The 121,309-nt window shown below is 39.6% G+C and overlaps 6 protein-coding genes across 8 annotated transcripts; all 6 read right to left on the bottom strand.

Annotated features, from left to right (window-relative positions):
- Nucleotides 1–5,772: 5,772 nt before the first annotated feature.
- Nucleotides 5,773–31,979, bottom strand: trappc8 (trafficking protein particle complex subunit 8). Of its 3 annotated transcripts, XM_042514311.1 has the most exons (30): nt 31,700–31,979; nt 28,357–28,566; nt 25,957–26,040; nt 23,313–23,402; nt 21,890–22,064; nt 21,569–21,722; nt 21,339–21,435; nt 20,956–21,218; nt 19,761–19,876; nt 19,489–19,639; nt 19,049–19,149; nt 17,896–18,001; nt 17,266–17,397; nt 16,698–16,922; nt 16,307–16,412; nt 15,793–15,987; nt 15,414–15,586; nt 15,251–15,325; nt 14,172–14,277; nt 13,794–13,951; nt 12,851–13,284; nt 12,333–12,489; nt 12,124–12,220; nt 10,995–11,063; nt 10,859–10,917; nt 10,159–10,365; nt 9,513–9,614; nt 8,957–9,096; nt 7,730–7,819; nt 5,773–7,269 (listed from the first exon to the last, which is right to left on the bottom strand). In XM_042514311.1, exons 1-30 carry the CDS (start codon nt 31,854–31,856, stop codon nt 7,035–7,037), a joined length of 4,464 nt encoding a protein of 1,487 aa, XP_042370245.1. In that variant the 5' UTR covers nt 31,857–31,979; the 3' UTR covers nt 5,773–7,034. The 3 variants fall into 3 exon arrangements, with proteins under 3 accessions (XP_042370245.1, XP_042370253.1, XP_042370260.1); XM_042514319.1 differs by lacking the exon at nt 25,957–26,040 and having other exon boundaries at nt 5,775–7,269; XM_042514326.1 differs by lacking the exons at nt 5,773–7,269; nt 7,730–7,819 and adding an exon at nt 7,895–8,195.
- An 845-nt stretch (nt 31,980–32,824) lies between these two features.
- On the bottom strand, nt 32,825–37,004 carry commd2 (COMM domain containing 2). The gene is made up of 6 exons (XM_042482235.1): nt 36,847–37,004; nt 35,629–35,706; nt 34,878–34,960; nt 34,292–34,366; nt 34,010–34,108; nt 32,825–33,634 (listed from the first exon to the last, which is right to left on the bottom strand). The coding sequence occupies exons 1-6, from the start codon at nt 36,911–36,913 to the stop codon at nt 33,425–33,427; spliced, it is 612 nt and encodes a 203-aa protein (XP_042338169.1). The 5' UTR covers nt 36,914–37,004; the 3' UTR covers nt 32,825–33,424.
- Nucleotides 37,005–39,085: 2,081 nt separating this feature from the next.
- On the bottom strand, nt 39,086–51,603 carry lmnb2 (lamin B2). Its single transcript, XM_042515064.1, has 13 exons — nt 51,178–51,603; nt 46,820–46,956; nt 46,534–46,690; nt 45,476–45,601; nt 45,157–45,255; nt 44,900–44,971; nt 44,655–44,780; nt 44,340–44,560; nt 43,592–43,826; nt 43,293–43,400; nt 42,072–42,191; nt 41,834–41,914; nt 39,086–41,575 (listed from the first exon to the last, which is right to left on the bottom strand). The coding sequence occupies exons 1-13, from the start codon at nt 51,394–51,396 to the stop codon at nt 41,540–41,542; spliced, it is 1,737 nt and encodes a 578-aa protein (XP_042370998.1). The 5' UTR covers nt 51,397–51,603; the 3' UTR covers nt 39,086–41,539.
- A 6,454-nt stretch (nt 51,604–58,057) lies between these two features.
- On the bottom strand, nt 58,058–77,591 carry b4galt6 (UDP-Gal:betaGlcNAc beta 1,4- galactosyltransferase, polypeptide 6). The gene is made up of 10 exons (XM_042515960.1): nt 77,284–77,591; nt 76,837–76,999; nt 71,759–71,875; nt 68,600–68,713; nt 66,967–67,091; nt 66,208–66,324; nt 65,863–66,050; nt 65,510–65,632; nt 63,325–63,426; nt 58,058–62,111 (listed from the first exon to the last, which is right to left on the bottom strand). The coding sequence occupies exons 2-10, from the start codon at nt 76,949–76,951 to the stop codon at nt 61,964–61,966; spliced, it is 1,149 nt and encodes a 382-aa protein (XP_042371894.1). The 5' UTR covers nt 76,952–76,999; nt 77,284–77,591; the 3' UTR covers nt 58,058–61,963.
- A 2,456-nt stretch (nt 77,592–80,047) lies between these two features.
- Nucleotides 80,048–84,807, bottom strand: ttr (transthyretin (prealbumin, amyloidosis type I)). The gene is made up of 4 exons (XM_042483981.1): nt 84,681–84,807; nt 82,412–82,551; nt 82,176–82,311; nt 80,048–80,641 (listed from the first exon to the last, which is right to left on the bottom strand). Exons 1-4 carry the CDS (start codon nt 84,750–84,752, stop codon nt 80,534–80,536), a joined length of 456 nt encoding a protein of 151 aa, XP_042339915.1. The 5' UTR covers nt 84,753–84,807; the 3' UTR covers nt 80,048–80,533.
- Nucleotides 84,808–86,355: 1,548 nt separating this feature from the next.
- Nucleotides 86,356–119,335, bottom strand: LOC121941115. The gene is made up of 15 exons (XM_042483836.1): nt 119,291–119,335; nt 116,831–116,935; nt 105,928–106,053; nt 104,680–104,835; nt 103,257–103,395; nt 101,257–101,426; nt 100,694–100,828; nt 99,282–99,467; nt 98,845–99,146; nt 97,194–97,336; nt 96,334–96,555; nt 95,045–95,284; nt 94,373–94,506; nt 93,571–93,885; nt 86,356–93,461 (listed from the first exon to the last, which is right to left on the bottom strand). Exons 2-15 carry the CDS (start codon nt 116,885–116,887, stop codon nt 89,433–89,435), a joined length of 6,354 nt encoding a protein of 2,117 aa, XP_042339770.1. The 5' UTR covers nt 116,888–116,935; nt 119,291–119,335; the 3' UTR covers nt 86,356–89,432.
- Nucleotides 119,336–121,309: the final 1,974 nt, after the last annotated feature.

The raw sequence follows: 121,309 nt of genomic DNA, 5'->3' as shown, positions 1-121,309 counted from the left end.
TTGGCGGTTTTTGGAAAATTCTATTCAATGGCATGTCTTTGCACACTATTTTATGCTGTTTTGAGGTGTTTTCAGCTGTTTTTGGGACATGTCATATTTTGACATTTTTGCCATACTATAGCCTTGCCTTTTTGGTCATTTTTTCAACATGCATTTTTATGGTGTTTTTTGGATTTTTTTGCAAATTCTATGCCATGGCATGTCTTGGCACGCTATTTTATGCTGTTTTGAGTTGTTTTCAGCTGTTTTTGGGACATGTCACATTTTGACATTTTTGCCATACTATAGCCTTGCCTTTTTGGTCATTTTTTCAACATGCATTTTTATGGTGTTTTTGGATGTTTTTGCAAAATTCTATGCCATGGCATTTCTTTGCACACTATTTCATGCTGTTTTGAGTGTTTTCAGCTGTTTTTGGGACATGTCATATTTTGACATTTTTGCCATGCCTTTTTGGTCATTTTTTCAACATGCATTTTTATGGTTTTTTGGCTGTTTTTGCAAAATTCTATGCCATGGCATGACTTTGCACGCTATTTTATGCTGTTCTGAGGTGTTTTCAGCTGTTTTTGGGACATGTCATGTTTTGCCATTTTTGCCATACTATAGCCTTGCCTTTTTGGTCATTTTTTCAACATGCATTTTTATGGTGTTTTTGGCCGTTTTTGCAAAATTCTATGCCATGGCATGTCTTGACACACTATTTTATGCTGTTTTGAGTGTTTTCAGTTGTTTTTGGGACATGTCATATTTTGACATTTTTGCCATACTATAGCCTTGCCTTTCAGGTCATTTTTTCAACACTGGTTCCACAACCCAAGCTATGTGTCGAGGTGAAGCTGATTATATCTAGCTGAACTTCTGAAACTCGCGCACCAGCTCAGGCTCCTTCCCCACCAGAGAGGTGACATTCCACGTCTGTAGAGCTAGCTTCTGCAGCCGAGGATCGTACCGTCAAGGTCCCAGCCTTCGGCTGCCACCCAACTCACATCGCACCCGAACCCCTTTGGTCCCTCCTATGGATGATGACCCCACAGGAAGGAGGTCTTACGTTGCCTCTTTGGGCTGTGCCCGGCCGGACCCCATGGGAAAAGGCCTGGCCACCAGGCGCTCGTCATCGAGCCCCACCCCCAGGCTTGGCTCCGGGGGGGCCCGGTGACCAGCATTTGGACCATTTGTGTCCTTCATCATAAGGGGTCTGGTGAGCTACACTTTGTCTGGTCCCCCTAGGACCTGTTTGCCATGGGAGCCTCTACCAGGGGCATAAAGCCCCCAACAACTGAGCTCCTAGGATCATTAGGACACGCAAACCCCTCCACCACGATAAGGTGGAAGCTGCTTTTTTGAGGTGTTTTCAGCTGTTTGTGGAACATGTCATGTTTTGACATTTTTGACATACTATAACATGGCATTTTTGGTGGATTTTTTATCATGATATTTTTGGCCGTTGTTGCAACACCCTGTGCTATGGTGTGTCTCTGCATGCTATTTTATGTTGTTTAATGTGGTTTTTAGCAGTCTTTTGGACACGTCATATTTTGACAATTTTGCCATACTTAGTATGCCATTTTTGGTGGATTTTTCGACAAGCTATTTTGGGGTGTTTTGGCCATTTTTTGCAGTATTTTATGCTATGGCATGTCTCGACATGCTATGTCATGCCTTTTTCAGCTGTTTTTTGGCCATGTAATATTTTGATATTTTTGGCCATGGCGAAAAAACAACTGAAAACACATAAAGGAGCATGCTGAGACACGTCATAGCATAGAATGTTGCAAATACAGCCAGAAACACCATAATATAGCAAGTTTGAAAAAAACAATTGAAAATGCAATAGTATAACATGGTGAAAAACGTAAACATTTGACTTGTCCAAAAAACAGCTGAAAACAACATAAAACAGCATGCAGAGACATGCCATAGCAGAGAATGTTGCAAAAACGGCAAAAAACACCATAATTTAGCATGTCAAAAAAACAACGGACCATGCATTCTATAGAATGTTAAAAAATGTTAAAATGTTGAAAAAGTGGCTGAAAACCACATAGATAGCATGTCTAGGCACGTCATTGTAATACATATCAACAAAATAGCAAAATTGTCAGTATATAGCAGTTTTAAAGAAAATTACTGAAAATGACATGGTACAGTATGTTGAATAATGTCAAAATATGAAGTGAAAAAACAGCTGAAATCCTAAAGTGTAGCTTGTTGAGACATGTCATAGTTTAGCATGTTGAAAAAACAGCTGAAAACATCAAGTCAAGTCAATTTTAGTTATGTAGCCCATTATCACAAATCACAGTCATCTCAGAGGGCTTTATGGCATGCGACATCCCTCTGTCCTTCGACCCTTACATCGACTAAGGAAAAACTCCCCCCAAAAAAACCTATAACAGGTTGGAAAAAAAATGGTAGAAACCTCAGGAAGAGTGACTGAGGAGGGATCCCTCTTCCAGGATGGGCAGATGCGCAATAGATGTAAATAACAATTAAACTATGTAATGACATAGAGGAAAGAGAAAGAAAGAGAGGAAGAGAGAGGGGGAGAGGAGGAGAGATGCACAGCATAAATGGTAACAACAACATATCATATAACAATTGTGATAGACATAAAATTAATAAGTGCAATTTATGATAGCATGTGTTGTTACATGTAATTATCGAAAGTGTTGATAACAGTCCCATGTGTATATTCATAATGGAGGCATGACTAATAATGGCAGTAGAATGTGGCATTGAGTGGGATCACGGCATCGGCGCGAGCAATGCCCACGACAACAAGAACAAGAACAAAAACAACAGCATTCTGGACCAGTTCGAGAGGTAGCATGTCAAAAAAAACCCGACAACATAGTATTGTATGTCAAAAATTGCTAGGTCCAAAATGATGCTGAAAACCACAGTGTAGCACATTAACATGTTATTGTAATAAATGTTGAAAAACGGCCAAAAAGCCATAATATAGCATCTTGAAAATTCAACAGAAAACAAAATAGTATGGTATGTTGACAAATGTTAAAATATGACGTCATCCAAAATGGTGTCAAAACGCCATACTATATAGCAAGTCGTCAAAAATAGCACCAAAAAGACATCCTATAGCATTTCAGCCAAAATAGCACAAAAAAGTCATACTATCACATGTCGTCCAAAATAGCATTAAAAATTCACGCTATAGCATTTAATCAAAAATGACATAAAAAAGTAATGCTGTAGCCTATCGTCCAAAATAGTGTCAAAAAGGCATTACTATAGCATATCGCTCAAAACAGCATAAAAAAGCCATGCTATAGCATGTTGTCAAAAAAATAATACATCCAAAATAATACAAATTAATTAATAAAATACATTAATAATTTGTAGCACGTCATAGTAAAATGTGATGCAAAGTCATAGTAAAGTATTTCATATTTTCATATATGAATATATATATATATATATATATATATATATATATATATATATATATATATCATGTCATAAAACCCATGATCTAGTCTTGTATGCCATATTAAAAGTTTAAAAAAAAGTCATTATATAGTGTGATGTTTTAATGACACTTTTCATTGCATCCTATACTATGGAATTTTGATGATACCATGCTATACTACGATGTTTTTTTTTGTCCGAGTGTAGCATGCCATGACAAGTCACAGGAAAGTCATAGTATAGAATGTCATGAATGAAGTCATACTGAACATCATACTAAAGTAGGTTATGGAAAAAACCCATTGCATTTTATATACTCTGTTTTTATGCTTATTTTATTAATAATGTCAGTAGGTTTTATTTTATGTATTTTAATTTCTATTTTATGTTATGCATTCATGCAATAAATTTTTATCCTGATTTTATCTTTTACTAGTATTATCAAGTGGATTTTATCAATTTCGAGATGCATTCTATGTATTCTATTCTGATTTTATTTTATTTTTACATACAGGTTTTATTAAGTCTTTTTGTCTTTTATGTGTTTTGATGTGAAGCACTTGGTGCATTTAATTTCATTCCTTTAAAGCATGTTGTGCTGCATTCTTTGTATGAAAGGTGGTATACAAATAAAGTGTATTATTATTATTATTATAAAAACGTCATAGTACAGTATTTCATGAATAAAGTCATTAAAACATCATAGTATAGTAAGTCGTGAAAAATTAGATGAAAACATCAATGTGTCGTATGTCATCCAAAATGTGATGTAAACATCATTGTATAGTACGTCATTAAAAAATTACCTAAAATGCCATAGTATTTTATGCCATAAAAAAGTCAGAGGCAGAGGCATAAAAACAAATTTTAACCACCTTTCCGACAGACTACCCGTTCTGATGGGGAAGCCGTTAACAGTTTCAGTTCCCAATCTACGCTCTCGTCAAAACCTCTCCATACAGCTAAAACAAATATTTTTGACTCCACTGACAAAAATATTTGTTTTAGCTCAATTAACATGGAAGCTGCAAGTCTACCACTGCCTTGATTAGTTTATTTATGTTACTGTGTGACATTGCTCAACAACGGAGCCCCCCAGGGCTGTGTGCTCAGCCCCCTCCTGTTCACACTGTAAACCCATGACTATAAACAACGATGAGAGTTCATACCGGAAGGAAATTAACAATCTTGCAGCGTGACCAGAGAACAACCCACTGCTAAACGATAGTAAAACCAAGGAGCTGATTGCTGATTTTAGAAAGAAGGAGGCAAAGACACACAGCCCTGTCTACATCAGTGGAGCGGAGGTGGAGCAGGTGAACAGCTATAGGTTCTGTGGAATTACCATCACTGAGGGCTAAATTTCAGAGCAAGATCATGGTTAACCTTTACAGAGGAGCAATAGAAAGCACACTGACTGGAAACATCAGGAACTCGCACGGTTCGTGCACGGCCCAGGACAGGAAGGCTCTACAGCGAGTGATTAAAAGTGCCCAGAACATCACTGGTTCCCATTTACAGAGCATCAGTGACCTCAGTGAAGTCAAGTGTCTGCACAGAGCCCAAAAGATACTGAAAGACAGCAGCCACAGTCTGTTCACCCTGCTGTTATCTGGAAAAAGATACAGAAGTATTTGCAGAAGTATTTGCTGCTGAACCACCAGACTACAGAGCAGCTTTAGGACAGATTTTAATTTACTTTTTTGAACTACCTTTATAAAATGACTAAAAAATCTGCCTTTTACCTTGGCTTTGGTGACTCCAAACTAACCCGTTCAAACATCAAAATCACATAATAACACAAACTAAACAACTGATTGAGGCATCAGCAGTGCTCAGCGACATAAAATCCCAGTTTTTCTCAATGGAAGAGCGCAGTATAATGGCTTCATTTTTCTGTTTGAAATCACTGTCTGACAATGAGTTGAAGCAGTGAAAATACTCTCAATAAAGCATACACTTATATAAGTGGTATTGACTGTTTTTTTTTTAGGTGGCTAAAATATGTCTTGTTGCTGCCCCCTCCACAGTAGTAGATTGTTTAGCTTCCATGGCTGATTCTATCCTGCTGATTGTAACTGGAAGCATGCCGGCTGACATCTACTGTATGTGATATACTCTTGGTTTATGGATAAGTGGCTCATACAACCCCAATTCAAAACCTGGTGATAAATTAAATTCTGTTTCCCTGTTTTAAAGGCTTCTCCAGACTGCCTGGCAAAAATTCTGATTGCAAAAACACTGAATCTCTTATTTATTTTGTAGGCCAAAAAGAATTCACGGTAGATTTTAATATGCAGAATCTGAAAAAAATTGCAATCAGCCAGTAAAACCTATAATGTTTGAGTATTTAATTCTCTAATGTAGGACACAGAAAGAGAGGACCTTAGTAGAGCTGTGGCCCTGGTTTTGACTCATCAATTTTCAGTCGGGATGACGTGTCATGTCGCGACTTCGGAAAATAATTGTAACTTTTCCACAGCAGAATGTTTTCTATTTTGTATACTTTATAAGACCTGGAACAACAACACCACACTCTGTATCTATAAATGTCCATTGTTCCCTGCTTAGATATCAGACAGTCTCTCGCAGTACATACAGTATCATTAGTTACATTTTTATTTTCTATTTACAACCAATTTGTTATATAAATATAATACATACTTTTCAGAAAAGCTGTCAATGCATACAAGAGCTCAATCACAATACGGTGAGGTTAAATACACAGGTTAGGGGGGGTGTTCTGATTTGATTGGCGGACTCTAGAAAATCAACTGCGTGCACATGAGGACATGGTCGTCTGTTGTACGGACAGAGTTAAAATCACACAGAGAATGGGCAGTGAGACGGGGGGGGTCAGTCGTCAGCCTCTTGCCGGGGAGAAGCCGTCGACTCAGTGAAAACACGTCTGAGGCGTACAATATTCAGGATGTAAACAGCTCTTGTTAGAATGTCAAAGTAACTGACATTTTAAAACTACTGCTCGGTCCGTTTAGGAATTTTACACATCTGACTCCTCCAGAGTTCAGCGTATTTGCAGACTGACGTCGTCGCATCAGTTCAGAGTCTGGAGCTAAAGGCCAGTCGAGTGATGTGATCGCTCTGGCTCAATGTGGATGCGCACCCTGTTCAAAAGAAATGCAACAATTTGATCTAAAGCCTTGAAGCGAAGTCAGAGACAGAGTCAACTGTCTGGTCTGACACCAGCACGCGTCTGTCGGATGACCGAGTTTTTGTTAGCTTCCAAACACAAGTGTGTGTGTTTGAGATGCTGGTGGCAGGTTTCTGAAACAGGGGGGTGGAGGGCTGGAGGGTAAAAGTGTGCGTGGATGAAAGGGCCTCGTACAGAAAAAAATATCATGCAAGTGAAACTCTGATGCTTGGATGACGAAACTTAATAGTTCTGAGGCCCATAGACTCACCAGTCTCTATAAACTGTAGCTGTTTGTTTTGAATACACCCTTTTTCTATTTTAGTAATTGGTACAAACACCTACGTCACCTGCTGTCCAGTATCAGTCAAGAAGTATGGTCGTGTGTGGAGAGGAGTATCTGGAGGACCCAGAGTCCGGATCCTTCTGCCTGCAGACCATGATTCTCCACTCAAGCATTGTTGATGATAATAAGAGCAGGACTCGCTGTCTGCTGACTCGTCTCACACAAAGCGCCTTGCTCGGTCGGCTTGGCGAACACTCGTGGCGTGTTGAGGTTGTAGACTCCTGCCTGGAGGAAGCAGGCTCGCAGAGTCAGACACAGAACCTCCTGAGGCTTCAGCCGCAGCTTGTACTGGCTCTGACCCACCCAGGTGAACGAGCTGTGAACCTCCAGAGACTCCGCGCTGAAAGAGGCATGCATGGAAGCAGAGCTTAGAAAACAACTTCACTTAGACTATTAAAGGTTTAGTTATTCTTCACTGGCCATCAAATTCAAGTCCTGCAGTCAATATCTTTCCCCTGTACAGGGTTCCCAAAAATTTCATGAACAAAATTTCAAAACTTTTCCACAACTTCTAAAGGACCCAGAATGAAGATTTTTTTTTTTTTTTTACTTGCATTTTCAAACATATCAGATTTAAACTCTATTCAAACATAATTTCAGCTAGCTGGCACACATAAAGAGAGAGACGGAACACAAGGAGAAAATTACGAAACATATTTGATGGGAAACGAAACATTGCACATCTACATTAATAAATATAACAAAATGGGAGAAAGTGAAGAGGTATGAATACTTTTTGAATGTACCGTGTAAACACCAACATACTTTATATACAATACATTGTGTATTTTGAAACTTACCTGCTGCTTTTGTGCCTTAAGTCGATGACGACGTCCACTTGAGCCAAAGAGCAGTTTGAAAGAGTCAGAGTAACCGGCACCACACAGAGACTGGAGACATGGAGACAAGCAGCTTCACTAATCAGCTCCTAAACAGCTCACTGAGGTAATCTTTATCTCTACTACTAAAGCTGCGTTTCCACCAAAGGCTTTCAGTATAGTACCTTTGGAACCTAAAGTCACACCTATGAAGAGGTACCTGGACTCCAGATCTCTGAAGCGTTTCCACTGCAGACAGTACTCTTACATGTGGGCAGGGTTGTTGTTAATCAATGCTCTGTCCAGGAACACTCACTGTATTTCCTTGTTCACCGATGATACAGAATGAAGTCTGCACCCTGTTTATCGTCCACAGAACGACGCTGCGGGCTGGAGTGAAGTCTCTCTCAATGGGATATTTACAAATAGTGGGTTTGTGTATTGACTCCTTGTCAGGCAAGAGCAGGGGTTTAGTGTTGCACGCAGTAACGAAACTCCAACACATTTTATCTCCAAGAGAGGATTAGAATATATGCAGTTCACAAAATCCAGTCGCAATTAATATACATTTTATAAAAGGCTTGAACATCCTCTCATTACTAAAAGTGTATGTCATCCAAGAGAGACGATAAAAGCAGATGGAGTGGTCAAAGCTGTCGTATTGTAATTAAGGTGTGTTCATTGGATTCATGTCGTTAGCTCATGCACTGAGTAACATTACAAGTAATTGTTTCACCTTAAAAGTTGCCTGCAGTTGGCCTAGTGAATGAAATTTCTACAGCTGCTGCTTAAGGCTGAGAAACATCTTTCCATTTTATAGTTAAAAACTTCCACATCCACAACTCTGAGCACAGAGCGTTGATTCTTTACTGACCAATCAATGGACTGCAGCGTTTCCTTTTAGTACCAGATCTGTGTGCTAGGTACCCCAACAGAGGGGTGACCAAAAATGGGTACTGTTCCAAAGGTACTAAAGGTACCATGCAGAACTTTTTACGATGGAAACGAAAAAAATGCGTACCAAATTGAGCTGAACCAAACCGGCCAACTGGTGGAAACAGCCCACAGGATAGAACCGTTTCAAATTTTAGTCCAAAGCAAGTTAGAAGTATAAACTCTGCAGAGGCGTAAAACATTCTAGATAATGGCAAGTAAGAAAAAAGTTCTACTTCCCGCTTTACTCTGTGTGTGTGTGTGTGTGTGTCTCACCTATCCTGGACAAAGGGATGTGTGTAGGTCTCGGGGTAGTGTAGGTTGGTTTTGATGAGTTGGGACAGCTCTGCAGAGGGCAGGGCGACTGGAGTAGGTAGTTCTGATTTAAACTTGAGCAGAACCATCTCCTGAGATTCCTGAAACAAAAGTGTGCACACACACACACACAAACACACACACACACACACACACACACTCTCAAAGTTACAGAACAGAGGTCACAGCTCTTTTTTTATGGCCTCATCCAATCCGTTTTCAAAATAAAAAACTACTAGACATGAAGCATCGCATCAGATTTTGAGTTTCAAAGCGTAACATCTAAATCTACCATGGTCCACACATGTAGTATTATCTTGCCGACTGCAGCATAACCCCGTTGCGTTCATATCATTTTGTGGTTTGTTGCCTAGCTTTCAGATGAGATACTTAAATGTTTGTTTTTTGGGAGGAAAAACGTTACATAGAACCTAGGACCAAATCAATGTTATCTCCCCATTAAAACTCTTTTGTTAGTTAAAGAGAGTGTGAGGTTGTGTGTGTATGTTTAAGGTACCTCTTTAGGAGTCAGAGAGCTGGCCTCTTTGCCAATGGTCTGCAGCGCCACATGAAGCTGGCCCTCCAGGATCAGCTGTTTGTTATCCTCGACCACATAGGCCTGCAGACACACACATCACTTACTGGAAACTCAGCCAATGACTGTCTATTTAGAAATGAATAAAAGTTCTTACATTTCAAGCTGTGAATAAAACATTAAAACCCAGTTGTTGTGTGAAATAGTCACAAGGGCCCTGTTTCCGTGATGTGACACACTGTTTGGCAGGAGGTTCATAGTGTTTTTCTGGATTTGCAGAGAAGTGAATAAAAGATGGATTAAGTCGTTGCAGATTAAAAGCATTGGCTTCATCTGTGAATCACCACCTCTGCCTGCTTTACCTTCTGTGAACAGAATGATAAATGTGGCAGTGTGTTGGGGTGTTGGCTTGATTAGGTGTGAATATCAAGAGGGCCGAGGTGCCAGTTCATGATGTAAGAGTGTGAGTGAACTTAAAAAAGTGCTGATTCAGAAAATGAAGACAATCATTTAGCTGGTGAAAGCAGTTAAAACTTTCACTGCAGCCCATTAAGACGTTGTGAACAAAACAATCTGTTATCTGGCTTCACCAAGCCTGACAGTGTGGCATCTGGCTCTCTCTATGTACCTTCCAGATGACGATTATGTTGAGGTCCAGCTCATTACACTTCTTGACGATATTAGTGATGTCAGAGGATTTGTCATCAGCTGGGACACACCCTTGACTCTTGCTGCCGGATGGTGTCCTGGATGATGCCCCATCCACTCGCTGAGACTCCGAGGTCCGACAGCCATGGAAGAAGAACTCTCCGCAGGGTGTTGAAGAACTGATGATCTGCACGGAGACAGCAGCGAGAGATGAGGGGCGGGAAGAGGAGGGTTGACACAGCCAGCAGAAATATACAAATAAGAACGAGTAGACGTTGAGTTAATGCTACCACTATGAACTTCACACCAGCTTTGTCAATGTATTCATAATCTTTCCCAAGGTGGTGAACAAAGAGGAGCATTTAGCAGTCGTTTTCTTATTAGCTTAATAAAAGTCGCTAAAAAGTCGTTGAAGTTCTTTACACAGTAGATCACATGTACTACCTCTACAGAGAAATTGAAAAAACTTTCTACACTGATTTACCTGAAACATTAATTTTGTTTATCTGCATATCAAACAGCATTGGTATCCACAGAGACAAACTGAAATCTACTGTGTCTGATAACTAAGCTCCAAGGATCACATGACATATTGCAACTAACTATAATGAAGTATCAACATGAGAACATACATTCAGTCTAATTATTAAATGGAAAACCTAATTTTGCTGACAATTTACCCGTTCATTTCCTAGATTCAAGTCCGCAAAGGTGTATTTCTCTACGGCATCCGAGGTAGCTAGAAACACACAAAACACAGGCAAATTGGTGCTCAATAAAAACTGTTAATCTATTTAGAGCAGACTGATGATGTACCTTGTTGGGGCTTGCATCGTGTGGCCCTAAAACACAGCTTTGCCCTTTCTCTGCTGGTAAGTTTACAGTCTGGAAGGGAAGAGGGCAAAGAGAGAAGCTGTCATTGATATGCACATCAAACAGGCACTGTGTTTTTAAAAGTGGCTTCCTGTTTTGTTTGTAAATGTACTGTACACATGGACACACATACAGCCTGCAATACAGTCAAACAGTCATACTCTCTTATCACTGCCACTGAACAACTTCACTATAGCATTTTGGGGTGTCTCAGTCAAGTGCAGTTCACAAGTCTGTCTTTAGGGGCTGAGTGTTAGCCATTCACTTCTCAAGCCTGTCTGAGCTATCGGTAAGGGGTCGTCAGCAGTTGTCGATGGACCAAAGTTTTTCCAGGCATACACTGTGGGGGCTGACTTCCAAAAAATGACCTGATAAGTCTACTGTTTAACAATAAAATAAAACTGTTCTAATAACAAAATGTACATGTATATCTTTGAGTGAGAGAGAGAGAGAGAGAGAGAGAGAGAGAGAGTGAGAGAGAGAGCGAGAGAGTGACAGAGGGGAAAAAAGGTGGAAGGTGGACTATTGCACACAATGTTTCTGTAAGTTAGGCTATTAACTTAAGAAGAATGTTGCTATGTCACTTTTTGATGCATCACTCAAATAACTAAAACATAGCTGCTGGTGGAATGCAAAAAAAGGAGTAGGAAAATCAATCCAAATAAAATTATTTTCATCTCAATTGTTTTGGGGTGGCTTCAATAAATAAAAAAAAACTAGATATCCTAAATACCAGAACACAATTTTTCCTCCTCGTATTTTCTATTTTCTCAATTATTATTCTTATTATTTAATTATTATTATTATTCTGCAGGTTGGATGGGAAGCTTTGCTGGTCCATTTGTGGCCCTGAAAACTACCGAAAGAATATCGATGTTATGGGCCACTGTAACAGCCTTGAAAAGCTATGTGACAAGTATGCAAGACAGGCTTCTCTTTGCTAAATGAATTTTGTATTTCATATCTGCTGTGTACACCACTCATGCTGCTACACACGGTTGCACACAGTAAAGCATAAATGGACAAACTGAAACAGGCTACAAAGAAAATGAAGCACAGATGACTCACACACCTTTATCCTTGGCTGGATTGATACATTTGTGGAGGCGCCAGTGTTGACTGCTGCTGGACACCTGGACAATGTGGAACTCACGCACGCCAGCTTCACTCTGGGAGCCCAGAGGAGGCAGATTAAAGTTTGAACAGTGATAGGTTGTTAAACTTAACAGGAAAAGCTGCATAAGTGTGTGCTGGAGGCGTGTGACATGCTGTGCATCTCACCGTGTTGATGTTCTCTACATCGATGAAGACCAGCGTTCCACCGCTGCCTTTGTCATCCAAACTGTGATGTGGAGAAACACTGCTGCGGCAGGCTGACGCCTGCACGCTCAGAGAGCGACTGGCACAGATAAACACTGTGTGACGCAACACCCGGTGACTTCACATGAAGAGAGAGGAGAAAGAGAGGTGATGGAGATGGGCTGTCTATACACGAGGGTTATTGGACTTGAGGACTTGAATTCAGTAGATATATGTTAATTAACTCGGATGGGGCTGAAGTCTTAAAAAAAACCACATCTGAAAACAAAAGCAGGGGAACTTGAGATGGACAAAATAACATATACTCTGTGGCTCCATAAGTCTTGTAACGGCCTTGTTAACACGTTAATAATGCTCACACACCATAATAATCCAACACAGAGCGTTGCTGTTTGCATACTCTATCTTTATCAGCTGGATGTAAACTTGTTTCTAATGTTACTAAACATTTAAGGAAATGTCTGTCACCTCAGTTTTACCTGATTTTGAGTCCTTTCTCTGTGCTCTCATAGTAGAACAGGAAGTTGATTTCATGGACTCCCTCCTGGTCTGGTCCCCTGAGCCAGAGAGGAAGCTGGGTCGACTCCCCCGGTTGCAACGTGCTGCCTTCTATTGGGATCTCTATCACACCGGAAGGCTGGCTGAAATCCTCAGCTAAAACTAACATCTCAGACGCCACCGAGCCTGGCTGCCGGGGTGTGGCCAAGGTTTTATAGGCCGAGCAGTTTTCAGCCGACGTCGGGGTGAGCGGCGTGAGGGGAGTGGTGGTCTGGCTGCCAAAGGTGAAGAAATCTGGGTGTGTGGACACCACTCGAAGGCCGCACAGAGCAACACTGCTGACGTTACAGAACTCGACGTAGGCCTTCCTGATCTCACCGCACAGCAGAGCGGTGGGGAACTGCAGGAAGAAAACCTAATACACACACACACACACACACACACACACACACACACACACACACACACACACACACACACACGATAGACATTTTGGAAAACATAATAATTTATGCTCTTGCCAAAAGTTGGAGGAGATAGATTCCACAGTCATATCTGTATGATAAATACGAAGCTGGAGTCAGAAGATGATTAAATTTACATGAAATTATTTTGGCTGCTCTATATTTTGAGCATGATTTTATGGCTATTACTCTGCGTAAATTAAAATTAATTTATTCAATTAAAGGATATGCAGTCAGACAACTGTAACAGCATTCCTGAGCGTGAAACAGGCCAATTGTGTACTGTGCAGTTGTATTATGTAACAAAATCGGTACTAAATTGCTGTTAATGACTACATGAGCACACACTCAACACTGGATGACTCAAACTGATCAGATCATCCTAGTTATTAAATTTTCAAGACTATGTGGAGACACTAATCCCATCCTGCAATGCTACCAGTCAGTGAGTCAGTGGTACCTCCATCAGGGGCATGGGTGGTGTTATGATGGGATCCAGACGTCGATCCAGACCATGTCGAATCACCATCTTGTCCTCTTTGGTCTGGTTGAGCCGTGGGCCTCGGATCTTCAGGTCCTGTTTGCCACGAACCACCATCAAATCCAACGTCTGCTGGCCTGCAGACAGGAGCAAATCCAAACTTTTTAAATGCAAATGCAACACAATTCAGTCACATTTGGAATCAACAGTGTTTGATCTGGATCCATTTAGGAAGCTAAACTACAGGTAAATTACATATTAGACATATCAGACATATCTTCTGACACCAAAATGAGTATGAACTGATACAGAAGCAGCCAATAATAAGTAAAGCAAATATTATGTGATGTGTCTGACCTTCAGTGCCGGGAGCTGTCTCTCCAGAAGAGGCTGCAGCCAGGTTATACACCGCACCCACAATGTTCAGCTGGCCAGTTCTGTGTGGCAGCAGGCGGAGACGAGCCTGAGGTCAAAGGTCACAGAGACTGTTAGCAGCCTGAAGGATCTCATGAGCCAAAAAAATGAACAGTCCAAAATAACATTTGCTGGAGTTTTAAAATATTCTTCACTGTAATTTTTATGATCTTTATGCATTGCGCTGATGTGTTTGCCAGGTATACATGTAATCTGTTTTTTTGTGGCCTTTCTAAATGCAAAAAAGTGCAAGACAAAGATTTCAGAAAGGGAAAGTATTGCTGTGAAAGGAGAGATCATTACATTTAGCAAGATGTTCATATAGTCCAACAATTAAAGATCTTAAAGGTCCTAAAGCAGTTTGTGCCACTGAATGTTTTCACGTTGTAAAATTCAGACACATTTGCTTTGTACTGACAAAGTATGCTGATACAACAGCCTTTCCTCTTACTGCATCTTCAACTCTTAAAGTCCCAGCAAAATGGAATATTTGAGGGGTGTACAGCTAAAAGCGGGATTTAAATCACATCCTTTGAATTTGATTAAACTGCTAAAAAGTGGGCAGGCTTAGAGTTTGGCGCACATCTCCCTCACCTTTAGATCATGAGGCGGAAAAGGTTAGCTGCCTCCAAAGTACCACCGCCACATTGTTTTGGAAATGAAAACAAAGTTTTTGCTCACTGATATCCAAACACATAAAACTCCCAAGTACAAAATAAATCATGAAACATTTAAAACTGGTTTACGTGGTTTAACAGGAAGAAGAAACAGAGGGAGTTTGATGTAAAAATACTCTGATTCAGATTTTTTGGCATATATACAGTATGTATGGCATTTGACAAGATAAATGGACAGTCAACACGGGGATATAGAAGTTGAAAAATAAGTTCAGGGTAGAAAAAGTCTGATTACTGACCTCCTGCATGTAAAAAAACTCAGACATGGTTGTATGGTTTAATTGAATGGGGGGTGTCTTTTATTTTACATGAAAGTGCAACTGATTACATGATTCCAGCCTTTACCGTTTTGGTTTCCTCTGGACCCATGAGAAACTCTGGGATGATCTCAGTGGTGACGATGTCGTCCCTCTGTGTCTTCTGCAAGAGGAAACAGAAATTGAAGAAACTGTGCAAATCTTAGGTCTGTATTTAACAGCATCAGTCAAACTGTAGCCAGGTAGCTCACCCCTTGAGCTAGAGTCTCCTCGTTGGAGATGACCTCTCCTGCCATCTCGTCAGTCTTCTTCCCAGTTGATGGAGACACACCATCGGCAGTGAACTTCCAGAGGAGTGAGAGGCTGGACAGAGTCAGAGGGACCTTTAGAGGGTTCCTGAATGTCACCTCCACTATGATCGGCTCTGCAGAGACAGAAAGAGAGAAGTTAGCAGATAGTGATGGGAGGGCTCATGCTATGATTCTTCATACTATGGTTTAAGAAAATAGGGATTCCTGAGTTTGGAAACACCTGTATGTCAGAATACCTTGTATTTATTTGTAGACAAGTACTAATTAATAGCAGGTACCATTTTAAATACAGTTTCACTGTCTCCTGAGGTCCTCTTACCCTCTGCCACAGCCAGCGGGTGGCGCAGGTTGTCTGTCTGGCTGTTCAGGCAGCACTGGGTTGGTTGGAAGTTTGCTGGGACAATCCCTTTGTTAGCAGCAGCCACGAGCTGTTCCTCTAGGTTGCACCACATAGCTGCCAAATCCTGGTCATACTCCTGGTCCAGGGACACATGAGTGGCTGCCTGCTTTTCCCCTGCACACATCAGGTTCAAACTGATGATTAGCTGTTCAATACATTTATTATATAATATAACATAAGGACTCTTAAACTGATTTTATATTGAAGCCTACATTAACCCTTTAAAACCTGTATCGACATCAGTTTTCTGGTGTTGAGTTCAAACATATTTCACATGCATTTAAACCTCTGAAATCTGGGAAAATAGTTTAATTTATTTTGAAAACATGAGGAATAAATTCTAATGAGCAACTTGGCAAGAATAACTAGTAACCAGTCTGTTTAGAATTAGTCAAGCTGGGCAGAGATCACAGACGATTCATCTGTGTGTTACCTTCTGCAAGGCGCCGTTCATGTCCGAAGTAGACCCTTGTGGCTGAGCTGTGGATGCAGGGCAGAGGCAACTGGGGGAGGCCGTCTTCACTTCCCCCTATAACACTCTGAAAACAATCACACACACTACTTGGTTTTTGAGATTCAACTTGACTCGACACCTATTTGAGTTTCATTCATTCATTTTATATTATCTGCCTATGTAGAGTGCTTTTTTAGTGCTAATCTTAGCTGGATCTACCTAGCATGTAGATGTTAAGCTAAAGAGGTCTTAGAACAAAGCCTTGAGGAACTCCACATCACTGTTTTTCACTCAGATTTGTAGTTCCCTTGCAACACAAAGTAGACCCTCTCCTGTGAAGTCAGCAATATCAGCATACAGATGTAGTTACCTTATAAACATAGAGGTACTCTCTGAGAAAGGCGCCCTGCTGTGTAGCCGTCTGCCTGCTGTCATTGGTCAGGATCTGTCTGAATGCTGTTACAGCATTCTCTGGTTGGCGAAGTGTGAAGGACTGACGCCCGATTGTGAAGTTGATGTGGTCCTCTGCCAAAGACCAGCCCCTCTCCTTGTACACCTGCATGGCTTGGCAATAACAACGCAGTGCGTGCCTCCTCTGTAGAAAGGCCAAGGACAGAAGAAAAAGGGGGTTGTGAAGTATGTAAGGCAACAAATAAGGAGTAGAAGAGAAGGAGAAATAGGAACACAAGAGTGTGAGGACATGATAAGACAAAGACAGGCAATGATTAGCTTAAGAACTCTGAATTTAAGCAATGAAAAATGACTCAACTGAAACAGTAGTTTAGAATTGATGATACTGTAACAAAATATGAGGGTTCACACAAACAAACCTGACACAGTGAGTGTCTGAAATGCTATAGATCACATGTATAAATCTAGACACTAGTGTTTGTTAGGTTGGACCACATTCAGAGATCAGTGATGGTTGAAAGGCTCACCTGTCCTGCTTTGCTGAAACGATGACCAGCCAGGATCATATGGAAGGCAAACTTGCGCACCATAGGGTTACGCATATTAATAAAACAGTGAGCAGCCTGTTCCAACAGCAGAGCACTGCGCAGGTCAGAGTCCTGCACAAAAATATAAAACATAAAGAGCAGAATTAATCCACTGCAATTTCACTTGACTATTCTATTTTTTTAAAGAAGCCTTTCATCTGCATAAAAAGGAAAAAAAACAGATTCAGGACACACTCAGACCTCTGGATTCACCACCTGGAACAGCAGTTTCCACAGAATTCAGTATTTATTCTTGTAATACAACCTTTTTACACTGAATTGTGGTATCATTTGTCTACACTTTATAAGGTAGAAAAATTCTCATTTGGACAACACTATAAAATGGCCAATGTGCTACATAATAAACAATATGTTTTAAAGCAAACAATGTATTATGTAGACATTTCAATTTAACAGTATAGTTACCACAGATTCCTTGTGCATATGAGAATACTCAAGTATGTTGTACACGTTGTGGTCTGATTTTCATGAAAGTGAAATCAAGGTTGCAGTGCAGCTGGGGCATTTCAAGGCATACAACAGGACTGATAATGATGCGGATGTCCTCACCTCGCTGGTCATCTTGATGAGAAGAGTTGCAGCGTCTGAGTATTTGCCCTGACTCTTGAGTATCTCGGCGCTGAGTAACGCACAACGCTCAGCCAGCACCATGTTCCTGTTGAGGGAAGAAAACATGTTAAAATGCTGATTAAAAACCACGGACAAGGATTAGGAACAAAGGATGAGCTAAACTAAAAGAAAATATTCTAAAGTACATATTACTCTGGAAAGCTGTGTTACACAGTTGTCAAATAATGACAGTTATAGAACTAAGTCATATGCCTCAGGCTGGGCCATAATGGACTCTCCAAATTAAACTGGTCTTGGGTGAGGAACCAAACCGTGAAAGTGCTGTTCTTCAAAGGCTCAATGTGATTAGATCAGAAATATCAGCAAAAAAATACTTGTATGGACCAATGTTGAACCAGGAGTGGAAGTGGTCTTGAAAGGGTGCACCTGATCAGGTACAGCATAGAAACAGCATTAGGGCTGGGCAATGTTGATCAAACTGGCGTTAGACTATGTATCCACAGTGAAACATCCTGATGAATGAGGATGTCGTTGTTTGACTCACCAACTTGAACTGGTATAACTAATGTTACCAGTGATTTTTTATTTTAAGTGATGGCAAACCTTCACAGTGGCAGTGACAAAGCTAAAAAACGGTACCACTTTGTCCACCTGGCAGCCTATGGTTTATCTGGTAAATAAATCAGAATTGTTACTTTTTAGGCACTCTATGAATGTCGTTAGCACTGATGCAAACTGTGCCCCTGGACGGGACGGCAGGGGCTTTTAAATGTTGGGCTCAGTGTTTGATGACTGACAGCCATCTGTGGTGGACGATGGCATCGTTCATTGGTTCAACCCTAAACAACATTTATGTGTTTTATTCAATACTGCATATTCTCACGTGGGATTTATCAATCCAAACTCCTAAAAATAGCTGTAGCTGTACAAAAAGCCTGTTTGTGAGCCTGCTGTCATGCTCAGGAGATTAAATTAATATACACTCTAGAAATCATGAAAAAAGATGTATTAACCACCCAAAACTTCCACTGGAATGCACGAATGATTCATTCAACTATGACATTCCATTTGGGCAAAAAACAACCTTAAACTAAAACAGCAGACTGAAAAACATTCAGTAATGAGGTCATACTTGCAGACATCTCTGTACGTCTGTATCGCGGTGTCCATGTAGTGAGCTGGATATGGTCTGGTAGCTCCAGCCTGCAGAAACGCTGACACTGCAGCCATTTCCTGTAAAGGAAATCAGGGTGAAAGGACAGAGGATGAGGACAGAAGAAGGGGGAGGGAACGATTGAGAAAAAAAATCGTCATGATTATGATATATCACGCATACATGATAAACAATAAAACCAGTCCCTCCTCTGGGAAGATTACAAGCTTCATACACAGCAGACTGGTGTGCATTCCTGGCAGAAACTTTTCTCTGAAACTGAACTTCCTGTTAGAAAGGCCCTCTTGAGACAAAGCTGCCTTAATGCAGATTTAACATTTGGGTTGGGAGTTAATGCAGACAACCCATGGTGCTCACAAGGACAGATAGAAAGGTGTATCTTAGCTGTGTGTTCTCACCAGTGCTCCTGCGGCATATAGCATGGCCTGGTCTGACAGGAAGTCTTTCTTGGCAGTGTGGTAACAGCTGTAGGCCAGCTCGTAGTGCTGAACCAGGAAGCACAGGTCGGCCATCTTCCTGATCTGCAGCTCAGGGGCTTCTGGGGGATATCTGACATCACAGAAGTGAAAGATTTAAACAGCAATATATGTAGTGTTCGTGGTGCAGCATGGTGTTAATGTTTAAATGTGTGGGAGCTCTGCTTAAACCTCATATGAAGTGTGGTGCTTACAGAAGGCCACATGTGCTCTTTGGTTCACTGATGCTCTTCTCTGGAACTTTCCCTCCGCCGAACCACTTCTTGGTCGCAGTGAACAGAGACCGACTGAGACCTTTCCTGGAGACCAGCTGTGGACAGAGAGGCAGACCAGGTGTCTGAATGCTGGGAGGATGCTAAAGGGGTGTCAGGCTAAACTGAGCCAGTACAGCTGAGCTGAGGTGAAAATCAGCAATACCTATAAACTCTCTGTGCAGCACATCACTTATGCTCTGTATTGGTATGATGTTAAACTGCATACTCTGTATCAAATTAAATAATTAAAATTCAATACTATTTGCAAATTTGTGAAGCTGTATCTCAGTCCTACACAAATCTGAAAATAATAAACTGATGCCCATTGCACCCTGCGAACGTTGTTTTGGTCGCTTCGCTCTGGCAGCGGAAGCTCTTCAGTAAGAAGCTTCAGTCTAGTAGTATGAGCCTGTGAGCCTTAACTCTGGGAATAAGCCCTGACCCGCTGCACACATGCAAATCTCAGACACAGCAGAAGTGGAGCAAAGTCTCATGTAAAAAGACGTGAGCTTAAAATTAGGATTTGTCTGATTTTCTAGCTCTTGAAGCTGAAAAATCAGACTAATCAATAAGAGGCCAACTACATTCAGTTTTTTGAATACATATGTCCAGATTCGTCTACACTAGTACAAATCTAACGCATGTTTATTGAGTCTTGTAGGCACTAAACGCTTCACCATGTTTTCACTACTTTCCAGGAAGTATATAAGGCCCTTTCTCGCTCCCCTTTCGATAAAACAGATCACATCTCTGTCCTCCTTCTTTCTACCTATGGACAGAAACTAAAACATAACTCATATATGATGCTGTTGGTGCCAGTCTGACCAGTCACACCTGGCCCATCCTCACTGCTACAACACTATGGAGTAATGCGAGTTTCAGAACAACGACAAACATACACATGGACCCGGCCATTAACTCCATCAGCAAATTCATCAGTGGCGTTGTACTAAGGAATAATGTACGGACATTCCCAAATTAGAAACCCTGGGTTAATAAGGAAATCTGTGCCAGACCTAAAGCACTGAAAACATTTTTGAAGTTTGGAAAGCAGTTTTGGTGATTCTGTCAAAATGCTCATTATCGCAATCAAAATGGGCTTAAATATGACAAGGCTCAAGGCTCGGAGCTGTACCTGGTCGTTGAGCTGTCTGATGTTCTTCTCTATGTGAGGCAGCAGGCCTCTGAAGGTGAACTCTTGGATGAACTGTCTGATGTGGTCGTGGTCATTCAGGGTCAGACATGCGCCGTGGCTCCCTGCTCCCCCCAACGCGCTCTCTGGATCTCTCCCACCTTTCTTTAAGTCAGTGTTAACAGCGCTGATGGTGTGCATGCTCCCTGAGCTGCTCACTGTGTCCAGCTGGAGAGGATGACTGTCCAGGCTGTTGGATGCTCCGTCTGGTGAGAGACGGAGAGTTGAAACTAAGCTCAATCTTAACATCTAGTGTTCTCTCACACACACAGAACATATATTTGTCAAAGACACCGATATATTAAGGAGCTGTTGAACTGGCTGACCTTTCTCTGTTGAGTGTTGGCCCTCCACGTCAGCTAAACCAATGTTGTTTTCAACAACAGCACTGTTCGCTGCTGCAGCTACGTCATCGAGCGTCTCCTGCAGAGACGGTCAACATGTTAACACAAGGCACATCTTTGATGGGACACAACAAAGAGTTTCGCTCTCTAGTGCTCTTTCCATAACTGCTGTGACGGCGTCGCCTGCATGTGGAGGAAGCTACAGTGCTTACCTGACTCTGCAGGTTATTCCTGTGCAGGTACTGACTCCAGGGGTCTGGAATCTGTTCGTCTTCTTCAGCTGAGATGGTACGAGAGTTCATTTTCAACAGGTAGCAGCCCTGATGACCGTATCTCTGTTTCATATCCTCATACACAGAATCTGCCCTGGAGAGGAAAACGTGACATTGATTAAACATATCACAGCTAAGTCTCATATAGCACTGATGCCCAGAAAATGAAGCTAATGTTACACAACTTTAGATGGTGTAATGTTGTCCTGTGCTGCACTACAACACAAATCTACATATACACATCGAAGCTCCTGTCAGTACCTTTTCTCATCCCCCTCGCTCATGTCATGCAGTAAGACGTAGTACTTGAGGGTGTTGGGGATAAACCACTTGGGGTTAGTGTATTCTCCGCTGTGCTGAATCCTGTGCTGCTCCTGAGAAAGCTTAAGGAACTGCTCCACAGGGACGGCCTCAGTGGAGGACACCACCAGCAGGCCTGTCAGGACAGGACGTCAAGGACACACAACCGTCATAGAGGTGCAGATTCACTGAAAGACGGTCTATAGGGGCCAAAGATATCGTTTTCTTCTTCTACTACGACGACTACTACTACTTAAAATAATAATGTTATGTCATTAGTCAACAGGTGACACATCAGATTCTGCATGTAAAGTTTAATTAAAATAAAGAAACAAAACCTTCATGTCTTACAGTAACATGAAGTGTAACTGTATAAGTGTTACTGTAGAGCTGAACAGAACATCCGCACTTATCTAATGTGGGCAAAACAGACTAAAATGGAAGTGTTTCAGTAACAAAACAATCTTCCACAGCTTTAGTGCTGTTTTTTCTCTCCAATAAATACTGAACAAATGAAAGATATTAACATAATTGTTGAATATTTCAATATTTTATATAAAATCATGTATTTATGGCCAAGTTACCGTAGTCGTATACATGTCAGACTATGAGGGAATATTTGCGTAAGCTGAAAAAGGGGATCAGTTGAAAACTGCACCTCAACATGTAACAATCTTTTTTTTTTTTTTTTCAGTGGTGTAATTTGTGTTTAATTTGATGTTCAATTTGTTTGTGGAAAGAATGATGGAAATAATTTACTATTTTTTTTATATTGAAGAAACAAATTGTTATATTTTAGCAGTATACTGAAGGCAGGGCTGATAAATTATTATTGCACACCACATATTTTCCTTGTGGCACCTTAAGATGATCATGACAATGTTAAGATATATGACAGACAACCCCTGATGATTCTGCTGACAGCTCTGCAGTTTAGCTGCTAGGCTAACCTTAGCTGTACAGGCTGACGATCTACTGTTAGCACACTGACAGATGACATTCAGGATTGTTAGCTTTTCATTATTTAGAGTTACAGGGACATATTTAATATTTTAAACCACCTTTTCAGCACCTTTATGGTGATAGACCTTAAAAGTTTGCCAGGAAGATTCTAAGTACTGGTCACTAGTTTTACAACATGCACGCAGTAAAAGTCATTTTCCCTCCCATTCCCCTCCCCACAGTGGAGTTTTCAGACTTGGCTAAGGGAAGAACAATACAACTTCTGCTTTAGTTAATAAATAGCAAACGCTCAATGTGACATGGCATGAGCTCACTCTGCTGAACCGGGACACTGTTTAACCTCACCATTATCTTAAAAAAAAAGACCTGACCAGACCATATTGATTCTTATAACCAGTTTTGCGTGCTGTGGGAAGGATACAGGCGAGGTAGTGATTGAGAAACTCATGGTCGGAGGCAGGCATGGACTGCAGGAAGTTCTCCCTGTAGGCTTCAAACCAGGGCGTGGTTGCTGGAAACAAAAAGACAAAATGAAATGGAGGATTTCATCCAACAAAAAACAATCAGTCACTGTCTCCTATGATGTTTATTAGATCACTATTAAGCTTTGATTGCTCATAGATCAGCATGTACATCTTGGCTGCAACATCATCAGTTAAATTAGATGACGGCGCTCTGATTGCTTCTACTACCCATATGATTTGTTTTGATTCTTAATGCATCTTGATGCATCTCAATTTGGTATTTCCATACTTATTATATTACCACAATGGAAATTACAGAATCATAAATCATTAATTTCCATTGCAAAGAAGGGTGATGTGTTTGCATGCATTATTAGTTGTCATCATTTCCATTGGATGGCATGGCATTTTAACTTCTCCCAAATTATCCTTTTGATCGGACGGCTTTGATCCTTTACCAAACAGTGTTATCTTTAGGGTTAACTTCTCCACCACATTGAGACAGTCATAGACAGACGTTGTTGCACTACATCATGTTTATCACGGTCCTATATTGAGATTTCCATCTAGCACTGCACACCAAGATAAAAGGGTGGAGGCAAACCACTGCACACAAAACAATGACTGCAAAACAAAACTGTCTTTTTCACAGTTTAGTTCCTGTGCCACTTGATCTCTAAAGAGCTGAAGAAATACAGTGCTAAAAGAAGAGAATTAAATGTGTGTGACACCAATACAGCCTCTTCTTGATTTTGTACATCTGGACTTGAGAGAGCTAGTGAACCACCCCCTTCACAGCGCTTTCACACCAAAAGCGCAATCCCAGTGAACACGGCCATTATTCCCATCAGAGAGAGTGGCCGCACTCTCTTGAAATAATGAACATCAAATGGGCCTCCGGCTTTAATGGGAGGTGGAAGCTATTACACTGATCATTTTATGGTAGAGAAAAATGATCAAAAAGTAAAAAAAATTTGTCTCTGAATTCACAGCTCTGTAATTCCACTCTTCGATCCTCTAGGATCTACATGGCTCTTAAGTCTGACAGAATATTCAAACTATTTGTTCTTGCACTTTTGGTCTGAAGCCACTGTAAAGGATCCGGTGAACCCTAAACCACTATTGTGTCACTAAAAGCACAGCTCCTGTTGTGTCATACAGAACACACTCATCACAGCATCTGGTGATAAGTGCACACAGCACAGTGCAGCAGACACCCTAACCATGGATACATGGTATAAGAGACTGCAATATACATTTATATACATTTGGATATGTATTCAACAGCAGCTTAACCTGAGAACTAAAGGTACAGAATGCTCTATGTGAAGTGATGAATCGGGAAAAAAATGGGAAAATTAGGTTGAGAGGCCAGATGCATAAAACTCTATTTACACAGAAAGACACAAATATGCATACATATTTTTTTTTGCCAGATTTATAAAGCTGCATTTACACCTGATTTTGTTTTATGAATCTCAATTTTTGTTGAACTGGGCGCACCTGAACGAGCCTAGCTTTGAATGCATGTAGGGAAAGCTTTAAACATCTGTTGGCATTTTGATACTGGAGTTTCCCTCACATTCATTTAGAAGAGACAGCCTTCCACAGCTAAAACATGTGCTGCCACACATAAATTTTGTATTTTTGGAGCTGGATCACTCATTAGGAACACTGTTAAAATATATAGTATACTGTTCAGTTATTCTTTACACCACACTCTTGGAGCACAGAGCGTACTCTGGGCACAGATGGAGCAGCAAAATGACGCATTGAAAGTGTAATTTAACCGTTCATTATGCTGGGTCTGTAAGTTTGAATTCACTTGCATCAGCTGTTTCTCTAATCCATGCATCTGATCAGCGCTGAACGGATCGACAGATAAATTAATTAATCAAACAAGTGCAATTAATTAACACTGAGTCACAAACTGCTGCTGAGGAAAAGAACTCATGAGAAGCTCCGCCTGCTCTGAGTTCACAGACCTGCAAAAACATCCGAAAATAGATACGGAGACAGAATGATACAAGGGGAGACACACGCATTTAAAAGAAGAAAAACTTTTTTCTTTAAGTTTTAAAGTAAAAAAAAAAAATGTCTAAAAAGAAAAAAGAAAATCAATCACTTATAATTAATTTAAAATTAATTTTATAAATGCTCCTTTGATTGACATTTTACAGAAGGCTGTGTAGACTGTAAAAATAATAACATATTCAGCGAAACTGGGAAACAATGGAAACACACTATGTTCTACTTTAAGATAAGATCACCTGATATTTCATGTCCATTCTAGTTCACCAGCAGCTGGCTTAAGAAAACTACTCATTCATCCTTTATATGAGTTTATATGTGGGAAAAGGTGTATGCATTGTTTTTGTGTGTAAACATCATTTATACATCTGGCCCCAGGTCAAGAGTAACCAGTTATCATGTGATACTTCTGGCAATCTCGTTACATACAAGAGAGCACCCACCACATTGTGACAAAGAGCAGAGAGACAGTGCAGCTACTGGAAAACACTAGAAGGAGAGAAGCAGGGCAGGTGTGGCAGAACTGAGAGGACTAAAGCTATCCACACATCAGCCGGGAGACAGTGATACCTGTGTAGTGCTTGGAGGTGCTGACTTCCAACAGTGTTTCTCTCCAGGCACTGTACCAGGGGGTGCTAGCTTTAAGAGAGTTATCTGATAGGTGGAAGCAGACAGCCAGGGCTAATGTTAGCAACATCCAATTACCTTTAAGGTCTCCTCAGATTTACAAATGATCAAAGAACAAAAACCAGGGAGGAGAGACATTATAGAGGTCTGAAGATATTAATTCGCCCACTGTCCAAGGGGCTTTCATTATATCAACTCTTACAATGAACCTACTAGAAATGCTAATGGTGTCATTTTAATTTAAAGAGAACAGATTGAGAAGTAATAAAGTAATAGTCTGACAAATGAACGGTCTTCAGATTTGACTCCAATTCTGTTTTACATATATTGATGTCATTTGATTTAATATATTTTGTAGTTCATAATCTAGATTTTTAAATTTGAAAATAATCATACAAAAATTCCAGTTTGTGTAAAAAGGGTAATATACCTGCAAAGAGCTGGTAAAGAAAGACGAGCGTTGAGACATCAGTCTGTCCAGGTCTTTATTTGGAGGTAAAACTAAAAGTGTATGCTCTTGTACAAGGTAGATTTAATCGTCATTTTTCTTAAATGTTGTCGTCAAATGACAACCTGTGTCTGTAACGCTCACTTAAAGTCAAAATAACTATCAATCCTGGGGGGATTTACTGATCATATTGTCACTGCTGTCTTAAAACCCAGTTGTTTTACTTACTTTTATTTGTGGCTGTATTGCTTTTAGTTTTTTTGTGTATTAATTTGTATTATTTAATAATTACATTTTGTAACCTGTGTTTTGCATTATTTGTCCTCGTTTTAATTTTATCTTAACTATACACTAGTTTTGTCTCCCTTGTGTTCAGTCGAACGGTTCGGCTTTCTGTTGCTGTATTGCCTTCTTAGTATCCTCTTTACGCTTTAACTTTCCTTGCCAAAGCACTTTGTAAATTCTGTTTTTAAAGGTGCTATATAAATAAAGTTATTATTCATACCATTATTGCAACTGTATCTACTTTTTTGACAGCAAATAATTAACAAGATAATGGAGAGCCAAAGATTCGAGCTTGATTTGTTTTATTCCCAGAGTTGCAGTTTGTCCACCAGAGAGCACTGCGACTCTGATCCATGTTAGTAGCCTGAAAGCATTACAGTTGAGCAAACCACTGACAGAGCACAACAGAGTCTGCTATGTGACTTCATGATAAACTGCACGTGCGTGTGCGTGTGAGAGAATGGTCATCATTCATAGTGCTGCATAACCTGTTGATAGACTTATTTTAAATTTCTTCATGAGACTGTCAGCAAGACAATTCTAACAAGAACATCTGCTGTATCATTGTCTCCCCTGTCAGTAGACCGCTGCCAGTTGCCGTAAATCACATGCACTTCATTAATCTGTTGCTGAATAAGTTCCCCAGTTTGCCACAAAGCAAGCTAATGTCATGGCTTTTCAGTGGAGTCGGCACATTAGAATCACATCTGATTATTTGTGAAATGATGCCAGTAGTCTGTCTCAAAAGTCTTCAGCTGAGGCACAGTGTCTTTTTGGGGTGACTAATGTCTGAGCACCCCAGTCAGAGCAGATGACAGGAACTGTTGATGTTAGAGGGATAATTAGTCCAGCAGAAAAACAACATGCGCAACGCTGAGTCAGACACTCCCCAGTATAAATTGATCAAACATGATGTGCTCTTACAGACTGTTTTGCCAAACAGTATGCAGCTGTTAAAACTAGAAGCTCTCACAGGGGACATTTTATGAAATAACTGTTATTTTGAGTATATTTTGCTAACAATTTCAACTAATGACTCTGCAATAACTAAATGTAAGAGATGACGATGCCGGGTTAAGACCCATTTATAGCACAGTCGTAAGGTGTCGGGTCAGGAATGACACTGGACATTCGATTTGTGTTGTATCTCAGTGACAAGTGGCATCCCAACAGACAGACCAACATATACGAATTACACAATGTCTTCCATCACAGTAAGTTTTTGTGAAATACCCTGTGGTAACTAGCTGGCTACTTGCTAAATTTGACCACAGGTTCTCTATGATGGATTGACAGCCTGCAGTCTTTTTTCTCTTTTTATGCTTTTCTGAACACAAGACAGCCAGTACAAGCCCCTAGGAACAGCACCAGGCTTTGAAGCCAATTCTTGTAGTGATCAAAAGTGGATTACACCGTAGAGTGCTGCCATGGACACCAAAAGGACTTTTACATTGTTACATTGTGAAAGAGAGGTCTGTGAACATAAATATTTTTAAGCCCCTGCCAGTGTTAGCAAATTTACTTAATATTGGCCATTATATCGTTATCTGATTATTGTAATCTGCATGGACCTTAAAAATCCTGCCATTCGCCTTTGCTTTAGTTCTTACCACTAAAATTGAGGTCATAGTCTCCTGCTGTGATCACGTTGGTTGCAGTGCCTTCTTGTGGCTGGCAGGATAACACCACTTCATTGAGCAGTCGGCGCTGGGCGGGGCTGAAGGCAGCAGATGCTGTGTTTGGGCTCGTCACCACATTGTTGACACAGATGCGCAGGTTCTTTACAACCTGCACCTGGTTATTGGGGTCCCGGATGTGACCTAGTGAAGAAGATGATAAAACATTTATTTATTGCTTGCCCTATTCACTGTCGCACTCAGAAAAAAAACAAACAACAAAATGAATTCACTTTCAGTACTTAATGTTATGATCTCAGAACATGAGGCGATCTGTTTTTCAGAGCTTATTAAACATTAAGCTCTGAAAAACAGAAAAACATATTATATATATATATATATATATATAATATATATATTATAATATATATCCAATATTTAGTTTAAACTTTTTGAGAGAGGTGTTGATTCAACTGTATGTTCATTTTGAGGTTGCAGTTTGTGCGGCTGTTGAAAACTTGATTTAAAATTTGATTTAACTGGAATATGAGTGTTTGTGATTGACTGCAGCGCTCTCTCCCTGGCCTATGCTCTTCAAATATGGCTTAACTAATTCCATTTAACATGTTATCAGACTACAATAATCCTGATTATTCTCATCCAGCTAATTTGGTTCTTTTGGAAACAGTTCGAGGATTGATTTTTTTAATTGTGAATAAAATGATCTTGAATAACACTCTTAATCTGGAAAAAAAAAAAAAAAAAAAAGTAAAATGAGTAGAGAGTTGAAAACATGAAATTCATATGATTTGCTGTTTGCTGATCAGGTGATAACAGTTACATCATGTTGTTGGGAACCTTCCCAGCTTGCACTACGGCAAAAGACTCATGGGTAAGTCTAATTTTATGTGTAAATCTGAACTGTCACGGGTGTAATTTGGTTCTACATTGTGCTCCATCATGTTTCAAGGCTGCTGAACATTAGACATGACCAGTGGATGTGGTTATACTACAAGTGATGTTGATGCATGATGAGATGAGGATCTCCTCAATGGAGATACTTTTGAGTGATACTCAGAACCTACTATGAAAATGAAATCCTACTGAAAACCTCATCAATGGTAATTAATATACAATTTTGGCAAAGTGAATTCTGCATTTCACAAATTAAGTACCATTCTTTCTAAATCAGTCTTTTAACAGTCAGAGTTTTCAAGCTGCATTTAAGTACTTTTGTTTACAATATCAGCAGTTTACATTTGGATTGTTTTTTTGGTTGTTTTTTTGTGTGTATACAGACCTTTATTTTGTTTGTATTTTCATCAGGTTTCATGGTAAGTTTAGGTAGCACTCCATCGTGAAAATATAGTACTGATAGTTACACCAAAAGATCATAATGATTTCTCAGTAACCTGCATGTTTGCTTCTAAAATCACAATCAACACTTTCATTATAAATCTAACAAAGCGAAACATCTGCATTTGAAAATGACTTCATGTATGTTGTTGGCTGTAGGGTTGCAGCAGCATACGGAAGACATATTTTATTAACACCCATGGGAAAATTCAATTTTCTCACTCTATTGACAGGAGGAACAGGATCTATGCATTAAATGAAGAGACGTCAGAGCAAGACGGCTGCTCATGGACAGGCGCCCTGAGCAGTTGGGAGTTCAGGGCCTTGCTCAAGGGCATCTTTGCAGTCCCCAGGAGGTGAACGGACACCTCTCCATACTTGGTCTGTACGGGGACTTGAACCTGCAACCTTCTGGTTCTCAAGCCAAGTCCATATGAACTACTGCTGCCAAAGGTTTCAAGGTCATACCATGTACATTTACTTATTTAGAGTATGGGAAAAAAATGGATCTCCCCTTTATTTTAGTTATTTTCAAAAGGAATACTTTTCACACATGCCATATAAAAAACTTCACATAAAAACCTAGTCTTAATTAAACACCCAGTCCCTTTTACTAGCCAGGTGTGGCAACACATTTTGACAAATAAAGGCCTTCTCAATAAGAGGTCCGGTCTACTTTCCATGCAGTTCATTTTTATAGAAGTTTGTTGGCTACCCGCTGGAGTTAATGTTAATTAGCTGTTTAGATTAGGCACAAATACCGGTATATGTTTAGCCTTTTGTCAGTATGGATATGCTACACACAATGTTAGCTTGGGAAGAATCTCTACAATTCAAACTTTCAGTCAATTTTAGTGACATCATGACCACCAAAGAAGACGGTATTACCGATATAATAAACAAGAGATGCAAAAAAAAGAGATTAGTAGAGGTAGATGACTCTTTTTTTAAAAAGCTATGGAAAAATCTCTAATGAACTATATTTATAATTATTTCTTTAAAATTATTTTACAGAATTATTAAAATTTTAAGGCATTTTTTTCAATTTTTTGTTTGTTTGGTTTTGTTCTCGTGTTTCTGACTTGTTGGTTGTTGTTTTTTGAGGGTTTTTTGTGTGCAAATTTTCAGGTAATTTTCACAGGTTTCTTGCTAATTTCCGAGTCATTTCCTCTATTGTTGCTCGTTACATTCTTCCCACGGTTTCAGATTTCAATCATAGTAATAAAATATTTGTTCAAAAAAACCTTTTCTTTACATTCATTTAAGGATCATTGTAACGGATAATAATAACAACTCAATAATAACATGATACCGAGAAGGTTACTGCAAACCTGACTGGCAGTAAAACGTCCTGGTCATAATCCAGCTAACTATCAGTTAGCCTGCCCTTTAAGCAGGTTTGGGATTATTGGACTTGTTGCACAACAAGAGATATAAATGAAACCTGCTTCGCAGAGCCAAAGTGTTCAGACTGGTGTCAAAACATCGATTTTAAAATGTGGATAACCCGGTTGTTGACCATGTATGATATACGGGGCCCTGCTCTTGTCACAACCGAGGCGCAGCTCATCCCCTGTTATCTGTTATTATGGCTAAGCTTTGGATCAGATCTCGGGCTCTCTTGGCTCTGTGGAGTTAACGTTTACTTAAGCTCATTCACCACATAACTTGCTTACAACTTGAGCTATATTTTAACCGAAAACAGAAATGTTAACTGTCTGTCTGAAAGTTATCCCTACCAGAGGCTCAATGGTCAGGTGTCAGTCGGCCCTCTCAGGTGTCAGTCAGGACTTGGTCTCCTCTCCGGTCAACACACAGCTGCTTCAACACAACCCGGTCTGCTAGCACTCTGTTAGCCCCGAGCTAATGTCAACTGACGTTAGCAGGCTAAAGATGCTAGCTATCTCACTAAGGCTCCGTTCGTGACAGCTATGAGAGTGACAGTCCGGACTCACGGTGGTTTGTAAATAGTAGCTCTTACCTTCGGACGTTAGTCTGCAGAAAGGCCGCAGCAGCTCGGCGAAATTCAGGTTGTTCTTGCGAGTCACTCTCTCCGCTTCTTCACTACATAAGACGGCCACCATCGGGACAAACGAGTCCTGGACGAACTCCTGCACAGACTGAACACACTGGGCCATGTCGGACCAGCGTCAACACCAGCTAACACACTGAACCGAGTCAATTGTCCTGTAGACTGAGAAAGCCTCACTAGTTCATAGCTTAGACTACTCCTCCTCTATTCGCAGACAGCGGCCATGTTGAATTCGCCAACCGACTTCCTGTGTGGAGCTGAGACGGTCATGTGACGCGCCTGACACACAGATACTTCCTGTTCCCCTCCTGCTGTTTTTGATTTTATATTTTCAACAATGTGTGGTGTATCTTTGCATTAGATCAATACGATCGGGTTAATGAAAAAAAAACACATCAAAAAAACAAAAGACACTGAATAAAAATAAAAAAATTCTTATTTAATTTAAAAAGGCAAAATCTTTTTAAAACAATATTCTTCTGTTCTATGTTCTAAATGTTTAATTGCAGTTATATTTCCCATGACTTAAAGGGCATATCACAAAGAAACTTGTTATGAAATAGGCCTTCATTAAACTGAGGCTATATGTTTCACTTTTATGCAGGACAACTCCTCTTCTGCTGTTGTGTCTGCCATTGTTATCTTAAACATATTATTAAACCATCTCATAAAAAAATTACAGCAGCTTTAAGACACAGATGCTCAACTTGTTTTGCATGGAGGTCATTTTTGCAAAATGACCTAAACATGTTTTTAGGATTTTGGGACATTTCTAGGATTTTAGCCAATTTCAAGGTTTTTTAGACATTTCTAAGATTTTAGGACGTTTGTGGGATTTTAGGAAGTTTCTAAGATTTTAGCACATTTTTAGGATTTCAGGACTTTTCTGGGATTTCAGGACATTTGTAGAATTTTAGCATGTTTTTAGGATTTTAGGATGTTTCTAGAAATTTAGGAAATTTCTTGGATTTTAGGACTTTTGGGACATTTCCAGGATTATGATAGGCCTGCTTGTCAGATGTCTTAACCAAAACAATCACCATAAAGACAGATTACCAGTTAAACCAGGCTTGCTTCAGTAAGTCAGGTTTATTTTCAGGAAATTTTTGTTTAAAGGAGGTTTAAAACAGCTTGACTTGACTAAAGACTTTTTGTGACAAGCATGCTCAATGAACCCAACAAACAGAGTATCTAATGAATAATCTCTTTCATAAAGCCGACGTAGAGTCATCATAAGCAGTCTCAATCAAGCCTGGGAAGTCCTGAGCAAATGATCATTTTGTGGGCAAAGTATTCCTGTAAACACTGTATGGTCCATTCAAATTCTGACAGATAAAGTCAGGGCCTTTCTGCCTTTACACTGCTGGCTTTGACAAACCACAAGAATGGCATTTCATTTCTTTCTTACACTTTAATACAATATCAGCAGCACTGTAGAAACATTATTTACAATACAGTCAATACTATCTGGCACATATCGTGACTCAAGGGTAAAAAAAGTGACAACCATTTGCCAATCTGATGGGTAAAAACCTAGTTTACGATCCAGGACCAGATCAACGCTACACCACAGAACGCAGAGACGCTGCTTATTGTGTCCAGGTATGGAGGCAGTAATGTGATGTTCCGCAGGTGGCGGGAGGCACAGGTCACGTAGATAGTGACCAGGAGGGGTTATTTGATGTTGCGACATATGCGGCGAGCATGACTTGTTTTCATGGCAGCTAGAGCGGCCTCTAGTGTGGAGATGAGGTGCAGGAGGGTGCTGGGGTCTGTCTGGAGAACCCTTCTGCTGTAGTCACCACGGCTGTCAGAACCTTTTGTCAGGAGCAGACGCATCGTCAGCATGGGAATGACCTGCTGACGGACTGGACGACTCGCCAGCTGGGGGGAATGAGTGGAGGGAGCCACATTTGGAAGTGAAAGAGAAATAAATGGGAGAGGAAGTTAAAATCTGAACAAAACCTTTACAGCTCCTAGTGCCAAAGACATGACACATATGAGCAAAGTGTATAACTTTTATAGTTTCCTTGGTAGCTAACAGGAGGTAAACAGGAATCAAAACTGTTGCCCAAGCAACAGAACAGCAAACTGTCTATAAATATATCTATGCTGGTCTTTCACTTTGTAGTGTAACCTGACCTCCTCTGTTCCTCATTTCATACCTGCAGGCTTAGACACACACACACACACACACACACACACACACACACACACACACACACACACGCACACACACACAAACACACACACACACACCTGTACATCCAATCTCCATTCCAGGTTGTGGTAGGCAGGCAGGTTGGAGGGCAGCTGACTCAGGATGCTGCGGATCTGACTGTGATGTTGCAGGTAGAGCTGCAAAACAAACCCACACACACACACACACACACCCATCCACACGTACACACACACACACACACACACACACACACACAGACAGACACAGACACAGACACACATTCAGCTGGAGAGCAGGGAACTGACATTCAAAGTGTATCTGCAAATCATCTCAGATCAGTAAAATTGATTCAAATTCACCTGTAAGAGGATCTGGTTAAGCTCTTCGCCAAACCCTAAAACCAGTACTGAGTCCAGAAAGTCCACTTCAGAGATCTACACACATACACACACACGCACACACACAGAGGAAACGTTACACACAAACAGTGACATGTGGTAGGTGGAAAAGTGCGATACTAACTACAGCGCTGCATTCCAGGCCCTGATAATGTGCATGCTGATATGATGTGCTCAGATTTAACAGAACAAAGCCATCATTAAATATCCCTTTTTCACCATCCTTTAATGTTATTATATTGATGCTTCTCCTGCTATAAGGCTGAAGGAAACAAAGTCTATTAACCTGTCGATACACACAACTGTACACGCAGTCTCGGTTCAACGTCATTCACCTATTCACCTTTACCAGTGTTTTGTCTCAGTCTTCATGAGACAATGTTTTTTTTTTTTTAAATAAACTGTTACATGTGAACAATGATATTGATCTATAGAGTGGATCCTGGAAGTCAGAGTGGTCAAGCAACATCTGCCATATCAAACACAGAGAGTGTGAGTGAGTGTGTGAGTGTGTGTGAGTGTGTGTGTGTGTGTGTGTGTGTGTCACCATGTGTTTAGAGCTCTCTGTCATCAGGTACATCAGGCCCTCCACTCCATGCTGCACCATTTCCACAGGAACAGAAAGCTTTCCTGCAAGCAGTGGGTCATTATGCATTAACTCGTTAGTGCTGGCAGGAGGTATAAAGTTTGGTAGCATGTGTGTCAAAACTGCATGATATGCAGAAAAAAAGTCCTGACGATTTGTTCAGTGCTGTTTGTCCCCAATGATAATAAACTGAAACCACCCTTAAAATCGTGGCATTTTTTGCTCAGTGAACACAGAAGTCAGTCCACGTTATTCCAACATGCTTTGTCTCTTTGCACTATTAATGATGAATCAAGCAAATGGTTTGAATGACTATGTGTAATTATGTACATTTTTCATTATTGCTCTTGAACTGTACTGTGAGAAAATGTCACATGTTTCCAATATCATTCCACTTTTATCAATTACATCTATACTCAATATTAGAAACATTATCAGTGTGTGAGCTGTTGTGTTTGGCTGCATTTACTTAGCCAATATATACATTATAATGAGCAATAAATACATTGTTCAAGCAACATTAGCTATGACAATACTGCTGCTAGTACCCCAAACATTAATAAATACTGTATATGTGTTATGTGTAAATCCAGATAAAAGAAATGTTTAACACTACATTTCCCATGGGTAGTCCACTCCTACCCATAGCAGCAGTTGCACTGGACCAATCAGCTGCTTGTCTAAGAGGATGTAATAAAAGCTGTAGACTTACTGGCTGCTCCCTCATAGATTTTGGGACTGGTTCCTCTCCTTAAGAACTCCAGCGCTATGCGACCAAACTCTCCAACCACTGAGGACAAAAAAACACATGGATGTGTCCACTCAATTTACTAAAACCACTGTGTTCAGTTCTTACATACAGTCAGATGGGATATCGCCATTCTCCTAAGGAATTATTCTGATATTTAGAAACGGAAACAGCACCTGACAAACTGAGAATTACATAGTGCATGGACCTTACTCAAGAGACAGGGGTCTGTTATTATCAAACAGAAATGTCCCTTTGGTGTCACCCAGATGCAGAGGGCCGCTGTGTTATTACAGAATGTTTAGTTGGTCAGGAATATTTAACCGTTATTTATGTCTGTGTTCCAAATGTATCATTATCATTTATCTGCTCTCTTCATTAGTTTCAGTATGACTGTGCTAACTGACACCTGAATACAAATGCAGTCATAAAATTATGTTTCTCTACAATTGCGCAAGAAAAATGTGAATTTTATTCTTTACATACAGTAGATTACTTCTCTTGCTGTTAACGTCTCTAAGTGGAGAGAGTATACATATTACCAAATGCCTCAATATCAATGTTGCAGCCATATTGTAGGGCTGGCTATTGGTGCTTTCACAAAATAGATACACAATGAGATTTTTGATAAGTTATCACCAGTACTGTGGATATAATGACTAAGCGGTAGAAAGGCAAATAACAGAACAGCTAGAACAGCCTGCTACATTCAGAAATTTTACATCACTTCAGTGTAATGCAGCCTTTAAAATTAGGAGAAGACAACACATAAGATATAACAACATCCAAAAAACGCACAGGTTCCAAATATTGGGGGGCGCGTGTCCCCTGCGCCCCCCCCTGCACATTTGTCGCTAAGTAAACGTGACTTTTCGTACCTTTTACTGAAGCTCTCGGTCACAACACATGATAAACCCAATGGCAAATGCTCCAATCAATGTCTTTCGCATTACTTGCCAAAACTGTTGCTGGTTTATGGACATTTTCTAGCGTTATCCCTGCATCTGGACAGGGTCATTGACAATATTGACATGCGCAGGACACTAAATATTTCGTGCTACCGATACAGACTATCAAATACTTTATATTGTTGCTGGTTTACAATCAGCTGACTGTCACGATGTAACGTTACAGCCGCCAACATGTTGCCCTGGTCCTCCTGATCCAGGATCAGTCACTGACCTGCGGTGTCAACCTTCGGCAGGAAGGCCAGGTGCTCTTTATGGTCTTCAGACAAAACCAGCAGCATCCTGAACCAGCAGAGTCCCAAATAATCACAGATTCAACAGTCAGAGAGAAACAGATCCATCAACCCGGAAAACCCACTTGGACGGTTCCTTTTCTTCTTCAGTGGTGTTTTACTGGACCTGCATTACTGCCGTCTCCTGGACTTAAAGGGGAACTACGCCCGTTTTCAAAATTCATACACGTTATTCCTATTGTCCAAGACAGTCCAAAAACATTAGAAAACACAAACAACTGTCCTCACAAAACAAAAACGATAAGTGCTAAAATATATGAAGTCATAGAGTATAAAGTGTGGAGCTGCTCCATACACAATGAATGGTGAAAGATGTCCTAGATGACACTGAGAGCACCCAGAGGATGCTCTGAGTGTAGGGGCATTTTTGTTTCATTTCAGACATGAGATCACTATAATAGAATAAAGTTATTTTGGCTATAAAACAGAAAACAAACATAATTTGGGTCCACCCGTATTTGGCTCCTATTCACTGTCTATGGAGAAGCGCCATGCTTTCTAATTACTGACATCACAAGTTTGAGATATACTTCTCAGGTTTCCGGCTTTGAGAGAAATAAGCTCCTGTTCACACATTTTGATTGAACTTTCTAGACCATGAAGGTAACATACTGTAATTCTTTAGGTGATGTTCCCCTTTAATCACGTCCTTCATGTTATGGATAGTTCCTGTTCTTAGGACTGTGACAAGCAGAGAGTCAACCCAATGTGTTCAATATCAATATCACTAAATAAGACACTGCTACTGAAAAAATGTGAAACCAAGTATGCTTTTATGAAATGTTCTGATATCTATGTTATTGTAGCTAATTTCTGTTTATTTCAAGATTTTATTTCAAAATTTCAATTTTTTTTCTCCAGGGTTTGTTTATAGGTGAGTTAAGACGAACAGTTTGGAGCCACTTCACTCTGACAAATTGACATAAAATTTACCCCTGCAATACTTTTTAAAAAAAAATCTATTTATTTATCATTAAATCTTATCTAATTAATTTATGTATCTTTGTTTATTTGTAATCTATTATTATTATTATTTTATTTATTGTTATTGTTCTTTTTTGTCTGTGGGAGTGTGTGACTGTATGAGGGGATGTATATTTGTATATGGACGTGCTTTTTATAAAAATCTAAAAATCTATGAAGTTTTCAATATGCATATGTATATATACACATAACTATGTGTGTGTGTGCATGTCACACACACACACACACATATTTTATGTTCAGTTTAAACTTCAATAAAAAAAAGTTAACCAACCCGCACCGATTTTTGTTTATTTCATCAAGTCATTTAAATTAAACATCTACACACATATATAGAGTGTGGTAATGAAAAAGGTGAATGAAGAGGAGTGTTTGTGTTTTCTGTGGGTGTTTCTATGGGAATGTGGATCTTTCAGGTCAGTTTAAGGAGTGAGTGCCTATGGTTTGCATGTTCCACATTTTATCATAAGTGTGTCATGCAGTGAGGGACTCGCACTGCTACGGTGTTTACTTAGTCCCGCCCTGCCTTAGTCTTGGCTTGGTTACACCCTCTCTAAGTTAAGGGGGTCTTGACTCCAACATTGGTCAGACATTGTCTTCTCTGCATATTTTCAACATAAAAAAATACTCATGTTCACTAATAGTAGTATTAAAAAAAGGATAGGCTTTGTTTTTTGTTTTCCCTCATATTTCAGATATTTACTACAAAGAGCACCGCTAATAACCACCGAGACACTAAATGTGTATATGTAAAACATTTATTGTGTATACAAAAAGTAGTTCAACATCAGTTAATCATGGATGAAAACTCACATTTAGCATGCCCCGCCCCCCCCCCCTCCCCCTACATTATCACAAACAGTCACATCTATATTGTAGGACAACTGGTCAGACCCGAGTCATGTAACAGTCCCTCCAGGAACTGAGGTTTTTGGGTTTATGCATGTGCAACAGAACAAACTGATGTGCATGCATACTTGTATGCAACAATAACTCCACCATGTAGTTTCAAAGTTATCTGGATTATTTGCCTCTGGAAAAGAGTTCTACAAGCGTTCTGTATCAAAATTGCACCGATTGGTAACATTAGCATTTGCAGTTTGAGTTTTTATGAAAAAGGTAAAAGTAAAAAAGTTAGGATAGGTAATTTAAAAAAATACATACATATTGCAAGGGTCAGTTAAATAAGCATTCATTCTTGTGGGTTGAATCCAGAAATTTCCTGGAGGGACTGAATCACCATCACAATTCAGAGCCTTACAACGATCAAAATCAGATCAGTATTAACTTAATAGTCAGTTTAGCCTAAAAATGTCAGGCTTTAAAGATGGTCACTTATCAATTACGAGACAAAAAGTTGTTGCTTTTGCCAATATGAAAGTCACTGACCAGGTGACACATTTAAACTCACTGCCAAACACTGCAGGGAGTAGTGTTCGGTATCGTTTTCTCAGAATCCTGAAATATATTTAAGGTAATAAACACCCAACCTTAATCATCCCAGAAATCCTTAACGCTAAATAATAAAAGAAATATCTTGTGTAAACAAATTGATTATACATAGACAAGCACTCTATTAAAAAAAAACAAACAAAAAACTAGCTATGTAAAGCACAGCATAGACACACTAGAAAAATGGAGTTTCCCAAGATGGCACACAAGGTGTGAGAGCAACACTCGTACATTGTAATAACAAAAAGGCTACAGAGACGGAGATAATGCACTCAATCAGAGTATCACCTCATGTTATCATAGTGTTGCTTTCACTCTTTTACTTGTGCGTACAATGTTCTGCCAGTCACAAGGCGTTCCTTTTATGCACATTATTTCAGTGGCCCACAACCCACATCCATCAGATAGAGCAGTCATGCCGCTTTTGCACTGTTCAAGCAGAAAAGTCTGCCCCGTGATGATCCAAGCAGACGACCTGGTGACTAATATTCCAACAGAGCTGATGCGAACACAAAATCGAGATTTTTAACTAGTTTTATGGCTGTAAAGCTACTTACTAACACAACTCCCATTTCACACAGGAGATGCTGTCCCTGCTCGTCACTGTTGAGCGTCTCATTACAATCAACGGTTACACATCAGCTAAGAGACCTGTTCCTGAAGCAGGTTACACTTCACATTTTAGTGTGCATTAAAGGTTTTCATTCCAATATTTTTTAATATTTTTACTAACTGACCACTGATACAGACTCGCCCCTCTGCACAACAGATCGTCAAACAGCTTACAGTATTCTCAAAAAAATAAAATAAAATTGCTCACGTTAATATTTTGAGGCTCAAAGATTTGTCGGGCTGCACGGAGGAGTCAGAAGCCCTTTTTAAAAAGAGGTTCTGCAATACTGCCATAAATAAGATCTGCCATTACGCTGGTTTCGCTTTTTATACACTGACCCAAATGACGCTGCCCCCAGTGTGTGACTTAAGAAAGCATGCCGGCGTCATGGAAGCAAAAGAAGCGATGTGTAACAACGGATATGGATTTGGCTCTGTTATTACCTCTGCTGCCGGCGTAAAAACAATGCCCTTGTATTTTGTGTTTGTACTTTTTTTTATACAGAATGGCGAGCTGAAATAATGGCGCAACATTCCCGCCTTGAACAGGCTATGCAAACGGGGCTACTGAGCAAATTTTCTTTCCACTACAGACCGCACAGATAACATCAGAAATCAGAGGCTGTCAGTCAAAATTAACCTGTAGTGTTTCTTTTCAAGATGAGTTGGCCCTTCTTCAGGGAGCTCCCACTGGTACTAGCAACAGCTCATTACAACCAAGTGTGTCCCAAAGGTTTGGAGTTCAGATGTGCTGATCTGAAGTCCAAGCTTTAAGACATTTGACTGCCCACCAGCACCAAATTTACAAGCATTCATTCAATCATGTTCAATTCGCAAAATCAGTTCCTGATTTGAATTCTAAGGGCAGAAGGTGTCGCATGCTGTAAAGACTGTAACGCCTCTTGAGGCAAATTTGTGATTCATGACATTTGGCCTATATGAATAAAACAGACTTGACCTTGAAGCGGAAGACATAAATAAAAACCTTGAAAAAAATCTATCCGTAACCACACATATTGTACTAAATGGGCAACACTTAAAAGTCTAGATTTTGGAGTAAAAAAATGTTCTCCAAAATCCAATTAAGACTTGCTCATTACTTGTTCAACGTTTTGAATTCATCATATCAATGGCTATACAGCGGAGGTCCTTTATCTCGAAAAGTCACACAACAGGGTCACAGATTGTGTTCTACTGTGCATGAAAGATGAACGAATCGCAGATGAATGAAAGACAAGCCGGTGGAATAAATCATCGACATGTAGATTACTGTTAGTAATAAGGGTGGGAAATATTCAGCTTCAACACCACAGTCTGACTGAATATTAGGATCCATCGTCATCATGATCCACAGACTTGGCTAGTTAATATTTAGGAAAATGATTCATCAAAGCAGGTCCAGAAATGTGGAGGGCAGTAGAAAGAGTCCATAAGTCCAAAAATTCTTATATTGTCTTGAAGAATAAAAAACACATAACAATGAGGCAATGGATAACATCATATCTGAGTGGCTCTAGAGAAAAATAGATATAATGGGGAAGTGAAAGCCAGCAGAGGGGGAAGGCTTCACATAATGGCACACTCTCTGGATGACACTTTTCCCTAAAGGAGAAAAAGAAGATTCGGATTATCATAAAAAATAATATCAAGCATTTACATACTTTAAAAACAAGAAATGTTAATAATAAGAGGACATAGAGCAATTATTCTTTTCTTAGGTGCAATAAAACATCTGTTAAGTTATTTAATGTGCCTTCATTGCTATAAATGTTGGGGAAAACACATAGAAACACCTGTAAAAGACAATTTTCAGATGCTTTTCACACAGGTGAATCTGGTATGAATAACAAATATATTCACCGTTTGTGCCTCCTCCTCCTCCTCTTCCTCTCCATTCTCTACCTCCATCTCAGTCTTGGTTACGCTCCGTCTGGCCACCTCCTGCAGGACAGTCAGTCAGACATGATTCAAAGCAGAAACACCATATTGCAAAGTGCTTTCACCAAGAATATCACATGGGAACATCATTCAACATTTAGCACGTAGCTGTCCGCACACCGATGCATCAGTACGATTAGTCGTGCGTGGATGTCTTTACCTCGCCATCAGCGTTGATCAAAGTGGTAACCATGTCATTTCCTGTGCCCCAGGAAGTCTGACTCTTCCACAACAGGTCAGTTGGTGGACTGTGGGCCACACCAGCATCAGCAGACCAAACCTGTATACACACAGTGCCATAAATACATCACATATTCAAAGAGTTAACAGCCAGGAGCACTCAAACATGCTGACAGGGAAATGACACCAGCCGAAACTCACGGGATTTGCACACTCCCATCAAAACTGTCAGCTTTTATGTTGGATTTTACACCAATGAAAGCACAGAAAGGTTTTTTGACGCTCATCACCTTCACCGCTATAAAACAGGACCCCTGGGAGTCCACACCGCACAGAAGCTTTTCCCATGACAAAACTGAGACAGAGGTGCCATTTAGACCAATCATCTTCAGCTCCGTCACGGTCAGAAGTGGTTCATCTCCCAGCACTGTTTCTTTTCTACTTCTCACTATTTCATGTCACTGTGTAGATCCCGCTGTTGAGTCTCTGATATGACCATTATATGGTTCCAACAAGTTTTTCTGAACAAAATCTCAAAACTTTTCTGAAACTTTTCAAGGATCCACAATAACAATTTTTTCCCTGGCATTTTTTCAACATACCAAATTCAAACTATATTCAAACATAATTTCAGCTAGCTGGCATGCTGGAAGAGACAGATGGGGAGAAATGTGCTTAACGGTGAGGGAAACGTCACATATCAACACATGTAAGAGCGTTATGGTGACGGCTATACAGATAATAAATCTGCAATTATGCTACTTTATGTTATCAACAGAGGATACTGGTAATGATTTCACTACAAAAAAGCCATGACTTTTCAAAAATGTTCAGTGATTTGGACCAAATTCATGACTTTTCCAGGTCCGGAAAGCAGAACTGTGAAATTCCATGACTTTTCAAGGTTTCCATGACTGTGGGAACCCTGCATTTTCAATGCATCACATTTACTCTAATCATACAGTGGCAGCAGATATCTTGATAAAAATACAAAACATCACTTAGTTTAATCGTGACAAAATACTGGTGTGTGTTTTGGATAAAATAAACCTTAAAGACTGAATAAAAATTAGACGTATTTTACACATTAATAAATATCTTTGTTAATTATTAAACAGAGCAAAAATAAATAAACAAATTATATGAAATATTTGAAACTAAAGACACAATCACACACTCTCTTATACTTGAAATTTCTCACCGTGACTGACTGTCCGGCCTTAAGGACAAACTTTGGGGAAAACTTGTAGATGATCTCTTCGCCATTGTCAACCTGTCTCTTCAACCTCCAGTTGCCCAACGGCTGGTCCTGCAAAACACAGAAAAGCTTAACACGCAGGATCTTCTAACACCAAACCTCTGTGTCGACTTTCTCAGGTTTTATTTGAACCTTAAAGATAAGCATTTATTATATCCAAGTTCAATAAAGGCTTTCATGTTCAGTTTTTGTTGCAACTTCTCATCACCAACTGCTGGTTCTTGCTGTCCAGTCTTACACACCTGCTCGGTTTCATTGGCCAGTGTGACCGCGTTTCCATCCATGTCAGTGGGTGATATGGTGACTGCTCCGCTAGCTGTGGCTTCTTCAGACACCAGCAGCTGACCCTCTCCTCTGCCCATCTCTGGCACATCCTTAGCCTCCGCCTCCACTCTCTTCCTCTTGGAGGAGCGGGAGGAGGAAGATCCGGTTAGCCTGGAAACAGTGACTCTAGGTGGGCTGGGGGACAGCTTCAGTCTGAAAGAAACACACCAGTCAGCAGTGAGTCAATCTCATCCATCTCTCTGAGACACAGCAGGGTCTAAACTGCCTTAGGCCGGCAGAAAACACAGAATAACCACCCCACTATTAACGTGACAATACTATCAAAACAAATTACCCTAACCCAAACAGGATGAACCTGAACACAATATGGCGTGCCACAGCAAAGAGTCTGAATACTTGCATACATTAGATTTTTCATGTTTCACTTTGCTATTTTAAGTTATAGATTGCAGATCAATGGACCACAGCAGCGTCTTAATCTATTTCAATTTACACTCATCACAGAGTTAAGTGTGAAAAAAAGTGAAAAAGGGGTCTGAATACTTTCTGAGGCCACTGTATGAATAAGTTGTAGTATATAGCCTGTATGCATTATCAAATATTCCCTTTCATCTCCAACATTAAGCTGTTTCACATAGCATATGTAAGTGTGCATCCTAAGCCTCTGTGTGTGTGTGTGTGTGTGTGTGTGTGTGTGTGTTATACCTGTGCTCCTCTCCCTCCAGCAGTTTCCTGTATGCATTGATCTCCATATCCAAAGCAAGCTTCACGTCCAGCAACTCCTGGTATTCACTGAGCTGAGCGTTCATCCTTTCTCTCAGGTCAGTCATCTCTTGTTCTTTTGCCTCCATGGCACGGCGGTGCTTGTCTCGCTCTCCAGACAGAATTTCCTCCAGCTCTCTGATGCGATCCTCTGAAGCGGCCAGCTGCAAACACATCCGACCAGCATTACCGTCAGTTCATAAAGCTACGGATCAGAAACTGTGAGTTGTGTGTGTACAGGGGATCATGAAGCAGTACCTGTTTCTGCAGGGCACTGAGCTGATATCCAAGGCCCTCTATTCTGATACGGGACTCCTGCAGCTCCTCCCTGGCTGTGCTTATTGCCTTGTCATTTATCTCCGAGGACACCTTGGCGTTATCCAACTAGAGTGAGAACGAGACACTTTGTGTGAGAGTCAGAGTTTCAAAAGATAAAAGTTAAAAGAGACAGAGAGAGACAGAGACAATGACTGAGAGAGAGAGAGAAAAGATTTGTTTCTCACCTTGGCCTGGAAAGTTTGCTCCAGTTCTCCCTTGTAAAGAGAGACTTGCTCATCATGTTGCCTCCTCAGGTCCTGGCAGGATCACACAAACTCCATTACTATCGTATTCACATGGTATATTCAGCTAATTTCCTCTTTGGCAGCACTGATTCCATTCATAAAACAAGAGAACCATGTTGCCATTGCCACAACACACTGTTTTCCTACTTAACACAGATTGTTCAGCTCCACGACCATACACTCATCCCCCAAATTACCTGTAAAGCTTGTGCCAGTTTGAACTCGTAGTCCTGTCTCACTCCAGAGTCCACCTCCACTATCCTCTGCTCCTGTCGACGCCGAGACTCGCGCACCTCCTGAACGCAAAGAAGATTGGAGTGCAACTGTGAGATGCCTCAGAAATGTACATGAATTCTTACTTTGGTCAGATTAACTTTGGAGGAGAATTTGGCATTATTTCTACATGGATAATTAGTAAAACTGCTAAAAGATTAGTTGAAAATGGTAATAATGATTCTGGTTCTGCAAGGGTCACTGCCTTGTCGTCTTTACACACCACACACACGCACACATTACCTCTTCAAACATGCTCTTCCTGAACTCCAGCTCTTCACTCAGGGATTGACAGCGGTTCTCCAAGTCCACGCGCATCAGTGTCTCTGCCTCCAGCTGACGCTTAGCAACAGCATGGCTGTCCTCCGCCTGTAAGAAATATTAGCACCTGGCTTAACTCACTGACCCATCATGAGCAATGCTGCTAGCGATTCCTGTGAGTCATATAACGTAACATTACATCTCACGTCAAGTCACGACGTCACTTTAATTCAAGCTCACCCGACCTTATGGCAAGTCCTGTCCGTTAAAAAAAGTAATCCAAATGTTGAAATCGGGAGGATAAGAGCTAGTCAGCGAAATAAACAAGGTTGCCTACGGTTTCACTGTGATGGGATCAAGATTGGCTAAGTGAAATGACTATTAGGCAAAGGTAAATAAAACATCATCGTGATGTGTTCAAATGTAAACCTCAAGAAAAAGAAACTTAAGTTTTGACGGGGAACTTGAATAATACATTTGTCTGGTTAAGAAATGTCTTTTCCCATCAATATTAAATGGATTGTAGAGATAGAAAAATGTCCTTCATTTAGTGCTGCTGATGTATTTTTTGCTATTGTTAGTTTAATGTTACAATGAAGGAGCTCTGTTATATCAGCCATGTTTATTAAAGACCAGACATTTTTGCTCTGTTCACAAATACTCACTTGTTAAGCAATAAGAGCAAAAGCTGTTCTATTCAAAACATATTGCTGCCTCGTCTTTCCACAAAATAACAGAAAATTATCGATAGTGGTATCGATGAAGACTCGGTTCGTTAAGGAGTGTCGATAATGTCATCAATATCAATAAAAATGAACGATCCCCATCCCTGCAGAACAGGAAATGGTTCCAGTCATGTACTCCACTTACGGTCAGCATTGGCTGGGTGATAAAGTTGCTCCACGGGAAGTTTATAGGATTCTTAACTTCTCAGAAAGGTACTAAGGCGCCTTCTTTCTTTAAAACATTACTCAATGTTTTTGTCAGGCTATTTAACCCTTTCTAGTTTTTTTCAGAACAGAAAACCCTGCAGTACTCACCTTAGCCAGCAGGCTCTTGACATCGGCCAGCTCAGAGGTCAGAGTGGCATTCTGGCTCAAAGCTGTGGCAAGAGACGCCTCACTCTTGTTCAGCTGGGCTTCCAAACCACTGGCCCTGGACAGCGCGGCGGCAAGATCACTATCCTTCTTCTTGGCACTGGAACACATGGACAGAGGTAGGAGGAGAGAGTTATTTTTATTCAAAGTGGCCACTGACCCTCCCCTTCACCCTGATTAATCCCATCTCAAACAGTGTGACCTGTGTGATAATTAGGAGTATCATCACCTGCGTGTGGCTTCCTCCAGATCAGCCTGAGCCTTGCCCAGGTCTATCTGGAGCCGGGCTCTCTCTCTCGCAGTTTCATCCAAAACCCGTCGAGCATCAGCTAACTCTGCCTCATACAGAGATTTCAGACCCGTCACCTGAAGAAAAAGGACACATGAATTCATTACTAGATGTCTTGAATGGGTGAAAAAGAAAAGAAATATTACAATTAACTGACTCTTGTCTTCTACAATTGTCAGTGCTAACTTTAATTTACTTCACAAGAATAATCCACTCAGTATCAATCTTGCTTTCCAGTGAGTCCTGGGTTCATAAATTAAAACCAGACAATCCCAAATATATTTAACAGCGTGTAAAGTTTGTTTATCAAGTGCTCTGATGTCTGGATTTTAGTTTACAGTTTAATGCCTGAAGACTCATTTGTTCCCTTAAAGACCCATCTAGCTAATTCCAGAGTTGTGGTGGGCCGATATCGACTGGTTTTTAGGGCCGATTATACCGATTATTGGTAGTTAATGAGACTGATAACTGATATTTGGAGCCAATATGTATGTACAATAAAAACGAAAATCTCTGTCCATATTTAGGGGTTGGAATATAACAAACTCCAACACAAAACTTTGTTTAAATGCCTTTAGGAAATGTTTAATCAAAACTGAAATGTTCAAAGTCATAAACAGCAAGTTACAGGCAATGTTTTTTTTAATAGTCAAGTGAAAATTTTAATAAAAAATTAAAAAGCAGACCTTTTTTTCTTTGCACTTTTTGAGAAGTTAATTTTATGGGCGATTATTAAAATGAAACGCCAATAGAAATAACAGCAAAATGCCAAATATCGGCCCAGATAATCTGTCAATTATCGGGCCGATAATCTCTTGAACGCAGTCTTTTTGACTGCAGGAGATCCAGATGCTTTGCCACTCAGCTGACTTTACGCGATCATTAGTGGCCAGTGGTAAAGCCAACTGACTGTTCGGTTTAGTACAGGGCAGCTGGGGGCAATATGGTAGAGATTTTAATACCACTGTCTGTACAAGTACTTTAATTCTGTCCACTATGCTATCAATACCAGCGGTTTACAGAAGTTTGTCAGTGTTTAAATGGTCTTTCAGAGTGTGGCTTGCATTGAGACATCAATCACATCACTTTTTGGGTCTAGTCTTGTTCTGTGCATAGAGCATTGTATGTAGTGACGAGGACTTTTGTGACTACAAATGCCTTTGCTTTGCTTACTGCACGTTACCAGAGACCTTCTTTAAATGAGCATGGAGCTTATGCAGCTTCCTCTGTGGGCAAAGATCCACTGTCACGTTTTGCAGGTTGCAAACTATTTTTTAAATTGAGGTCTCTTACTGAAATTAACCTGCAATAATGTGATTGAATTTTAGTCAGCTGTATACACAATCATTTAAGCACAATGTGCCTGATGCTTGCTCTCAGACAGCCAGCAGCACTTCCGCTGAACCACATAAGCCACATTTGCTGTCAGGCAACTGCCAGCATACGTCCTCAGGCCGGTGTGGAGGTGGACCGTTATTCCGGGGCTGTGTTTTGACTTAAATTTCAGAGAACAGTTTCTCACAAAGGAATGTGCTTTACAACAGACACGAGACCTGCTTGATAAATTTAAACAGCTGTGGGGAGGGGGAGGGCACTCCTTCACGTTGTTTACACACGCAGACTCAGTTAAGGCCCTCCAGCCTGAAGCTATTGGGTGTGTTAGGATTGTTAGTGTAATTTACATAGTCAGCTCTGATTGGACAGTTATTTTATCCCATTGACTTCCTACTGGCGCACAACAAAGTACTTTGTTTCCTTTTCATCATACCCAACTAAAATGTATGGATGATTTGCACAGTTAGATGCAGCTTGCTAAATGTTAAATATATACAAAAGTCAATTTTTTTAGTGTGTGTGTTTTGGGGGCAGGGTTGCCTTTATTGGGCAGTTAAGTACACAGGCATACAGGAAAGTGGTGGAGAGAGAAGGGGTGTGACATGCATCAAAGGCTAGAGAAGAACCAGCAAAGTTATGTGGCATATACTGTAAGCATTCAGCTACCGAGGCTCTCCAGCCTGCTTTATTATTAAAGACCTGTGCTGGTACAGAATTGTGGATAATGAAAGATTTCTCTGGTGCTAGTGCTGCAGTGAGGAGATCATGAGACATAACATTAGTAACAGCTCAGTGGAGCACTTGGTCTATAGGCAGACCGAGTGACATTCCAGCCATGCATGACCAGTAACTCACACTGTAGTTCCCATACAGGTAGAAGACTGGAACAACTAGGGTGGAAGGAAAACTCCCCAAATACCGCATAATATCGGGATATTTTTGTGTGGCAATATCGCATCATTACAGGGATGACACATACCAAATTGTATAAATTATTAATATACTGAATACAAATTAAATGCAAAGTAGCCCAATAGAATAATACAGTCAATTGTTTTTTTTCCAGTCCATTAGATACATTTAGCAGCAGTTAAGTTAGTTGAACATGCTTAAACCTTTATCTTTAGGTGAGGCAGATGTTGGCAATTGCAATATGTTTTCTATCAATATTCAGCATATTGCAACATATTGGAAACTGCAATACCGCGGTAATACATAGCTCTATCACCACGGTGACAAATAAAATCAACATAGTCACAGCTCTACTAGGAAGTATAAGAATTTCTAACTACTGTGCCACAAACCTTGTGACAAAACACAAAATTTCCATAGTTGTAAAACCCTGTCTCATAGTGCTATGTGCCATTGTGCAATGTTTAATCATCTGTTGAATCTTAAAACCCATGGATCCGTGAATCAAGCTGGACTGTCTTGATTTTATTGTCTCATCAGTACCGAAAAAAAAGCTCCCACTGACTCTTGCACTGTTTTTATGCAGGACATGCAAAGAACTTGAAAGTAGTTAAATTTTCGATTTCACCAAGAATCAAAACAGCAATGATAGCAGTGATTTTCACACATTCCTGTCCATATTAAAACAAAAAATACATAAATAAAAATAACACAGTAATTTAAATAACAATATGCGATACTTTGCAGATATTTGCTGGTAGACGTTTGTTCAAAGAATAATATGTAGTCTGGGCCTTAAGCGGAAGCACGGGACCCCCCTTTAACAACATTACTGACAGACACAACACTCTCAGGAGGTCACAACCAAATCAGACGGGCCTGAATCTTCTCTGGCAGTGATGATTCAAAGCAGTATTACTAATATTACCACTATTACTACAATATTTGCATTTGAAAGACTTCATTATGCTTTCTGTTCCAAATGTCCAGAAAATTGGGAAATGGGCATTTTTGTGCATTCTGCACCCTCAGTGAGGAAAATGGGGCAGAATGACTTGAAACTCAAGGCAATAATCTCATTAAAGGCTTTAAATCCACAATGAAAGAATCAGAGGTAGATTCCTTTAGATGTCCATGTTTTTTAAAATACCCAGTAACAAAAAAAATATCTTTTCAGTGGTGAATACCCTGTGCTTCATTTTTACTTCCTTTTTATCACTTTTTAATTCATTTGTGTTTTCTGTCTATAGGTGCCTGCACTTATGTTGCTGCCTTTCTTAGCCTGATCTCCGCTGAAAAAAGGAGATTCTCAGTGTCAATGGGAGTGTCCTGGTTAAATAAAATAAAAAATAAAAATATTTCAGAAAGAAAATGAAGGGCTGTTGGAAAATTGGGGGACAGTTGTCACGGCAGAGTGCGTCAGTATGACTTAATTCATATGAATTCTAAGTCTGCCAGAAGCTTTATAATGAACTTTGCTTCAAGTTAATGTAAAATAAGCCGGTTTGCAGCGGCGCGCGTTGACGTTACAGATGACAAAATGAAAACTCATGAGGTCATATTTTTAGATTGGCGCGCAGAACCACCCGCTCAATCTTCCCGGCCCCGTTACATTTGAATGCAGATTAGGAAAACGCAGTATGTAACGTTAGCATACCGTGTGTATTATAATGTATTATTATTATTACTATTAACGAAGTTAATGTACTTATCATTTATGTCAGTAAACTAACAGCGCGCTCATAAACTAGTGCATTTGACTGTGGAAAGAATATTCCAGCAGCTCATTAACGTTAGTCCACGTTTGTATGGCCAGCTGGCAGCCATATCTAACGTTAACGATAATGTAACCACGGTGGGCTGGTTATAGATAAGTATTTATATTGCTTTTTAGAGGTTTCTATCAATTCCTTCTTAAGCACACTCGTTTGTGTTGTTAAGTTAGACTCACACGAGCTCAGACTTGATTTTAACGTTTCTGTGAGTGGTCCGCTGCTGAGAGGCTACATGTGGATGAGTGACCGGATAGTTGAAGCTGGTGCTGGACTCACCTCTCTGGTAGTAACCTCCTCTTTTTCAGACACTTTGACCATCAGCCGGTCGTTCTCCAGCTCCAGAGACCGGACGCGGTCGATGTACACGGCGAGCCGGTCGTTGAGGTGCTGCAGGTCTTGTTTCTCCTGTAAACGGGAGATCCGGGTCGGGGAGAGCGGTGTCGAGGCCGCCGACCGGCCAGCCTCACGGCTCGGGGTAGCGCTAGCTGTCGCCATGACGGTTCTTTGAAAAAATCCTGAGTTTGCTTCTCCGCTCCGTGAGCAGTAAAAACACAGATGTGTATGCTGTCGAGGTAAATGGGGATGCAAAATAGTTTATCTCGTTAATTAGCAATAGGAGGCCAATCAATGAGTCGCGTGCTCATGCAGTGTCTCAGAGTGTAACCTGAAACACTGATGTGATTCCAAGATGGCCGACGCCGCTATCAAGACCGCGCCAAAAGCAGGGGACGCTTCCTGTCCCGCAATGGATGATGGGAGAATGGGAAAGAAAGAAAGACGCGCACGCGCGCGCGCACACACACACACACACACACACACGTATATGCAGACACACTATGCACTCGTTTTTTTTTTAGAAACAACCGCAGTTTTACACCACACATAGACCTCCTGATTGTGGAACTATGCAAAGCAAAAGCCTTATTACAGGCTGCACAACTTACAGGAAATACCAAAGGCAACAGTGTATCCCCTTGGAAACACTTAAATCATTAATAATTAATTTACAGGCCATGAGCCAAATCTGGCCTCTGATAGACTGCTGGGTGCCCCTCCCCCTGAACATTTTCTAATTCAATAAATGTAGTCACATTGGAATTTTTCTCTGTATCCTTAATGTAAATAAGATGCCAGAGTTCATATAGAGCATAAAAATAGAGCTTCGCTAAACTGTAAATGTCCTCAAATCTTAGCAACATCCCTGCATACACCTGACTTTTGTGGGGCTCTTGCGACAGACCCCTGGCCCCCTTTCATTTTGCAAAAGTGGCCCCCGGCCAAAACAAGATGAGCATCCGTAACTTAAACCATTTAAGCAAATATTAACACAGTAAAAAAGGAATTGAATTCCCTTCTTCCTCATGCATTTATTTTCAGTTCCTTAATCAGGACCTGGAAATAAATGGTACAGTCATCACACACAATGCCACCACGGCATATGAATTTAACAGTTAGCCTCTTTTTTTTTTTTTTAATCAGTAGCAGCCTTGACTTAGTCCAAAATTTTGACTAGCCAACTTTAACTAATGACACAGTAGCTATATAATCACAGATGTCAATAAAGCGAAAAATGCAAGTTTCTTTTTTACAAGTTATAAAATGATTACTAGCAGCCCCAGAGCCTCTTGCCAGATAGCCTTTACCTCAGGAAACAACAGTACAGGAGTTATGAGCGAGGTGAAATGGGGTCTTTCAGGCAGCAGGCTTTGGTCTTTTTGGGTGGAGGGACAATAGAGGACTTCTTGAAACATGTTGGGACCACAAAATAAAGCAGGTTGAAAATGTCTATGACGACATCTGCCAGTTGATCTAGAAACACATTGGGAGCTCAGCCAGGGATGCCATCAGGTCTAGGTGCCTTGTTTGGGGTAATCCTTTTGTGATCATGTGACCTGGTCGGATTTGCTGATGGAGGAACAAGGGATGGTCTTATATCCCTCTCAGAAAGGAGCGTAAACATGAAGTGTGTTACCAGCAAGGCATAGGACAGCAGATGTGCTGGTGATATATTCTGATTCTGATTCTGATATTTCCGCAGGACTTTCCTCAGGTTGGCGGTGTTTAAATCCTCGGCCTCAACAAATGCAGCCTATGGCCCTTTAACTTTTGATCCTGTGCTTATGATTGCAGATGATCGCATCTTTTGAGAACATCGTTTGAGATGTCCAATAGTGATTGTGTGTCAGCTTGAGGTGTATTTGAACCAGTGAATAAACAGCAAACAGCACAACTGTACATGCACCCGATGATCTCTCACATATCTCATATTGGGTTACAGTGTGGAGCCCCTTGACTATAATTAAGCCTGTTGCGTCTTTGTTTAACCAAGTGTTAAAAAGAATGAATTAAAAAATTATGAATAAATATGCTAAATATTTACCCTTTTATCTTCTTTTTACCTTTACTGTTATTGTATGCATGCTATTATATGTAAAGTTGATATCTTTTTTCTTCTTTTTCTAACTAGGGACAGGAGTTGGAAACTAGCAGTAGCTATAACTTCTATATTTCAAACATCAGTTACTATAGCTTGTTTGTAACAGGCAGAAGTTGTACTATGTTAATTTGCATTGTCCATATCAACTAAATCATATAAATACGAATATATACTAAAAATCAACAAGTGGCCCTATTGAGTGAATTATTCTTTGTCAGATTTCAGATAAAACAACCCCCTGTCAAGCACCAACTGCTAAACCCTGAACACATGTAGAACATACATGTGTTACTGAGTGTCAGCTGAATGCAGTCACCTCTCTGCAGCTCTGCCCTCCTGTGGCCGCAGACACACCTGCAGCTTCTTCTCTGCCGCAGGTGCTTATTTATCTCTCCTCTGCTCTCCCATTCTCAGTTTATCAGGACTTTTTCATTTGACTTTTGTTTTTACTCTGTAACTGAAGTGACTTGAAATGTAGCAAATGCAATACTTGGGATAAAAAAAAGTACTTAGAGGTCCAGTTTGTAGGATGTGGGGGCATCTGTTAGCAGAAATCATATTTAATCTGCATATTTTCATGAGTGTGTCATCATCTGAAAATAATAATAGTTCTCGTTACTTAAAACCCAATTTCTATCAAAATTTCAGTGTACACAGTTTTTTTTAAACACAAGAAAATCCGCCAAAAATAGGCTATAGCCCCATTTCCATTGCCAATACACTAGAGCAGTGTACACGGCTCTGCAGCAGACGTGTATGCCGTACTGTTTTTTTCTGGTGTGTCACATTCAATGCCACGGAGGGGCCAGAGAATAGGTCAATAAACAATATAAAACAGCATGAAGGCCAATGAACATGTTATTGTTGTTTTTATATCCCTTACTTACTTATTCAGTCTCTCTGTTAAACTCGGTGTGCACTAATTTTGAAACAATGTTTAAGCACTGCTTTGGCAGAGACAGACATTATTTTGCTGGTAAAGATGCTAAAATTAGCCATTCACCTTGGTGTTGCATTTCCATCCATACCAAACGTAGCTGGAGCCGATTCATACCCGCGACTATTGCAGAGTAATTAGATCCAAGTGTGAATGCAGACCATTACCTTTCCCATTACATAGAAAACCCAGATGTTACAGGGTGTTGTTTTTTTTCTTTAAGTGGGAAAAAGGCTTTAAAATCAGTCCTTTCTATCTACATACATAGCAAGCTCTCTTCCACAGAGTCCGCCAAGTTGGTCTACAATAGTCCAGATCAGAAAAACCAAACACTGGCTCTAGATAAAGCCATTTGGCCACAATAGTTCAACTCTGCAACCTCACCACTAGATGCCACTAAATCCTACACTCACACGAACCTCAAAATGAAATTACAGATTTTTAAAAAAAACTTTAAAAAAGAACAACAGTAAATGTGATTGTTTCTTCCACCCCCCTTTCAACAAATGTAATGTGAAACATGTCATAAGCACTTGAAAAGGAATAAAACAAACAGGTCTCTTTTCCAGAATATGGCAATGAAGTGTTTATTTTGTCTTCCGTTGACAAAGAAAAAAAAAATTACAAAGTAACAATTCAACACCAGACTCAAACTGTTTTTATACTGTCTGTTACCAAAGACTGCAGAAATCTGACAATGGAGCTAACTTCACCATGAAAAGAAGTTCAGTGATTGATGTCCGGAGGATGGTGGGTGGGTGGGGGGTTTGTGGGGTGCTACATTAACATGTTCACAGGGTTGGCTCAGTGTGGGACTCAGCTTCGTTCTTCAACACGGACTCATGTGGAAACAAAGAAGTTGGTGATCAGACGATCAGGACATACAGAGGATCAAAGAACTTCAAAGGAAAGATGTTACACCTCACACATCATTGGAGTGATGTGGTCTGACACCCAGGCTGAAATCTGATGACAACATATCAGCTGGTTTTATATTTGCGCTAGAGGGTCCTGAATACAGACCTTGGAAATAGCACTCTGACAAAACAAACTCTTAATCCTAGGTCAGCTTACTGGAAACTTTCAGCCACATCTTGTGGTCTTCATCAGTGGATGGTTTAGTTCCTTTTTAGAGACACACTAATACTGGAATCTGAGGCAGATACTGATAGCTGTATTAGATGTCAAAATATCAACCAATAATCATATCACATACACACAAGCATTTTGGATAAGGATCCCTTGAATTTGTTTTTTTTTTGTGACCAAAATATGTGGGATACTTTACAGTTAAAAACTTGTCAGCACTCTCTGGTGGACAAACATTGTAAAGGGGACATTGTGTCAAAATGAATTCAAACATTTTATTCTGGGCTTTTCACATAATGGTCCATCAGTAGCTTTTCTGGAGCTTTCAACTGTATCACGTGATTCTCCTTGGCAGACAAAGTTTGCCTTGTTGGCATTATTCATATTTTGAAATTTCAGTGAAACCTGAGAAAATTACCTGAAAATGATCACAAAAAGAATAAGGGCAGCAAAAAACAAAACAAAAAGAAAAACACACAAGGAAATAACTTGACAAAGGTGATTTAAAATTATAATGATTTTGCAACATATTTTTAAATATATAATTATGAGAGTTTATATAGTTTTGGGGACATTTTTCATAGCTCATTATTTAATTCATTTTTATATCTATTCATTTCTTGAAATTTGCTAATTGCCTTTTCTCCACATGATTTTCTAAGAAATCAAAGCAATGGTCTCAGGATTCAAAGGTCCTAGCACAACAAAAGTTATGTCTATCCAGGTTTCAAAGGGTTAAAGACTTGCCACCCATGTTGGCTGAAAAGTTAAGACACAAAGACTCCTGTGGAGGATAACTGAAAGCTCCAAAACAGCTACTAATGGATCTTTTGGTGCAATGTTTTACCAGTTTCTCCAAAACACATCTTTGGTATTCATTTAAAACAAGTTCTTGGTACTTGATCCACCAACACCATCTTCAATATACCATTATTAGATTATTTATTTACTCTACTCTTATTATGTTATGAGTAAATCTCCACATAAAGATAGAGGCCACAAAACTCTGGAAAATTTCCAGTGTGAACACCTTGTGATAAATATCTCATAAAGTGATTCTTTAAGAACTGTGACTAAGACGTTTTTAAGCATTTTGCAGTCGATAAATAAACTCATCAGCGCTCTCTGGTGGACAAATTATGCAACACTGTTTCTAAATGACTTCAAGCATATATTTGATATTTCTGGATGCACATTTTTTCTCTATCTACTCCAATACTGATATACATGTAAAGTGGTCAGTATGCATTGATTTATCAGTCAGGTTGTGATTATTAACATTTTTCAGAATCAAAGAAAAAAAATCATAGAATGTCATAATAATGACAGCAATGTAAAACATTGGAATCCAGATTAATTATCGCGGGGATGAATGTGTCAAATCACCAACATGGACACATCACAACATCATGCTGTCCAGTTACTGCTCATCAGTGGAAAGCTGCCCGCAGCGCTGTTCATAAAAGCAAAGCCGCTGTGTACCTGCTCTGATCATCATGCACATGGGAACTACATGATTACATTACTTTGACCACGCATGTTTCTGTAGGCTCGGCCATGCAGATTGAAGGCTATATTTAAAAGGTTTCGGGGTCGGTGGATTAGCCTCACAGCTTCAGCAAGTTGTGCTTGAAATCATCGATGAGGAGGACATGTGCTTGTGTTCTTTTAGAGGACAGTGAAGTTTAGTTTGGATGAATTTCTCAAGAAATGAGATGAGACCTTGACTGCAAGGGCACGCTTGAAATGTGCAGAGAACCCTTGCAGCTCAGTAGTGGATATGGGCAAAGCTTTCGTTGAACATGACCCACTGGCAGTCACAGTGGATTATTTATTTCACATGTCAAGGCAGCCATAAACATCAGATATTTTCGATTGTAATCATGAACATATTTTACACATGTTGATATGAAGGGGACCAAACATTGACAAATTCAGGAAAACAAAAAAGTAATCTCTCCGTTTTGAATGTAAAGTGAAAAAGAAAGAACGAAAAGGCACAAATAAATACTGCAAAATGTTGTCTAATGGTAAACACATCTGAACAGTCTTACGGACTTTTACATTTCAGATAGTTGTGTGATAAAAAGGGCTGCAGGGACGAGTGGAGTCGTGCTGGGACCCACTGACCCGACGCCCAACACTTGACAAATACAAACAATTGAGATCCAAGACAGCTTATTCCCCAAGTTTTGGCATGTGGAGAGTTTTGGCTTTGGCCATGCAAACACACCAAGCAGATCCATGAGAGTAATGGAATGTAGCCTGATCGAAAGCGCTACATGCTGACCGCCTGTCAACACCTCTTCATGCTGGGAAACACTTATTACATCTTCTGATGCCGCTCTCTGAATTTAACAGAGAAGAAAAATAATGCACAACTGAAAAAAAAATCTCTTGATATTTTGGGATCTTCAATTCTTTGTCATGGAGACATTTTTGGTTAACCCTCTTTCACATATACTGTTTTGACCACTGTACAAGATGATTCAGTCCAGACTTGTGGAAGCGTGTTCGTATATATTGAATATGTGTACAAACTAAATCTGAACACTGCTTCTCAGATATTTCACTACAAACAGTAATTGATAATTAAGGCATTACTGCTGATTTAAACACTGTAGCAACAGAACAGGAAGGGCAGATCAAGGGGGGGGGGGGGGGGGGGGGGGTCCTGTATTGTGTTCAACCACCCGATCATCAAGAGTCATAAATACAATGTTGTGATGAAGTGAGCAGCCATTTCTCAATAATACTCCACCTTGCTGCTACACAGTCAGTAAACCTACAAACACGGCTGATTTCTTCTCTTATGCAAAAATGTGGTTCTAAGCTAAGAAAGGCATAGCACAAGAGAATCATCGGCTAAACCAACACTTTTCAAAGTCCCCCGGTTCTGCAGACCCGAGAGAGCGCGGCTAAAAGACTTCAGCACAACAACAGACCGACATGTGACTTCCTCTCTTTCATCTGATCCACATGCCAAGTGTTTGAGCTTTGTAGCCGAACACCAGCCCGATTGTTTTGTAGCGTGAGGTTCAGTCGCGTCTGCCTTTGAAAAATTAAAACAAAAACAAAAAGAAAGAAAAAAACCCCCAAAAACTGTAAACATACACGGGCTGCTCTGACGATCACTGCTGCAAGGGCTTTTGGGAGAAAGGTGGCGGGCAGGTGAGGTCAGGATATATCCACCGTGGCTTAAAAGACTGCCTTTCCCAGAAGTCCTTGCAGCGTTTGTGTGGAGGAAGCCTGGGTGTAATGAGTGACGTGTAGTGCTTTAAAACAACAGAAAATAAATTAAGAACATCACTCTGGCCATTTCTACCCGAAACCTTCTTTCCTACCAATCCATCTACTGACAACAAAATCTCATTACCTGCCTTGCAAACTGTGCATCGTGTCAGGCTTTCAAGCATGTGCTGCTCCAAATATTAAACAGCATGCAAAGAATGCATGCACAGAAGCACCTGGGTGAAAAGTGGTGCAAAATTACTGAAAAACTTGCATGTCTTATTACACAGTGAGTGTCACCACTTTGAAATAAGCCATGCTTTTATTAGCCTGCTAGTACTGAACGGAGACACACACCATGAAGACATGGCAGCAGACCCTGGACACCGTGTGACGCCTTGATACACAAGACGGGTCTAATACCGTCTCAGTCACCATTAGTATGACTGTATCATATCAGTGTCAAGGCTTGTTAGAATGCTGGTCAACCGCAGCGCTACATCAGAAATAGAAAACAAATTTAGGGGCTGCAGGGTACAAAATTAGAACCATCCAGCAGCCAAATGCTGGTTAAATAAGCATGTAGCTGGTAGATTTGCTGCACTCACCAGCCCCCCCCCCCCCAAAAAACACAATAGTAATCTATTGGTGGCTGGTAAAATCACAGCATTTACTAGCCATTTGGCTGATTGACAAGAGTTAAATTTTGTACCCTGCATCTAATGATTACACATCACTACATTTTAATTTATTGATATTATTTTTCCTTTAATTCGTTATTTATTGTTTTGTCCAATAAAAATATAATTGTATTAGTGTCCAAAGTGACCTCTTCAATTTTCTTGTTCTGTCAAACCAAAACAATAATAAATATGTTCACATTTGAGACGACTAAAAGAAATGACTTAAATGACTAATCCATCGACAAAACAGTTTCAGAATAATTTTCTATAAATTATCTGATTAATTGACAAATTGTTTAATCTCTAAAGAGATGTTGCCAGTCATGTTTTTAAAAAAATGCATGTTAGGTTTAGCTCCTTCCCAAACCATCTCACAACAAGAACCATTTGGTGGCTCCTCTGGGGGCTTTCAGTCATTCGACATGATCTTCATCAGCAGTCAGATTTTCTGCTACTTTCTATCCGTCCATGACTCCATGACAACAGAGCAAACTCCAAGTGCTGATGAAATTCATGTGATATGATCAAAAGCTGTAGTAAGTTGAGTTCTAAGCCTTTGGTTTGTTTTAGTATTTAAGAAATACTACAGCACAGATAAATACAGCACACAGTTAATGTGGTATGTGTACCAACATTTCTGTCGGGTTGGACAGTGTGTTTCTTACTCTGATTGGTTAGTTGGCAGCAGTCACATATTTGATTGTAAAGTTCTTACATCACTTTGGTCACCAAAGCTCTAAACGGGCCACTGGAGGACAGTGAGCTGCAGGGCCACAGCCTGGACTGACAAAAACCAAAATCGCACAGTGTTTGAGAGCCTCTAAGGGAGCCATCATGAAGCAAGTAACGAGATTAAATAGTCTGACAGGACAGGAAATAAGGTGCTGGGTCAAAGAATGGCCAGAGTTCTGATTTAACGTCTTGGGACAACGTCCAAACAAACATCTACTCGTGTTCAAATTCAAAAACCTAGAGATGTAGAGGATAATCTTAACAGTGAACATCTGGTCAAAAATAATCTGCCTACACATTTCTCTCCATCTTAATAGTGCTCAAAGCTTTAAGAAATTAAACTTTTCACAGCGCGTGCCATTCAAGAACAGCAGTAGCTTCAGCCGCCAGGGGCCGACACTACGGTTCTCTCATTCTGGCCCTTCTGACTGCCTGACGAGCTTAGAAAATAATAACACCACAGTCCAGACACACAGCATCCAGCCCAAATCCCCATGCTTCAGCGCATGGTACAGTACAATGAAGAGCTTTATCACATGGTCCAGCACTAAATCAGTTGAATAAAAATCATAAAAAAATCTAAAAAATAAAAACACATCTGAGACAAAAAAAATATACACTCACATGAAACCATGAACCTGCACTAAAGCATGTTGTGTGGACACACTCCTGCTGCAATGGCCGACCCTGCTCCCTGTACAAAGGCACAGAGACGCAAGTCACGCCTCCCCCCTTCTGAGGAGCAGCTCTACTCTTTTCACACAGTGCACCTCAAAAGGGAAAAAAAAAAGCACAACAAAAGGCAAAATTAAAAATATACACATCTCTAACTGATGAAATAATTTATGTTTGGAAAGAAAAGAAAAAAAAATCTGGTAAACAAAATAAATTAAGGCATGCAAAAGATAATGTCAAATCTTAAGATTTGGATACGTCAGTTTTTTTTTTAAGCCAAACATCCTATAGTGTTAGAAGATCTTCCTGTCAGGAAGAAACCACTCACTCTTATTAAATCCTTAGAACGAAGGTAGCTGCCAAAATAAAATTCAAACCCACTGGAATATCACTGTAATATGCCCGAGCATTTAAAGGCCCATATTTACATATTTGTGTTCTGTGTTCGAGCTTTAAGAGGCCGATATTTACATACATGTTCATGCGGATTCAGCAGCAGTGCAGCAAAACAAACAGCGAACACTTGAGTGACACAGACAGGAGTGCTTCTTTAAACACCCTGAATCAGAGAAAAAAATAAATACCACGTATCAAAAAAGAAAAAAAAGAAAAAGAAAAAAGTACATCACAAACATTAAAGTCAACCTCGCTCAGATCCCTCCTTATAAAGGAATACTGTGGCCGAACAGAATGATATGTATAAAACAAATGATAGTAGAAAGTGAGACAAGAACTTGTCTGTTGGCTTGTAAGGTGACGGTGATACATCAGAAGTGAAGCAGTGCGGAGCCGAGCAGAGGGAGCTGTGGTTCTGCCACATTAAGGCTTTGCAGTAAACATCAGAGCTGAGATGCTGCTGCTCCCTCCAACCTAAACCAACTCATGTCAACTCGTAGTAGTTAAGCCGGCACGGACAAAAAGACATGCAGCAACTCATCCATCTCACACACACGCGCACGCTTGCACACACGCACACACACATATTCACAGACACACACAATCAACAGTTCACTGTGAGAGACTTGCCACTGCCTCTTCATTTTTTCCTCTTTTTTTTTCGGTTTGGATTTTCTTTTTTTTCTTTTTTCCTCACTAAGATTTCTTGGCAGCATTACATGGTGCGCCTCTTCACCCCTCGCGGCCTGTGCCCCCCTCCTCTCCTCCGCCGCATCGCCGCTCTGCCTCGAGCTGAACGGGTCGCCAGGAGGCCAGGCCGGAGGGGAGCCGGGTGAGCTGGGGGTGTGGAGGAGGGGTTGGGTGGGGGTTGGTGGGGGCAGTTCAGTAGTCTGCGATAGGGGCGAGCTCGGGGTACAGGTCCACCGTGATGTTCTTGTACAGGCTGCTTAGGGAGATGTGGGGGCTGTAATGGAGGTTGTTGAGGCCGTCCAAGTGTTGCCGCTCTTTGGAATACCTCAGCAGTTTATACCTACGAACACACACACAGTTCTTATATCAATATCAGTATGTACGTAAGTTGAATATATTGACAGGATTGAGAAAACTCTGCACTGATATACAGTCCTAAGGTTTCGGCAATTGTGCATTGTGTAGATGCCCCCTCGGCCATGCGGACGGACGCAGAGCGTTACCAGATGACGTAAACGAAATAAACGATATAGCATAATATGAAATGATATACATTTCTTTATCGTAAGACGATATATTTCGTCATATCGCACAGGCCTAAACCAAGTAGAATCAAAGTCTGTGTGAATACTGAGCCAGCAGGGATGGGTGTGACATTTTGACAATGTGTCATGCTTGTGACCAGGCAATTGAAAAAGCAGCTGATAGCAGTTAGCAGCTAACTCAAAGACAAAGAACAACAACTGAAAATTGCAGGAAATTAGGAAAACAGTGCGAGGTCCAGAGGCTCCTTACCATCCAAGCAGAGGAAGAGATCAACCCCCTTATAACCGAGATGGCAAATGATTGTTATCGTCAAGTTATGCATTTGTTATTGTTTACAAAGTGCTGCCTGATGCTTATAGGTCACACTTGGCGCTGACACGGTTGTGTTACATGTGATGGATATCATGCCACTTTTGCTTCTGGCATGCTGTCACGCTATCTTAAATCACACACTCGGGTGGCATTATGACAATGTTGTCTGGCTCTGTGTAAAAAAGCATAGCTGGCACAGTTAAGGGTCTTCGGTGGAAAAAAAGCTCAGTAATTTCCTAAAAGAGCTGGTATATGTATTTTTTATCAAATGTTACAGGATAAAATACTGACTATGTTGGCGCCTATTTCTAGCAGTAGATTAATTCAAATTTGTTTCTCTAGTGAGTTTTTGGGGCAGCAGGACAGTGTATTAAGGATTAAGTCAAAATAAAGTACAGTTTGTGTGTTCATGACGAGGGAACATCTTTACAGTGCTGAACAACACAAATCACGTATATACTGTACATTCCTGCTGTATTTCTGTGAATTTTAAATAAGTTCCATCCGAAGTTAAATGTACTTTTTGCAAAAAATACACCAAAATACCCCCCAATGACAAACACTGTAGCCAGCATCTATTGGATATTAGATGAAAAGGTGTGCATAAGTGACACAGTTCAAATGAAAGAAAGGCCCTACTGTTTTTTCTTTAGATAAAGACCTTAATAAAGGTGTGATACAAAAAACTGTCTTACCTCCCGAGGAACTGCACCTCCCCTCTGTGATGGTGAGGAATTGACTTGTACTTGCCGATCTCTCCCTCTGGTCGCGTAACATTCAGGCCAGCGTAGTGAACCCTGAGAAGAAACCAGGCTGCATTACTATATACAGAATTAAACTAATGAGTATACAGCCATTTGTATCACATGCTCCAGCTTAACTGAAGCTGCGAACACTATAAACACAACTGACAACCTGCTGATTGACACATAAAAAATATCTTCTTACAGGTGTGTTAAACATTTGTTCAAAGTCGTCTTCACTGTGTGAGGCAACTGTGAGAACCCCTATGTCACAAATTCAAACACTGAAATGTTACTTAATGAAGGGATCATAACAGGGCAAGTATTAATCGAGAGTGATTCTCAGAGTGACGCATTTTTATCCTACTTTTAGAACTAGAAAAGCATTTTATTAACTTTCGTAACAGGAAATCCCTCCCATCTGTCCCGATATTTATCAGAGCAGCAGAGGAGTTGTGGCCTGTTAGGAGCTGCAGGAGATGGAGGTCAGATAGAGGGATTGTGTGAGAGGAGTGATGTTTTGGGAACACATAAAGAGATTAAGGAGGCTTTCACATCATGTACCCGGGGCCCAGATCCCAGTTCACTTGACTTGACCCAAAGTCCAATTCGTGTTAATAGTGTGAACATTGTGTACTATACCCGGGCTGGGTCTATTTTAAAAGGTAGTCTCAGAGTGCTTCTGGTATGGTACACATCAGGTGTGAACACTAACTGTACCAAAACATGGAAGTGGACTGCTATTTATCACAATTACAAGAAGTGGTCCAAACACCTCAGAAGTCAGGAATCAAACTTCAACCACATTTTACTTACTTAGCAATTAACTCATTATTTCCTGGAATGACTCTGAGACACTTGATAAACACAGGCCTAGCTCATGGAGAAAACACATAAAAGGGTGAATTTGATGAAAATTAGAATATCTCCTCCTCTGCATAAATCTATATTTCACTGTGACACGGACACAAACTGTCCACAAACACCTTGTGCAGATGCCTTCAGTGGGTAACCATGGATACCACACGGGGCCTGTGTTGTGGTCTGCTATTGTTCCACATTCAGAAGAAAAGTAGAAAATGTTACGTGTCTTGACACTGGTCTTATGCCGTGTTCCTTTCAAAACCGGAGGTCGGAATTTCCCATTTGAATTTTCGACTTTCAAGCGTTCAAGGTTCAGAACACCAACCGTAAAGAAAAACATGACAGACAGTGACCAACTGGTGTTTATGTGGCAGGTCCATGGACAACTGCACTGTCAGTGGGGCTTCCTCCTTGCACATGTGAGTGAAACAGAGGAAAAACTACCCATAAAGGTAACAGACACCATTATCCATTTTATTTTACAGCATTGTTATACTTACATTGTTATCAAGTCAAAACATGTCATTCACTAGCCTACGTGCTCATAGCTGGGCTAATGTATGCGAGTCGTCTGGAACGCAGCATTAAAGTGGACCCCACAACTGTATCATGACGTGAACCATGATAAAGTGAGCTGGCCCAAGTCACCTGTTGTCTCCTACATTCATCTACCAGAGGCTGCATCACACACTGCAGCACAGATTTTGTCATTTTATAGTTAAGAGACAACTTCACAAACTTAGCATTGCACTCATATAACACTCTCGGACACATGATAAACTGTACAATAAGGATGACAACCGATGCAGCAGAACCAGAAATATAATCTGGTCCATGACACACATTCTTGACAAAACCTGAAACCTACATTTTACACAAAAAAAACTCCACAGCTAACACTGTGAGACACTTGGAGACACTACTACTGCAGCCTCTAACCTGCCACAGTGTTAAGGTGTGGGCGGCAAAAATGTCATCTTTGGTCATCAAATGAAATGTCTCATATACAAAAGTATATATATATATACAAATCACTAAATAAATAATAATAAAAAAATACCTGAATAAAAATACACAAGTAATTCTAAGAAAAAAAGACACACAGACCAAAACAAAAAACTAAGACATAGAAAGCATACAAAACAAAACTATATTCCTACATGGATATACACCACAAGCTCACTTCTTTCCCTCCGTCCCCCCGTTGAGGAACTAAGTGATAGCTTCTTAATAGTTTCTGAATCAACTTTACACCCCTCTTTAGTAGACTAACCTGTTCCACAAGTCATCGTCCTCTCCTCCCCATCCCCAGAATGCATTGGGAAAACCATTAATCTTGCGGAACTGCTCCACAGTGAGTCCACTCACACCACCGAAGAACTCGCTGTATGGAAGACTGGAAACAACAACAAACACGAATTAAACACAGATCTAACCATCTGGATCGTTCTCTGCTTGTCCAAATATTTCATGTCAGCTCATTAATCTATTTGTCATCAGCACAGAAGAAAGTGTGTACCTGTTTCAATATTACATCTACAGTTCATGTTTGCTTTTATGTATGTTTTTAAAAAATAAATAAATAAATAAAAAGTTTAAAAATTGAAGTTTTGATGACACACTCACATGTACATGTATTTGTCCAGCTTGGCAGCGAAGTGGCGTGGCATCTGACCACAGCCGTAGTAGTTTCTGTCGTTCTCTGGGATGTGGTCAACATCATGGAAGACCAAGCAGTCCCAGTCCAAGTCCTTCATGGCCTCCAGGAATCCCACGTTAAACAACATGGCTCTGTTGAAAGGCTGGCTCCCACTCTGAACACACACACACACACTAAGGTCAGGGACTTCCTTCACTACCCAAAATGTTTTTCACACTTTTTTCCCACATTCGATACAGCATGCGTTTAGAAATTCCGCCAAATGTTTGACTTGTAACGGCAGTTCACACATGGACACCAGCAGACTGTACCTGTTCGATGACATAGAAGGCAAACTGCAGCCGCTGTCTCTGCAGCATGGGGATGAGGTGTTGGAAGAGGATGGGGAGGTGTTCATGGCGGTTTCTAAATGGTATCAGGATGGCCACCTAAAGCACAAATATTAGAATAAAACTTGACCTACACCTACTTAATACATCTGGTTTCTATTCTTTTTCCCCAAGAAGAGTTCCCTCTGCATCACTGACATTATACTCAAAAGGTTGTCTGTGTTCATAAGACATACAAAGAGCTCCTGCAGCTTAAGGCAAGGTTGACTTAAGACTTTTTAACATTTTAATACCACTTTGATTTTAATTTTAAGACCAATTTTCTAATGCCAAAATGTTTATTGTAACATAAAATGTGAGTTTTTTTTAGTCCAGTGAAAAAGTTAGTTTATTTATGTCAAAAGTTAAAAAAAACAACCCTTTTGAGAGTGGAGGACAATAAACATATCGTATTATCATACAAGTATCTATGTGGTTTACCACAAGTGGGACATATCTGGCATTTCTGAACGATTTAGTGTTTCTCAATCTGCATGTCAGTTTCCACTATTTAGATTCCCATCATGAAGAGTTTAAGTAAAGGAATGTATTAAATTATTTCACAAAAAAATAAGACATTACTAAGACATTACAAATTATTTTGAGATTATACAAAGCAATATCAGAAAAAAAATCCTACTTTCCACGTCTGATTCCTCAGGAAAACTTGTGTACAATTACTAGAAAAATGTATAAACTTACCTTCCAGCGAGGTCTGCAGTCCTTTGGTTTCCAATGGCCTCCAACAACAGCAACAACAAAAAAGGAGAACTTCAGTTCTATCTCCTCCATAGGGATCTCTGTCATGTTCACTTCCATAAGGCCCTCTGTGGAGAGTTTGAGGGGGGAGATTATACCACTGATACATCAGCCTCCAACAACAGCAACAACAAAAAACAACAAAATCTCTGCACAGGAAAAAACAAGACTGTCAAGAGAAAAGACACGGCCTCTTGGTTATTTGCTCCTGCATGTTCGATGATTTAAAGAGTTTTTGAGGTACAAATCCTACTTAAAAAAAAAAGAAAAAAAAGTTGCCATCAGTCCAACCTTTGCCGGCTTTGTGAAACCCGAAACCCGATAACTGCTGCTTGCAGTTTTGATTTGAGGTCAATCGAACCCTCTCTTGACCATAATTGCTACTTGCTGCAAATTTTATAATTATTATTATATCCCCCCAAATTCCTCTGGTCACACATACCAAAACATTAACAACAATAACTACAAATTGTACCAAATTCATTCATAATGTCTGTTTGTTCAGTCTCAATGTTTTATGTAACTGTCTGTTAATATGTCACCTTTTGTACTATGCCCCATTGCACTAATAATAGTAATAATTAATCTCTTTTCAAACAGCATAAAGGCTGCTAATTCTTGTAAGATATTGTAATTATGGGGATTGATAGTACTGTATTCATTCTGAATCCATCATTATCAAATCCACTTCCCGAGCCTGTTTTCAGTATTTAATCCCCTCATCAAATCTGGATCCACTCAAATCCCCTATTGACTCAATTTAGGTATATATATATATAAAAAAAGATAAAGTTGAAGAAAGTAAAGTTACAGATAACCACAACATAAATATTCAGCTGAAATCTGCAGACTGAGAGGTCAGAAGACGTTCTGAGTGGCAGCCTGATCAATATTCACAACCTGTAGCTACAACATGCAAATTAAATTAGGTGGAAAAGACTTTCTGTGCCGAAGATTTTTGGTCTACCTGTTAAAATATGTAAATTCTCATAGTAGCAGGAGATAGAAAATGTTGATTAAAGATGTATCTGGCACATTGAAACCTACTGACTTCTTCTGACTCACTAAATTTTTTATTTTTTCTAAATACTGGGAGTCCTGAATCAGAAATATTAGAATGATGACTTTAAATTTTAATCATTGTTCTGATTAAATTTAAAGTGGGAAAATGTGACTCCTGAAGCTGACATGATATGACCAACTACATGTTTGCTAGAGAAGATGTATCACTCTGCTTGTGTTGTGGTAAAAAAACACCCACTCCACTCGCGCAGTACAGCAGTGTTACAGAGCGATGCTTATTTTCTCACAGACGCTGCTGCAGAGAGCACACAAACCCACATCAGCAAAGTCTTAATTTCTTCCATCATCAAGTTACTCGCAGAATAAACGTGAATTAGAGAAATGCGGCACTTGAGGAACCCTGTACAAGGAATACCACACAACATGACAAGCATATTTTTAATATAGCACCTGTGAAAAAACACCTTGGACTATTCATTAGGTTTGTTTTGCAACTAAAATATTAAGGCCTCTTAAATTAAAAATTATTGATGTCAGGCAGTCCTCTACTCACTCATAGAAGGTAATCGCTCTGGGCAGGGGAGGTTCTGGGCGTAGGTGAAGTTCTCAGGGAGGTACGTGGTCGGCTGCACCAGATATTCACTGGAGTTACTACCATCAGGATAGTCTGCAGCAAAAACAATCAACATCAAGTATAATGTACAGTATATATATATGTATATCTATATCTATCTATATATCTTTTATATATATATTTATATATATATATATATATACACACACACACACATATACAGTATACATATATATATATATATATATCTATATATATCTATATATATATATATATATATATATATATATATATATATATATAATACTGCAAGTGACATAGCCTACACCAAGTAACAGAGCTATATACCTACATATTGATGATCTTACCCACACTTCAATGTATTTTCTTTGTTTTTCTCAGGTGTAGACATCAGTGTTTAACTTAAGTGACTGTAAACTGGTACTGCAGTCTTTATATTTACCTGCAGCACAATTACTGCATTTCAAAAATACATATATGTATGTGGATGGTAAATGCATATTGTTATGGAGTATTAGCAGCATACAGTTACATAATACAGCATGAAATGTACATTTTTGAGGTCGACTTATATTGGTTTTTCAGGGCCGATACCAATACTGATTATTAGTAGTTAATGAGACCAATAACTGATATTTGGAACCCATATGCATTTACAATAAAAATGAAAGTCCTCCTATCAATGTTTTGAAATTGGAATATAACAAACTCAAACACAAAACTTTGTTTAAATGCCTTTAGCAAATGTTTAATCCAAATCCAAATACAGCAAGTTCCCGAAAAGTTTTCTTTTAATTTGAAAGTCAAGTGAAATTTAAATAAAAATGCATTAATAAAAATATCTCCCTGCGGTCTTACAAAGTGAAAGTTCCTCCCATGCTGACACTTTCTTTGCACTTTTTAATTCATTAATTTTATCATCAATCATTAAAATAAAACGCTGATAGAGATAATTTGCCAAATATTGGCCGCACTAATCGGCCAGGCCTATATTCTCTCGACCCCCTTACTCAAAATCTGTACTTGAGTACAATTTGAGGTACTTGTAATTGAATATTTCGTTTTAATTATACTTTATACTCCACTTTGAGGGGAAAATAATGTCAGTGTTACTGCCCTTCACCTGACAGCTATGTTTACTTGTTACTGTTCAGGATCAGAGCTCAGTTACACCAAAGCAGTCAAACTAAACCAACGATGTTTGTCTTCACCAATCCCGCTCCTTTTCTGTGACTGAAACTGTGACCCAAGAATTCTGCACATCCAGACCTTTTTGCTTTAGCAATTTCTTGTAGTCTCTTTACTACACCATCTATTTATCAGTCCTAGTCCCATTGTATAGTGTTCATTGCAACAGAAGTTATTTTCCTTTTTCCAGAAATCCAGTGTTTTTGTCCTCAAAGACTCCAGTAAAAATAAGTAAATCAGTAAAATATCTATAACGTACAAGAAAACATAGTCATATCCATGTGTGGACGTTGTTTAGGACAAAAAACGACAAGCATGGAACTTATAGTAGCAGAAATGCTATGTAAGCTTGTAGTTCGGGTGTTGATCAGTGTTTGGGGTGAAGTTATATCTTTCCTAACATTCATCCACATCCCCTTTTCTGTCACTCAGGGTTTCCAATAAAAGTGTTGGTGCTGGTCCTCATAACCTGGAAGCTTTCAATGTCTCGGACATATAGGGAAATTTTGAGCCAAATACTATCTGAGCTTATTGATCTGAAAAATGGAAACCCTGCTTTCACTCTGCACTGCATCTGCCGGAGCCTCTTAAAGCTTAACAGCTGCTGTCAGTGTTTTTAATTTGTAAAGTCTCACATTCATTCCTCCAGTCGCTGTCCTTTTTGTTTTTTGCTTAACTAACTTGAGTTTCTCAAGGAGTTCTCTGTAAATGTAATATATTACTGTGGTCACTCTTAATGTGGCTGGAGCTGCTGCTGCTGACTTTTAAGCCTAACCATCTTGGTCATTGTGGTTGCACATTTGAGAGGAAAGTAGAAACAGCAGTTTTTTTTTTTAAGTGAATGTAAAAAGAACTCAGAGCCAACATGAGTCTGAGTGATGGCTGTTAATCTTATGCACAATGCATATTAATATAGGTAGGCAGTGTGGGCCAGGAGAAGGTAGATCTCACTCCAGACATCACCATCTGGACAGCCACATACTGTGACTGCCAATTTCCTTTCATCCTCATATACTGTATGTAGGATCTTTGTATTTAGCTAAGATAACACGTATTAATACCTCTAAAACATTTGGTGATTCTGCTTTTAGCCATTACGCTCCAAAAAGCTGGAACAGCCTGCTGTGGGATCTGAGAAGAGCAGAAAATATTGATACTTTTAAACGTAAACTGAAAACGTATCTTTTTTTTCTGGATTTTATGTAATATCTTACCATCACTATTTTATGGTTTATATGTATTCTTTTTTTTTCCTTTTTTTAAGGTCCATTTTTTTAAGATCAATTTTTGCTTTTTTCATATGTTGTTCTTGTTCCTGTTTGTTGTTTCTTCAAACTGTAAAGCACTTTGAATTGCATTAGATTTGTTTGAAAGGTGCTATATATATATATACAATTTGATTGATTGATGAGGGAAAACACTGGAAAACCCACAAAAAAGAGCAGACCGCTTTCCTATTGCCAGAAGACTAGAGCTTTATCAACATCTCTGCAGCACACAAGCAAGCCTTTCTGTGTGTGTGTGTGTGCGTGTTTTCCTGCGCCATCACATTTGAGGTCACGGACAAGCAGGAAAACAGGTTGGTAAAAATAAAAAAGCAGTGTGGAAACCTGTAAAAAATTTCTCTTCAGTCTCTTTCAGACTTGGTGCAAACTAAATTTGGAGCGATGTTTGAGTGTTGCTTGGGCGGAGTAGGCCGGTATTTTGTTGTGATTGCTTTGCGTTCACCTGGGTGCTGTATCTCCATCAAAGCAGACTGGAGCTGGAGCTGATAAATACCCCTGACTACTGCAAAGTAATTTGACGTGGGTGTGGATGCATTTTGTAATCTTTCCCAGTACATTAAAAAAACTAGATATTTGTGGGTGTTAGTGGGTATTTTTGTGAAGTTGGAAAGGGGCTCGAGAGGTGTATGTGTGTATCACTTACCCGTCCCGTTGAGCGTACTGTTCTTGTTGGTGTACAATCGAATCATCTGGCCGATGGTCCTCACGTTGTCCCTCAACATGATGCCCTGAGCCTGCACCATGAAGAAGTATGTGTTGGCTGACAAGAAAACAGGAGCGAGAGATTTGAATGTTAATTATTGAACACCAACACCACAACTTGACATGTAGATGTTACTTTTTCAGCCATAGCAACAAATATGATGCTCAAGCTGCAGCGAGAAACACTAGAAACAGCAAATTTCATTTCTCACAGCTACAGCAGCACCAACAAAGACTCCAGAGCAATGTTAATCAACAGTTACTGCAACAACAATTACGTAAATATTAGATATTTAATGCTGCTTAAAGGTGACAGGTGCACAGACTTCAAGTTTGAAATTTTGACAGGACAGTAAAGCTGTAGCATCTCAGTTATGTAGAAAATATCCACGGCGGGTGTTCGTGATTCGGAGAAGGGAAACAGAAAGCGGTCACTTTGTAGCAACAGAAGCAGTTTTCTAGTTTGTTTTAGCGTCCTTATTCACTGAAATTAATAACTGCACAGAGTCAAGGAATTAATTCACAAAGAAAGTTTCTGCAATGTGTTCATTTCATTGCATCTGTATTTTATTCATACTCAGAGAGAGATGAGAAAATGGCATTAAGAACATGGAAAAGGTAAAAACGTCGGGGTTATCAGTCTGTTAAAGTGAAGGCTTTCTCATAGCTTTATTCAGACGACAGTAGACTCGAGGAAGAGCCACCTGTTGTGAGCTGTATAACTGATGGGTTTTTATACTTATCATTGGAGCCTTAATTAACGGCCACAGTGAGCTTGAGGAATGTCCACCCCTTTGTCTCACTGATGTGAATCAATCTGCCAATAAGTTTTCTCATTATTTTCTCATTTTTTCAGACAAGGAGGCACTGCTGCCTATTTTTCAAGTCCAACATTGTTAAGTATAGGCTGACACAATGTTGAGCTGGGACTCTCATTAAATTCCTATGTGCTCAGCTCCTGTGCATAAATTTACTGCTACAAATACAAATTGGTGCTACATGACCTGAGAAAACAGAGAAAAAAAGGACTGTGGCATTTACTTTTGTGCAAGAGGAAGAAAACGAACAACTACCACAATGCAAAGCGCCGCACCGGACCAATTAACGCCCCCGCTTGCAGGTGACATAAATCAAACTTGTCTGTTTGACACAATGGCAGCCAGCTGGCGACAAAAAATCTTGTTACTTGAAGGTATGCGATAGGTGCAAACACACTTTTTATCATCCTATCAATTTGTGATTCAGTAAATTTGATATTGTGATATTGTACATATTCTATGTTTGAAAGAACCCTTAAACACCTGGATCGACAGTTTTCCTGTGCTGTAAAAAAAATGGGAAAATCATTGTTGACAAGTGACTTGACAAGAAACGCACCACAAACTGCAAAAAAAGTTATTAAAGGTGAAAAGAAAATGATCAGAAAATTAGCTGGAGGAGATATTATATTTAATTTATTATTTTTTAAAAAAAAGGAAAATGTCCAGAAAATTGCATTTATAATTATCTTAATTATATAATTAAACATTATGTTAGAGAAAAAAAAATGTCTTGTTGTTTTGTGTTTTTTTTTCCTTATTCTTGTTACATTTTTGAAAATTTCTTGCTATTTTGGGCCATCTCTTATTGGGTTGCTTGTCACCTTTTTCCAATTGTTTTAAGGAAATCAAACCAATTTGCTCAGGTATCAAAGGGTTACAAAAAACTAAAACTAAAAAGACAAGCATGTTTGCTTTCCCCCTATTGGCCAGTGCATCAGTTTCAGTGTGCGTGTGTGAATGAATAAACAGGACAGTGTTCCGGGATGATAAGCGTCTTATCACGGAGCAGCCACGCAGACCTGCTTGAGGAGCTGGTGACAGGGTAAAGAAAACATGCAGGTCACAGCAGGACAAGCAGCGGATGCTGCTGCTCAATTCTGCCTGACGAGACTCACAATTAGCTGATGGACACAGTAAAAGTTACATTCCATGAAAACAAAAGTGTCCTCCTCAGTCCAGAATTAAAAAAAAAAACACCAAATACTTTTTTTTAAAAAGATAACTACTGCTCATTTATATCTGCTGTCAGGCTAACACACTTATCAATATGTACTCCTATTCCCAAACTGCACACATGCTTGAAAAGTCAAATTTGTCACAGGGAAGGCAGAACAAGCAAAGCATGAAATGAATGTCCTGAGTTCTCATATTAAATTCTCAGCTGGATGTTGAACAGAGCGTGGAGCACAGCAATCACAGACCGGCTGAGAATCCGCACAAGCTTGTCAGCCTGTACAGCAGTATACTGTACAGAAGGCAGCACCCAAATGCTGCATGTATGTCAGCAACACACAGTAGGCTGCATCACACCCTGAGCTCTGTAACACAGAGAGGAAACCTGCATCCAAAAGTATTCACACCAACAGCTGTTTCACACACAGCTCAGGCCAAAGAATTAAAAAAAAAAAATGCTCTTCTCTTGACTGTATGATTTGCACACATTGCCTGCACCATTATTAGCTACAACAATGAACTGCATGCAAGTTTAAAGCATGTGCAATGTAGAGACGGATGACCAAAAAGCACCAATAGTCTTAGTAATGTGTTGGGCCAGGACAAGCTTTTACTCTTTTGTCATAGATTCTTCACATTCTCCCTGCATTTGTTATGCTCCTCCACCCATTTATTCAGTCTGCATGCCTCCAGATTGCACTGAAGGCAGCACGGATGCTGTTAATAATTCATATCTGTGGAGTCATGTGTTCCTGTCATGCTAACTCCAGTCTAGTATTCTTTGCACAAACATAAACAGTCATTATAAACAAATCTTTGGCTAAATATCATAATGGAAACACATTCCAACTTGGCAACACTTGACTAGTTAACACTTTTTGTTTCTCTTTCATTTCACAGCTAAAATGTAATTTTTTAAAACCCAAATTAAGCCTACTATGAGTGAAGATGTACAAAATTCATATACAAAATAAGTCATGATGTGTTTGTGAGATCTTCAGTAGCATGCTGAGCATTTTACAAATAAGTGCAATTGGCAGTGAGTATGTGTAATATAATACTTAGATGAATAATAAGGGAAAGGAGGGGGGGGTGTTTCCACCTGCTTCCACTTTTGAAAATAAAAACCAGCAAATCGCTGGGCGAATCCCCCTTACATATGACGGTTCAAAACGCTTTTAGTTTACTTTACTTACTTTATGCCATTCAGTGCAGAAAAAACCCACAAGTACAATACCCCATTCCCACGTCAACTAATAAAGTCTATATCTGGAATATAAAACCACCCATTTCTTGGCTATCTTATCCTTTTACATCAACAATCATCCTGTTGTACCTCAGGGCAAACAAAAGTCTCCAGCTAAATTTCCCAGAACTGCCTCTCCTCCCAAGCATGACTACATCCGATTGCCAGTAAAAGCCTGCGCTCTCAGCATATAATTCCTGTCCACACACAACAATTCTCCTCCAACATGTAATCACAAAAACTACCAAGTTGAGTGTCAAATCAACAAAAGCGATGTAGGCTACCAAGAAGTGAGCATATGATAAAAAAGGAAATGTGCCCAACCCACCAAAGTTCACTCTAGTATTGGCATTCGTGAGAAAGTGGATGAAAACATCCACACTGATAGAGACTATTCTTAAATATTTTCATGGGAAGTGTATTTGAGGATAAGCCACATCTGACTGGTCAAACATCAGGGCTGGACTGTATTATTATACAGTAATGATTGTTTGTTATGTATCTGCTGGTTTCACAGCCTCACACTGACAGACAGAAACAGTCTTTACGATCACAGGAGTGACACAAAGGAACTTGACCACTGCTGGCTATCAACGTAAGAAAGCGACAAGTATTTTAACTTCATCTGGGTGTGTTCTTGGAGGTGAAGTTCCCCTCTTTCAGTCAAGGCGTTGTTTCATTTTATCTGCTTGTTAGACTAACCAACATTTCAAATCTTTTATTTCTTCTGCAATTCCTCTTTTAAATTCTCTGTATAAATGGTTTTTTTTTTTAATGTTTTCATTTATTTTATCATAATCAAACTTAACTTTATTCTATTTATGAATTCCTTTATTCCACTGAACTCTTTGGCATATTTTTTTTAAAATTATTTATTCATAAGTAATCTATTTATGTGTCTACCTGTTACTGTATGTGTACATAGCAAGCTGCTATGTAATTGCCCCTGGCAGGATTAATAAAGTTGTCTGAATCTGAATCAGCATAACAACAACAACAACAACAACAATGTAATAATATCTGTGTAATTACGTTTCTTTATCAGGAATGTCCAGTAAACTATCATATAATACATATAACATAGTGGATTGTACGATTGTACATACAATCAGCGCACATTGTTAAAAATGACACCACACACTGAGGCAGATTGATAAGAGTTCAGTGTCCGTCATAGTATTGTTTCAGGGGACTCTTTCAAGAACAAGACAAAACTCAATCAAGGTAAAAGCTCACTAAAGTTAACTACAAATGTAACAAAACTGGACATTTTTGGAGATAATGAATACTATACTATTTAGACATAATTAATACTATTGGTACATTCTGGCCCACTCATTGAAGTATACGTCTAAATCTCAGTCGTGGACAGGTTCAGCCTGCCTGTGTTGCAGTGTGTATCGCCTCTGTGCAAACCCTGAAATTAACATTAGCACTGATTCCACCACTTCATTCATTCCCAATCAGCTGTGCAACTCCAACAAAAGCGTATATCACCTATAAAAGCAACACAAGGGGATAATATAAAGTCCATATGTCCTTCCGCGTGTCATTGGGAGACGCATTTTTCTCTCTAACATCTCAAAATAGCGAGGGTTAGCTGGACATCATGGCCCGGGGTGGACCTTTTAGCTATGAGCTAGTTAGCTTGTCAGCTAACGGTTTTAGCGTGGACTGTGACAGCAGCGAGAGCTCGTTGGGCTGCAGAGGATAATCCGTGTCATAATCACATTAACTGTTACCTTGTGAAGCGTTTAGTGTAAACCTCTGGCAACTAACCTATTCCAGGAGCCACGTAAATGAAGTAGAGACAAGTGGTGGACATGGAGAAGAAGAATATGAAGGCCAGAAACGATCGGTTGGACATTCGCAGCAGCCGCCTCCAGTTCACCATTTTGGCTTAGGCCCGCTTCTCGTTCGCCGATATGAATCCCATAAAATACTTTTTAGGAGTTAAAAAGTCCTTGAATTGACAGACAAAAGTGTCAATGGTGTGGTCATGGAAAAATCTGCACCGTCAAAGCCCAGAGATGCGGCGCGGAAAAGGCAAACGCTAGCAGTGCTAGCTGGCCTGCTTTCCCCTGCCAAGAAATTTCCAGATGGAAAAAGCAGGCCTGTAACGTTAATATCAGGCAACCGAGAGCCTCATGGAGCACTGCCGGTCGGGCATATTGAAACAGTGATACTAAGGGCCAACAGCTCGGCAGCAATACTACTTAAGGATACTCATGGTAGCCTTCCATGGTTGCGGTGTCGCCAGCGGAGCTTTTCTCGCTAGCACTGAAGGTTGGTCATTGAAGGGGGCAGGACCGCTCTGCCTTCACCCACACAGTCTACTCTCGGCCGGTGCGGCGTTTCCAACACAGTCGGCGCTCTACTTCATCAAACCGCGTACACGGGAGTCCAGTCATGCCACCGGGTGTCTCCACTCTGCTCCCGCACGGCTGTGGCATTCAAAACACATATGTGCGGGCTGATATGTGAGAAATAAACTCAATAAAAGAGATCACGGGTCCGCCTTCTTTTCATTTTCTGCTGGCACTGCAGAGACTGTTTCCGGTGGGTGGGACCACCCGTTCCCCTCCTCCGCGTCGCCATGGAAACCTGTGTGCACTGTGCGCACGAGGTGGCTTTATGTAGCGCCTTTTTTTGCGCCTTTTCCCAATTTCCCTTTTAAAAACGACAAATAGAAGCGCGAAGTTTAATTTAAAATTTAAAATTTTAATTTTAAAGTGCAAATTTGCATCTAAATCTTAAAAATGTAGAATCCAAGTTAGATTAATGCTTTAATACCACATGAACATGGAAAAGCAAAGAAAAATATTGTAATTTATTCATTTATTTTACTGGAGAAAGAAAACAATGAACTGTGACCACACCAGCGGAAGGAACAAGTGAATCAGTAAAATGTTTTGAAGTGGTCTCTGTAGACACACACCCATTTGGTTCACAGCCATTAGCGGACATTATATAACAGCCACATATTCTGGGCCTTAAGCATAAGCAGTCCCCCTTTCTTAACAGTAACAATGGCATAGCATGTCAATAAAGTATAATGTACCATCCCTGTTATATGGCAGCTGATTTCTGCTCGGAAGGTAAGGAACTCTCTGACCTTAGTCTCCCAAATTTGTCCACATTTTCGGCTGTAGTTCTTCTTTGAGTTAGCTGCTAACTACTGCTTGCTGCCTTTTCAATCTACCAGAGGTTTGGTCACACACTTAACATGTCCTCAAAACCTCACACCTGTCCCATCCATGGTCCTGACCCACTGGCTGTCCCTTTTACAAAAACGTTGATCTAGTACTGTTACTATCTCTGCTGCCGGCTTAAAGGTGAGACAACTCTGTCCACCCATTCTTTGATCATACCTTTTATGTGTAATGGTGAGGCATGACATTCCTGCCTTGAACAGGCAGTGTAAAAGGGGCTGATGAAGGCCAAGTTCAAAGAAGGATTGGGTCTAAGTAAGGGAGCCAAAAAGAGGGGGGTAAGAAGTGGGGTAGGGGCTATTGGTATCTGTTTTTACACCTAGATTTAAATTGCAGCTCACTCCATTGTGGCTGGAGTGATCCCATCACACAATATTCGTTAGTACTTATTGAATTTGATGGCTAGATAACCTCACACTTCTTGTCCAATGGTGCCGTGAACATTATCTAGTCATTGTTCCACTAAAAGGCCAGTAAGAATCTAATACTATTTTCAGTGTATGTGACCTGGAGATTTCAAGTTTCAACATCACACTTGTGTAATTTGCATACTGAACCACAGTTTATTTTCTCCAAGCAAACCAGTAGTGATGTCACAAATCATGCTTGTGGGTGTATGCCTTACTTTCAGATCTAAGGTGAGCACTGAGAAACTTTCCAGCCCATGAATGTGAAAACAGCCTTCTTATGTCAGAATCTTGATATACATCATTCTGTGTATTGAATCTGGAACATCCAAATAAAATAGCAATAAGCAAAACAAATCTGAGGTTGGGGGGGGGTGTCTTGTGTGGCATTTCACTGGACTTACAAAACTTATTGAAGTTTAGGCTTTGTAGCTTGTTTATAAATGTGATTTGATGAGTTTACAAGATGTATTGATAATCATGAATGGTACACAAAATGAATGCCCGATCCTGTGCATCCTGATGTTCTCACCATTGTCAATATGACACCTCTAAAGTAAAATGAGTCAAAATGCAGTCTCAACACCTCCTCACAGCTTTTAGCCCCACATACTTCTTAATATTATGCCAACAAAATGAGAAAACCTGTCCAAGGAGGCAGCAATATCTTAAGAGAGGACTAGTGTCATTGATTGCCTTGACCCTGCACCCTAAGTTCTGAGTGTTTGTTTTGTTGCTGTCTGGTTCCCCCTTGTGGTCATTTTTGTTACTAACACAAGGGTTTCTAAACTCCAGCCCTACATATTTTGTTAACTAATTAAGATCCCTCATATCAGACAAAGAGATATAAATAGATTGAAATGTAAAAATAAAATTGATGAGGAAGGTTGCATTTGAAGGTCTCAGTCCCCTTTTCCAAGTATTTTTGTCCTGGCTTAACGTGTTTTGGAGATGGGATTAGTTAGTTGTTGTGGATATCTCTGTAACCTAGTCTTTGACCTCTTTTCTCCTAAAGTGACCTTTGACCTCAATACTTTCTGAGTTTACTGTAGCCATGAGACCATTGGTTCTTCCGACTGAAGATGTAAATCTTCAAAAACTAGTGGATTCTTAGTTTAATAAAAGTAAAAAGGTTAGTAATTTCCTAAACAACTGATCACTGTAGCTTTTAAGAAATGTTACTTGAACAGGAGGAAAAGACTTTTTTGGGGATTATTTTCAGCAGCGGATTAATCCACATTTGTTGCTCTCATGTGTTTTTGGGGCAGCAGGATGTTGAATGTAAACTTAAGACAAAACAAACTATAGTGTGTGTTCAGGGTAATAAAATAACAAGTCATGCAATGCAACAATGTGGCCCACTGATGTGTTTTTAATATAGCTCTGTGGCACAGAGGAATATGATATCAGACTTTGGATACACACACACACACACACACACACACAATACTTGTAAGTAGATACAAGACATTCACTGTTGGTTTGGATCAACGCATGAAATTTGTATACAAGAAGAAAAATAAAACAGATGATCTCTGGATACCTCCACCAGGCTGTAAAGGGCTGTCCACACCAAGAACAATAACAACAACTATAAGTACATAGTTTTAAAAATCCTTCCATTCAAAGTATCATTGGGATCACTTTCACAGACACTTGATGACAATACAAACAGTGACAGCCAATCAAAATCCATCCACATTTACAGGGCCCCACGGCTGGAACATGCAGTGTGTGCTTGTCGTCACCCGATTGGCCATCACATCCTTGTTCATCAGAGTGGATACTCACGTAGTTATTGTAATAGTTATCATTCTTGGCATGGGCGGCTCTTTAATATCCACATTGTGATGTGTATCACTGATGTGCGTTGAAGACCACGGCTGTGGTGGTGAAGGAGAATGGACTAAGCAGCAACGCCAAGGTGTAGTGATGATGACCTCCAGCATGAGCCTCAAACACCACCTGCGAGTGCATGCGCGCGCACACACACACACACACGCGCGTGCACGCAAACACAAAGTAAAGTCAATGTCAAGGACAAGAGAGAGAGAATTAAAAGAAAATAAATTATATCCATTTCATCTTCAAAGTCCAAAACTATAAAACAAGTTGAATCCTCTTCATGTTTGGTACTATCCATCTCCAAATACATGAATTTCTGAAAATCAAGCCTGATGTAAATGCAGCTGAAGTTAGAAGCAACATGGCAGATGTAAAGCAAGGTTTACAAATAGACTAAAGTCAAAACTGTGACCAATATGATAACAAATCAGACAGCTTATTAGTTTTTGCTACTGCAGGTAATGTGATAAAAATGGACAATTGATGTACAAATCAAAGTGAATAAAGAAGAGATAGAGGCTACTAGATAATGATAACAGATGACTTTTGGCCCTGCTGTTCTGAGAAAGCGTTACCTCACACTGCAGACAAACAGCAGAATAGCAAACAGCTGCTTGAACATGCTAATGTAAACACTGCTGCTTCTTTGACTGCAGCACTGTCTTGACGTACTGCTGTAAGACTAAGATAACATCAAGATAACAGGAGATAAGCCCATACTGTGGTTATTGGGTGCATTATAGTGTGTTATAAGGACAGTGTACTCCACTAGGACTCCATCTGACCATTTCTGTAACTTTCTGAAAGTGCAACATTCTTACCCACCTCTCTCAGTGACTGGTCAGCTGTATGCTGCTTAGTCATTTTTCACTATGTCTGCCACTTTTTACATGAACAATCGATGGCAAGACAATGAATATCTTCCAGGAGAAATTGTTTTAGAATGGTATCACCATATTTAAATGATATTACATTTTCCCCCTCTCTATGTCGGCCAGCTTTACACACTTTCGATTTTTGACATGCTCACACATCGAAAAAAGTTGCTCTTATGGGAGTATAAGATGGCTCTTAAGCTCCACAACATCGATCAAAGGAAAGCACAAACTGAGTAAGAGTGCCCCTCTTGCAACAAGCCTAGACTCTCAAATGATAAAAATGCACCAGCTTTTTTTCTCAGGAGGTAAGACAGGCAATTTGTTGTTGTTGTTTCAATGGAAATACACAAATATGTACATTTAATTTATTTTAGACATTGTCTACAAATACAGCTATACATAAAAAAAATCCTCCTTTGTTTTCAAAAGTACTGTTTTATCTTATCTACACAATTAAAGCGCTGTCAAGAGCACACCGACCACACCTCCGGCCAGGTTTCATCCAGCGGGTCTGTATTGTGGAAGTGTTGGATTATGTAGCAGTGACCTCCATAGCACATTCTGAAGTCGCTGTTCCAGTTCATTTAAGTGTAAACATATTCAAAGTTTTGTTAGCAAGGTTAAAAGCAGCACTTTTTTAGGTAGGTCCATTTTTGTATGAAATGTCCCCTCATTGGTGATGCCTCACAAAGATAACAGTATAAAAGGTATACGGTCTAATATAATCTAACATGATTCTTTGCATAGTGGTGACAGTGTAATGACGTTATACTCACATCTGCTACTTCATGGAATGGTGTGCTCCCCTCATTCTTCCAGTAACTTTTGGTATCAAACTCAACACGATACACTCCTGCTGGGAACTGCTGCTCTGTAATGAGATTATGGATCTCTCCGGAGGCATCTGTCACTCTGCAGAGAGGAACAGTGAAGTCTGTCTGCATGCTTCACACACATTAAACGGATATTGAGAAAAAAACACACTTGACAATGTAATTCATACTGTACACACCCATTAGCAATCTGCGTCCATCCCCCATCAGCTGTCTTCTGGAACACCTTGAGGGCCACTGATCCAGCTGGAGTTCCCTTCACAGCATCCAGGATTTTCACCATCAGAGGACACTCTGTGTCTGAGTCCTCATGTTTCTCCTGCAGCACAGACACAAGCCAAGACTATACACCTCATTCTCTGTTGCGCACTTACAGCATCCATCCTCACACATCCTCATGTTATTACCGGAGCTGCTTCAGAGGTCAGGGTTCGATGCACCATACTTACATGACTGTAATATAATGTTTCTCATGCATAGTGCACTAAGTGAAATAAGAGCTTGAAAGAGAATGAAACTATCACCACCCAGTGCTTTTTATCATTAACACTGGTAGTAGTAATACTGGAATTTGTTGTTCAACAAAGCAGCACACAAGGCTTTTCACTGAGAAACTGTTACTCCTGCCCTACGTAGTTTTGACTTGAATATTTGTTTCATACGATTCAGTCATTACAATTCATTCATTACATACAATTCAATCATTACAGTTCAGTCATTACACTCTATTAAGTCGACATAAAATAAATGTGAAGTGTTTTCCATTCTGCAAGCCATTACTATTATTATTATTATTTTTATTATTATTATTATTATTATTATTATTATTATTATTATTAGTGCAAGACGTTCTAAAGAAATAGGAAAGTCAATAAAAATATATTATAACTACAATAAAAACAAAAATAGAAAAAATACATTTTTCCCCTGAGAAATCATAAATCTTAAAAATCTTGCACTTAATGTTGATGAAAATAGTTTTCAAATGAGCGCAATTGCACTCTAACCTTACGGTTAGACAAAAGCAGGTAGGTTTTGTATCATAACTGGGAGTCACACATATTTAATAAGGAGTTTGGGTGTTCTATATGCAAGAAAACTTTAAGCATCCAACATCTGTTTTCCTACATTCTGGTGAATTTTCATGTTCCAATTTTTACCTGTTCTGCAGTTCTTCAGTTTATGGTGATAATGCTTAAATCTTTTAAAAAATAAAAGTCCTCTGCTACTTTCATGTTTTGATTGGGGAGAATAAATGCACATGTTCTAAATATTGCGGGATAGGAAAAGGAAGCTCAATGTGTTTCTTAATGATTTTTAAGATCTAATTTGCAGTCTAAATATGACAATGATAATTACCACATCAGTACCACTTTTAGCCTTCTAACACAAAATATAATGATACAAACTCAGGCTAAGCCTCTTTGGTTCATCGGTGCTCCATAAATGTTCAATTTCAAGCCAAAACATTCAGATTGCGCCTTTTAATTCCATGTAATTTATTGATTTGGTTTATTCGCCTCTGTGAGTTCTGTGAATATAATCTGCGCAGCCACTCATACTAAAGAGCTGTTATCTCTTATGTTTACAAGCGTGGGATGGGAACTGAGTGGCATGTACATTACGAGAGAAAACCAGGTAAAGGCAGGTCACTGAACCACAAACTCTGTGTTTGTAAGTCCACAGTGTATTTGTGTTGTTCAAACAGTGCCAAAAAATGCTGCAGGGCAGTCATTTGTTAGCTGTGATGTTTTCAGATACATTGTATTTATTTGAATATTAAGCTCATGCAGAGAATCTGGGTCCAAAAAGTAAGAAGGTTAAACTAAGCATTATACTGGCAGGAAACATTAAATGCTGACAATCTCGAAAAAAATGCTCTAGTCTAATTAATGATCAAATGTTATGGTGTTCAAGCCTTCTTTAATATTACTATGGGGACTGTGTGGTGAAGGATCATGACTTTACAGAGACCTTCTGCCATCAGAGAGAATCATGCTGAATCAGCTGAAAAAAAAAATCTAATAAAAACATTCTATTAAACTGAGCTCACCTAGAATTTTACATGAATTCCACTCAAATACATGATATATTTTTAGAAAACAAAAAAATTGGTTTTCTTGAACTTCACCCTCTATACCCTTCATTCTAAAATGCACTCATGCGTCATCAGTATGTAACTCAGTTGGCTGAATTAGATCAATTTTATATGATAAATATTCAAAACTGTATAGCCAATCCAATCCACTTTATTTATATAGCACGATTTTACCACTTTAGCCCTTTTAGCCCTTTTACCACTTTTAGCCGGAGTATGAGATCTGCTGTATTTACCTCAAGATCACAATTCTCTCATTAAATAGACCTTTAAAAGAATTGATGTTATTGCATTTACAATTATTAACACAATCTTAGACTAACACACATTACAGTCACACAAACACTGACCGTGGGAACGGGGCTGGTGTTGCAGAGCAGCACGGCAGAGGCAAGAAGCAGACAGTGCAGTGGTTGAAGCATGGTCAGCTGATGAATAGATGGACGGATTGACAGACAGAGGTAACTGGTGCTTACACATGACCCCCACTGTCTCAGGCCTCTTATAACAGCAGCTGTACTTCCCCCTCCCTCCACCACTCCAAACCTAATGCACTCTGCTGCCAGCTCCATGTACTGTGTCATTACCTGGACAATGAATAACTTAGACTCAATCAGCTTCTGACCAAACCAGTATAGATGCTTCTGCAGTCAGTCCTAAAAGCAGAGAGCACAGGGGTGTAAAAATGGTACCATTGTGTAGTAGTACAGGGGTCAGCAAGTTTTAGGCAACCTTGCAACTATTGTCACACTTCAGCTTAACCCATTGCACATTAGCAATAAGAGTGCAAGTGAGATTTTTGGAAATGCTGACATGTCCTAACATTTGCATGACAAACAACCTCTTTCACAGCCAGTACTGCCACAGTCCTGCACTTTCTACAAAGACCCGACCTATTCTACTTTGGATTGGCTAGTAGGCATTGCTCTCATTACCAATAAAGCTGCTGAAGCTCAATCAGTAGACAATGACAGACCAGCAAGCTAAGAATGCTAGTGTAATGGTTTGGGCATTCCAGCACTCGTAGGCAGAAGAGTTGGCTTTCGTGTCCACTATTGCTATTTGCTCTTATATACTTTGAGTGTCTTCATCATATGTACTTGACATAATCCACCAGAAGGTGGTGTAACAACCTTGGGAGTTGGATGCACTGACTCTGCAACACCACTTAGACCTTGTGGAGCATTTACTGTAATATATATATATATATATATATATATATATATATGAACAATACATTAGTTGATTCTGTTTTTTTCTCCATTTGCTCACAAAACTTTTTTTCTGGCTCTACATGTCCTACCGTACACTGTGACGTCATCTGCAAACACTACAAGAGTCCATGCCAGGTAAAATACCCTGCAATGTGTACATAGCACTGTGCCAATTTAGCTTGCGACATTCAAAGTTACAGTCTTACTGCTGACCTTCACTTAACAGAACTGTTAACTTTACAGAGGAGTGGGTGTGTAATCTGAAATGATATAATGTCTACAATTTAATACGCCCTCATGGACTGCATGGTAAAAGATCAAATTAATGCCTTTGCATTGCAAAGCAAGCATTATAAATAGTGTGTGTAAACTCCTTTAGTATTATGTGAATTATTCAAATAGTGACACAAACAGCATTATAGATATAGATAGATAGATATAGATTATAGACACATGGTCTCCTGAAGTCACCTTTTGTGTTTATGTACTTCGGCTGTATGTTAGTCAGTGCAGAAAAACTTTGTCTTTACACTGGGAAGGTAAAAACTGTGCTTTTAAAACATTTGGCAGCCTGAATCTGAAACTGATCATCACTTTCAGTTATTTACTTTACATTTGGCATTTTGGCATAATGATATGTTAGATTGGTAAAGTTTTGTCAGCTCAGTCTAACCTTAAAGCCACTGAAGGGCTGTCTGAACAGGCTACTGGCTGATGTGTTCGCCTGCCCTCTGTCTACTGTTTGTCTGATGAAAACAAGAGTCCCACTTCTTTTCTTTGATGCAGTTTATTTGTCACCATTGTGGTCTTTACTAAAACATGCAACAACTCACCAATCTGTGTCCATAAACACCATACAAAGAACAATTTTTCACTTCTAAAAATCAGCATGACATAACGCGGTGTCCTACTTATATTACCACACCCATGACATGACGGTGACCCATACAGGACAGGTTAGCATCCTATAAGCGTTTTACATCACTAATGGCTCCTATAGAAGGTGTCATTTAAAGAACCAGACTCATTCTCTCTATTCATGATTTAAACACTAATTTAAATTTACACCAACACCACCTAAATTATGAATAAGAGAAGGAAAATATCAGAAGATGCAAAGTGCAATATGTGACGGTAGCCTGAAAATAGCACCCCAAGTACATCATGTAACATCACATGACAGCATGTAAGTACATAAAATAAAGTTAAATTAAGTTTACACTGACTTTTGGTTTTTCCACAGGACACAGACAGGTGTCTTGGGTTAAAGGTACCTATAGGACTTTTGTACTAACCACTGCCGCTTGCATTAGTTGTTGACTGAGGGAATTTATGTGTCTGTGTGACAAAAGGGTTGACTTTCCATTGGCATTGTTTATGTGGTACCAGCACATAATTAAAACACATTACAAGCCACCACCCTTTAATGTGGTTAAGAGGTCATGGTCATTTTACATGATTTTGTGAGATTCAGCTGTCTTAGGTTAGTGCATGTTTAGTCATGTGCTAATACAGCCTTATAAGGTGGATTTGAATTTTATTTTGAATTTTATTTTCACATGCTATTCTCCACTCCTCTACTCCTTTCATGCAAATCGGTGTCATAGCCGTTAAAAAGAAAGGTCTAACTTTACATATATGTCAAATCAACACAATCCAACCTTAAGTCAGGGATTTTTCATGTTTAGTTTATCTTGTCTTAGTAATGCGTGGTTTATGCATTCAGGGATTTGATGATAATTATATGTACAACAAAGAAGCTGGTTCACATCCAAATAACTACCTGCCCTGAGAGCACTCTGCAACTTCTAATAAATCCAGCACACCGCTCCCTCTTCTTATTGGCTTGAAAAGAAAATTAAAGAACATAAAACATTTACAGTGCTGAACAAAGAGTACATTTACTGTACACAACACACAGTATACTGAATATCACACTGACTGATTTAAATGACATAACAACAGTTATCAGCATTCCTAAATTGCATTTTAATAAAAATTGCGATTTCTTATGAGTCTGTAAAGAAGATAAAATCACCAAACTAATCCTGACATTTGTTCCCACATGCAGGTGCACTTGAATGTATGTGTTCATAAATCTAGCATGTTTCAACCTGTTAAACATGTTACATTTCAGCTCAAAGCAAGTAAGAAGAGCGGCCTCCAACACGAACTATAGTATGAATAAAGATACAAAGGTACAGTCTGTGATTCTAATACTTAACTTTGTTTTTTTTTCAAATTCAGCAAATATCTCCTCATAGTCTGAGAAAAACAAACTATTAAAAAACCCTAAAACCCAGTATTCATAGACAGCACTGGCTCTGTTAATGGGAAACAAACAAAAGTGGCTCGGGCTGAGCTACACAATATCATGCTGGCTACTCTTCCTCTGCCATGTCCTCGCCCATAAAGAAAGGGAGCTACACCCTGTAGCACTGATACGTAAATAACATCAGGGATGTTCCTTTGCCTCTGAAGGAACACTGACAGGAGGGTCAATTTGCTTGGGTGATGAGTTGAAATATCAACAATTTCTCTCCAGAATTGCAGATGCCGCCTTAAAGACATTTAAGGCACTATGTACAAGTGATTGTAAACAAAAGGATTCGCCGCCGCCAAAGGTTTGAACACAAGATTGGATCTTGACAGGTCTTTTATCACAGAAAACAGCTCTGATAAATGTTTCCTGATTATGTAAATGCTATGCTTACATCAATGATGTTTATAATCAATACTGTAAAACAATCATATGTTCAATTGTAAATCAATTATCAATGAATTGACAAACACACAAATTTCCCAAATTCCCAATCTTAATAAAAATCTTCAATGATGTATTATTTTCCTCAAATGAATGTGAATGTGAATGTGTGAAGGTGAGACTATGCACATTTTAAAAGCAGAAATATCATCTTCATTCTCTTGCACATCAAAAGATGAAATAATAATGACGAGATCCACCTTTGCTCACCTTGAATACACTCAGGGATTTTGCTGTTATAGTCTTTCTTGGTCTAGTATGGCCATGCAGTTAGGGTGTCGAACAATTAGCTAATGTTTGTTGGCTAACAGACCTGTTGGTACTGTTTTATTTTATAGACAGTCAGCGAGCATTAATTAAATGATTTCTGGGCATTGAAGTTCAGAAGGTAAACTCTTTGTGCTATTTGGAGTGTTCAGTATTTTCAGAGTTTGCACCTGGAAACTGGGGGCAGAGTTGGTAATCGCACCCAGCCTATAAAACCCCAAAGTGCAACATACTGGTCGCAGATTCAAGGCATGGCAGCTGGGATGTGCTGCTCCAAGGTGATACTGTAACAAAATGGCCCTTTCTTGCAGCTTTGACACACATCAATGTTGGAAATGACAACACAGTAGTATCCTGCTACCTTGACTTAAATCATTGCTGGCTGGTGTGGTTTAATCTGTCTCTAGATGTTTGGTTTTTATAGATAGCTTACATAGGGGACGAGTGATTTGAGTGTGTCAAACACTGCTGGTGTGTTTTGCCCTTTTCACTTGACTTGCTTAACTTTGTGCCTGTCTGCCCTACACAGCCTCAGTACAGCAACGCAAAGCAAACATCTGATGTGAAGGCCTTACTGGTCAATGTCTGTCATCAGCTGAGCAATCATTATATCCAGCACTTGTGATCACTTGACTATATGATGGTCTAAACAGTAGCCTCAAATATTGAGTTTGGAATATTTTCTGGGTAAAGAAGCCTTCCTGCATTTTTTTTTGAAGATTTACTTTGATAAAACACAAGTAATTTCTGGTGACATTGGTGCAGAAAGTTGCCATTCTACTGGGGGCATAGCACGTCCACATTTATGCTATGGGTAACTGTATAGTTGTTCACATGGCTTCAAACACTGAATGCAATCACTGTTGTTTACACTTTCCAGAAGGGCTTTTTGGACTACGAGGATTCTTGTTGGAATCCTTTTTACTCCATCTGAATTTGTTCCGAGGAGTTTGGCCAATGACTGTCTGAACAGGACTCACTTCGCCACCACTCGCCTCAGCCACATACATGTTATCTGAGGCATTTGACACAACCTCTATCAAACCAGCTTTCCCCTCAGTATTTGGGTCTACCTCTGCTTCTTCTCCTGTTATGTGCACATTCTCATCCTGAACAAGGTCACCTGCCTCCTCACCTACCTCACTAGTTGCAATAAAAGTTGCGGTTCCTGTCTCTGCTGAGCCTAAGTCTGTTTCCAGCTTTGAAGATATGGCCTTGTCCACAACTTTTATCTCTGAATAGGATGTTGGTGATACTTGACCTGATGCATTAGATGCACCACTACCCAATCCCTCTCTAATCTCTGGGTCAAAAGTGGCCTCTGCTTTGCCTTCTTCCAAAGTGAGATCCCCACCGGCAATCTTTCCAGATGCCAATATTCTACCACTGGCCCCTTTATCTTCACTGGACATAGAAACCTGTCCTGTGGCCACCCTGGATGATCCTAATTCCTCTGAAGATGTGATCACTTCATCCAAACCCTCCATGTTAGCACCTCTCACTAAAGCTTGTCTCTCAGGAATATCCAGAGTTATATCACCTGTCTGAGAAGACTCTATCCCTTGCCTTACTTGTTGTGTAGTAACTTCACAAGGCATTTCTTGAGTTTCAGCCACCTTTGACATTGCTGATAAACTTTCAGTGTCTAAAGACTGATAGCCCTCTTCTGAAGGCTGGTAAGATTTAAAGGCTTCTCCATCTACCTGAGAACTTGTGTGATGTGCATCTTCTCTTCCACTCTCTCCATTTTGGTCACTTGAAATGCTAATATGTCGCTCTAAGGATGATGTATTTTTCTCCTCTTTTTGGCCTTCACATACAGTTTCATCTGAGATCAGCTTTTCTTCCACTTGAGATACTGTGTGGGATGCATCTTTTTCACTGTCGTCTGCTGAGATGAAAGTTTTTTGATGTACAGGTGACACCTCTTCCTCCACACTACCCTCCTCTTTGACTCCATCTCTCTCTGAGGTGAGCTTCTCCTCAACCTGGGAAGTCACACCTCCTGCATCTTCTTTTACGATCTCTTCATCTTGGTCATTTGAGATGCTGAGATGTGGCTGTATGTATGATGTCGCTTTCTCCACAGTATGATCCTCTTCCTCTCCAATATTTATATCATCATCTGTGACTAGCTGATCCTCCAGTGAAGAATTTCTTCCTGATACAGCCTCTTCTTCACTCTCTTCATCTTGGTTGTCTCTGATGCTAAAATTTTGCTGTGTGGATAATGCCACTTTCTCCAAAGTCTCCTCCTCCTCTTTTTCTGGGCCATTTATGTTATCATCTGGCATTAAGTTATCATCCACTTGAGATCTTGTGCTCGATGCTTCTTTGTTTGCACTCTCCCCATCTTGACTATCTGAGGAGCTTATATTTTGCTCCTCTTTTGACACCATTTCCTCCACATCATCTTCATCTTTCTCTATGTCACTAATGTTGTCATCTGAGATGAAATTTTCCTCCATTTGAGAACTTGTGCTCAATGCATCTTGTCTTTCAATATCTTCATCTTGGTCATCAGATGTGCTGAAACTTTGCTGTGACACTCCTTCCTCCACAATACTCTCTTCTTTTTCTCCATCACTCATACTGCCTGCCTCTGCACTGACTTGATCCTTGTCTGATTCTAACATTATATCTTGTTGATTATCATCATCTTCAGCTATAAGCTGATGTTGGTCTGATGTTGTAATGGTTGGCACATTAGGGCCCTCTTCTTGTACTTCAGTGGTTATTTCTTCTGAGGCTGATATCAAATTTGAATCATTCAGGTCTTTTTCTTCTTGGTTGGCTAAAGTAGTGCTCACAGTTTGCAATGGCGTTATTGCTTCAGCATCAACAACATCTGTCTTTGCATGACCTTCGTCTATCTTAATCTCTTCACTATGATCCATCTGCAGTTCTGGCATTGCCTCTTGATCAGGTATGGACCTCTCGTCAGATGTATTTAAAGTTTCTGTCGAAATCTCATTTGAAGGACTTGCTGACAATTGAGCATCCATAGCACCAAGTCCTACTTCAGATTCTAACGGTTGGTCCTGCTCAGCCTTAACCTCTTCATATGAATCACTGGTGACTATAGTTATTTCCTCGATATTCTCTTCTGCATTGATACCATCAGAAGCATCTATGACCTGATTTGCTTCTAAGTCTGAAACAACTTCATCTGCTAGACTGACATCTTCCTCCTGGTCCCTGTCACTTTGATCCTCTTTGACTTCATCTGATTGAGATTCAGAACTTCCGTCTTCTGGACCTGCAACTGTGCTGAGATGAACAGATTTCCCCTCTTCTTCAACTTCTTCATCTTCCAAAGGCGCTGCTTCCTGGCTGCCCAAGTTTTCTTTTGTGCTGTCATGTATTTGATCTTCTACAATGTTAATGTGGTCTACAGTAGAAGTGGCTCCCTCTCCTTGAGGAAATGCTGATGTCTCTTCATTCTCTTTGTCTGTATTAACTAAATCAGAGACATCTGATTCAAGCTGAACAGCTTCTGTGGAGGTCATTTGAGTGAGCACAGGTTTATCTTCCATGGAAAAACCTTCAGATGGTACAAGATTTTCTTGCTCTTTTGAGTGAACACCCATTGCTCCTTCCTCTGTGTTCTGTTGTGGGTCATTAGATTCTGTTGATTGACTTATAACATCTGAAGATGTGGTTGTTTGAGATTCTGGGATTTTAGTCAACTGATCAGGCACAGTTTCATCTTTTGTGGGGTCCCCTGCTTGCTCCAGTGGCCAAATTTGTTGTGACTCATGTACCTGCCTTATTCCAACAGGATTCATCCCAGATGGATGAATTCCAGTATGTCTGACCTCTGGACCTAAACCCATCTGCCCTGGCTCCCTGACCTGTGTTTTCCCCAAATTGCTACCTACTGCAAATACACCCTCCCTCTTAACAACAGTGTGTCCTGGCTGAATGCCAAACGCACTCCCCTGGGCTGCTGGGCCTAACACCCCCTGAGGAGGAGCAGCCTCTTTTACCAGGGTAGCACCTCTGGGCAAAGTGCCCTGAGATGAGCCTGGGTCCACCCCCTCTGCCTCAGCTGGACTGCTATTATCTTTAACTAACACGTAAGTACCATCAGGATTTGGCCCTGCTATTTTCCAGCCCTCTGTAGGGACTGAGCCCGGAAATACACCTGGGCTACCAGATAGCAATAGGGTGGGGCTTCCTGGACTGGCAGGGCTGACAGGGCTTTGGGGGCTTTCAGTGCCCTGGATAACTAGAGCAGAGGGAGGGTGTGAGGTGCCACTGATTACAAGTCCAGAAGGAGGACTCTGTGGCCTACTGACTACATAATAGCCTGGTAAATTTGCTCCACTGGCCCCATTGGCCAGCAGAACAGTGTTCTGAAGCTGTGGTTGAACTACATAGTGCAAAGGCTGTAGAACAGGGCTGGTGGTGTAGTAAACTGGCTGCTGCTGCAGAATGACTGTCTGCGCGGGACGGGGCAGAGTAGCAGATTGACTGATGTTAGTAACGTTGGAGCGAGGAAGTGTCACAGATTGCGCAGCAGTATTTACAGTACTAACAGATTTGGAGATGTTAGTAGATGACATGACTCTCTCTGCCTTTATATCGGTATGTGTTGTCTTGACAGTGGGCTCTATTTTGGGCTTGACGATTGGTTCAACAATATCAACTGTGGTTTTGACAGCACCTGCTATTTGGTGTGTCAGCAGGGTTTCAGTTGTTGGTGTAGGAGGGGAACAGATCTCTGCTAGGGTCTTGAACTTTGGCCCAAGGTCACTGAGGAACTGCAGGTCATCATCAGAGTCCAGGAGGCTGCAGCAGCCCATTGAGCCTGCAGGGGAGCCCTGGCCTTCAAAATCATACCTCAAAAGGTCATCCTTCACTGGAACAGTACAGTCTGCCTTCTGTTTAAGGAAAAGAAATAGCACAAACATGTCATAAACTCTGACCATCTCTTTGTATGTAAAAGATCTAGTGAAAAAAAAACAGCTGTGTGCAAAGCTAACATTGTACCTGTGAGTAGTACTCATTGAGGAAGGCATCAGGTAAGGCAATTTCGTCATACAGGGCTGTTGTTCTCAGAACTGTTTGCCTACTGTACCCAGCACTATTATTGTTGAATGATTGCCTTGAAAACCCATAGGCATTGTCGAACTCCATCAAACTCTGTCTGTTTTCCTGAAACTTCTGCAAAGATTGTTCATAGAAAGCACTTGACTGATGAGTTTTTGTGATCTCTGAAGCCATGCCGTTTAAGTTCAGTGCTGGTGCGGCCCAAACTTTCTTTTGGTCTTCCAACAAGATAGGGACACTTTGGAGTGGCACTTCCTAAAAAAAGAAATGAAATGTCACCCATCCACACACAAGTCATTCAACTGCAAACCATAAAATTACCACCACCAGCGGTATTTTCTTAATTTGCAGCTTTAAATTTTAAAGCAGAGATTTCATACATTTTAAAAAGTAAAATTTTAAAAAAATCTACTACCACAACTTCTTATCGTGCTTATGTTCAAACCTTTAACATAATTAAGAGAAATTCTTTAATAGATTCTTAAAAGATAAAATGACTTATCTGTTTTTAGAATGGGTTTTGATAGATTGTCCCTATGTGGACCCAATTTAACTAATCAGTGACATGGCTAGCACTTCAGTGACACACCATACTGACCTCCACCACCTTTCTCCTCTGACAATGCACCTTGGTTTCTTCACAGACTATGTCTGGTCTGTGTTTTGGAATACTAAATTCAAAGATCAAACAGGTAATGTATCCTTTTCTTCACATAAAAAGAAAACAAAAATACCAGCCAACCTTATCCTCGCCTTTGCCTTCAGTGTGGTATGATATGAGGTGTTCTTTGGCGTCAAATGGGATATCACTAAATTTGTCAGGAAAGATGGTGTTTGCTCCTCCACACTGACAGAACAGCAGGAGAAGAGGAATGACTGCAATGAGAAGTAAAAAAAATTCACATCCATGGGAAGGGAATTTAATCTAAACTCAAAGACAGTGTTTTAACTCTTATATTAGGATTTTTGTCATTTCAAGAGCCATATTACATATAAGCAAAGTAATGTTATACAACAGTGACAAGAATAAATCCAGTCTTCTGATGTTAAAGCTTTAAAACCTGGACCGACATCACTTTTCTTGTGCTGCTTTTAGACAGTAATACACTTACTGGTACGCTAAAAACTAGCACTACACTTACACATTATACACAAAACAGAATAATATTATGCTAAATTCAATTATAAGGGTCATAAATATTAATTAAGTATTTATTGCCTCTTCCACTGGAAATTTGTTCATTTGTGCAAAATGCAAAGAGTATAATTGGAGATACAGTATCCCTTTAGCAACGTTTGAGTAGATCAGTAGCTAAACTCTTTAGAAATTAAACAGTAAAAAATAGCAAAACCTTCATTTTTAAACTGGGTATTATTCGGGAATGACAAGAAAGTGTGTTAAAATACAACTTACGCAGCAGTAAGCATATTGCAGATATCAGCAGGCCAATGGCTGCAGCAGAGAGCTCAGTGGAAGGAGCTGCTAATTTGGATGTCCTTGTGCTGCAGTCTCCTGTATCCTCACAAGTACAAACGTCCACTTTGAAAACTTCATTTTCGGGGCAAGACAGACCCTGAGCGTCTGCCACCTCTACCTGCAGCTCGTAGGTACCGGGCCACAGCATCTCATGGGAGTGAAGAGCAGCACTCGTCTCTGGAGACAGCAAAGGAAAGAGAACTGTCAGACTAACACTGTCTCAGCATCTTTACTACTAGTATAGCGTTAGTAGCCTAGTAAAAGTAGTACTGTAATGCTACTAGTGTAATATAAAATGTCTACTCATGTTTTCCACCAGTACAGCCACATCAAATAAACTGTAGTCCTTATTTTGAATCTGTATGTCAGGTTTTCAACTGAATTAATAAAAAAAATTTAAAAAATGAAAGATTTCAACTAGCTGAAACCTCTTCTGGTTAGAATTCCTTTAGTGTTGATTATTCAGGAGGTTTATACAAAAAGCAGAATTATTTCAAGAGTTCTCCTCCTTTACATAACAACCTGGTGATTTATAGCGGTAAATTTACTGAATAAAGTTGTTTCTTGTTCCAGATTAGTCTTCTCTGATGCTGTTTGACACGTCGGAGACGGGCCTAGCCCAGCTCCTGCTAGTGTGTGCTAATTTTTTTCTCTCATAAGTTAAGATTCTGACATTTAAAAGGTTTTCACCAGGAGTTTAATCATATGCAGAGGTGTCCTCTCCAAAACAGGACCCATGGATTTAAACCAGCACAAACACTGAAAAAAGCTGTTTCACATTAAAAAAGCTATTTTCTGACGAAAACACCTCATCTCAAACCAGTGTTTGGTCTGATCCATCTAGGCTACCGTATAAACATGGCGGTACAACATGTTGATTTTTGTAGAATAGGACCAGCTTCATGTGTAGAAATAAAAAGTGTATTCTAAGGCAACAAAAATACAATTGTTTTTATCAGGAGATTATACACTTAAGATAACATATTTATTATATTATATTACATTTTTGCTAATATATCCCTCTAAATTGTACACACAGAACGTTTGAACAAAACAAATAGGGGCGGAATTCTTCTCTTTTGTTTGTTAAATTTTTGACATGAACAAATCTTTGTAATTAGACTGAATTTTGAGAAAAAGAAAGAAAGAAAGAAAGACAGAAAGAAAGAAAGAAAGAAAGAAAGAAAAAAGAAAGTTGTGTCTAATGGTTGCTAACCACTTCTCACCATTGATGACCTCTACGTCCCAGCTGCCTCGTGTCCCATCAGGTACAATTTTGAATGAAAATGGAGCAGCGTTGGGACTAACATCCTTATCGATGCCGGTCACATAAACAGTTTTTGAATTGGCGCACACGCTGGTGGAGGTGGTGGTCAGGGTGGGACACTGGTCATTTGAGTCCGTGACTTGAACTGATATTGTTCCCGTGGTTGTCTTTGCAGGCATGTCTGCAGATGACAGAAGTTTAATAAGTCAATCAGCACACAGGCTGCAACACAACACCATAAAGCTGCACTCACTAATACAAAGATGAAGTCATTGGTGAACACCTGTTTCCTGCTGTAGCTTTACACAAAGTGAATGACTTGAGTAGAAGTCTTGAAATTTAGTCTGCCAAAACTCCATGAACAGTACACTGTTCAAGAACACATGGCAGCAAAAATGTTATTAATTTTGGCAACATGGGTGCTTCTTAATAATCGTTGATTATAACTGTGCTTTTGTAATAATGTCGGTATTTTTCATGGAGGTGTGATAAATCTGGCAGTGGATATATGTTATTTTGCCCAGGGCTTGTTCTCATTCTATGGCTGACACATCTTGGGTCGCAAAGTTGTTTAGCAGGTTCCGCCAGAGATCTGTGAGCTTTATTTATTAAATAACCTCAGGCATCTACATTTATGAACTGCACATCCAACTCAAAAAACTAAAGGTGATAAATCATTTCAAAGAAGTGAAGCGTTGAATTAATTAGAGAATCTGTCTGCTGGGCGGGCTGAGTCTGTTTGAACAGAAATCTGGCAAGAAGCTTGAAATGAAGCCTTGTTACTGATGATAATCTTACACGATTATGAAGCGTGATTACCTTTGGTTATGGCCAGAATCTTGGCAATGTAGGTGCCCTTCTCCAAGAATGGTGACTCTCTGTCTGGTACCTTGTTGAGTTTAATCTCAGCTGTTTCTTCATCGATGGTAAACCAGTTGTCAGGATCATAGGCTTTGGCATAACTGGAGCACAACAAATATGTAAGAAAAGGACAAAAACACACGATACAGTAAACTTTCAATTAAAGTAATGATTTTGTTATAGAAACAGGTCAAAATTTGGGGAAAAACACTTCATCTCTTTCTTGCTGAGAGTCAAATGAGACTCTCATGTCTGTAAGTATGTAGCTAAAACTAAGGGATGATTAGCTGTATCCCTCATTGAGAATGGACAGTGGGGAACCAAAAGAGCCACAGACACAGTCACAGAGCCATCTGAGAAGCTGTCATCAGAAACTGTTCAGGAAAGGTCAGGTACTAATATTCCAAAACTTGTTGATTGGATAAGCCATTTGAGGACTGATTTAACTGATGCAATTGCAGCATCTTCGCTAACCTCTTTAGGAGCTGCCGTTGTGGTTTTAAACAAACAACTGACTCTTTGCGATATCACACACACTTGAACCTCACCCTGTGCGTTGCATTATCATGCGCCGATGCCATCTGGCCATCTGCCATGCTTTTGGTGTCACCCAAGCACTGACAGAGCGGTGCTATTTGGTGAGTTCGGAGTGAGAATTGGCTGCACCAGTTGGCTGGTCAACAACCTTGGTCCACGCCAACATATCTTAGCACCTATTAAATACATTGTCATGCAATTTTTGTTCATTTTTGTCTCTCTAACTTTCTAATCCACTGACTTGTTGATATAGTGCTGCTGTGAGGTTAATAGTTTTAGTCTTGAGTAAAATGTTTTAAAAACATAGACTGTGTAAAACAGAAGATGAACAGAGCTGCCTGGTCTAAAAAGTGAAGCCAATGCCAAAGTGTCTCAAACCTCCTGCAAATCAAAGCCCAGTAACATTAAAGAGTAACTAAACCCCCACACAACCTTTTATAGAAGTGTTTTTGATTAATTCAGGTCCAACTTGACATTTAAGTGCATTGTAAAAATTATCATATCGCTGCCGTTTTCTCTGCTTTGGATGAATAAACATGTCTTATTGACAAACAAGTCACCACCATGGTGACCTATCATTTCGGATAGATGCGTAGAAATGCATCATTGACACCGCATCAGTCTGCTTGACCCTCTTGTCCAAGTATGGTCATTTCTGGCTCCAAAAAACTAAGATGACAACGACCAAAATGCCAAACTCAAGGCTCGAAGCAATGGTTGATGTCACTGTGGCTACGTTTGCTGCTTTGATACACTCTGTGCTTGAATATTATTGGGTCATCATCATCAGCATTCATTCATATATTAAAGACATTATGTCAATGAGTCCAATACATTGATTTAAGATCAAATAAACACTTTTAAAACACCTGCACAACTGATGATGTGCTCCTCAGCCTGAGCTGTACTTTGTATTAAGTGCTTTTTAGTAAATGTTAGCATAGTGTGCTAAACTAAGATGGTGAATATGGTCAACCTTATTATACACATTACATAACGTTCCTAAGTATAGCCTCACTGCTACTAGTTTGGCTGTAGAGAGGCTTCTTATGTTCACTGCAGTTTGACTAACCTGACATCTTTAGCTTGTAGTCCTGTGTCAGGATCGATAGCAGTAAATGTTGTGACCACACCATCCACAGGCATGTTTTTTGGATCTTCTGATACAGAAACAACCGTTGTTTCAGGCTTAAATGCTGGTGCCTCCAGTACATTGTTCACTGATATCAGAATGGAATAGCTTTCTAAAGTTGCATTTTGCGTTTGATTAGAGACATCTACATTCATCTCTCCATGGCCACTGTTCACCAAAGCAGCTACATTCTCAATGACCAGGCCAAGCTTGAGTTTCTGGAGTTCTTCAAAATCCAGAGGCTGTCAATGGGAGATTAGAAGCAGAAAAAAACTGTTATTGACCCACCCAACACAGGTTACAAAAAGCACATAAAATAATGATAATAGTAAAAAAAAAAAAAAAACACATAAAAATATTTAAAATAACATAATGACCTTGATCAGCTTCAGGACACCCTCATTGGTTTTCTTGTCCGTCTCAATGGAGAAGAAATTATTTTCATTTCCTGTGATGATCTTAAAGACAGCCTCCCAGTTGTCTGTGTATTCGAGGTCTTTGTCCAGAGCTTTAAGTCTCATCAAGACTACGCCAGCGACATTTTCATTCACTGAAACAGTGTACTGCAAACAGAACATGGCATTCAAAACAGGCAATCTGTAGTGAAAATTGTTTGCTGAAATACTTCAGATGTCAGTTCTGTGTTTGCATCTGTTCTAGTCTTTCTGTGAATAAACTGGAAACAGATGACATCAACAGTGTGCAAACACCGGTCCAAAACCACACACAGTATTCATTCTGAAGAGGCCATCGACCAGGAGGCCATGGAGAAAGGTTAAGGAGGCCAGACAGACAGTGGTCATGATCTCTCCCCATGTTCGACTATTTGTTATCATATGACCTTAGTCACGTGATGACACCTGCAGCCTCATTTGCAGAATTATGACCTGACAGGCAGCTTAATAGACCTTTGAGACTTGACTTTTATTGCTCATACTGTTACCAGAACAAAAATAAACATTTATTCTCAAATATCTGAAGCAGTCCCACATAGTGATATTGCTCTTTTGGTTCAGTTCAAACTGAGAGTTTCTTTTTAGACTTGTTGATACTACATCAACACACAGAAGAAGGGACATAAACTAATTTATCATTTTTTTCCTGAATTAAAGGTAGTGGTGGTGAGAAAAAAAACTGTGGTGTCACCAATGTAAGATAGCATTATGAACTGATTAAAATGACTTGTGGCATCTATTTTTTGTTAGGTCCATCAGCCAAGCAGCATTTTGATAGTTTAGTATTTTCCCAATCCTAACACTACCTTTGTCCTTATGTCTTATGCATCAGTGGTGTTATAGTATTTAATGAAGTGGATGTTATATTTATTTTTGCACATCCATATTTTTTTCTGATTTCTTTTTTCTAATTAATGTGATTTATTTATTTCCCTTTATTTTTCTTTATATTACTTCCTTTAGCTTTTGCTATTCCTTGAAGGTCAAAGCTGTCAGTCAACACCACGCAGGCTGAGCTCATGCTCTTGTATGATCTGTTTATCATGGACAACAGGAAGTAGACATGATGCAAACTTGTGGAACAAGGATAAAGGAGTGGTGTCCAAAATAACTCTCCATGCAAATGAGAGCTACTTTGATGTACATACTACCCACAAGCTAACAGAAAGTGTTAAAAAATAAGAAAAAAGAGATTAAGGGAAAATGGGATATATTTGATTGATTTATGTTGCACATCATATCGCTCTTTCATCTGTTGTCCCTCTCTCATGACCTGATTTAAGTTCCTGAGCTAAACTGTGGCTACTGCATGTACTATATGCCATATTGCTCACCGCAGTTTTTTCCAGAGTGGGTGGGTTGTCATTGATGTCCAGGACCTTGATCACAACCGTTCCTGTCCCCGTTCTCCCCCCTGCTGCCCCTCCCAAATCAGCCCCCTGCACAACCAGTGTGTAGGAGTCACAAGTCTGTTGGAAGAAAAACAAACACATCCTTCTGTTACTGGATGAAGCACACCTTGCAGGTGTTGGCTAAAATTACACAAGTTCAACAACAGTGTCTTCACAGTATGAGATAGTATCTTGGGGCAAAATAGCACAGCTGTTTTCTTGTCATGTCACGATTCCAAGTGTGTGACGAGCTGGTAACTGTCATCTACCGGGGACCATAGCTCAAGGGAATCGGTTGACTACATCTTTCTAAAGGTTGGATGTTGTGCATGCTTTAAATGATGGAATTACCAATAACCTGAATGACTGGATAACTCAAGACAAAGCATTTTATCTGTCATCCATCTCCCCTGTCAGATAGTTCAGAGTGAAAACGATAACTTGTGAAGCACAAAAATATTGCAGCATATGTGGAATGTGTTTTATGTGCAGGTAGCAGCACTCACCTCTCTGTCCAGTGTGTTCTCCATGACGTACAGTTTGCCCGTTTTGCTGTCCATACTAAACATTTGACCTTTGCCTGCTGGGTGCTGACTGACAATGCTGTAGGAGATCTCTGAATTAGGTGTTCCCGCTTGGTCATCATCTTTACCCACGATTTGCATGATATAGGACCCTGCAGTGGATCACAACAGTACAAGACCATCTCAGTAGGATCCATCACAGCAGTACACATACAATACATCTAGACTGTGTTTATCTAGATAGAGAGATTGACTATCATTGTGTAATAAATATGTAATAATCTAAAATATTTTGGAGTAGAAAATAACAATAAAATGATTTGTTCAAAAAAAGCATGTGAAAAAATAAAACATTATCACCTGTTCCTGCATTAACATAAGAAACAAGCAGCATTTCATTGATAAAAGACAGGAATTGTTTCAGCTGTATTTAAAATAAAGGTTGCCCAACCCCCTAACCAAACCCACAAACCACAAACTTTCAGAATAATAGTTTCACAGTTGTTTGGACTAAGGACCAAGACAGTGACAGAGACACAGACTGCGTGTGTGTGAGTGTGTGAGAGAGAGAGAGAAATTGTATTTATGCAATCATTTTTCAAGATAAAGTGATGCCATACATCCCTATAGCCATGACTGCACTACCTTTCATGTGATGTATTGACCAGAAATAAAGGGTTATGAGCTAGCAGACATTTGTTATTATAAAGTCCGGCCATGTAGCTTCAGCAAAATTGCATGTTTCTGATTAAGAGGAGTTTGCTCGCATTGTTTATGTAAAAAATGATGTGGTGATGAAGTCAAACGCTTTGATCAACCCAACTATCATCCCCTTTGAAATCCCACTTATATCATCCTACTACTCCTTTATTCACCACTGAGTCCAAAAGTAGCTTTCTATAAAAAAATTGTGCTTTAAGCTAATCTTAGAATTACGAGGTTTTATCTTTGTTCTGAGTGATTTTGAAATATTCACCTTCACAATTTTGCATTCCAAACAGTAAAAAATGATACTGAATTTTGGAAATGGCTCCTCCCCTACCTCCTACATCCCTACTTCTGGCAGCCTTACTTACACCACACTTATCTTTGAACTTAACTTTTGATCACAATCTGCATCGGTTTAAAGACAGAGAGACATATGAACAGTTGGTGAAGTGCTCAAATCAGCTTCTCTGGTAGTTCCTGCTACAAATGTTGCCAGTAGGACAAATTTTGCTGTGATGACACACACAGACAGACAGGTAAGAAAAAACCCCAGAAAATCACCAGCCGTCATGATCTCTATGCTCTATGCTCTGTATAATCCGACAAGTTGATTTTACTTTTAAAAAGAAATTCTAGGGAATTGATTGCCTTAAAAAATAATATAACTATCCATCTTCAGTTATGCTAACTTTATATCTAATTGTTAAGTTTACTTAAAATTTAGACCTATATTATACATTTTGTGAAGTTGTTGCAACTTAAAAATGACAAGTTTAATGAAATCAATCTTTCTAAGTTTTAACAACTTCCATAAACCAAGTACACTGTACTATATATTTGTATTCTGCCGTTATCATGCTAGTCAGTTATGTTTGTAATTTTCTTTAACATGTTAACAAAACAGAACTCAAAGCTCTCCCAACTTCATCACTGGCAAAATCCTTTTTGCCATGATCAAATTAAGTCAGAATAACTTGGTGTACTGAAGGTGGTAACACTTGGAAAAAACAAGGTAATTCCACTTGTCATTTTTAAGTTGCAACAACTTCACAAAATTAAGGTAATTCAGCTGAATTTCAGGTAAACTTAATTTTAAAGTTAACATGAAATAAGAATAGTTATATGTACTTTAGCTTTTCAGTGTCCAAGATTACTTTAAGTAAGAGCAACTTGTCATATTTTATAGTGTGTTGCAGCTAACAATTAAATCTGGATCCAAAAAGTGGCTAATGGAGAAATAGATGTTTAAATAGATGTTTAATGTCTGGCAATACCTTTTTTGCTTGCCTCTGTGATGTTGCCGCTCTGCAGCTCAAAAGAAGGTGTGTTGTCATTCTGGTCCAAGACTATGACTTTCAGTGGGATGTCCGTCTCTGCTAAGCTCCCATCCAAGTATTTAGCCTTCCCTGTTAGCTTTACATAAAATATGGGACAAGCTTAGTCGGTTTGCAAAATGGAGCAAAACAGAAAGCCAGTTACACATTCATATTTCTAGATGCAAAACACGCGGGGGAATTTTGAAAAACAATTCAATATCTCCTTCCTAGATGTATTCCTAAACTTTCAGGTACATCTCATACAGCATGGCTGTGCCATCAGAAGCAATGTGGGGTTCAGTGAGTGTGTGAATGTTTAGAAACTGAGTAGCATGTAAAGGATGTAGTGTGCTTTGAGAGTTTGGAAGACTAGAAAGGAGGTATACAAGTGCAAGTCCATTATCCATACCATTATCTGAATGACACACAGTTAAATGTATTAAAAAAATACATTTCTAATAACGATATAGCATGCAATATGGAGCCTGAGGTCACTTGTAAAAAAAAAAAATATTATAACAAATGATATATTTCGCATGGTTCAACCTGGACCCCCTCAAACAGTTTAAGCCCATTTCTGGTTTGGATACACCAAGCACAACTGACATATTCACTTTAACTTGTAGATTTGTCAGCAGATATTTAACCTTTGAAACCTTTCTTTCAAAATTTATTTCAAAAACATGGGATGAATGCAATGAGTAACAAAAGAAGAAATGACCTCAAAATTTGCAAGAAATTAGAAAAAAAGTGCAAGAAAATTATCTGAAAAGATTTTTTTTTAAGGAAACAACCTGGAAAAAGGTGTTTGGAAAAATGACAATTCTGTAACATAATAATACATATTTAATTATGACAATTATAATACAGTTTTCCCTTGCTTTTTAAAACCTATTTTCTAAATTGTGTACATCTATCCATCTCGGAAGAGGAATCCCTCTTCAGTTGCCCTTCCTGAGGTTTCTACCATTTTTTCCCCTGTGTAAAGGTTTTTGGGGGGAGAATTTTTCCTTCTGCTGCTGTGAGGGCCCAAGGATAGTGGGATGTCATATGTTATGAAGTTATGAATTGTGATATAATTACAATTGACTTGACTAATTTCACAAATTTCTAGCAATTTGTGGAAAATTTCTTATTAAGTTGCTCATTGCCTATGCTCCCGTGAAATCACACCAGTTTTCTTTGAAGCATAAAATATATGTGAGCTGAAACAAATTCATAAACAACACTTTGTCTTTGAGATGCACAAATATGTGTGCGGGGAAGCATATATATTTCAATAAAGTCTTGTGACTGAGGGAAACTGAGCCCATTCTGCCACAAGTCTTCAACAGGTTTCAGTTCATACAGTACAGTACAACTTATTTAAAGAAAGACTTACATCGTAGACTGCTTTTTTCTCCCGGTCCAGAATACCAGTGATGCGCACAAACCCGGTGACAGCGTCCACCACAAAGAGGCGGAAGGGTTCTTTGTCAGCTCCTTCTCCAGAGAGATGATACGCCACCGTTGAATTTATGTCTTTGTCAGACCGAATCTGACAACAAAACACAGACAGATAATTCAATAACTTGTGAGCACTAGTATGATTATTACTTGTTTAGTGTTAAGTTAAAACATATTCAGTTCAAGATCCAAATGTCAGATAAATTATCACATATTAAATCTTATCGAAAACATGCAATGCATTGGCTTTGAACACAAAAAAGTACAACATATTGCAAGAATAAACAGAAGCAGCACTTCTTATTGCCTGAAAAACAGAGCTGGGATAACTGTCAAACATGGCCACTAAACTATTTAAACATGTTGCTGAATCGTCCCTGAATGATGACTAAGCCTATACACTGTCATGGTAACCTACTGGTAGGCAGTCAAGCAAGCTTTGGCCTAACTCAGGTTAATGTCGGGTGCAATTTAGCACAACTCATCGCGTTTAAACCGATAATGACAATGCAAATCAACGCAGCATGATTTGAGTTGGTGCCACTGAAAAAGTCTTACAGTGTATCTGCCTGAATCAAATGTGACTTTAAGTTGACACTGATGTGTAGCTGTGCCAACATATTGGTTGTATTGGGGTTTTAAGAGTGGAGCAAAACAAAGTAAAACAACTAATAGTGATTGAAGAGAATGCAGCAGCAAAACAATGGCTTTAGTCCTGCATGATGGGCTACTTTGCTAATTGTTAATTTCCCCACGTTTTCCATTGTTGTGATACCAGACCAATTAGTCAGGCTTTACACGCCCCAACGTGTTTTTTTTTTTTTTTTTTTTAGCTGCAATAAACAAACCTTTTACATTTAATATGTCTCACTCTCTGGCGATGTACTACTTATCACAGCAGATGAAAAAACAGCATTGTGCTTTATATCAGCCATCAGCCAAGGGCCAAATTCTCTATAGTGGTACAGGTGAGGAGTGAAACCGAGTAGTGACAAGTGGAAACAGGTTCATTCACTGCAAGATTGTGTGGCAGACCAGTCAATGACGTGACGGAAACCAGTTCTCTCCTTGATGTTTTTGAGAACTCTGAAGCTCATCTATCCAGGCACTTAACCAATTTCCTTGACAAATTTTGATGCCACCATATGCTAATTGTGGGAGATATAGGCATAGGCCCAATGACCTTGGCAATGTATTTTTTATTCGTGTAGTCAACATTCTCCTCCAGCTTGGCAGGAGGAATGATCCACTCTCTCTTCTTCCTCCTCAGTGTACGCTGTCTCTTCTCACCTGCCTCAGCACCAAGCATCTGAAAGCAAACAGCAGATGTACAATTTAGTTTGCCTCTTTGGAGACCACAGTGAGCGAAACAGTGTGTAGACACCAAATTGGCTATGCAAGAGGTTTTTCCTACTGAAATTAAGGGAAACTAGTAGCTTCTTGAAAGACAGAAAAAAATGTGGTACATATGTACATACATCATTAGTTAATTAGTTTCACTGTCAAAATAATTCTACAGACTATATAATCTATGAAAAACAGTGCACCAAAACACATGACCAATGTGCTTACAGGAGTAAAGAAGGGAGCAGTCTTGTCACAAAAGTCACGAAACATTGGACTTTCCCTATGAGACCAGTGTTTGGAACTGTGCTCACACTCAGTGAATTTGCAGTCATTTTAAGTTATGTCATTACCATGTTTCTTTTCCTAAACTTAACCACAGCAAGTTAACTTGCCCAAACCCAACCCCCCTATTTTTATGTTAAGTGCATTTCTTTTCATTATGTTTGTAACTTACATAGAGGGGTGCTAATTCGTAGGATATCATGTGAACTGTTTTTTGGGGATATGTTATAAGCTTCGATGGCTTCAGAATTTTTTTATTGGGGGGGCAGACAGGGCCATAGAAAATCTTGGGGGGGACACATATGAGAGATTGATATAGTACATGTACTTGTATAAACATGTTAAGATATTAACAAATCGGTTATGGAAAAAGGGTGAGCAGGTATGTGCTTGGCTGGTGGCCCAGGACCGCCATCAAAAGTTTGCTGGAAAGGTAATTTTATCTTTTGGAACAAAGACACTCAGGTTGGAGCAGGTAAAGAAATGCATGGCCAAAAAAGGCCAAGGGTGAAATAACAACATATGGATGCTATTAGTAGAAAGCAGGAGTGGACTGGACCTCTTGACTGTGTTTAATTTGAGTAAAATATCGAGGTGTTGTTCGTGGTATTAGTATGTAATAGAGCAGCAGTTAAAAATTTAAAGTAAAATTTCAAAAGAAAAAGAAAGAAAAAAAGAAAAGAAAAAAACCCACAACACGCACCAAAAAAACCCCCTAAAAGGCCATAACTAAATTTCAGGAGCTCCATTATGCTGTTGAGGTATATTGGTTAGTTAAAACTATATCGATATGAGAGTTAAGGAATCGTATACCAGTACTTTGGTTTTTGTTTAACTGTTAATATCATTAATTATTAAATGGTGTACAAAGACTGTTACCAATACAGTTAACATTTTAAGTTCCACAACAATCCTGTGTTAAACTGTTCAGGACCCAACTATGCTCCAAACACAGAAAAAATACTGTAATAGTGGATTTCTACATTAAAAGAATAAATCATTAGCAATTTACAGTATTTCCCTGTTTAAACTGTACTTCCCCAATTTCCATTGATACCAGTGAGTAAAAGCTATGTGTCTATGTTATGTAAGCTGAGTATTTGACATGCATAATGTTGTTGTTGGGTGCAAACCTTGTATCTCCACATTACACAATTTTCATTTATTTTCCCATAAATTAACCCTATTGGTCCCCCTCTACGTCTATCAGATTGTTTTTGTTTTTCTTACCATTTCCTAACCAATAAAATGTATTTTAAAAAAGCTTGTGACTAAACTTTATATCACCATTGGATCCTTTTAAAAACACATTGTTTTTTTTTAATTCCTGAAAAATAGCAGTTTTGGAGATTTGGTTTGCACCTGACAGCAGCAGTAATATAACACCTCGTGTTAAGTATGAAAACAGTTTAAACATAAATTGCGTACTTTATCAATATGATTAATAAACTGAAATGTGCCTTGCGCTTCCTCCTTTCCTCTTGGTCGGCCAAGCTTGTTAAAAAAGGGAACATGGCTCTACTGCATTCCACTTTAGATGATCTGGAACATGGTGATTGGCTTATAGACGTCTGATCAAAAAAGTCTATGTATTTGGGCAGAGCTAGTTTATAGTAATAATAGATAATAGACATCCTAGACATCATATCTATTGGAATGGACGGGGGATTTGAATAAGTTAATGTATCTGTCACCAACTGATTTGTGGACGGTAGTTTTGAAGCCTCAAGTTTGGTATTTTGGCTGTCGCCATATTGGTATGCCATAGTGAGCATATTTGGACAGCAGGTTGGAGTTGTGGAGGAGTGAGTATAGAAACTGACTCACAGACTGTAGAGAGTGGTAGGACGCCTTGCAGACTGCCTGTCACTCAAGCAACATTGCCCTGAAATGTGCATAGCTTTCGGCTTTAATTTTGGTATTTTAACATGAGGGTCTGCAGGGATTGACTCTGCTTTGGAGCCAGACTCAAGTGGCTATTTAATGAACTGCTGTTTTTAGTACTTCCGCATTTGCTTAATTTTTTCTTTGATCTTTTTCAGGTTGCTACTTAATGAAAATAAACAAATGTGTGGTCGTATCTAAATATATAATTTAATCATATTTACAATACATTTCTATATCTAAAGTAGTATTCGTGTAATTTAGTATTTTCTTGAAAGTTGTGTGACCTCTAGAGCCTGACTGAGATCTTGCCTTTGAGTTCCTGTGATGAGCCAAGCACCAACAACTAATGAGATATTTTCTTTGACTTTTGTTTCCTCCTGCAGAGCCATGGAGAACATTATATTGTGAACTTATATTCATGTGGGAAATCAGTGCTGTGCTATTTTAGACCTACTGATTTTATACTATGTCTTTAAATGATGCTCTATGTTAACTTTATTAACTCTTGAATACACCTAAGCAGGCCAGCTGACAGTCTTGTCTGGGCCCGGGACAAGATAATGTTAGATGGGCCCTCCCCTCCACCACCGCCGGGTTTTTTTGTCACTAAACATCACCAGTTATGTTTGATATATTGTGATAATGCAATAAATAAGGTATTGTATACGAGGGGAAAATCTTAGCTCTCCATGGCAGCTGAGATTTTAGTTAAATATGACATTTATATACTTGTCACAAAGGACCTGCTAATATTATTAAGAGTTATGCATACACATTTTCTAATCCTTATACATGCAGGAAAAATAGACCAGGGAAGAATAAATTAGGCATTTTAATTTTAAGAATTTTCTCTCTGTCAACTGATAATACAGTAAATAAGCATGTATATCAAACTTTAAATGAAAACTTTATCAGTTCAACGTCATGCTAGAATTGTCAGTTCTCTAACTTCAAAACCAAATGAACATCTCATAACTGACATTAGTTCCTCTCTTCTCCTCTGTCTTCCTCTCCTCACCTCTCTCTCTTGTCTTCCTCTCTTCTCATGTGCTCTTCCTCTCCTGTCTTCATCTCCTCACCTCTGCTGTCTTCCTCTCTTCTCTTCTCATCTGCTCTTCCTCTCCTCTGTCATCATCTCCTCACCTCTCCAGTTTTCCTCTCTCATCTGTTCTTCCTCTCTTCTCATCTGCTCTTCCTCTCCTCTGTCTTCCTCTCCTCTGTCTCCCTCTTCTCTCCTCTCCTCTCCTCTTCTCACATCATTTTTAGATTTAAACTCTAAATGCTATGCGCCTAGCTTTCCTTGTGGCAAAATCATCTATAATGTCTTGAAAGTCCAGTTTCTTGGCAAGTTGACGCTCTATGGAGAGCATTGCCAAACCGTTCAGCCTCTCCTGGGACATGTTAGAGCGTAAGTAGTTTTTTATAGTCTTCATTTTACTGAAGGCCCGCTCACCTCCAGCCACAGTCACAGGCAGAGACAGGAAAATGCGCAGCAGGACACACAGGTCTCCATAAATGCTCTGTAGTCCCATTGTGTATATGGCATTAAGGAGATCCAGAGGTCCAAGATTGTCATTAAAAGTCGCACTATATATTTTCTTTATGTGCTGAATTTGGTCTTCAAGGGAGTCTGTGAGGTCATTCTTGTATTTCCCACAGAGCTTTGAGCATGATGCACTGATGCTGTCCTTTGGCATATCCCTGAATTTCCACAGGACGCAGAACTCATCACATATCTGCTGCATTGATGAGAACCGTACATGTAGTTGAGAGATTATGCTGTCCATTGCAACATGAAACACTCTGTCTCTGAACAGGGTCTCTGGGCTTTGCTCCTCTGTCCCTTGCTTTTCTGACTCATCAAAGAAATGCTTCCTCTTTCTCTGTCTCATTTCTAACTGGCATTTGATGCCCATGGATGTGGCAACAGCAGTTGCCTCTGTCAGCAAACTGTCCCATGATGCACACATGCAGACAATCTCCTGCTCCAGTTCTTTTATATTGGCAGCTTGTACATCAAGTGAGATGGCAGAGGACTGGCTGGTAAGGTTTCTGTCCTCTATGCACTGTAACACCTTGACCCAAAACGTGAGGAGCAAAACTGCATTGAAGGACTGAAAGTAGGTCTTTAGGCCCTGTGCTTCAGCTTTGGCTTCACTGGTGAGGTTACCTGTAGTCATGAGGGTGTCTAATGCCTGGATCACACTGGGTAAGTGTTTTGCCACTGGGCGCACTGCCTCTATCCGCGCACTCCATCGTGTGTCAGACAATCTGTGCAGAGAACGACCCAAAACGCTTTGTAAGATTTCCCATCGCTGAGGGCTGCCACTGAAGACTTTGTATAGCTGATTGATGAAGCCAAAGAATATGTCAATTTCTGGGCAGGCTCGGGCTGCATGGACACCAACTAAGTTTAATGTGTGAGATGCACACGGTGAGTATGTGGCCAAGGGATTTTTACTCAGTATGCGAGCTTGCACTCCTTTTACTTTTCCTGCCATGTTGGCTCCATTATCGTAGCACTGGCCCCTGCAGTCAGCTATATCTATCCCATGTTCACTTAGTGATTGTTCCACCATTGTAGCGATTTCCTCTCCTGTTTTTTTTGAAAAATCCTTAAATTCAAGGAATCGTTCATTTATTTCCCACTTGCTGTCAGGGGAGGTTTGACTGACATACCTCAGCAACATTACATTTTGCTCCAAGTGTGATGCATCAGGGGTTGCATCACACATAATGGAAAAGAAGGTTGTTTCTTGCCTTTCTCTCAAAATAGTGTTTAGGACATGCTGAGCACAAAGTTCAACAAATTCATTTTGACTTTCAGGTGAAAGGTAATGTGCTTGCACTCTCTTTCCCTGTTGCCGGTGCTCTCTAATGTTTTGTAAATGGTCATTTAGGATAGTGTCATATTTTGCCAGCAGCTCAATTATGCCGAGAAAATTTCCGTTGTCTGGCTGATCCAGTGTACTTGTACTGCCCCTGAATGGCAGATTCCTGGAGGCTAAGTAGAGTGTCACGTCCAGTAGTCGCTTGAGTAGTGCTTTGTTTTTATTAATTTCTGTCTCAATCATTTTTTGTTGATGGCTGTCAATTCCTGAGGTCTGTAGGACAGAATGCTGTAAGTTCTTCCATTTCCAGTAACAGTGCTTGTGTGCACGGTTCCTTTCGTGTTCTGGAAATCTCTCATACAGCTTTCTATATTTTATATTGGATATTACCATACCATCTCTTGAATTTAGGGCACTTGCTGACTTTTTCTCTACTTCAAAAGAGAACAGCAAACATGGGAGGCAAAATAAGGCCTTTTTTGAGCTGCTATATGTTAACCAGTCCCTATCTATTTTTTCCCGTCCATTGTGGGATGTGGAATACGTCAAATAGTTTGGAAATTCCCTGCCCTCTGCATCTGCCGGCAATTCCTTTGCCCTCTCTGAAAAAGGCGTTCGTTTTGCCATCACGCGTACGAGGTTCACTCTATCAGAGTCGGTCATTGTAGTTGGCCATAATGCAGGATCGCTGAAATTTTGTGCCTGATAATCAGTCTCTGATCCCTGCTCAGCGGACAGCTCCCGCTCTCTCCCTCTCTCTTCTCTGTCACCTGCAGCCTGACTCTGCTCCTCCGCTCCACCGTGACACACCCCCTCTCTCTCTTCTCTGTCACCGGTAGCCTCACTCTGCTGCCCCGGACTCGGTCCAGAGTCACACAGCCCCTCTGTCTCTTCTCTGTCACCGGTAGCCTCATTCTGCCCCTCCGCTCCACCGTGACACAACCCCCCTCTCTCTTCTCCGTCACCCGTAGCCTGACTCCTGACACCTGACTGCTGCTCGCTCTCCCTCCTCTCTGTTTCTGTCAAAGATAACGTGTTTTGTCAGGCTTTTGTACAAGCTAGGCTAATGGCCGTTAACATTAGAGCTGGTCAGTTAGGCTGCTTTATAAGGTTGGCTGCACTACTTACCTTGCTCTATTCCACTCGTCCCAGCTTCACTGTCGGCACATTTTTTAAAATATTTGTTTAGAGCATTTCTCAGCCCTTTGTTTTCCTCTTCTCTTTTTCCCTTTTCTTTCCTTTTCTGGGCACCGGACTTGTGCTTACCAGACATTTTGATTGTAGACCCGCGCGCCTTCTCAACTTCAAATTAATAACAACATCAAAGTTTGATCTGGGCCAAACCATTTTTGTGTTTGGGGTGGGAGGGTTCATGATCACTATTTCTCAAGGACAACTAGGAGAATACAAATAAAAAACTGTAATGTGATTGAAATAATAGTTTTCCACTATTCTGACAATTTTTTTAATTCCACAATTTAATGAGGGCCCAGTTGTGGGCCCCCCTCTCCCTGGGCCCGGGACAGCAGACCCGTTTGTCCCCCCCTATCGGCGGGCCTGCACCTAAGTATGCTTGACAGTACTGCTTTGGCAATGTGAAGTTATACTTAATTGTATTTAATAAATGCACTTTTTTACTTGTTGACATGGGTCCTTGAAAAACAACATTAAGTCAGATTGTTCCTCCATTAATGATAACAGCTGATATAATTTATGTATACACAAACAAACAGTCCAGACAAAACTAACTATCAGTTGTGCTAATTATATATTATAAATACATTACACTTTAAATAGACTGATTGTGAATGCACATGTAATCTTGTGTGATCTTGCTTTAGAGTGCGTGCTGGAGGAGAGAAAGAGGTGAGTCTTAGGTGTGGTCCTGCTCCTAAACATGAGCAGGGAGCACGCCATGCACTGAATGTGAATAATGTTTGGCATTCGGCACCTGTTCACACTGTGAAGATAAAAACAATGTTCCTGTGCCAACATGGAGTAATGGTTAAGAACGTGTGAGTTGGATCCTTGGCTGTGCAGTAACAGTGTGTGTGTGTGTGTGTGTGTGTGTGTGCGCGTGTGTGTGTGTGTGTCACCAGGAGCCTGGCATCATGACTGTTGTTGATGGAGCTGCTGGTGCTGTCATGTTCAACACTTGTCTGTAGTGTGACAACAGTAAATTGGTGCAATCATTAGATAGTGGATAATGGCCCTGCACAATGTGCTCAACCAGGCAGTAAATGTTCTGTTAGCTACTTCATTTAACACTGCATGGGCGGGGTGATCTGGATGTAGATGTAGTGTTTGGGATGAACCCTTAATTTGGAGAAACTCTCAACAAAACACTCCCTCAGATTAAAAACATGTCAACAATGCTAGCATCCCTACTGGCTAAATTGCACTTTGCAAATAACTCATCAGGATTAAATGATTTCTGTTTTTCTCCCCGACAATTATGGACAGATGGAGACAATTGGCCCTTGGGCAGAAATATGCAAAGAGCCCTACCACCTTATGCATCTTTTTGGGGTTTTGTCTCTCTGCACGGTTGTTTTGTGTCTCTTTGAGATGTCATTTTGTGTTTTTTGGGTCACTGAAGTAATGTGGGGTCACTTTGAGGTAATTCTGTGTTTCTTTGGGGTTACTTTGTGTCTCCTTGTGGTTGATTTGTATCTTCTGTCTTCATTAGGGTCTCTATGAGGCTATTTTGTCTCTCTTTGTAGAGACAAAAGACAAGACTTTGTAGAGACAAATTGGGACAAGACAAAACATTGTAGAGACAAATTGGGACTGCTTGTGTTTGCTTTGTATCCTATGTAGTTTAAAAAAATAAACAAATAAAAGTAAGTATGTGGCTATCTGAAGTAATTGTATGCTCTTTTTTGGTCATGTTGTGTCTTGTGTAGTATTAAAAAAAATTAAAATTAAATTAAGTTTGTGCTTTATTGAGGTAATTTTGTGTCTCTTTGTGGTTGTTTTGCCTGTTTTGTAGTTATTTGTGTCACTTTGCCATCTTTTGTATCCGTTTGCAGTAATTTTGAGTCTCCTCCAGGTCGATGCATGTTAAGTTGATTGACATTTTGCAAGTGAGGGCCAGGGGTGGCCCTCACTTGCAAAATGGGGGTTTCATATTCATATCAAAAGTTAAAAACATTTCATGAAGGGCGTATTGTCTTTAGTTTTAATATACCCATTTTATAGCTGACAGGTTGATGAATGACAGTAATAATAAAATGACAGGAACACTTGAGCCATTGTCAGTGTTATTAGTTACACCTGTGCTTTCATGACAAGTTCAAATGTCTGATGGGAAAAATAAGCATTTGTTCTTAGAATTGTTTGAGGCATCTGAATTGATTTGTTTAGCTGAAGTACATTACTTTTATTACATTATGATACAACAGAGCTGCATGAGGATGTGTTTATTTCTGCCTGTCATTCTCTTCTGCTGATGATCCTATACAGTTAAAGTTTTATAACATGTGCTGACTGTTTTATCCCTTTGTCCAATTTGTTTGGGTTTTTTTGTCTGGGAAGTAAAATGGGGATTTTAAAATAATGTTAAAAATTATACAATATAAATTCATATTTTAGATCACTGTTTGACTCACTTTTCAAATTTTAAATACTGATAATAGAACAATGCCATGTCTGACACTCAAACAGAACCAACAGACAGATTATTTACCAAGTGTAACTTATGATTTTGTTTTTCTATGAAAATGTTTTCTATACATCTCAGCTCTTTTTTACGTTCAGAATTGATAATGACAGTAGGCTGCTTACTTTGTACCTAAATGTACAATTTTCACAACTGCTATATACTTCTCATCCTCAAACTTAAGAGTTTGTTGTTCATTGTTGAAAAGGGACGGTGTGTTTAAATTTGCTGACATGTTAAACCAGAAAAACATGTAACTTCATAAATCCTTTGTCACTACACGAAAAGGGAAAGCAAATTCCACACTCTCTACTCTTTTTCTGACATCATTTCTCGTATTTCTCTTTCACTATGTAATCTCTTCAGGTGTACTTAAGCAGCATTTTGATAAATGTAGTGAAAATGTTATATTATAAGAGAGTGACTTTGACCTCCAACTGGGGAAAGTGGACTAAACTATCAAATTCATCAAGACTTTTTGCAAGTTTTGTTAAAAAAAGTAATAAATTGTGTCTTTTAAACATTTATACTGAACATGCAAATAAGTGAATAAAATCCTTTATTTATATAGGTTATTATATATATTATATTTTAGGTTAGAAGACATTTTTGCTCCATAACAAAGACAGTAACAATTAAAGATACCCTAACCCTAATCCCTAACCCTAATCCCCCAGCTGGTAATAAAGCAGCGAGGGTGTGAGAATGCAGACGTTAGGAGCCTGCAATGTGACAGAATTAATATCTTAAATAGCTTTTTGAGAGACTTAAGCACGTCACAAGCAGCAAAACACGCCAACTTTTGAGTGGGATTAAGTGAACCACAAAACTGCACACAGGCACGCATACAGGCACTATCCTTAAAAGTCACCGGACGTTTCACTGTTTCTAGGTTCCCAGATGTGAGAATGCAATTCATCCAAGTTCTCCACTTATTAAATTGGAAACTAAAAAACAAAGTTTTACTGGCCTGTGGACAAACACTGCTTTCAGTCAAATGCATACATAACACATACACACACACACACACACACACACACACACACACACACACACACACACACACACACACACACAAAAAAAAAATCTCTAAATTTTTGTGTCTTGTTCTAATTATTGGATTAACTGATTTTGCACATTGAGTACCATATATGTATAGGAGGCAGCACAGGCCTTACATTTAAGCATTTTCTTATTTTACTCCCTTATCATCACATATATTCTTTGTATTTCTGAACAACCAACCTACATTGACAAAAAATTTCCTTTTTATATACATGTTTGAATGTCAGACTAAATCATGATTCCTGATTGTCCGTCAAAGACGGTATGCTGTACATAAGCAAGGACACAGCATGCTCAGAGGTCAATCTATGCCAGTATAATATCAATAAAAAAACATGTAGCCTAATGTTATAACCAATCAACAAAAGTTACTGTCTGTGAAACACATTACCACTATTTTTTACACCTTATTCTTACGATAATTGAGGTAAATTTCTGAGTTTTGCAGGAGTATTCAATACAAATAGGCTATACAGTACACTCTGTTCTAAACTTAAGTGAGATTACATCCCGCAGTGTAAACCCTACATTCCAGCAGTTTTTCAGAAGCCATTCTGACAGACTGCATCTCTAAATCTCCCCAGCACATTATTGTTGAGACATGTCACAAAAGAGCAGCTTCACCTTAGTGTTACATATATTAGCAGCCTTAATAAAACAAGCTGACATGAAGTGATAGAGCAGCTTATGACTGCTGCACACTGCAGTTACAGTACAGAGAGAGATAGAAAATAATGATAAAGGTAACTGTCAACCAATAAATTATTTAGTGATGCAGCATTTTATTTTTATGAGTATTAGGGTGCTGTAAATATTTTCCAATGTGCATGATTTGCAGCCCTGCATGGCACCAAAAAACAATTAAAGTTGAGCATTATAACCAGTGATTACAAGTGCAATTTAGTCCACTTGAAGAATTAAACACTCCCGTAACAACAGGTTCCATCATGGCCCGCAGCATGCCCTGCTGAATCAAGGTAAATATTATGAGTAGCTTCAGGGTGAATACTCACCAAAGCCAGCGCTAACAGAAGCAGCAGACCCACTTCTGCGAGGGAGAGCCGAGCCATGAGTGCAGGGAAGCCACAGCATACGCCAACCTGTCCTCTCTACGGGCGCTGGTCAGGACAGAATAAAAGCTGATGAGACTTGAATAATATCTTTAAGAGACACACCTGTGTAAGCTCCGTCCCCCTGACAACACACCTACGACCAGTCCTGGATGTGCAGCCCCCTCCTCCTTCCTCCCTCCCCTCGCTTCATGCATGCTTTTACAGCTTCAACTGTCACTTACATGCATGTTTCTCAAAGGTGTGTCTGCTCACTGCTATAGTTTTGAGAGGCTACAGTAAAGCCTCAGGGTTGAGCACTTGATGCTGACGAGGACAGACAGGTAGAGCACACTGTAAAAACACCCCCATGAAATCATTTTGCCGTGTTTTTTTCTGAAAATATATATTTGATTCCTCTGCAGTTGGTTTTCTAAAGAACTGAATCATCCAGTAACTCTGGAGAAAGATAGCTGATTGTTAAGTCTCATTCCCTGGTTACTTACACTAGTGCTTTGGGTTGGTGGGTTGGTTGGTATTTGATGACCTGGGAGTGAGACTCATGACTGTGTCCAAACTCACTATATAAGGCAATGAGCAACTTAAAAAAAAATACCTAAAAATTAGCAAAATAAAAACAAAACCAGTAAAGAAAAATAAACAAACAGGGAAATTACCCAGAAATTTGCTTTATAACTCTAATAAAAATATTATTCTGAAAAAAATGCAGTTTTAATCGGTAAAAATATATGGAAACATATCTGGAAAATTTTCCCCTGCAAAGGTTTAAATACATGTAAAAGGCATCTGGACATAACACAGGAAGAATGATGCTGATCCAGAAGGTCAAAGGTTTAATGTTACTGTACAGAAGAGGGCTAACGCCAGCTCACTTTAGTGAACTGGGTCACCACCAGCCGTGATGTAATGGTTTGATGCATAATGTTACAAATTATATTCAAATGGTATTACAGAACTAAATTCTCACATTATTACAGAACTGAACTGGTAATACAAATTTCAACATATAAATGTTGGGTTTTTGTAGCCGATGTTGCAATGAAACATTTAATTTTCGTCCACAGCAATTATGTAGTCAACATAATTTAAAGGTGCAGTCTTAACAGAATTACATACAGCACCTTTAAAGTTTAATTTATGACAAAAGTGCTACACAAATAAAATACATTTTTAAGATATGCAAGAAGAGCTTTTGTTTTTGCTTTTTTTTAAAAAAGATATTTTTTGGGGCATTTTTGCCTTTAATTGATAAGACAGCCCAAGTGTGAAAGGGGGAGAGAGAGAGGGGGCAACATGCAGCAAAGGGCTGAGGCTGGAATCGAACCTACGGCCGTTGCAGCGAGGACACAGCCTCTGTACATGGGGCACCCACTCTATCCACTGAGCCGCCAGGCACCCCAGAAGAGCTTTTTGGAAGTTTTTATCTGTTTAAGAATAGATTATTATGTTGTTTATCCAAAATTCTCACCAGGCGCTCCTATCAAACACGCTCAGCGTCATGCTCCCACAGTTAATACTGAGCTCAAGATGATCAGAGCAGCTGCAGGTTTCATCAATTATGATTCAACATCATTAAACATGCTGTAGTCAAGGTGAAGGCCTTGATAATTTTTTAGTCATACTGATGTTTATTATTGATTGATTTTATTTATTCTTTTGATAATGGTTATTATCAGTATTGTTGATTAAATTCAGCATGTTTGTAAGTGAGGGCTCCTGTTTCTCAGTGTGCTCTCTCCTTTTGCTGAATGATTTGATTCGAATATTTATTTTTGTATCATACACAAAAAGTACCCAACCTTCATGGTTTTACAAGACACCAGCTGCAGTGGTTAAACATTTTAATGTCATAATGTTAATGTCATTGACAGAAAAAAACAAAACAAAAAAAACCCCCAGAAACCCCACAAACACATCTGGCAGTGGAACACCAGTATTATCACCTGAGAGGTATCACAGGTCTTCAAAAGCTTTAAAAAGAAAAGGTCCAATTTAACTCTGCCTTAAATATCTGAAAAACTAAAGTGGTATGCTTTTTTTTTGTTCATCAAATTACATTTTGACAATTAAAGAGAATAATGTTTATTGAAATGTTTATCTTTACAACAAACTTTAGAAAAATCTGTTGGATTTCGTATTGTTTTTTAAATGTTTTCAAAAAGTTTATGAGTTCAGACTGCCTCAGATTCTTCCCTCTGTCTTCTCCTGCATTATCACGTGCTTTTTATGGCCCAGCAGGACTGGACTGGCTCTTTTGAAATGATCTTATTCTTAAAGACACGTTGACAAAAGAATTCCTCTTTTATATTCTTGTAGCTGCAACATTCAAAACATGCATTTCATGTTTGCAGCTTTCCAGTTTTACAGTAATCTGCCTGACAGGTATAGCCTTAAGATTCTTACCTGCTCACTGCTCTGCTGCTGATGCACATACTGAGTGTAGGTTTTCAGACAGAAAATATTTATAAGCCGCAACCAGCAGCTCTGTTCCTTGTTTTGTCAGTTAGTCGGTTAGATGGTTGGTTGGTCCACAGAAATTTCCCCACACTTTGGCAGCCAAAGATTTTGCCCTAGGAGGCTGAGGTTTGGCATGGAGGTCAAGTGTGTGTTGCATCCTCATGCCAATTGGCTGACAGGTAACAGGAGTGGCTGATGTTAAAAAAGCCTTAGAACTTCCAAAGACCTGCCCAAGAACTTGTGGGAAAATTTGTTTATGAGCCACAGGACAGATGATGAAAACTGTTTTTGCCGATTGGCAAAAAGCAGTTTGTATGCATGCACATTCCCATTGGCAGCGATTGGGATATCACACCTCTTTAATTATAAAAACTTAAAAAGTGTGATCAGCATTAATACATGGTTACATTTTGTCTTAAAATCACACAGCAGTACTTACATTGTCAAGGCAAGGAAACTGTACAGTTTGATGTTTTGTGTGCCTTAATTTTTTTACAGAGAATATACAAATTAAAAGCCATCTTAGTCACATGTGCATTAAGCTGCTCCTCTAAGATTTATTTGCTCTTTGACATTCTCACTGATAATATAAATCAGTATGACTGGCAGCTTTATTAGAAATTGCCTGGCAATAACTATTGGTTTTACCTGTCATTTACAAGACCAGTGAAACAGAAGGCCAGGGGAGCTCACGTGGCACTCGACAGAGCCAAGAGCAAAGCTGCTCAAAGAGACTGATGAGTCATCTTATAAACCTTGTATCACTTATTCAGAAGTTATTATTCAGCAAGGATTCAGTATTCACATTTGCTAACTGTTAACAACAGGAGACGACAGTTTTCTGCTGTGATCATGTACAGGTGGGCTGTGAGGATAATCCTCCTTTCCCAGTACACTCTGGGTGTGGACCGTTTTGAATGACAGGCCTATTCAAACATCTGGCAGCAAAAAAAAAAAAATCCTTCAGCTATCCTTTCAAAAGAACATATTTGTCAATACATGTTATAGGTATTTTTGTGTCTACAATTTAACACCTTGGTTGACAATGAAGATTTTAAAGGCTGAAGAGAGATGTAGATTTATGCAGGGATGGAAAGAGCTCTATAACCAGTTCATTCAGCCTCTCTTTCACACTTTAACCAGCTTGCTCAGCTTCTTTATCCCACTATAACCAGTGTGCTCCTCAATGTTTTCAAATATATTGAGCTGAAAAAGCCTCTGCAGTCACCTAAGGGATATATTGTCACAAGCAGTGGTGGAAAAAGTACCCAGATTTTAAGTAAAAGTGAAGTAGTAGTCCTGCGTAGAAAATCTTACTAAAGTAGAAGTCCAAACATATTTGCATCAAAATGTATTCAAAGAACAAAAAGTACTCAGTTATGCAGAATCCCAATTTTAGGAAAATATAGGCTATTTTATTATTTCATTATAATTACTGATGAAATATTGTAAACATCTCGAAACATCTCATTTTCGAAGCTGGTAAAAGTGGGACTGTTTTTTTTTAAAAAATTTTTATTTAACTATATGTACTGCTGGGTAGCTTGTGAATTTCAACAAGGGATCAATAAAGTTCTATCTTCATCCATATAATACATCATAAATACTATGCTGATTGATTATATTTGTAAAAAAGTAAAAGTACAATATTGGCTTCCAAAATGTAGATGTACAAAGTAGCAAGAACTTAAAATATTCAAATACAGTGCAAGTACCTCAAAACTGAACTTAAGTACAGTACTTGAGAATGTCTTAGTTACCTGTCGCCACAAGTTACAAACAACAGAAACGTGTTGCACGCCTCACTGAAGCTACAAGTCACTGTTGGCCAGATCAAAACCCACCTGTTGGTTATGTAATACTGTGGGTGTGCTTAGTGGTGTGCTCACTGGGAGGTGAATTAAATAATAGTCCAACTCAACTCTTCCAATCGCTGATATGTCATTCTGGCTTGTTGCTTTAAAT

This window comes from Plectropomus leopardus, chromosome 3 (genome assembly GCF_008729295.1).
Source record: "Plectropomus leopardus isolate mb chromosome 3, YSFRI_Pleo_2.0, whole genome shotgun sequence".
NCBI lineage: Eukaryota > Metazoa > Chordata > Actinopteri > Perciformes > Serranidae > Plectropomus > Plectropomus leopardus.
The sequence above is the reverse complement of the archived record's forward strand: the minus strand, read 5'-3'. Positions and strand labels throughout refer to the sequence as shown.

Bases quoted from the DNA above. Each gene is read 5' to 3' on its own strand.
- lmnb2 (XM_042515064.1), bottom strand. From the start codon at position 51,396: ATGGCGACAGCTAGCGCTACCCCGAGCCGTGAGGCTGGCCGGTCGGCG. The intron at 45,602-46,533 runs GTGAGTACTGCA...TATTTCTTACAG, and splicing joins TCAAGAGCCTGCTGGCTAAG to GCGGAGGACAGCCATGCTGT. The intron at 45,256-45,475 runs GTAATGTGTGCG...CTTTGCGTTCAG, and splicing joins GGAAGAGCATGTTTGAAGAG to GAGGTGCGCGAGTCTCGGCG.
- LOC121941115 (XM_042483836.1), bottom strand. From the start codon at position 116,887: ATGGCTCGGCTCTCCCTCGCAGAAGTGGGTCTGCTGCTTCTGTTAGCG. The intron at 99,147-99,281 runs GTCATTATGTTA...TCCCATTGACAG, and splicing joins GTGTCCTGAAGCTGATCAAG to CCTCTGGATTTTGAAGAACT. The intron at 93,886-94,372 runs GTTGGCTGGTAT...TTCTTTTTTTAG, and splicing joins AAGGCAAAGGCGAGGATAAG to GAAGTGCCACTCCAAAGTGT.
- b4galt6 (XM_042515960.1), bottom strand. From the start codon at position 76,951: ATGGTGAACTGGAGGCGGCTGCTGCGAATGTCCAACCGATCGTTTCTG. The intron at 66,325-66,966 runs GTAAGTTTATAC...TTTGTGCTTTAG, and splicing joins ACTGCAGACCTCGCTGGAAG to GTGGCCATCCTGATACCATT. The intron at 66,051-66,207 runs GTACAGTCTGCT...GTGTGTGTTCAG, and splicing joins CCTTCTATGTCATCGAACAG to AGTGGGAGCCAGCCTTTCAA.
- commd2 (XM_042482235.1), bottom strand. From the start codon at position 36,913: ATGCTGCTGGTTTTGTCTGAAGACCATAAAGAGCACCTGGCCTTCCTG. The intron at 35,707-36,846 runs GTCAGTGACTGA...TTTTGTCCTCAG, and splicing joins GCCGAAGGTTGACACCGCAG to TGGTTGGAGAGTTTGGTCGC. The intron at 34,109-34,291 runs GTGAATTTGAAT...TTTGTTTTGCAG, and splicing joins TTAACCAGATCCTCTTACAG to CTCTACCTGCAACATCACAG.
- ttr (XM_042483981.1), bottom strand. From the start codon at position 84,752: ATGCTTCAACCACTGCACTGTCTGCTTCTTGCCTCTGCCGTGCTGCTC. The intron at 82,552-84,680 runs GTCAGTGTTTGT...TCTGTGCTGCAG, and splicing joins ACACCAGCCCCGTTCCCACG to GAGAAACATGAGGACTCAGA. The intron at 80,642-82,175 runs GTGAGTATAACG...ATGCACTCGCAG, and splicing joins CATTCCATGAAGTAGCAGAT to GTGGTGTTTGAGGCTCATGC.
- trappc8 (XM_042514311.1), bottom strand. From the start codon at position 31,856: ATGGCCCAGTGTGTTCAGTCTGTGCAGGAGTTCGTCCAGGACTCGTTT. The intron at 19,877-20,955 runs GTACAGCTCCGA...CTCTGTCCACAG, and splicing joins TCAGACAGCTCAACGACCAG to CTGGTCTCCAGGAAAGGTCT. The intron at 7,270-7,729 runs GTAAGTTTCAAA...TGCCTCTTTCAG, and splicing joins TTAAGGCACAAAAGCAGCAG to CGCGGAGTCTCTGGAGGTTC.